Here is a 143,841-nt window from a genome sequence, read left to right on the forward strand (position 1 = left end):
TGCTCAACGTCCGAGGCTTCCAGTCTTGACGTCCGCTCCATGACCCTTCCAGACTTCCACTCGGTCTGCGACCATCAGGATTTCAACCTAGAGTCCCCGACTTTAGGATTTACCCGAAGCGCTCAACCTGCCAAGACTTTCCACCTAAGGTTATCACCCCCTAGGATTTCTCACCTGCCTAACCGTAGTTAGGACTTTTCATTACCTAAGGTTACCACCGCCTAGGACCTAGGGTTACCACCCTCTAGGGTTTTCTACCTGCTTAGAATCCATAAGGAATTTTGCCTAAGACAACTTAGGATATTCTTACAAACTCAATCAACCTTATTAGACAACAAGACATCTTAACTTTTGAATACTTTTCCATTATCAAAACACAGATTTGATTGTCTAGTGCTTCCTGCATTAACAAGAGTTAGTGGGATTCGAAACACTTGGATAATAGAAGTAGTGGAAGGGATGAAATTAGTGGGATAATGGAAGGTGGAAGTAGTGGGGTTAGTGAGAGATCAAATCTTCACCCCCACCACTATAAATAACCTCAGACCTATCAGAGGGAAGGTTTAACCGTAAGAGAAGATAGAACCTAGGCATATTCGTTTTGGACAAGGAAGAAGAGGTCGCCACCGTAGCAACTTCTAAGGAATGGGTAAGTGGACTTATTACACAAATTCTAGATTTTTTGAAAGTAATAGTTTTTATTCTCTGAAAATTAATTTGTTTCACTTCAAAACATTTTTGATTACTTATTATTGTTATTTATGAAATTTTTGGCACTAGACTGATCTAACTAAATGGTAGGAATATATATTCTAAACATGTTTGACTTCTAACTTCTGACTTCTGACTTCTACAATATTTCTAATCTCCGACCTCTCCTCTAGGAGAGATAATTCTAGAGGGCTGATATTAGTTAAGCCATGAGAAACATGATTTAAATTAAGTGTCCACGTGAAAACCTATGTCTAGATTTTTTTGTTATGTTTACTACTGTTTCATAAGAATTTCAGTATTTGTGTTTTGTCCCCTACCTGCTGAGTGATTCCCAAATCACTCACCCCTTTACAACCCATTTTAGTTAGAGATGAAAGTGGTACCGAGAATGAGATCGAGGATAGAGAGTAAGTCAAGTTATGGGGATGGTGAGCCGGCTCTAATTACGGACATGAATACTAGAATTCCACTGTAACTATGAGTTTCTTAATTTATTTAGGGGAATGTAATTTAATTTGTCGAATAGTGAAAACAATGTACTTTTTATATTGGGAATGTAAAAATTGACTTTATGTGGCCATTATTATACTACCGAGGCTAGTTGTTTTCAAACTTTGGGTTAAAAGCAACACCGATGTCAGCCCCCGGTCATGGGGCATGACATTTAAGTGATATCAGAACTAGGTTCTTTTTACCTTATCAGATAGAGCTTCTACTGAGAAGAAAAGAAACCCTGACTTAAAATGACTTAATCTGATTTTGTAATTTGACCGAGTTGAATTGGCCAATTGAAACACACTAAGGTAGAATTTTGGATTTTTATTTTTACATGCACAATTTTGGATTTTTATGTGCATGATTCTCATTTATGTTCTTCTACATGCGTGTTAACTAGATTTTATCAATTCTGTTTTGTTTATTTTTAATTATTTATTTATTTTATTTATTTCTTTCTTTTCTATTCTCACTAGTTTGAATTTTATCCATTTATGTTCATGCACGTTAACTAGATTTTATCCATTTTGTGTCCTTTCTTATCTAGTGGTACGTTAACGAGTTTAAAGTCCAACCATTATCCAGTGTGTCATGGGATGTTAATGTTGTGATATCCCTAAAGGGTTATATATATACATATGAGATATATTAAACACTCAAACCATTGGCTAACCTAGGTGGAGACATTACCTTGATGTGTTGGGTGTAGGACAATGGCCAATGCAGCCGATGTAACCAGATAGTTAGAGAGAGAGGTCGAGGAACTAAAAATGGCCTTGGCATATGAACAACGAGAGAAGATTGAATTGCAGGGATTAGCAGACCACTTCTGAGCGGATGTAACACGACTTACCTTTTATCACTGCGCTACGGATAAATAACTCAAAGATGCAATAGAAGAATTGCGAGAGGCCCAAGATATAATTGGAGGACTCACCGCTCGAAAAAATTTACTATTGGAGCAAAAACAAATCCTACAACAACAAATGGATCATATCTAGCAAGAATATGATAAGTACCACAATCAAATGGAGAACCAAGTGTTAGAACTTCAAGGCAAAATAGAACTCCTCAGTGATAAAAATGCAGTCTTACTTGAAGCTATTGAGCAGCGATAAGGAGAAGACAATAATGGGAAAGAGAAAGAGGGCCTTGAAAAGGACCTACGGAAGATGACGAGTTAGGACACGAGGAAATAATAAACTAGGTAACAGACAATTGGGACTTTGAATAGACTGCTTCATTATGTTATGTTATGCGTTTATTCGTTAAAATCAATTAAAATGATTTTCTATACTCTGTCCTAGTATTAAGTTACACATCCCAACAGTTATTCTTAAAATATCATGATCTTGTAGGTAATAGCACCACGAGTAAATTGTAACCCATGCTACGCCTTTCCAAGAGAAAATAATAATGAAGCGGGTGTAGTGACCAACCACCACCAAGATCACCAAATGACAATGAAACAGGTGGTAGTGAACAACCACCACCTAGAGCACAAGGCTTAAGTCATGAGGACCTAGTGGCTATAGCAATAATAGTGGCGACTACACTTCGAGGATTGGTAAACCCAACTCCTAACCAACCACCACTACCAGTTCCTCAACCCAATGGAACTAAATACCATTATGAGTCCCTTCGGAGGGCAAGAGTTCTGAGCTTTGATGGAAACTCAAATCCAAAGGTGGGACAAAACTGGTTGAAGGAGATAAAAATTATTTTTGATTGCTAAAGGTTCCCCAAGAAATTAACTAGATGTGGTAACTCCATTCCTGGTGGATAAAGCTGCAAAGTGGTGGGAGAGTGGCGTACCTCCCATGTTGGAAAGGGGACCAACCACATGGTAGAAGTTTCGGAAAGTCTTTTTGAGGCAATATTTTCCAACATCCATGCGACTTCAGAAGCTGACTGAATTTGACAATCTCACTCAAGCTCCAGATATGTTAGTAGTAGAATATTCATCCAAATTCCATGCACTAGGAACATATTCCCTAGCAAGCATGGCAGATGAGATATTAAAACTTTATCATTTCAAGAAGGGCTTGAATAGTAGAATTCAGTTGGCTCTTGCGGTCTTCGAGCCAAGGGATTTTGAAAATGTAATGGGAGTAGCAATCTGTTGGTGCAATCGACCTCCAAGGTTTTAATGTCCGACAAATATGTTTAAGTATGTTTAATGGAGATTGATCATGGGAAGTCCTAGTCATGGATAGGCAAGGGTGAGAATTTAGCTGAGTCTTGGAAAGTCCTAGTTGTAGGCTAAGCAAGGGAAATCTCGGTATATCGTGGAAGTCAAGTGGATAGGTCTGGAGGACCTGATCCCTGGGTAGCTGAATACTGAGGCAAGGGAAATCTCGGTAGATCATGGAAGCCAAGTGGATAGGTCTGGAGGACCTGATCTCTGGGTTGCCGAATACTGAGTCTTGGTGAGTGAAGTCAAGTTGAGAAAACCCTAGGGGGTGGTAACCTTAGGTAACAGGAAGTCTTGGAGGAGTGAACTCTAAGCAAGGTTGATTGGACGCGCGATCGACCGGACTAGCGGATCTCGATAAATCTAAGTTTAGGTTTACCATTGCATTCTGCATTATTATTGTCGTTGACTAATATAGTATTGCAGGAAAGGTCTTAGTGGATCAGGTAATCTGACACTGAGCAGGCAAAGTCCAAACATGTCTGGAGGATCATGTTTGGCAGGTAAGTTGAGATAAACAACTGGAGGAGCGACAGTGAGGTCGGGTTCCTGAAGGGAACAACTTAAGGTCATTGATCCAACTAAAGAAACCGGGAAGTTTTCCAAGTTGAGATCAAGATAGTTCTACTGTCTAATATTATTCATGCATTATATATTACTGTGCTAACCTTTGTGTTGCAGGGATACTTTGTTTAACTCCGTGTTGCAGGTTCGGCCGGATCGGTCGACCGAATATAGGGATCGGTTGACCGAACCAGGATGACTCATCACAGGTCAGTTTAATCAGCAATGATCAAAAGCAGAAGGAAGCTACACTGATCGGTCGGCTGAACTAGAGGATCGGTCGACCGAATGATCAATATTAAAGGTTAGTAAATGCAAATCATGGTAAATCTCGATGAACAGGGAAGGAGCCTGTTCGGTCGACCGAACAATGGGATCGGTCGACTGAACCTTAATGATCAATTAATGCCGAAGATTAAATCAGCATTGGATCTCAGCCAGGAAGGAAGGAAGCTGGTTCAGTCGACCGAACCCAGGGATCGATCGATCGAACATCGACGATCTTATAAACGGAAGCTCGAGGTCTGAGGCTGCACAACGCTTACTGATCATCACAAAGCTCTCCTCTGCGCAAGCTACTCGTGCTACAAGTCATCTACTACTCTTCATGCTACTCCGTCTGAAAGTACCAACCAAAGCTTCGACTTCAATATTTGTTGGTATATTTTTTATTAGCTTGCATTGTAATTAACTCAAGTAAGATAGTAGGCTATTACTATCTTACTCATCTTTTGTACGCACTACTTCTTTCCGAGGTTTTCGGAAAGAAGAGACTTAGTGGATTGCCCCAAGAAGGGTGAAATATCTACGACCCTCCACCGTACGATCAAGTGTACTTCAATTCCTAGAGGCAAATGGTGGAATGCTTCGTTGGAAGCAACAATTTTGACAACTGGATCGCACTGAGACAACCTTCTCAAAACTCAGAAGCAAACAAAAAGGTAATAGACATTTTAATTAGTATTTTGCCTAATAAAGTTTTGTGTCAATTAGAAGATTACAAGAACGTATTCGAGATGTGGACCAAATTGATCGAGCTTCACGAGACTCCGTTGAGGCTAGAAGATCAAGACGAAAGTAAGTTCGAATCCGAGTCCGAATCCGAAGAGCTATCCTCAGAGCCAGATCTAGAAGAACAAGACAAAATCAACTTCTTCGCTCTAGTGGCTGAGGAGGAGGCTGATGGATCCGAACTCAAGTCAGAACAAGTGTCCAAACCCGAACTTGAGTCCGACCAAATGCACGAGCTTGAATATGAAATGGCAATGGTCAAGGGGGAGAATCCTAATGAGGATTCAGAAGGTAAAATTATCAATTCTAAATTTAAGGTTCATATAACATGTTTCAATTGCAGTGAAAAAGGATACTATAAAAATAAATGCCCAATGAATCAATCTACACAACCAGAGGCAAAGGAGAACCAATGCCTAGAGTCCGGAAAACGAAGAACCACATCGAATGTTTAAAGTGCAAAAGATGGGACACTACAAATCTTAATGTCCAGAGAGGCTTGGATGCTGGTGTCAGTCGTGTCGGGGTAGAAAATTACAAAGGGCAGTGATGAATGAGCGGAGGTGGAAGTGGGAAAGGGAAGGGGGTTAGGGATGGCCGGCCGGCGGTGGTGAGGTGGAAGTGGATCGTCGGCCGTAAGGAAGAGATGGAGAAGAGAGGAGTCACGACCTTGTCTCCGTGCATCCTAGAAGGTGCGTGTGATCCCTCTCTTCTCCATGTCCGTCTGCACGAGAAGAAGAGAGGAGCCCCTCTTCATCCTAGCCGTCCAAGAAAAGGGATCTAAAATCTTCCCCATGTTTCTACCCCGCCCTTTGCAAACAGATCTAGGTTTCATTCTATGCTTAGTTCGTTAATTGTTCACTTTATGTTTTCTATAATTCTAGGGCAATTGTAATTTAGATTAGGTTAGCTTTCCTTTACTTGCATTGTCTTTCATTTACTAGATTAGGTTTCATTTAATGCTTTGCTATTTCATTCTTTAGTTTAATTATGTTGATAGTGAAACCCATAGCGTAAAGTGACAATGCGTTGTGGATTAATTATTGACACTTAGTTATATTTCATTCTAGGATTAGATTAGTTTCCTACTGGCTTTGCTTTTCCTTTGTTAGATTTAGATCAAAAATCAAACAACCCCCATTTCCATATTAAAAATACAAAAAAAAAAAGAATAACATATGATCCTAAGTTTATCATTTACCGTTACATTCGTTGGGAGACGACCCGAGTCATCTCTATACTACTTTAGTGTAGAGGGGTTCAATGACTTTAATTAAAATTTGATAAGCTCCTGTAGTACGACACTCGAGAGAGCTCTTATCAATCATCTGGTTCCAAACCCCAGATCAAGAAGAGATCGTGTTCTATGGTAAAGTTAAGGAGCGAAAATTTCTCTTATCCACTTTTCAATCTTAGAAAGCCATGAAATATGGGGAAGAAGTATACCTTGTAATGACGAGCGAGCTCAAAGAAGATTTTGAGTTAAGACTAGAAGGTATACCGATAGTAAGAAAACTTTCAGATGTGTTTCCAGATGGACTTCTAGGGGCACCTCCGGAACAAGAAATTAAATTCGAGGTCAATTTAGTGTTGAACACCACACATATTTCAAAGGCTCCATACTGAATGACCCGAGTGTAACACAAGGAACTCAAGGAATAACTCCAAGAACTACTAGATAAGAAGTAGATAAGGCCAAGTCATCGCCATGGGGAGCACCAATATTATTCGTAAAGAAAAAGGATGGTAGCATGCGATTGTGCATCGATTATAGGGAGTTAAATAATATCACAATCAAGAAAAAATAGCCTCTATCAAGAATTGATGATCTGTTCAATTAACTCAAAGGAGTTAAAGTATATTCAAAGCTCGACTTGAGGTCGTGATACCACCAGTTGAAAATCAAAGCAGAAGATATTCCGAAAACTGCTTTCTGAATGAGATATGGGTATTACGAATTCATGGTAATGCTATTCGGATTAACAATCACTCTTGCAGCATTTATGGACCTTATGAATCACATTTTCAAATTATTCCTAGTCAAGTTTGTGGTAGTATTCATCAACGATATCATCGTCTACTCATCAAGTAAAGAAGACCACATAGAACACCTCCGACTTACACTCAAAACTCTTCGTGAGAAACAATTATACACCAACAATATAAGAAAAACCCTCATAGACATCGGTGGAACAACATCGATTTTTGTTAGTTAGAGCCATAGAGCCAATCATATGATGATTGTTGTATGGACTCGATGTATCATATTCCTATATATTTATAAAGACATTTCTTTATGGTTGTTATACTTACTTGTATTTGTGCCAAATAACTAAGTGTAATAGCGCCCTTGAGCGTAGAAGGTTCTTATCTATATCAATCAATTGGTTGAATCGATAGTGAGATGATATAGAGAGCACTACTCTTAATCATTCCTAGTCAAGTATTAACATTCAGGGACAATGTTAATGCGCTGAGACTAGCATGTAGGTCAACTCGATGACTTAATCTCACAAGTCATGGATATAGAGATATCAAGTTGACACATGGGTATGCATTACAGAATATATACTGAATGACCCGCCATGAGAAAGTATCATGGATTGTTATATGAGTGTCATATACTTTCTCATGTGACTATTAGTATGACTATAAGTCCTTGGACTTGAAGTCACTATGGTTCCCTACATAAGGAGTTGCATACTTTGGCTTCGTCAAACATCACCCGTAACTGGGTGGACTATAAAGGCGATTACTGGGTATGTAACAAATTATGCGGAGGGATGTGAGTGATGTAGATGAGATTTATCCCTCCTATATGATGGGAGTGACATCATGATTCTTGATAGAATGAGACCACTAAGTGTATGGTCTTGCCAAATGAGTCAATATGAGATATTGAGCTCATTTGATTAGAGTGAGTCTACTTGGAGTTCAAGATATAAATTGATTAGAGGATGACACGGTCTATGCCTCATTTGATCAATTTAGATGTCAAGGATAGAAGGACATTGTCACATATTGTGAGAGTCACAATTACTAGTCACAAAGGTTATGTTGGATCTCAACATTCTTGTAATTTGGGTAGCAATGATGTATTGCTAGATGCCGCTCATTGCTTATGTTTCTAAATAGGATTAGAAACATTGTCAACGTTGCAAGAACCTATTGGGTCACACACAAAGAACAAGTGGATGGAGATTAGGTTCATATGATGAACCAATTGGATTAGGTTCATGTGATGCACCAAAGATTGGATTAGGATTAATTCAAATTAGACTTATTGAGTTAGACTCAATTAGATTCAATTGTTGAATAAGTCTAATTTAAAGTTGATTCATTGAGTCAATTTATATTAATGAATTAAGATTCATTAAATTGAAATTGACTTGAATCAAAGGTTGGATTTAACTCAACAAGGAAGAGAAGTGGTCAATTTTGACTTGACCAAATGGGAAGTTGAAACATCAAGTTTGACTTGACCAAATGCCACTTGATGAAGGTTGACTCATTCTACGTGGCATGACTAACCAATACATCCTTGCCACATCATCTCCACATCATCTAGGGAGAGCAAGAGGCATGGAATGCCAAGAGCCAAAGACCCTTGGCATTCCATGTGTGGTCGGCCAAAAAATGAATAAGAGATTCATTGGCATTGATTTGGGTGTGATGAATGTCTTCTTCCTCCTTAGCTCTTCCTTGTTCCCCATCTTCTCTTGGCCGAGAGTTCCAAGCAAGAAAGGTGAAGGTGAGTGAGTTTAATTCAAAGAATAAAGGGTAAGTAAAAGTCACATAGAGGGCTTTAGAGAAGTGTATGAGATTTATTCTCTCTTCTTCTTTTCTCCTTTCTTCTTCCAATCTCATCCGAGAGCCCTTGGGAGTGCTAGCATACTTGTGGTGCTCTTTTCTCCATCTAGAGTGGTTTGAGAATCACTTCTTGTTCGTGTGGATACTACTAGAGGTGTGTACGCTTGAACACACTTGAGATCCGAAGGACCTTGGACGAGCGGGATTTGCGAAGGGCTTCGCTTCAAAGGTATACTCCTTATCATGTAGATCTAAAGTAGATCTAGCGTAGAAAACTATGTACATGAAATTTTTGTCTTCGTACGGATCCAGTGGCTAAGAACTTCGGGGTTTCCGCAACGCAAAAAGCGGTTTTTGTGGCTCGAAGGTTCCTACAATTTTAAGCAAATTCCGATGTCTTTGAGTATTTTACACCGATTTTTTCAAAAACTGGTGTCTATGAGCGCAGATTTTCGCTCATAGACATCGATTTTTTTAGCCGATGTCTATGAGCGTCTTTTTTTCATTAATAGACATCGATTTTAACAGTGGTTTTTAAAACCCGGTGTCTATGATAGCTTCCTTGTTCTATCTACGAAATCGGATAGTAAAAAACCGCTGTTAAAAGTGGTGTTAATGAACCAAAATAAAATAATTTAATTTTCCCACTAATATTTAGCCAAAATTTGCAACATTTCACTCTTCCCTCCAAACCTAAATCTATATCGCGTCGTCCACCATATACCATCGCGACGCCACCACCACTTTCCTCCTCGCCTCATCTCCCTCTTCCTCTTCCTAGATCTACGAAAGATGGCGTCTTTTTCGTGGACGGAGGAGGATGTGCTACGGTGCTGTGGCAGCAAGCGTTTCGCCAAGGAGCTCGCCTCCACCTCGTCATTTTCCAACCTCCACCACACAATCCAGTCCGCCTGCGGGATCTGGTTCAACAAGGTCGCACCTTTTCCCCCCTCTTCTCTACTCTCAATCACCCTCACCGACCCCTTTCCTCACCGTCTAATTCTTCAGATCGATGTCGTCGGATGGCTCGAGGCCTTCGTGGCTCACCCATCGATCGGACCCATCTCTCCCTCCGTTTCGCAATCACTATTCTTCCAACCCCTCTCATTCCTTTTTCTATTCTGGAATCCTTTTAACTTTTTATTGTTGACCGGATTAGGTGGTCCAAGGAATTGAAGAACAATCTGCTGTAATGGCTACTGCCAATGATACCACGTTGCAGGTGGATCTGATCATGTTCCCCTCTTTATTTTAGAGATCATTCTTTTAATTTGATATTTGAATTCTTTTTCTTTCATCAAATTGTAGGAATTGGTGGACTGGAATATCCGTTACCAGGAGAAGTTTGGGTTTGAGTTCCTCATCTGTGCCTCTGGAAGGGGTACGCTAGAGATCCTTGTTGAATTGAAGGTAAATTGCTAAAAGAATAAGTTTAGTTTGGTCATCTCTTGTTCATGCCTCACGTTTTAGCTTCAGAAAAATGGTTTGGTTTCACATTTACTCTTCAAACACAGTAGATTTGAATGTCGGGTAAGACTATGGTTGTGTCTTAAGGTTGAAGCTCTTATAATATCTTAATCTTCACAATATAATTGTCATCTTAATAACAAGATATATATTACATGTAAGCCATGATGATTATGAGTCTAGCTCACCTCCTATTGCCCATTTTATCGTCTCGGAGAATCGACTAACTAAATTTAGATATCAAACTATGTAGACTTCGTCAAGCTTTGCATAGAAATTGGAAATCGTGACTGAGAGAAGCACCTTCTTGATGTTATAAATCAGCACAATATGCTTATTTTCCTGGCTGGCTAGATCATCTTCTTAACATTATCATGCTATATGTAAGCCATGATCGACGCCCCTTCCTCTTCCCCTTCCTAGATCGACGCCACCACCACTTTCCTCCTCGCCGTTGGCATTCCGGTAATTTTTCCTTTATCCATCGTCGCTACTAAAGTCCTTCCTCATCTTCGACAGTTTCATCTTCTTGATCTCTTGATTGCAAGTATTAATTGATTGATGCATGCAATGTGTTTGATGAATTTCCTCAAACACTACCCTGAGTTGATTTTATTATTTTTGTTTGCTAGATTGAGGAGTTGTTATTTCCTGTTGATAAGTTAGTTTTATGTATTGCTTGAACTATCAAGTTTCTTTTATGTATATGCTAATTCTTTTCACTGATATGCCATGTTTTCTGGTTTATAAATTTATCTCTTTTTGTTGTTGTTGATGTTTCTATAGGATTTGTGTGTTGGGCTTCTTAGACGCACTACATATACAACTTAAAGTCTTTGATCATTAAGTGAGTATTTTCTTTTGACCTTCTTGTTAAATCGATTCATGACCAAGTTAATTATGATCAGTAAGGATTCGCTAGCCTCTCCCTCGGTCGGGTCGGCTCTAGCCGGGACCACGGATGGGCCTGCCAACGACGAAGGGAATCTTTCCGATGCCAAAGGGCTTGCCAAAGAAGCTACTTTCGTGTTCCAGAACCGGCGGTTCCAAGAGTGCGTTGAAATATTGAGCCAGATTTTTGATAAAAAGAGAGGCGATGCGAAGGTGCGTCTAATTTATCTTTCGTTATATTGTGATTCTGCTGTCTGGTACATTTCTGATTAGGGGGATTCCGAATACTAATTCTCAATGGAAAGTGCTGCTCGAATGATGACTTAACAGTTTGTAGAATAGATAACTGAAGAAGACAAGTCTCTCTTAGTCCAATAATTACTTCAAGCATTTATACTAATCTTCTAGCATATGCAGACGCTACTACATATCCAAGCTATGAGCAAATGAAAGGTCCTTTATAATGAAAAATATATAAGATTTTGGGGCTTAAAAAATGATGAAAAGATGAACAGAGCTTGCACATGGCTTAATGACCTAAGGATATCTTTTATGAAATTACAGCAAATGCATGACAGATGTAATTCTGCGGTGAGACCAACAAGTAAGAGCAACATGATTTTAACTTTCTCTATGGTCAACCGTGCATAACGGAACTTGTAGATTCCTACTCTGTGTTGTTTGCTATGAAGAAGAGTGTACTGTAATCATGTGTGAACTGTGGATATTGTAGATTTCAGAGTCAAAGTCATCAGCCTGCATTAACTTTAGCGTCTAAATATTAGATGCTAAGTTGTTAAGATTAAACCTCAAGGAGCCCTCCTCACCTTTTCTCGCACCTAACCTTTCATAAGACTTCAACTCCTAGTGTGTTTAGCATTTTCATTCCAGATTCATTACATTTCATGCGCAGCAAGCTTAGATTCTTTACCACAAATAAATTCTTAGATTTAGTGTTTTTAGAATGTTTAGGTTCTATGAACTGTTGTGATAATGAAACCTGTTGTCTACTTGTTTTTTTTCTTCACTTTGATTATCATTTGTCATTGATTTAATCTGTATTTCAGTTGAAATATAATTCGACTTCAACTCTTAAGGATTTTACAGTGACTATATTTTACTTGGTTCTTCTCCATACGAAAATCAATTGACCAGTTATTATACAAATCAAGAATGTAAAATTCCTCAAATTTGTTCTATTTTAATTGAAATCTCATTGCTTCCCAAAGATGACAGTGATCCAATGATTCTTTGCTGGGTTTGATATGAAAGAAGAAATTGCATATTTGGTATCCACACTTCTACTTTTTGTGCGAAGACTTTTACACTGTTTGTCTTTAGGTCTCCCTAATAGTTGCAACTCAGGGTTTGATGTTGTTTCTCCATGTCAAAATGTATTAATTGGCTGCTACATGAGACATGTCTATTTTTTCCTCTAATTATTTCTATTTTAACTAATATCTTACTCATTGTTAAAGTACATGATGATTTGTTGTTGACTTGCATACAAAAGAAGAGAAGTTTATTTACTATGTGTAGTTCTTTGTTGTGTGAACCTTAATCATTTTCTATTTATTTTAGGTTCTTCATAACATTGCTGTTGCAGAATACTTTTGAGATGATTGCACTGATCCTAGGAATCTCCTTGATGCATTAAACAAGGTTAAAGTAAGTTTACTGAATCACAGGTTATTGGTTTTTTGAATTAATTTATGAAGATAATTTCTCATCTTCGTACTGACATTCTTGAGGAAACAAATTATTAAACATTAAAGTTATAATCATATTAAACATATGATATTATATGACATGATTATACTTAACATGTATGATAAGGTTAAACATGATCTTTAGAATCATCCATTCTTCTATAGCAGAAAAATCTGTTGTTCCTTGGGAATCATGTCTTCTCCAAATCATGGTATTTTGAATATTGCTAATATTTTATTATCTATTTCATGTAATTTCACCATTTTCTCTATCTTTTTTGTCAAAGTTGGAAATAATTTAATCCATGTTTATCCATTCAGTCAATATTCTATGATTTCTTAAACTAGCATTGTTCTTGCAACTGAAAAGATATTTTACATGCACTCTTTGATTAATAACTATATTGGTTATAGGAGCAGAGTGAAGAGCTTGCGCATACTTTTGTGGACCAGATTGACTCTGAGAATAGCTGCTTAGGCTATATGGTTTCAGCGTCTAAAGCTAATAGTGCTTCAATTCATCAAAGTGCTGCTATAAATAGCAGTAGAGTTGTCCATGCCCAAGAGTTTGATGTTTCAGTAACACTGTTGAATATTGTATGTGGTTCAACGCATTTTGTCAAAATTTTTCTTTCCATAATTAGTGAATGAGTTAATAAATTGCTCTCTTCTTAGTATTTTTGTTAATTTGGCTCTTCACAGACAATCATTCTCTACCATATCCATGAGTATGCACAGTCATTATCTGTTCTCAAAAAGTTGTTCCAGAATATCGAGCCAATTGAAGAGGTATGCCTTAATTTAATCATCTTATGAGTTATTGATAAGATGATTCTTTTTATTCTGCCTTGCTATTTTTTCCTATGCAGCAAATATCTCTCCGTGTATGCCTTCTTCTACTGGATGTTGCATTATCTTGTGAAGATATTTTACAAGTCTCAGTAAGTTTATTTGTAATCAACACCTTTTACTTTTTTATTTTCCTCAATGATGTCTCTTTTATTTTTTTTTTAAATTCACAAAATAAAAGTGCTGCAATATCTATTTTTTTGTGTTGTTACAGTTTACAAATCTCAAGTACTCCAAAGTTGAAATTGATGAAGTGTGGTTCAAGTGGGTTGAATGCATGCTAGATTACATTTGAGTAGGAAAGGTATTTGATTTTTGAAAACTTTGGATGATGCATGCATTTGCATGGAATGTAAATTGCGGATGCTATCTTGATGTGTACAATATCTATAACCTTTTGATGTTGTAAAAAGAATATTTGTGTATTTTATGGATACTGATTTGATGTGTATAATATCTATTACCTTTTGATGTTGTAGGAAGAATATTTGTGTAATTTGTGGATACGGACTTAATGTGTACAATATCTATTATATTTTTATGTTGTAAGAATAATATTTATGTGTTGGTTACATGGATATTGACTTGGTGTGTTTAGATACGCTGATGTATAATAATAATAATATTAACTAAATTTTGTACCATTAAAATGTTGTATAATATCGATTTTTCACTGTTTCAGAAATCGAATCGGTGTCGTTAAACAATACTGATATTACATCGATTTTCTACCGCTGCCAAAATCGGTGTCATTAATTGATATTACATCAGTTTTACATCGTTGATGGAATTGGTGTTGTTAATATTACATCGGCCATAAACTGCTACCAAAACTGGTGTTATTAACATATATTACATCGGTTTTATACTGTTGTTGAACCGGTGTCGTTAAGTGATACCACACCGGTTCATAACCGATTCGAAAACCGATGTCGTTAAGTGATACTACATCGGTTATAACCCGATGTCTAAAATGACAGACCTTTTACATCGCCTTCATAGACATCGGTCGATTTTGTAATAGACAACGATGAAAAACCGATGTCTATGAGGGCTTTTCTTGTAGTGCAAGTTCAAGAAATGTGAATTCTGGCTAAAGAGTGTAACCTTCTTAGGTCATATCATATTGATGGAGGGAGTATCAGTGGACCCAAAGAAGATGGAGGCTATACTAGAATGGCCACGACCAACAATGGTTATCGAAGTTTGAAGCTTCTTAGGATTAGCTGGCTACTATAAGAAATTCGTCGAAGGATTTTCCTCAATAGCCATCCCTCTGACCAAACTCACCCAAAAAAATTCCAAGTTCAATTGGGATGAGAGATGTGAGAAGAGCTTTGAAACCTTAAAAGGAAAATTAGTGTCGACACCAATATTGGTTCTACCCACCGAATGCAAGAGTTTTACCGTCTATAGTGATGCTTCCAAAGGAGGTTTGGGGTGTGTGTTTATGCAAGAGGGCAGAGTGATTGCGTATGCATCAAGATAGTTAAAGTCATATGAGCAAAATTATTCTACCCATGACCTTGAGCTGGTTGTAGTAGTCTTCGCTTTAAAAATTTAGCGACACTACTTATACGGGGTTAAATGTAAGATATTTACTGATCACCAGAGCCTCAAATACTTATTTACTCAAAAGGAACTAAACATGAGGTAGAGATAGTGGATTGAGCTCCTCAAGGATTATAATCTCACTACCAATTACCATCCAAGAAAAGTCAATAAAGTGGTAGATGCTTTGAGCCAAAAAAACTTGGGAAAGATAATTCTTGCTTTAATGTTAGCCGAACCATGCATACGCGAAAGAATCCAAATGAGCCAAAACCAAGACCCTAATTTGATTAAACTCAAAGCCCAAGCATAGGATGGAAAAACTTCAGAATTTCAGGTAGATGGTAATAACACATTTTGGATGAGGGAATGACTATGTGTATCAGATGTTGACAACCTCCAAAAGGAAGTACTATATGAGGCATACAAATCTAAATTCTCAATTCACCCTGGAAGCACAAAAATATATAGAGACTTGAAGAAAAGTTTCTGGTGGAGTAGAATGAAGCGAGATATAGCAGACTTCATAGCTAAGTGTTTGGTGTGTCAACAAGTGAAAGTCGAACACCAGCGACCTGGAGGATTCTTACAACCATTAGAAATTCTATAATGGAAATGGGAATACATTTCAAAGGACTTTGTGATAGGGCCACCGAGATCGTGCTAGAGTCATGACGGTATATGGGTAATTATGGATAGACTTACCAAGTCAGCTCACTTCATACCAGTCCGCATAAATTATAATCTCGACAGGCTAGCAAATTTTTAGATGGATAACATAATGTGACTGCACCGAGTGTCAATGAGTATCTTGAACGATAGGGATCCAAGATTCGTGTCCAAATTTTGGAAAATCTTCCAACAGGCAATGGGCTCCAAAGTTACTCTTAACACAACTTACCATCCATAAACGGATGGGCAAATGGAAAGAATCATCCAAACACTCAAAGATATGCTACGAGCATGCGTGCTAGATTTTAGTTTAAATTGGGCTGACCATCTACCTTTAATCAAGTTTGCTTATAATAATAGATACCATAACAGTATTGGAATGACCTCGTATGAGGCACTGTATGGACAAAAATGTCGATCACCCTTATACTGAGATGAAATAGGAGAGAAAACTCTTATGGGACCCAAGCTTAACAAGCCACCGTGGGTAAGGTGGAATTTATTCGAGAATGACTAAAGACAGCCTGATCCTGTCTGAGAGCTAAGTCAACGAGCGCTGGGGATGTGGCGCTCCTGTTGAATGGTTGAGGACTCTGAAGGCGCAAGTCTCCTGCTGACGTAGACCTGCAAACACAACGCCGAGCCGGGGAGGGGTTCCCCGGCGACGACCCTCCGATGCTCAAGTAAGATCTCCGACGAAAAAAGAGTAGAGCAAAGAAACGAGAGCTGTAGCTACAGTATATATGTGTGCATATCTCCGTCAAAGTCTGGGAGTCCTTATATAAGGCTCCCAAAGGCGCGCGCACGCTCCCCGAGGCGTGCACGCTCCTCAAAGCATACCTGGAATGGATGTGTCAGAAAAGCGTGTCTGACGTCATGCCTTTAGTAGCATGATCATATCTCTGACGTGATAGTGGAAGTTTCCACCGTACGATTCCCTATCTGACCATGCTGCCATCCATGCCTCTTGTCGACGGCACTGGTTCCTAGGAAGATATCGCCAACTGCTCCCTTTGTCCTTTACCAGGCCGAGCGGAGGAACCGCTCGGCTAGTGCCTTTCCCGGGCTGAGTGAAGGAACCGCTCGGCTAACACCCTCCAGGCGACACCAAGGTCGGACCGACTCGGATGTTCGCTCGTCCGGTGGTTTGATGTCCGACTCCGCCCTGTCGAGCGAGGGAGCCTTAACTGCCGGGTTGATGTCATGTTCCTGGTTAGCCGAGCAGGGTGTCCGCTCGGCCTTCGTCTCTTCCTGCTTTGCCTTATGAGCGTCGGAAACTCGGCACCAGGCCGAGCTATCGAGATGCCGAGTCAGCTATTTTTCCTACCGCTCGGGAAGGTATCTCGCCCAATCGGCTGCCTACCCTAGATGTTGACCATCTTGACTTCCTACCGGGCAGGCCTCGTCTTACCACCGGATCACGTGCCTCCTCCTTAAGTCTAGTCGAAGGAGGCTGCAAGTTCGACTGACTGGACCAATGGCCTGGTGAACGATTGGTCGGTCGGCTAATAGATGAGTTAGATCCCGCTCGGTCTCCGTAGGACTGCTCTTTCTCCCTCGGTCAGTGCTTCGTGCCTTTGCACTTGGATATTTTGGATACTTTTCCTCTCCTCTTTCGGAAGGGCGCGAGCCGGTCCGCTAATGCTGATGCCATCCGAATCTTCCCGTGATGCGCACAAATTACTTCCATTAAGAGGAAATGCGTGTACTATATCCATGTCTTTTGAGGTCTAAGACAAGCCAAGTTTTGAGGACAAAACTTCACATAAGGAGAGAGGAATGTGAAGAGCAGTCGGATAATGGAAGGAGTGGAACTGATGGAGTTCGTGGGATGCGAAACACTTGGATAATGGAAGTAGCGGAAGGGATGAAATTAGTGGAATAATGGAAGGTGGAAGTAGTGTGGTTAGTGGGAGATTAAATCTTCATCCCCACCACTATAAATAATCTCACATCTATTGGAGGAAAGGTTTGACGGTAAGAGAAGACAGAATTCCCGACAGATTCATTTTAGGTAAGGAAGAAGTGGTCATCGCCGTAACAACTTCTAAGGAACGGGTAAGTGGACTTATTACGCAAATTCTAGATTTTTTGAAAGCAATAGTTTTTATTCTCTGAAAATTAATTTGTTTCACTTTTGAACATTTCTAATTACTGTTTACTGTTGTTTTTGAAATTTTGGGTACTAGACTGTACAAGTACCCTGTGATAATTTTGATATGATCAATTAAGTCAAGTTAGGTTTTGTTGTCTTTTGATGTCTTGTTCTAAGTATGCAGGAACTTAGGAGCACAGAAAGTCAAGCGAAAGATGCAACTAGTGAGAAGGACGGTACGGGAGAAAGTCGATAGGCTCGGTGCGTCCTAGGGACGAGGCGTTGTAGACGAGTACACTAGCAGACGAGAAGGAAGCATGCGGTGTTTTCGAGGGACAAGAAGCTGGAGCAGAAGGTTGCTCGAGAAGGTTGGAAAATAGGTTCGAGTGAGCCCTATTCTGGATGGCCGAAATCACCCAAGCAAGTGAAGTCGGAGAGAAATTCTCGGACAAAAAGTCAACACTATGTTGACTGAAGTCCAAGCGCCCAGAGCTACTCCGGGTGCTCTGACCACTTTGGGTCACCCAGGGGTGCCTTGATGCCCGCCTCATCGAGGAAGGGCGTCCGGGCTCCCTGACTAGGATGAAGCATTATTTGTGCCCGTTGTGTAGCCATTTGCGCAATGATAAGATTTGCCACGTTGGGGTGCCCGGACCATGCCACGTCATCAAATGATCTTTTTCGACCAGTGGACTATAAATGGAGCCCTGGTCTTCTCCTTTTTGAATAAAACACTCTATACTTCGAATTCTATTTAGTTCTTCACTTTTGAGCTTCATTTTCGTGTACGAGGTTTCTTCGCCTTCGATGTTTTGTTCGAGAAGGAGATTTTCTAACTGAGTTAACTTTTCTTGGAGTAGTAATCCTCTGATTACCAATCAAGTAAAAAGTCATTTGTCTCCTACTCGTTTTATTTCATTATATTTTGTTTAAAGTGTGTAATTGTGCTAAGCCCGATTGTTTGAGAAAGGTATTGGTTGATTTTATATTGTGTAGGGCAATTCATCCCCTTTCTTGTCGGCCGCAAGGGTCCTACAGATTGATCATGAACTAAATGGTAGGAATACGTATTTTGAATATGTCTGACTTCTGACTTCTATAATATTTCTGATCTCCGACCTCTCCTCTAGCAGGGATAATTCTAGAGGGTTGATATCAGTTAAGCCATGGGGAACATGATTTAATTTAAGTGCCCACGTGAAAATCTGTGACTATATTTTTTTTTTATTATTTTTACTACTGCTTCGCAAGAATTTTAGTATTTGTGGTTTATCCTCCGCCTGCTGAGTGATTCCCAAATCACTCACCCCCTTATAACCCATTTCAATTAGAGACAAAAGTGGTACTGAGAATGAGATCGAGGATAGAGAACAAGTCTAGTTCTGGGGATGGTGAACCAGCTCCAATTACAAATAGGAGGACTAGAATTCTGTTGTAGTTATGAGTTTCTTAATTTAGTTAGGGGAAGTAATTTTATTCATCGAACAGTGAAAATGGTATATTTTTTATGTTTAGAATGTAAAGACTGACTTTATATGACCATTACTATACTACCGAGGTTGGTTGTCTTCAAACTTTGGGTTGAAAGCAACGCCGATGTCAATCCCCGGTCGTGGGGCGTGGCAGATTGTCATCTCACTCGCCAACACTATCAAAATGGTACCATCACCATACTATTTGTCTCATCTTCTATACAAATTGTAGACTTGGTCACCAAGGCGGGGAAATGTTAGTAGTATAGGTGATTCTTATTATGTAAGGATAGACTAGTCTTTTATTATTTATTTATATCCATCTTTTCTTTGTAAGCCCTAGCCTTTGTAAGATAATTTGCTCACCTCTTTTTGCTGCTATCTCTCTCTTTATGTTGTCTATGACATTCTATTTGCCTTCTTTACTTTATTCACAAGAACAAGAACAATGATACAAAATCTCAAATTATAAATATACAGCATTGAAGTCAACAGTTTGCTTAAAATGAATTCACGTGATTTGAAAGATAAGCTGATATTTAAAAAAAATAATGCAAACCACAAAGTCAATGCAGAATCTATGCTGCAAATCAAATTTGTCAAATTATGAATACAACATCAAAAGAATTTGATGGCGTAGAATACAAGCACAATGTGGAGTCAGTCTGTCTACTACACAACTCTACAAACATAGACTGCTGGTTCGTCATCGATGAACAACTGCAGAAGTTGAATCATCTCATCAGCTGCAATACCTGTCGACACTTGACTCTCTGCTTCACAAGCAAGTCCAGTCACAGGCAGAAGCCAAATCATCTCATCTGCTGCAACGCCCTTCGACTCTCGACTCTGTGCTTCACATGCAAGCCCGGCGACTTTGGTTTTGTGTTTTCCTTCATAGATCTGTATAAATGTATGCAATGCCCAATCTTTTAATCAGCAGATATAGATGAGATTGAAATTATATTTCCAGTTACTGAGTGCAATTCTACTTGCTCACTTTTGAGGGATGAATGGATTGCTAAATTTTGGAAGGGGCTTCGCGTGAGGCATCATCGTCCTCCTCATTTGCTTCGTTGCCTTCTCTTCTTCGATCTAAGTAAGATAAAACAATAAAACTTTTGAACTCAAAGAGTGGGCTGTGGAGCATAAAGCCAGATGCTGCAAAATACGCTAAATAATTACCATCTTTACAGATTCCTGCTCCTCTCTAAGTCTCTTGTATGTCAATTCTTTGTCCTTTATCTGCAATAGTTTTAAAAATGACTTCAGTTGATTACTGGTGATGTAGGAAAATTCAACCCGACAGGTTCAGCCCAAATGTCATAAGCAGTGTAGTATATGATGCACGAGAGAGTGCTTACTCAAATGAAGCAAGATAATGAAGGCAACTAGAAATTAAGCAAAGATATGAGAAGGGAAAGCGCTGGCATTGCTGAGCGAAGGGGCCAAAAGGTATGAGCGAAGGGAAAGCGCTGGCATTGCTGGAAGGCTAAACAAGCACAATAACAAAGATATGCTCTTCAAGGAAAATTACCTTTTTATCAAAGGCTTTCCTCTGAAGAGCTCGATGATCTGCATGCATCACAAACTGCTGGACCTCAGTGAGGACTTTTCTCTCTCTTTGTGGAACTGGTAGAGGATCCCTGGTATTGCAACAATAAAAAGAGTCTTTTTTCAGTATCTCCTCATCAATAAATTTGTTAAGATTGAGTTTTTTTTTTTTTTTTTTTGGGGGTTGGGGTATATACTCTTTCATAACAGCCTGAGCTTTAAAATTCCTTCCTTGTGCCTCCTCTTTTTCCTTCTTTTCTTTCTCTTCTAACGCCTTCTTCATCTGTTCTTCATGCCTCACTAAGCTCTGTAATTGGAAGATTTCAGGCTTTGTACACTGCTTTGGCTCAGGTTTAGGAGGCATCTGCAATCAGACATGAAACTGATAAATACATGAGAGCCTGGATACATTACTCTACTCAATGAAATTGCTCGTACCACTGGAAAATCAGTAGTATATGGGTAAGTGCTTGCCCTTGGAATTCTGTTTTTCTCCTCTTCCAAATCTTTCTGAAACAGTTGCCCTGCAAAGTGCTTTTCTTTCTCAAGTCCTCGCTCCTGAAAGACGAATAATAGCAGAAAATTAATGGTTTATTGTCAAAAGAAGGGAGTCTAAGAACCATGAAAAGATGATTCACACACCTCTGTACGAAGATGAAAAGGATTTGGCTTTGTGATTTTAGGAACTTCTTTCTTGCCATGATAAGATTCAGGATGCAGTGAAAGCTTTAAAAAAAGTAAGATTTAGTATACTGTTTTGAACTTCAGTATATATCATAAATCATTCTGATGTGTACATTATCAAATAGATCCGCGACGGTTGGAGGACCCAATCTATCAGTAGTCGCAAAATGGAACTCCTGATGGATGGTTCTTCCTGGCTTTGGTTTACAAGATACTCCAATTTCCCCTTTGCTCTCAAGAATCTGTATGTGTTTGATTGGTAAGGTAAACAATATATGCACATGACTAAGCAGCATATTAAGATCATGCATTAAACCAAAGACCTTTTTATTAAGTGGTCTAGCCTTAAATTTTGGTATCTTTTGTAGCTCTTCCAACTCTATTTCCTGAGAGCTTCTAATCCTGTAAGTGCATTTCAATCTCGTTACCTGGCAGTGGTGCTGTGAATCAATTTGAATGAAATTTATAAGATGAGAAACTAAGCTTACTTTGAAGGTCGAGCTCGGAGTGATGTTTCAAGATGAGGTGGTCTTGGTTCAGTAATTTTCAAGGGTCTTATCTGACTCTGTCGGATTTAGAGAGAGAAATTTTTGACAAAGAACACCATTATAACAAAAATTATCAACTGTAGAAATCTACCTGGACAGAAGTATCCAATGAGGAAACTACTGATGAAGTCTCAGCATGATGATTTGCTCTCTCCATCGTCTTAAAATTGTATTCCTGTCATTTGTAGGATAAGTTAACAGAAACTGCGAACTTTTACACTACACCTGCCAAATCAAGAATACCTGGAAAACAGGTGTCTCTGGTATTCTTTTGGGTACTGCTGGTAGCACAGGTGCTTCAAGAATCTGCATAATCAAAGAAAAGACTTAACTGTAAACTTTATCCAGCTACTATAAAGGTTTTTGAAGGAAAGGAAACCTTCTTATTTAGAGGACGGGCTTTGAACTTGGGGATCTTTGCTAACATCTCTGCTTCTAGCTCTGCAGAACTTTTTATTCTAACTGCACGAACCCTGTGGGCTGTTTCAAGTTTAGGATCCTTTGGCCTGGTCAAGGTTAGTTTTGGTCTTCTTTGAATGACTGAAGAGGTGTCCTCCTGAATATGCCATGAGAAAGTGAAAGGGATCAATTTTAGCTGTGAAATGTAACTGACAAATCAAAATATCATCAAAAATCAGAAAAATCACCAAAAAGCTGTGAAATATGCATGTGATTGATCTACTCCTGTTGATAGGCCTTTACTTCGGATAACAAGCATGTCTCAAATGATGCATTGGCATGATCAATGTGTTAGGTCTCTCTGTGCTGTGTAGTTTAATACTATGATGGAAAAAAGGGTAAGCAAGTCATAATGCTGACATTCTTCAAAGGCATCCAAGATGGACCAACTATTCAAGCATGTCTGCTTACATGACTACTGTATATACTACACATAAAATGTATAGTTCACATAACTCCCAACCTATTCAATTTTCTTCAATAAAAAAAATCTATAGTGAGGTTTTTCAACACGAGAATTTATCAGTGATAAAAAAAGATCAGGAGAGACACAACAGCAACTGAAGTATCAAATAACACCGAACACATTCATGTATGCAATCAAACTAATATGTAATTACACAAAAAGTTATGCTAATGTGAATATCAATCATGTTAAATAATTCTAAATAATCAAGAGATCATTTAAGGTATGTAAAATCACACTGTGATAACAGAGTTCTAGATGAATGAAACTGACTTGTGAAAATGATCTAGTTTGAAAGAGACCCAAGTCCCTAGTCCTGGATTGAAACTGATTAACCATCTGTGCAGTAGATATAAATGGAGCCATTCCCTGTTTTACAGCATAAAACAAGTAGTTATTAGTGAAAAAATTGTTACATTGCAGGTTAGGGTATTCAACTAGTATATCAAATCACACAATCCTTACCTTCTCCGATGAATGTATATCAGTGCTTCTAGCCAAATTTAATCTTGACTTGTGATGTAAAACTCTATTTCTGACATTATGAATCTGAGGTAGTGATGTTAGAAAAGTGGCCATAAAAACAAATTCAAGGAGAAAGTATTAATTAACTAAAAATTATAAACCTGTCTGGCTTTCCCATAGTCCAATTTTTGCCTTTTCACGGCTTGATTTTCTTCTGAAACTTCATTAGCCAAAAAATTGTTTGCAACTAGGCCACTAGAAAACCTACTATCACAAGAACACCAATTAGATTGATCCATTATACATAATTTTTCTACTTAAGTTCATTATCGACACATGAACTTACTTAGTGCTGTTCTTTACTTTGTTGATTTTTGAAGAATGTGTAAGCGGCTTGGTTTTTGGGTTTGAAGCACAAGTCTGTTGAATGAAAAAGGCAATTTTCCTAGCTGTCAAGTTCTTTGAACTACCAGGTGCTACTTCTTTCACTGGCATTTTCTGAATTCTAGGAGTGCAAGATTCAACACTATCATTGTTCTTCACAATGCTGGATTCAGCCACTTTCTCTGAAGAATGCGCTTTAGAATTGCAAACTTCTGGTGCTTCTTTATGTGTTTCAAGTAGAGCGAAAGAAAATTAATAGAGGTAATAACTTATCCAAATTGATTGGCAATCCAAGGTTGTCTATGCTTCGTACCTGCAACTGGAGAAGCATCTAAAGGAACATCAGAACCCTCAGAAGAAGGGACTTCTTCCTTGCTGGAGCTATCAGAGGTTGCAGACCTATTACAGAAAATAAATCAGTCGGTTTTGATTTGCATGAATAGTGAGAATGAGGAGAACGAAAAATATATGTAAAAACAAAACCTTATCCCCTGCTGAGTAAGAATATTATTCTGGCAAAGGTTTACTTCAGAATCCTGGACATACAGCAATGTTATTTTATTAAAAAAAGAATCAAGAAAAAATTAATTAAAACAAGGAGAGTAGTCAGACTCAATTTCGTAATTTACCAACTCAGAAGAGTTTATCTTTTTCTCTACTTCTTGGTTTTGTGTATTGCCTACATTTGTTTCTGACTCAAGATTGTACTTAGAACTTCTGAATGCAAGAGCACGAAAAAGAACACAAGGGAGATTTCAGAAACTTTGCAGATTCAAAAGGATTTGTACATCCATAAACAATACAATTAAATTAAAACATCGGTTACAGTAGTGAATCCACTACCTTGCTATCTTATCTACTTCAGTTCTTGGCTCAGCTTGATGGCTATCTTCCTTTGAAATATCTGCCTAATTATTCAAAGAAAATAGAAATAAAAAAAGAATTATTTGGAAATTCACATTTCCAAATGAGCAACTGAGACTTTAACCTACACGTTTATTCTTCTGGAAACCCACCTTTTGCTCATCATCAACATTTCCAAAATCGCAGAGACTATCAATTTGAATAGACCTACCCTCTCTGATCTTTGGCATAAAAGCTAACGCAACAGGAGAAAACAAGGTTAAGCCCTAATTTGCAAGTGAAAGCTACCCCTAAATCCAAAGGCGGCAAATTATAGCTAAATAAAAAGCACGTACGAGAGGGAGCATAGCTGAGAGATGTCTCGAACCAAAGCTCCGCCTTCCTCATGTCCTCCTCCGTCTCGTCGTTGATGAAATCGAAGAATCTCGGCGCGGAGAACTCATACGTCTCGTCGATCTGCGGATCTTCCACTGCTCCGCCGGCCATCTGCGCCTTCTGGCGGTTCACTTCGGATGAGAGATTGAAAGGAAATGGCAGGGGGAAGTAATTAGGGTTTACGTCTTGAGTTGGTTCGTGGTGGGTAGGTGGACTGAAGTAGACGTTGGCGATCGCAACGGTCAGGAAATTTGAAAGTGCGAAGGTTGGACGAGCCAGGCCGAGCCAGGCTAGGACGATCGGTTAACTTGGGCTATCTCGGAAGCCCACCACTCAATAAAATTTAAAAATAAATGTTTACAAACAAATTTAATTATTAGTAAATTTAACTCTTAATATTTATAAAATAGAGCTCTTTATAGTCTGGATACAGAAGGGTGTTGTTGTGGCGAAGACGGCAGGAGCCATGGTAGGCTCAGGACTTTATCAATATAGAGCCGGCCAGCCAGGCCGCTCAACTCCAAACTAAGCTCGGGTCAAGTTAGATGACTCATGATTGCAATGACGGATTCAGAAATTCAAATATAGAGGAGTAGATCATGATAAATAAGGGGTAGTATCCTCCATCTCCACCGGTGAAACTCATAATACTAGGAGTTTCACCACCTATAAGAGGAGGCGACCGCCGATGCCACCCTCCCATTAGATCCGCCCCTGTATGATTGAACTTGGGTCAAGATCGACATCGAGAGGTACACTTATTTGTTATTCAAACTTTGACTTGAGAATGGATGAGGTGTCGTCAAAATTCACTTTGCCCTTATCAATTTGTCGTAGTCGAACACCTTTACTAGAGCAGACATTTACTCACCAAGTGCCTGGAGACTTGGATTGCTCGACTTGATAACTGTCGATTAGACAAAAACCGACTAGAGAGGAGCCGATTTAACTTACATCCGACCTAAGCGGGCACTCCGGCGATCTCCGTTGATCAGGTGTTTTAGATTATGATTTTCTGAATAATATCTGTGAAATTAAGGTTTTTTTTTGTCTCCTGGAAATTAGAGGGAAAAGACAATTAAGAATGACAAAAAAAAACAAAATTGCCTTTTAGTTTTTTAATATTTTGGAATAAATAATTGGTTAATAAACATGGTGTAGAAGAGGAAGCATTGCATGTGATGTGAAGAACCAGAAACGGTGCCTAAATGTTGCTATTCTCCTCCTCATAATGCGGAAAATTTATTATTGTCAATTTCCAAGCTTGTCTTGAATGGCCGGAAAAAAGTTAGTTGGTGAAAATTTAATTCATTCAAATTATATACTCTTTAATAAAAATATATTTTATTAAAAAATGATTAGACTTTTTGATTGTGCTTACAACATGTCTTTCGAATAATCAACACCCCAATCTCAAGGAATTATGAGCCATCCTAATTGTTACATCCAAAATCAGCAACTTAACCACCTAATTGTTCATTAATTCATTCCTGACCACTTCAATTTTGGAAAACCCAACTTTCATTTTTTTTAGCATTACAACCCAGCCAAAATCAGACTTCCCTACTTTCAAACTACCCCAAACATAGCCAAGGATAAAAACTTCAACAGGTAACCATAATTCCTATTCCAAAATCAGAATTGCACCCATAAACCCTCCAAAGTCTTTAAAATCCTTGAGCATATCTTTTAAGATTCACACTAAAACAAGATAAAAAATCAAAGTGCATCCAATAGCCGACCAACATAACCAACTTCATAAACTCCAAGAGCAATGATAGTCTCTTTCATAACTACTGAAACAAACTACTAAATTCATAGCCACAATCTTCTCATGAAACCATCCGAAACTTTCAAATTCTCCAACATATGCAAACCTTCCCCCGAACTTAAAATTTTGTCCAACCTAACTCATCAAACAATCAATCCAAAACTCTTAATGGAATTAAGGCAAAGTAAAGGTAGTAGAAGATAAAAGTGTTAATTGAGTAATGGAGCAGGAATCAAAGAATGTTCATTCATGCTTTGCATCATTTGAAAGGAAAATAAATAAAAAAAAATAAGAAAGAAATATCCTTCATCATGTTCATGCACACATATGGAATTGTAATTTAAAAAAAAAAAGAAAAATAAGTTCTAAAGTTCAATTATTATGAATACATATTATACAAAAAGAAAATAAAGAATAGGTGTATAGTAGTCTTCACTAGATAATTTGACAATCAACTCAGTTAATCAAATAGAATCCATTATTACACAAATCATTAATAGGTAGTAAAACATTCAATCATGTCAAATAATTTAGAATTTGACGGTGAAACTGAAAGAACTTTTACGATTCTTAAAGTATTACTACTTGGAAATGGAAGAAAAACATGCAGGTAATGAGAAGTATGAAGTAAAAATAATAATAATAATAATAATAATAATAACAACTACGAACTCCCCTTTATTCCTAAAAGTTATAGGTGTTTCAGAAGTAGAAGTTATGCTAGCAATGGGATGGTCCAAGTAGAAAAGAGAGCTATGCTCATGTGATAGGCATCGTGATATGCTCCCTTCATTGTTGTCGCATCGATGGTACTTACAGGTGGTTGGAGGTAGTTTAATTGAACAACCACTCCGAGAGCCCACAAAGATGGGAAGTACATCTCCCACACGCATGTGGAGTAAGAAAAGGATGGAACAACATTAGTCTCTACAAAGCACTGGTCGAGAAATGAATCACAACCAATAAAATCAATTACAAGTACCTTTATAAAATTTTCTAAAAGATCACAAGAGATACTAACCTTATCGTGCAAAAATATACTTGAGGTTATGGAAAAGTGAATGTGATCTTCTCTTGGTCAGGTAAAGTCCTGGCTCTATAGGTTTAGGTGGTGGTGCATCTAAAGGAAGTAATTCTTAGGACTTTACTTCTACAGCATAAATTCCTACACTTTGCATCATTAACAATATATATGTCATCAACAATTTCATCCAAAATTTTATTTACTTCATTATAATCAACATCTTCAATATCAACATTTTCATCTAACTTTTGAACATCACCACCTCACGATGAATCGCAGGAGTCCTATAGAGTAGCTGACTAAGAGTCAAGACTATCACGAGCTCTATAATTCATCTCCTCAAGCACGTCTATATCCGTAGGAATGATCTATAATGAAAGTTGGTTGGAGCCTTGTACTAACATCTCGTTGATGAATAATTCATTTGATCCATGTATATATGACAATTTTGAAATGATGCTTCAGTTCTCTACTGTTGCAATGTTATTTGTTGCTTGAGCGCTTCCAGTTATTGCATTGAGATTTTTTACTTGAGTTCTTTCACTAAAGTCTTGGAATGTTCCCCAAAAAGTTGACTCAATCTGTTGGAATGGTTGTAACCAGGTATGCATCGAGTTATTCTGAAATCCATATGAGATCTGGTATATTAGATATTGCTAAGTAAACTGGCTTTGTGCATCTTTATACCTATTTTGCCGTTGAGGTTGGAAGTATTGAGATTTAGGTTGATAATGCTAAAGTTGGAAGTATTGAGGTTCAGGATGATAGTATTAAAGTTGCTCAAGTTGATAGTACTGACTCTCCATTCTACTTTCAAAATGTCAAGAATATAAATTCATTGTTGCTCACAAAAGAAATTCTGTGACACTGAAACACTAGCAAACAAAATCAGAAGAAACATATAAGATCAAACATATGGATATATGAAAGTTAAAACACTTGCAACAAATTTTCTTTTCGATTTTTTTTATGGAAAGACAAAAACACAATCCCAAGATTACCAAACACCGCTAACATTTCCCAGCAACAATGTCAATTTTGATAAACATGTTATCGTGACACGTTTACAAACAATAATATCGAACCTTTTTACACTAACATAGTATAGGGATGACTTAAATCGTCTCTCACAAAGAATGTAGTCAGTGTATGATAAATCTTAAAATCGAATTGTTATTAGTTTTGGAGTTGGGTTTTAAGCAACAAAATCTAAGGACAATAAGAGAAACTAATGTCATTAATGGAAATGGAAAGTCACTAAACTATAACATGGACATTTATGGAAATGCAAGCACAACAATCGAATCTAACATATTGCACCAAATAAGAAATTAAGGAAACTTAATTGTGAACTCAAATCAATTCATGCAATTGGGGAACAAGAAATCTAAGCTAACCTTAACTATTGCGCTAAAAGAAACAAATAACAACAATCATTGTAACCCTAATTCCTCAATTAAGTAAGAAAATAAACCATCAACATGAACAATAATCTAACTTAAACTAAATACCATAACAAGAGGGCTTTAGAATGTAATGTATTAAGAAAACAAAGGTATTCCATCAAATGAATCTCATTGGTCTTTTAGGGAATCCCCTAAGTTTGGCTCGATCGGAAATTGGAGGCAGCTTAGTGATGATGATTGACAAAATCTCCACTTGAAATAGAGTTGACAACGAATTGGTTGAGTGGAAGGTGTTACTGAATCTTCTGAAAGAGTAGGGAATCCCCTTTCTTCTTTATAAGCTCTGATGATGGCACATCAACTTTGCGGTGATGCATGTTGAAGATCGGTCTAATGGAGAACGGATATGACGTCGATGATCTTGGCGTGAGGGGAATGACTAGGGAAGGGAATCCCCCTTTACCCTTGGATGATGGAAGAAGATGGATCACCGATTGTTGCTTATAGTCGGTGTAAGGATGGATGAAGTCGTCGATGTGAGATAGGCTCGCTAATGAAGGTAGATGGTTGGAGCGTCGGTGGCGATGTGTGGATGAAGTAGGGCATCCCCTAAACTTCTCTGATGGTGGATGAAGATGAATCAATAAGAAAGGTCATCCCCTTAACCTCCTATGGATATGGTGGAGGTGTCATCGGTGTGGAGAAAGAAGATGGAGTTGCAATGGAAGGAGGAGGATGAATTAGGAATTGAGTTTATTTAAACTTATTTAAGCAAATTAAATATTTTAAAATTTTTATATTTTAAAACATATTTATTTGATTAGTAATATAAATTTATTTATTTTATATTATGAATATAATTTATAATTTTTTCATCGATATTTATTTATTTATTTTAATTCAGATATTCAATTCTTACGATCCGATTAATTCTAGAGATGACTGATCTAATCCTAAAAAATTTATCATCACCGTTAAAATAAATCAAAAAATATTGATGGATCCTGACGAATTATGTAACATCATAAACTTTTTAAACTTTTCAAATATAATGTGACATTTAAATCCTCATTGTCTATGAGCTCGTCCTACCTATTGCATCATAACACCGGAGACTTATGATATTTATTCAATGAATATTAACGAGTTAATTAAACATATATATTATTTATTAATTTAATTTAATTATTTAATCTTATTTATTTATTTAATTTTATATATGTCAAACTAATATAAATGTACTTTTATCAAAACCTTGCAGACCTATCTGTCCTTTTGCCCATTTTGGCGCGTCTGATTGTTTGGATACAACGCATGGGGTCCATTCCGACGCGGTATAATAATTAAGGCTTAATTTAAGCAACGGGACAGGGACCAGCGTCTATGGGCTATGGAACACTGTCGTCGCTCACATGCACCCTCCGTCTCTTTCCCTTTCAAACTGGAATTTCATAAATATTAATAATTTCCCACCTCATTTCTCCTTGAATCTAAAGCCAACTTGTTAGTTCAATCATTTTTTTCTACTGCTGCATTTCGTCAGAGCATCCGGTCAATGTCGGTCGTCCTTCCCCAACTACTGATTCTTCTATGTTTTGCATGTTTTTAATGAAGGCAATTGAAGAATTGCCGTTTAGAATTTTAAGGACGCATTTGTTTTATATTTTACTCTCCAACGGTGACTGTAATATATTTTATAAATCAATATCACATAAATATTAATTTTCAGAGAATTTAAAAATCAAAATAACTGTAGAAGGGAAAAGGATGCAACGGTATATTTGAAATTTTCTAGACATCTAAAAATAGAGTATTAACAAATTAATGGAAACTATCACATGCATAAATTCTAAAATTAGCATCACAATCATACTGTATAAATAATAAAATCAGCACCATATTATTTTCGCTGGCAAGAGAGATAATAAGAAATTTAAAAAATGAAGTGTGCCTTTTAAAAATTTCACAACCACATTTGGTCAATTGCTGTTTTAACGAAACTAGAACACCACTGTAAGTTAATCTTACCGAGTTCAAGGGCAATTAAAATTGTTAAAAGTTTTTTTCAAAAAATATTTTGTAATTCTCTTAGAATATATGCGACTGATGGCAGGCACAGGCACTGCCAGTGGCAATACAGCTAGCACACATTCAAGTCGGGGAAGAAGCAACCAGAACATGTGCCAAGGATCTTCCAAGCAAGTCACGCTCCATCTAAGAACTCCAATAACAAATCTTGCCGAACAACGTCACTTAGTAATGTGAATCATTACCGACCAACCTCAGTAAATTCACAGCACCCTCCCAATGACAGATGCATAAGTAGCACTTGGTCTTCCTCATAATCCTGTCATGAGTCCGTTCTTGGACTAGCATTTCTCCTCGATCTCTTTCTTCCCTGTTCATCTTCATGATGATGGGGAAGAGCAGCCTCCTGGCCTCTTTCCTCTCTCTGCTTCTCTTGCTGTCTTCTTGTGTTGGGGAAAACCCCTACAAGTTCTTCACCTGGAATGTGACCTCCGGCGACATCTGGCCTCTTGGTGTCAAGCAACAGGTGTGCGTTTCTGTTTTTTTTTTGTTAGAATTTATTCTTGTTCTTTGGATCAATGGCCGGTTTTGTTTTTTCCGAGACAGGGGATTTTGATCAACGGCCAGTTCCCAGGGCCACTGATCGATGCCGTCACCAACGATAACATCATCATCAACGTCTACAACAGCTTGCCTGAGCCCTTCCTCATTTCATGGTAACTCTTGCTCCATTTCTGCTCCTCTTCCAGTTTCATCATCTGCAATTGCTCGGCAGGAATGGGATACAGCAGAGGAGAAACTCATGGGAAGATGGTGTTTATGGCACCAACTGCCCGATCCCTCCCGGCGGTAACTTCACTTACGTGATGCAAATGAAGGACCAGATCGGTAGCTACTTCTACTTCCCCTCGCTGGCTTTCCACAAGGCCGCCGGCGGATTCGGCGGCATCAGGATTCTCAGCCGGCCAATGATTCCAGTCCCGTTCCCTCCTCCTGCAGATGATTACACCCTTTTGATCGGCGACTGGTTCAAAGCTAACCACACCGTGAGCTCCAACTTCTCACTTATTCTATCAAATCGCCATGGCTGATGGTTTTTAAGCTTTTACAGGACTTGAGGTACTTGTTAGACAGTGGCCGAGATCTCCCTTTCCCGGACGGCCTCTTGATCAATGGCCGAGGACAGTATGGAAACACTTTCACCGTCGAGCAAGGTAAAACCTATCGTTTCCGGATATCGAACGTCGGACTGGCAACGGCACTGAACGTAAGAATTCAAGGACACACGATGTTGCTGGTGGAGGTGGAAGGATCACACACCCTGCAAAACACTTACTCTTCCTTCGATCTCCACTTGGGCCAGTCCTGCTCGTTTCTGGTCACAGCCGATCAGCCACCGATGGACTACCTCATCGCCGTCTCGACGCGGTTCACCAGCACCGTGCTCTCGACCACCGCCGTCTTCCGATACAGTAACTCCGGCGGGAAGTCGGCCGGCCCGCCACCGGGAGGGCCGACTATCGAGATAGACTGGTCGCTCAACCAGGCACGATCCATTAGATGGAATCTGACCGCAAGCGGACCGAGGCCAAACCCACAAGGTTCGTATCATTATGGACTTGTGAACACCACAAGAACCATCAGGCTTGCCAACTCTGCTCCGGTCATCAACGGCAAGCAGAGATACGCAGTCAACAGCGTCTCCTTCATTCCGGCCGATACGCCGCTCAAAGTGGCCGACTTCTACAACATTCAGGGAGTCTTCACGCTGGGAAGCATTCAGGACAGCCCGACTTATGGACCTGGCTATTTGCAGACCTCGGTCATGGCGTCTAACATGCGAGATTACGTCGAGATCATCTTTGAGAACGGGGAGGACACCGTGCAGTCATGGCACATCGACGGATACTCCTTCTGGGTTGTTGGGTGAGGATCGCTGCCAATTTGTACGAACGCTGATTTAGCGTTATGGTCACTGATTCTTCGAGTTTCAGATTGGACGGAGGGCAATGGACGCCGGCGAGTAGGGATGGTTACAATTTGAGAGATGCAGTAGCTCGATGCACAGTTCAGGTGAGGAAAATGGTCGATTCAAAATTGTCGATTGAGAGGAAGGTGCTCACTGTTGTGAATTTGGGTTTCGCAGGTATACCCCAAGTCGTGGTCTGCGATCTACATGCCATTGGACAACGTCGGAATGTGGAACATCCGGTCGGAGAACTGGGCGAGACAGTACTTGGGGCAGCAGTTCTATCTCCGAGTCTACTCTCCGGCCAACTCATGGAGGGATGAGAATCCGATTCCGAGGAACGCCCTCCTCTGCGGCCGGGCATCGGGTCGTCGAACAAGGCCGCTCTGAAACCGTCCATGCAAGCTTTCAGATATCGTCGTTGTCACGAGAGGGTGACAAGCTTGAAGAGAGCTCTCAGTTCATGTCTCAGCTGTCATATGCTTCACCACATTGATATGAAGACTTTTACTCTCTTTTTCTTTTTCTTCTGTTTCTTCTACTGCATCTATCTTTGGCATTGAGAATTTGGTTTGGCCATGAAGCATGGCCTGAGATGAAAGCAGAAATGTGATATGAATGTTCAAAACTGAGTTTCATAATTAAACAAGAATATGGATAAATTATTTGCTGATAAATAGTTATTCAAAGTTCTAAAATTTATCCAGGACAGTAATTTAATTTAATTTAATTAATTGTTTCATTTAATCAATGTGATATATATTGAACGAACATAAATAAATTCCTACCAAGTCTAATACCAAGTTTGTTAAGTTTGTTTGCGAATGTTAGATTCATTTACCATCTTAAATTTATTTGCATGATTCAATTGATGAGCATGGTCTATTAAATGTAAGAATGCTAAAGGTCCTCGTGATTTGTGTGTAAAACACAGTAAGAATGAAGGCTGAAAGCACTGATTTCTGTTCACAAGAGAAAGATACATTATGAACCAAATTTTATAAATTGAACCAGGTTTTCCTTTTTGTCAGTTCATGAAACATGAACAATGACAGGATGAAACATATTCTATCACCACCCCTCTTGAATCACAATGAAGACAATAAAATATCAAGAAACTCCATTAATCTTCGATGGGTTTGGTCTTGGCCAAACAAGTTGCATAAGCTTCACTCTTTCTGTATTCCGCTCCTCATCATAGAACAGAATTCGTCATAGTTGATCTTTCCATCCTGCAGTCAATTTGGAAGTAAGTAAAAGCTTCAGGCATAAAAGTGCAACTATTTGCAAAGTTTAATGAAAAGTTTTACATTGTCTCTATCAACTTCTGATATAATTTCCTTGATAGTTTCTGCATCACCCATTCCTTGTTCTTTCATGGCTGATTCCAGCTCATCTCTTGTAATAAACCTGTCAAATGTAGTCGGTAAAAGGTGAAATTGGTGTACTAAACAAAACAATGCAGTAAATTTTCTTTGTCAGTTACTAACCCACTGTTGTCTTTGTCAAAGTACTGAAAGGCTTTGTATAAATGCTCATCCCTTTCTAGTTTATGCCGGTGCATTGTAGCGGTGATGAATTCAATGTAGTCGATGGTTCCATTTCCATCGACATCAGCCTGCAAAGAGACCCACAAGTAAAGCTCAAGAAAACTGAAAATGAACATGAAAAACTTAGTGTGCAAATCCATCTTACAGCTTCCACGAGCTGCTTGATTTCAGTCTCTGATAGCTTTGAGCCAAGTCGTGCCAATCCTGTCTTTAGCTCTTCATATGTGATTGAACCATTCTTGTCGGTGTCCATGTTGCTAAACATCTGCTTGAGTCCTTTGATTTCCTCCTCGGAAAGGTTTTCAGCAATCACCTATTATCAGAATCATCAAAATATGTCCTAACACGAAAATCGACTAGTGGCACGAGTATCTTCTTGTTAAAACCTTTAGTGCCATCTTCTTAAGTTTGTTCATTGCTTTGAATTGCTTCAGCCTTATAAGCACTGCACTGTCTATAGGTTTATCAGATGCCTCTCCACCTTCTTTGAGCCATGGATGTTCTGCAAAAATCAATCCCTTACTCAATGCAAAGATTCTAGGTGTAATATGCACAAGAAATAAATAAAAATCTCCATGAAACACAGACGAAGGGCTTCGGATGCTGTAATTCTTTTCTTTGGATCCATGGTTAGCATCTTCCCAATTAGATCTTTGGCACTGCTTGATATTGTTGGCCAAGGAGTACTTTCAAAGTCGAATTCCCCCTTCGAAATGGCATCGAATATCCCTCTTTCGGTTTCTGGAATAGCAGAATAGAAGAGCAAAACAGAAGAACATGAACAACTGCATTGTAAAGCAACAAAGTAGAATTGAGAGTTTTCAGATTTTACCAGCCCAAAAAGGAGGAACACCACTGAGTAGGATGTACAAAATCACACCTGCGCTCCATACATCGATCTCCTTCCCGTAACGTTGCTTTAGAACTTCAGGAGCAATGTAGTAAACACTTCCAACCATGTCTTTGTACACTTTTCCTGGAACGAGATCAATCAAAGGGCAATAAGCATAGATTTGATGATATGTAGTGCACCTAGTAGATTTGATAACAAAGTATCAACTCTGCAAAACAATAGCTCTAACTATTCTGCAATCACTCGCCATCTTTCTTTCATTCTAGTATTTGGAAAATGTAATATTCCAAGTGGCTAAACCATAGGATTGTAGATAAACAAAACATCCGTAAGCAAACTTAGTGTTCGGCTTGATAAAAGCTTGCTTACGTTCATTCAATGTAGACAAGGTCAATTAAATGAACAAATATAAACAACTCATTAAAAAATAAATAAGCTTGAACATATACATACATGTTCCTCTCGTTAATGTTCAATAAAATTGTGAGCTGTTCACTAATGTTCATGAACAAAGCTCTTATTAAACTTGCAAATAGACAAAGCAACTCTCAAAATGTAAGAACAGCTTAATTATAATATTAAGCTCACTAACCAACCAAATAAGTTTAAATTCAAAGCTCAATAACATCTAAATAAAACAAACTCAAGCTCAGCTCATAGAAAAGAAATCTAGTCAAGTTTGAATTTTAAACTCAATTGATTTGATTTAACTCGGTTAGCTTGAGCAAATTATCAATTAATTAAAGCATCAACAATAAGCAGCACGTGGCTTGGAGTTTTGGCATCAATAATTAAAGCCAGTGGTGGCAGATGAACTCACCTTCCTCGATGAAGACGGAGAGGCCGAAGTCGGTGGCCTTGAGCATGGCGTCCTCGTCGTTAGTGGTCAGCAAGAAGTTCTCCGGTTTCAGATCCCGGTGCATCACCCCCATGAAGTGGCAGGTGTTCACCACTCCCACCACCGCCCGGCCCACCGCCGCCGCCTCCCGCTCCGAGTAGTCCCCCTTGGCGCTGATCCGGTCGAAGAGGTCGCCGCCTGCGCAGAGCTCCATGACCACGTTCACCGAGTTGCGGTCCTCGTACGCGCCGCGGAACTCCACGATGTTGGCCTGCCCGCTCAGGTGCTGCATGATCTGCACCTCCCGCTTCACGTCGTCTCGGTCGCTCCGGCGGGAGAGCTTGCGCTTGGAGATGGACTTGCAAGCGTAGGTGGCGCCGGTGGCGCGGTCGGTGCACACGTACGTGACGCCGAACTGGCCGCGGCCGAGCTCCTTCCCCAGGGAGTAGAGTGACCGCACCTCCTCGAACGGCTTCCCTAGGATGGTGCTGGCGCCGGAGGACGGAGGTGGAGGGGTACGGGGACTCTCCTTCGTTGCTTCCACCGCCACTGCCGGCGGAGTTGGCTCTTGGGAGAAGTAGCCGTCGATGTCTCTGGTCGCAACGGTATGCTTGCTTTTGCTTCCACAAAGACCCATTTTTCTGCAATATCAACAGAAAAAAGGGAGAAATTCAAGAGAATTCACATTATTTCTTGAAAATTCACTGAACTAATCGGGGAAGATAGCAGGAATAAACCAGATCCCAGTACAATTTACAGTGAATTGAAAAAAAAAAAACAAAAGAAAGAAAAATCAACTGTATTTGCAGAGTCAAGAACAGAGCAGGGAATGAAAACAAAGATCATGCACTACAAAGCCGAACCAGCTGCTGGAGAAACTCACTGAACGATCGAAGCAAGAAAGAAAGCAAGAAGGGGAAAAGGGAGTGAGCTCCGAGAGTTGACATTACCTTTGAGGAATTGAAATCAGAATTGCTTCCCAAAAGCTGGATTGATTGAATCTGTAGGATTGGGTGAAACTTAAGGAGAGAGAGTTGAGGGAGTGGGGAGACTTAATTAGAAGTGGTGGGGGAGGGAGCAGATGAAGGCCGCTGCGGAAAGATAAGCAGCAGCCTGGCAACAACCTTCACTATCCAGTCTAATTTTAATTTTTTTTTATTGTTTATTTTTCTAACAATATAAATAAATTTGGTATTAAGACCGATATTTTTATGATTTCTAAATGACAGTCCTTTAATTTATTCGGCAATTGACCAAAGATGCATCTAGGTTTTTAAATTGATTAAAAGGCCTATTTTGATATTTATCAAATAACATATCTTTTGAAATAAATTTAACTTTTCTATCCTTTTTTTCCCTCTTTTCTCCTTCCTCGCTCCTATATCTAAAGCATCTCTTATTTTCAACTCTTCTCTTTCTTTTGTTTTTTTGGTATGCATATATAATATAAGTCTATATATAAATTATATCATACCCACGATATTTAAGATTTAATTGATTTTTTAATAACATTAAACAATGAATAATATATTTGAACTCCTTTTAATTTCAAAAATTCATAGAAACTGAAATAAATATAATCAGAGCTCTCTAGATCCATTAGTAAATTTTGGTCAAAATTCATTGATAGCCCTAGAAACCTTAGATTGTACACATTTCAATTCCTTTGGATTTCTTGGGTTGCAACAAGTTTAAATATACTATTCATTGTTTATTTTTATTTCTTAGATGTGTTAAAATGTAATAAAAAGAATCATCAAAAATCTTCATGTTGGACCTAATATGTATAACGTGAAGATTTTTACTGATTCTTCTTTATTATATTTTAACACATTCGAAAAGTCAAAATAAATAATAAATAGAATATTTAAATTCCTTATAATCTTAAAAATTCAAAGAAATCGAAATGGGTACAATCTGATAAGTGAGTTTTGACTGAAATTTATTGATAAACGTAGAGAGCTCTGATTGCACATATTTCAGTTTCTATGGATTTCTAAGATTGTATGGAGTTCAAATATGTTATTTATTATTTATTTCAGCTTCTCAGAGGTATTAAAAAAAATAAGGAAGAATCGATAAAAATCTCTATGTTGGACCCGATATAAAATCATATCAGGCTCATATATTGGGCTTGATATGAAATTAGGTCTGATATGATTCAACATTGAAATTTTTTTTATAGCCGACCTCTTAAATCATTATATCATAAAATCTTCCTTATATATTGATCATTGATTAAGATGTGTGTTATTACTTCAACCATTGCATAGTTATGAAACGGAACAAGTCTTCAAACCTTGCTGAATTTAGCTTCAGATATATATACTTTTGAACTTTGGTTATGCGGGTGTTGAGACTGTTCAGTTTGAGAATCGAGTGGAAAAATTTATCGGGTTAAACTTTTATTGTTAGATGGGAAAATCTGTTCACATATTGGTGTAGTTTAAAACTTTTATAGCAATTTTTGAACTCTGATTAGGTGTGTGTTGAGAGTGTTCAGTTTGAGGAATGGTTGGAAAAATTCAGCGGGTTAAACTTTTATTGTTAAATGAGACAATCTGTTCGTATGATGTAGTTTAAGGCTTTTAGAGCAATTTTTATGTGATTTATGATTTTAAGTAAAACTATACAATATATTCTATAAAGAAAACTTCTTGGGCATTGAAAACTAAATAGGAAAATAATTTAAAATTAAATTGAAATAATAATCTATTTCAAAATTATTCCATTAATCTTACCAAATGAGAAAAATCAATTGAGCCCCTTAATATTAATTTTTTTCCTTTCAACTTCTTAGATGACGTTTAGTTCACTCCTAAGAATCAGAATGAGAATGAGTATCATAGTATTATGGAATAGGAATGAGTATGAGCTTGGGTACCATTCTTAAAAATAATATTTAGTTAGTTTAATATTTTCAATCGGAATGAATTTAAAATTTCTTTTTTACCCTTAGAGGAAAATACGAGAAAAAATTAGATGTGAGAGAAAAATATGATGAGAGAGAATGTATGATGGAAAAAATGAAAAGAGGGAAAGTGTGATGAGAGAAAATGAGGAGAGAGAACGTGATAAGAGAGATTGAGGAGAGAAAAGGTATGATGAGAGAGAAAGTGTGCTGAGAGAGAAAGTGTACCGGGAAAAAATAAAGAGAGAGAAAGTGTGATGAGAGAAAATGAGGAGAGATTGAGGAGAGACAAAGTATAATAAGAGAGAAAGTGTGTTAAAAGAGAAAGTGTGATGGGAAAAATGAAGAGAGAGAAAGTGTAATGAGAGAAAATGAGAAAAAGTGTGATGGGAGAGAATAAAGAGAGAGAAAGTATGATGAGAGAAAATGAGGAGAGAGTATGATAGGAGATATTGAGGAGAGAGAAAGTGTGATAAAAAAAATGAGGAGAGAGTGTGTAATGGGAGATAAAGTGTGATGAAAGAGAATAAAGAGAGAGAAAATAAGAAGAGAGAGTATGTGATGGGAGAGAATACAGGAAGAAAATGGTAGAGAATGTGTGATGAGAGAAAATAAGGAGAGAGAAAGTATATTGAAAGAGAAAGTATGATAATAGAATGATGAGAGAGAAAGTATGATGAGAGAGACAAGAAGAGAGAAAGTGAAATAAAAGAAAATTTGAACAAATATATTAATAATATTTTTGTCTAAAGTTTCATTTTCATTGTCACTCATATCAAAACTCAAGGGAAGATGTGAGTTTCATCAATACCTAAGTTTTTGGATTTCATTCCAAAATCTTGATTCCATTCTCATAAACCAAACACAAAGTTTGGGAATAAATCTATTCCCTTGTTCCCAAACCCCTAAACTAAACACCACCTTATACTCTAGGCATCATTTGATTTATGAGTAAGTAAACTGTCGTAGTGCACTTCCCTGAACTTGTGGAATTTGATTCCCAATTGGTGATGGTTGAGGTGGGAATAATGAACCTATCGAGGTGATGAGTTGCTTAACAATCTCATATGTTGGGTTCTTTCTTAAAGATTCTATGATACAACTTTTGAAATAAAAAATCTCTACGTTAGGTCTGATATGTATCATTTCAGATTCAACGTGGGTCTAATATGGAATCATATCAGACCCAACATAAAGATTTTTATCGATTCTTCTTATTATATTTTAATACCTATGAGAAGCTAAAATAAACAATGGATAGCATATTTAAATTCCTTGCAACCTCAGAAATCCACAGAAACTGAAATGAGTGCAATTTGAGATCTCTAGGTCCATTGGTGGATTTTGATTGAAATCCACTAATGGACCTATTGAGCTTTGATTGGACTCATTTTAATTCCTATGAATTTTCGGGATTGCAAGGAGTTCAAATATGCTATCCATTATTTATTTTGGCTATTCAGAGGTGTTAAAATTTAATAAGAAAGAATCGCTAAAAATCTCCACATTGGGTGTGGGCATGATATTATTCTATATCAGGCACATATTGGGCCTAATATGATTTCATATCAGGCCCAATAACTTAATGAAACATGATATCTTACCTTAATCATAGTTAGTTATTTTGTGAAAAGTATGAACTCTATATTATAAAATTGAATGAATTCTCCTATGCTACCATGTATTTACCATCATCGATGAATTGTTGATACTATCAAAAGAAAATTTTAATCTTTATAACAATGAGATGGCACTAGTGGACCATTGGCCACTTGTCTTCTTCACAATTTGAGAGGTCAGTTATAAAAAATTGAACTTGAAACTCATCAACACTAAGCCGACCTCACTAACCCTGAATTATTTTTTTCGACATGTGAATTATTCAGAGGCGGAGATGAGGAGCCTTGAATAGTTTAAGGACGTCGTATACCGATATGGAATCATATAAGGCCCAATATCAAGTCCAACTTGGAGATTTTTGTTGATTCTTGTTTATTACATTTTAACAACTCTAAGAAAATGAAATAAATAATGGATAGTATATTTGAACTCCTTGCAACCTCAGGAATCTATAGGAATTGAAATAAGTGCAACCAGAACTCTTTATGTCTATCAATAAATTTAATTTGTTTAAAACCAATTGATCGATCTAGAGAGCTTAGATTGGACTCATTTCAGGTCCTATGAATTTCTAAGGTTGCAAGAAGTCCAAAGGTGTCATCCATTGCATATTTTAGATTCTTAGGAAATGTTAAAAATCTATCGAAATAATCAGCTAAACTCTAACCTCCGTAGACTTGATATAAATATTTTATAGTTTAGCTAATTTTTTTGATAAAATTTTAACACTCTGGAAAAGATGAAATGTATAATGGGCGATATCGTTAGACTCCTTGCAGCCTCAGAAATCCACAGAACCTGAAATGGTTGCAATCTGAAGTCTATAAGTCAATAATTTGGTTTTGACCAAAACTTATCGATGAACTTAGACAAGTTCGATTGGACCCATTTTAAATCCTGTGGATTTATGAGGTTGCAAGGAGTCTAACGGTATCATTAATTACATTTTTTTGACTTCTCCGGAGGTGTTAAAATGTTATAAAAAAAATTAACTAAACCTAACTCCTGTGGGCCTGATATGAATCATATCAAGCCCACGTGGGCATGATATGGAAAAATATCAAGCCTAACGTGGGATTGATATGAACGGATTTATATTTTAGCCAATTTTTTTGATAAAATTTTAACACATTCAGAGAAGTCAAAATATTCAATGGACGACACCGTTGGACTCATTGCAGTCACAAAAATCTACAGGATCTGAAATGGATACAATCTAAGGCCTCTAGGTTGATTAGTGGATTTTGATCAAAATCTATTGATTGAGCTAGATATGTCTGATTGGACCCATTTCAGGTTCTATGGATTTATGAGGCTGCAAGGAGTTCAACGGTGTCATTCATTGCATATTTCTACTTCTCCGAAGGTGCTAAAATATTATCAAAAAAAATTAGATAAACCATAACTCCCATGGACCTGATATGAAAAATATCAGGCCCAAATTGGGCCTGATATGGAAAAATATCAGGTCCACATTAGGCTTAATATGGAAAACTATCATGCCCGTATTGTGTTGGTGTAGTTAACATCAATGGTCAAACTTATGTTTTGATGAATGACAATGGTTTAAAGTTAAATGTTGTATGATCTAACATTGTTACCAAGCGTGCAGGAATTGATGAGTCTAGTTGACCTGATATCATGCTAAAGTTTAGTTAGGTCTGAGAACCTAATAATTGACATGAACTCCAGATAGGTCAAGGAGTGACTTGATATCTAGCAAGAAGTCCAGTTGGGTCTGCAGGACCTGACAGCTGGCTGAGGTCTAGTTGGGTCTGTGGACCTGACAACTGGTAGGAAGACCAGGTGAGTTAAGCGGCAAGTCAAGTGACTATAAATAGCAAGTGATACGGGTTATGGTGAGTGTGTTTAGGAGATGATGTGGAGGTCAAATCAAGATAAGGTGGCGGTCAAAGTGGAGATAGAGTGGTATTCAGTATTTGGTTTTGTTGATCTCTTGGCCTCAGAATCTTTCAATCTCGTTCATGTGGTTCCAAAGCGGAATGCTCGTATAGGGTCGATCGATTGCAAGCCTAGTAAGATATATGAACTGTAAGTATTCTGTGGTAGTTTTAATACAATCAACCAAGTTAAGTTAGACTCTGTTGTGTTTAATCCTTGTGTCTAAGTGTACAGGAGCTTAGGAACACAAGAAGTCGAGCGGAAGACAGCTAGAGAGAAGGATGGTACGGGAGAGAGCTGACAGACTTGGTGCATCTGAGGGATGAGATGTTGCGGAAGAGTACACCGGTGGATGAGAAGGACGTGCACGATGTTTGAGGGACGAGAAGCCGAAGAGGAAACCTGCTTGAGGAGAAGCTGGGTGAGCCCAATTCTGGATGGACGAAATCACTCAGGCGATCGGAGTAATGGAAGAGCCAACGGGGAGCTGTGGAGCTACTGGAGTAGTGGAAGAGCCAACGGTACCTTATCGTGTTGAAAGGTATCTGGAGTGGACAATATCATGTCATTGTGGAGATATCTAAATTCTTTTTGATCCTACAATTTTAGTTATTAACCAAACCAAGTGGTTAATAGACTAATTTTTAATTAAGGGATAATATGTTGGATTTGAGTTTTCTAATCCAACTCATTAAAGAGGATTATATATAAATGTAATTGGAAGAAAATTAGATATAAGTTTCATTATTTTGTTGATTGGATTTTTGGAAACCCAATCATCCTCTCCGTCTCCTCTCTCTCTCGACGCCAACAAGAGGGCGCTCCCTCTTGTTGCCGTAACTACCACAAGGGAGAAAAACTCTCCCTTGTGTACTTCTCTTCTTCTTCCTCTTGATCCCTCTTCTTCGCTCGTGGCTAGTAACTTCCGAATGAGAGACTTGTACTCAAGGAATTATTTTTAGGAGCTTGGCATAGATACGAATAGAGGCGAGGTTCGACAACGTCGCTACGGTTGATGCCCTTCTCGTTATAGGTCATCCATAAGGTATACCTAGCGTAAATTTACTTTCTGTAAAATTTTAATTATGCGATCATATTTGTCATGTTGTATCTTTATATGCGTGTGATATGTGTGATATAATAATTAGAAATTATTATTATTTTATTTTTTACTACGCATGTTTACGAAATGTGTTCTAGTACGCACCTGTATCGAGCATATCCCAATAGAGTCACCTCTTCGGGGATGAGTTTCGGGGTTGAAGGCACCTCCAATGGAATTGGAGGTGCCTCCAATACCTTATAAAAGGGGTATTCGACAGGCAAAAGCAAGCTAATTTCCATACAAGCTGCAAAGACCTTTCTACTACTATGAACACATCTAACTGTTGCTATGCTATTGCTCCGCTACTTCCAACTACTGCTAGCAGATCGACACCAACTCCTAAGTTCTTCCGAATCCTCTTTTCTGTAAATTGGTAATGAAGTTAATTATTGTATTTCTTTATTATTTACAAAAAGGGAGTATAGGTTGCTATACTTCCATTCCTTCAATATCTTGTATTCGATTCTTTCTTTTAGCAGTTCTGAAAGAGGATTTTAGTGAATTGCCTGTTAATACCATCCGAGGGATCATGGGTCTTGGAGTAGGAGTCACCGAAGGCTCCGAACCAAGTAACCGATCACGTACTTGTATTTTTCTTGTTTAGTTTATTTTCATTCCGATGCATACTCGTTTTGAAAATTGAAAAAATTGTAATTTTTAAATCACGTGATTCACCCCCCCCCCCTTCCACCCCCTCTCACATACTTACGATCCTACAAGTGGTATCAGAGCAAGACTGCTCTGAATTGGAATTGGTGTAACTGCCAATTGAGTAGGAGGTTCATATATATATATATATATATATATATATATATATATATATATATATATATATAATTTTTGAGTAAAAAAAATTCTTATGCCTTTTTTTTCTTACTTTGCATTTTCCAACTTTTCACTATTAGTCAAAATTAGTGAAATATCTCTTCTGATAAAATATATCATTATTTTTATTATTTTTTTTTTTTTTCAAAATTGGTACAACACCACTCGAGTCTTATTTTTTATCTCCACACTACTTACCCTAAGACATAGTCTTGGAATCTTTGTGAGTTCTTTTTCAATGTTGAAAAATGGTGAACAAAGATATGCTCAGGCGAAATGTCAATGAGCCACCACCATACGATCAAGGAGATTTCAACTAATAGAGGCGAGCAATAGAAAGTCTAAATATTGACTATTTATTGATATTGAAAAAGGCTTCTTGGGACTTAGAGTTGAATAAAAAGGTAACTGAGATAATTTATATTATTTTACCTAATAATGTATTATGCAGATTAGAAAAGTTTGAGAATGCATACAAGCTTTGGACCAAGTTGATCAAACTTCACGATGAGCCATTGGAGTTAGAGGATCAAGTCAAAAGCAAATCTAGACTCGAGTCTAATTCAGCAGAGAAGCCTATTATATTAGGGGTTACATTCAAGATTAGTATAATTTATCAAAATACCCTTGTTAGAAGAGAGTTAAATAATCTACATGATAATTTAAATAATTATAAAATTACCCTTAGTATGATCCATGATAATATAGATTTGCATAATTTAAATTTAATTAAAAATTCAGAATAAAAAATAATCTAGATTTTAATCAAGTCAATTGAGACCTTACGTCAACCTTGACTTGGTCAAACAAAACATTAACTAAATCAATTCAAATAAATTAATTAATTCAAAAAATTAAAATTAAATAAAAATTCAAAAATAATTAATAACTTAATCAACTCAAACATTATGATAAATTTGAATTTAAAACTTAAAAATAACAAAATAGATCTAGATAAAATTAATAAAGATCTTAATAAAATATTTGATAATCTAGATAATATCAATCATGAAGTTTCTATCAAAAATCAAGATAATTCAATTAATAAAGATTTAAATCTTAATAATAATAATGTAGATAAAACTAATCTAATAAATTCAAGTAATAATATAAACTTAAAAGAAAATAAAATATGAATATAAAGATAAATCCAAACACTATGATAAAATAAAAACTAAATCTTATAAATTCTAAATAAAAAATTAATTAAAATTTAAACATTAAAGATAAACTTTTAAACAAAAATAATTCAAACAATTTAATAAATTCAAAATCAAAAATAATAAAAACTTAAATATTAAATATAATTTTTTAAACAAAGGCAATTCAAACAATTTAATAAATTTAAAATGTAAAACTAATAAAAAATTAAATATTAAAAATAATATTTTGTATAGAGATAATTTAACAAAGTTAAACTTAAAAGAAAAATTAAAATCTTAAATACACTTTTCTTTTAAAAAAAAATAATTTAACCAACTTAATTAATCCAAAATTAAAAACTTAAATTAATCTTAAACTATAATTAATTAAATCTTATCAAAACTTAATTAAGCCTAATTGAAACTTAATAAAATATAGTTCAATAATTTGGGGGAGATCTCCTAGTCCACATTTTTATGGACCAGGAGATGGATCACATGGAATTATGATCAGATCGTGATGAGGATCCGGTCACAATTGATTATGATCCTTCCCTGGGTTCATCGTCTCGTCCAGGTTATAGTTTGGGTCGGGACGAGTGACCGGAGGTCGCCCGAAGGCCCACCCCATTTGGCGACCAGCAACCTGGACACTTGCCCACCCCCCGAAGGTTCTCGGTGGTGGGCAAGTGGCCAGGTTGCTGGTCGCTGAGCGGGGGGTGGCCTTCGGGCGACCTCCGGTACCCCCGCCCTAACTCAAACTATAATCTGGGGGATGGTGAACCTAAGGAGAGATCGCAATCAATTGCGGACAGATCACCACCACGATCCGATGGCAATTCTATGTGGTCCATCCCCTATTCCACAAAAATATGGACTAGGAGATTTGGTCCCCAATAATTTAGGAGAGGCACCAAATCAATTGCACCTCCAAAACACATAGTCTACCAAGTTGGGTAATGAGGTCTAAACTATAAAGATAATTTGACTCTTATCCAACCATAGTATCAGAGTGGAGTGAGATAATAGTACGTTAGGGAAACTTGATCTAGACAGTCAAGTAGAGTAAAGGCGTACCCAACTTGGTTTACTTAGCTAAGTGGAACTAATCAAAACTGCCTTGCAATATCCTAAAAGAATGATAAATCTAGTTAGCCTTACTGACTATCTCTGGGATGACCGGCCAGACCCCATGAAAGTTTTCCACCGACCACTAGGGTAAATTGAGAAGCGCGCGTAGCGGCTAGCCCTGAAGTCTAGCATCCTTTGGTTGCACTCCCCATTTGAAGGAAAAATTTCTACAAATACACCATAGCTAGGAATCGAACCGTGGGTGTTTAAGTGACAACCTGGATGTCCTACCTCGCAACATCGTAGACAAGTTAGACCAAGATTTATCAATAGGAAAATTAAATGTCCAATTTCTTAAAAAGACTTTATCTATAAGTGGTTTTTACTCAGATATACAAGAAGACCCTTGTGTCTCGCCGTAACCTGGAAGTCGATTTTTAAAATTTACATTTAATTAACTGACGGTTCAACATGAATCTAATATAAGGTCAAATTATCTTAAAATTAAAATTTTAACATAACTCATCTCATAAAATTATAGAAATATGTTTGTTAAATAATTAGACTAGGTAATATGATTAAGGTAAATTAAAAATTTCAATTCAATTAAAAACTCAATTAAATTTAAAACAGCAAGATTCACAAAATTAATTTTTTTTTAAAAAAATATTTTTTAAAAAAATATTTTTTAAAATCTTTTTAAAAATTATTTAATTTTTTTAAAAAAGATTATTTAAAAATTTAAAATCTTTTAAAAAATATTTTTTTAAATAAACAAATTATTTGAAAAGTATTTTTATTTTATAAATTATTTCAAAAATAAATAATAACAAATAAAAAATTAATTAATGGGAAATTTAAAATTTAATTTTAATTAGTAACTTAAACTTTAACAAATTTAATTACAAACTATTCAAAACTTACGTCAACAAAAAAAAAATTGAATGTAAAAAACCTTAATATAATTAAAAAAATTCAACTAAATTCAACTCAATTTAATTTTAACCTAAATTTAAGGTTAATTAATAATCTAACCTTAATTGAGAATCTAAGTCAACATTAATTAAAAATTTAATTTAACCTAATTAAAACTTTAATGTAACTTAATATTGTTTAATTCTATCAAATTAATTTAGCAATTAACATAACTTATAATCTAATCAAATGTTAACTGTAACCTTAATTAAAATCTTAATTTTACTCTAACTCACTTTAAATTAAAATTAACTTTATTTCAAAATTTAATTAACACTTAACCTTGAACTTAACTTTAAAATTTAACTAAAACTTAACTTTAAAACACTAATATAACTTAATTAAAACTTTAACTTAACTTAGTTAAAACTTTGATTTAAACTTCAACTATACATTAAGTCTAATTAAATAGTATAATGTGCATTTTGGTAAATATCAAATATAATATCTTTTGGTCAATTCACAAACTTGAATGTGTCCTTTGATAAATTGTCATTTAATTTATGACAAAAGTAAAAAAAACACCCTTATTTTTTTAATCGTCAAAAGTGTATTATTATTTTAATTTTTTTTAAATCAAAATGATGTCCCATCCTATCTTATTGTTATCCTACCTATGTCTCCCGCTTAAATTCTAAATCAGTCGATAATATTGTAATTATTATAACTACAATAATTATAATTTATAGTTGTTGACTAAAATTTGCTGAAGCATCCGAAAATATTTTAAATGATATCTTTTAAACTTAACACAGGGTTATTTTAGTACATCAAGTAATAACCGTTGTAGTATTAGTTAAGATTTTCATAGTGATACAATGAGCCTCCAATTTTGAGAGATAATATAGTAAAAGAAAGTTAGGTAATTATACATGAACGAGATGTTCGTTGGAAAAATAAAATAAAATAAAACGTTATTGGGATGATTCGGTAAAATAAAGGACGTTTTATTATTTTTTTTTCCCCTTTACGCTAAGACAATTTAAAAAAAACACCCGACAGAGATCCTCGATTAATGATTGAACAATTTATCAAAATAAGCCTTTATTTTTCGCTTTTACTGATCGCACCTCTCCTTTTCCTTTTTTTCCCCCAAACCAAGTGCCACGAATGAGATTCTGATAAACGGCTGTCAATTGTTTAAATCTAAAATTACTTGCGTTAAGAAATAATTTATTAGGTGTAAAGATGTATCTACCAAGTTCACTATGTCCGTGGGGCGTGTCTAACTCGAACATGCTCCTTGTCCCACATGTCATTGTCAATTATCAAATGTGAACCACGTTTCAAAATTCTCGTTGGCTGGTCCCTTTCACGCGAAATATGTTATTGCTGAATGAAACCTCTGAATTATTATTATTATTATTATTTTGTTATCGTATTAAAGAGCAAATATATACGCAAGTGCAGTTGACTGAAGTTATTAAAATAAAAGCAATGTTAGAATCTCAACCTCCGATCAGTGAGGATACTTTAAATATTTTTCTTCCATCATCGGGCAAATCAGTAAGCAAAATAAAGCAATGAGCAAAATCCTAAAGCATGATTCTCACTCGTCTTTGATCGATATGCTGATTTACTGTGTGTGATTTATCAATTTCAGTTCTAGTTTGGCAATTGTTGGAATAGCCAAATTTGTAAAATCAAACATAAACGACTCATTGACTCTAATATTGGTTTCGTATTATTCTAACAGAGCTGTCTCAGACCTCATCTTATTCTACTCTTACAATTGTTTTTTTTTAAAATAAAAAATAATACTATTGGTTGCCGGTCAATAATAGCTCCAATCATCTATTTTTTTTCTCTTCTTTTTGTTTTTGTAAATTAGTGTTTTTTGTAGAATAAAGTCGGCATGATGGACTGATTTAAAAAAAATATATAAAAATTTAAAAGTGATTATAAATAATTCGGCAATTAATCAAAAGAATGAATTTAAAATTATAAAATTGTTAATAGTAGATCCATTTTTTTTTGAATATTTACCGTAACTTTCCTTATCTATCCAAGATTAGAATAAAGAAGATCAATAAATACTCTCGGTATAGAATTATGATAAATACATCAAATGAAAAAATTAAAAAAAACTTGATTAATAATAATATAATAAAATTTATTTAAATATAAATAATACTATAATATAAGATAGAACTTAATATGTTATTAAATAATTATAGCCAACAAAATTTGATTGTTATTATTCAGTAGTACCCTGGTTAAAAATATAATAAATAATTATGTAGCATGCTTTCTGCACAAACAGATTATAAACCCACCTTTGATTTATAGCTGTGTAATATATTAACATAGACCATATCGCACCTTAAATTATACAAAGTGAGATTCTATATCATTTTAAACTAGCATGCTTACCATCTTTCCATTTTTTATTTTTTGACAAACAGAGCTGGTCAAATTGCAAGAAAGAAAACTAAACATCGAAGTGATCCAGTTGCAATAAACAGGCACATGAATCCAGTATCAGTAGAAATCAGCAATTAAACTAATTACAGGAAATATTCAACCTTTTTTTCAAAAAAACAAAAAAGAGCATACAACGCACGAAAGTAAAAGAGTTACGCAATGAAAGAAGCAAGGATGAAGATATATACGCACACGAAATAGAACACAATTAAGTTCAGAAAAGCATGTAGATAGTATATAAATAGCTGCGACACAGATATTGTCAAAACTGGCACAAAGTATTCCAACTGCAATCAGTTAACATGAGTCTAAATAATACACTATGAGAGCAATCATCCTACAGTAGAATTGCTCAAACACTGTTATATCCAAGTTACCTTACCAAAAACTGGAAAGTAAATGCTTCAAATTCCGATAACTACCAGCATTGTGCTATTGTTTGTGCACCCTCCAACTCAAGCCTGCAGAACAGGACGCTGAAGGTGAATTTAATGCATTTATACGGAGTTTATGTTGTTAGAGAGGACACATGGAACATAGTAATTGTAAAACCATGTTGAAGTAATATGTAATATATTCTTCTACAACGCCACATGATATCAACAAGAACCATAAGCGAAACACCATCATCTACACTTCAATGGCTTTGTCCTGAAGGCATGGTATTTTCATTATTTACATTCTAAAATTTAAAGATGAAACCTACACAAGAACGGCCTATTTATATATTGATTAGTGGAACATTACCACATTAATTAAGTTTTGGATTGGCAAATATCTAAAAAAATAAAAAAGGATACAAGAAAGAAATACTTGTATTTGATCTTAAATCTTAAAAAACCATATACATTGGGATACTTTTGGACCTGGACCTCCACGATGAATAAAGGATGGCACACCAGTATAAATGAACAAAAATCAAACTTAATATGTCATTATAGTTCCATGCAGTATGATCATCAATAATATCACGCAACTGAAACTCGACCACTGAAAGGTTTACAAAAGCAGTATGTTTGAGCAGAAAGAAGATTATATAGGCAACAACAGGTACAGTATTATCACCCATGCTATCACCTTGATCATTTAGATTTCTACCATAAGTAGCAAGATAGATCTAATGTTTAAGATTCCCACTTAACCTTAATAAAATAGAGTAACATTAACAACTGCTTTTACCTGAGGTGGCTGCTGCTGATAGTTTCTGTATCCTGGATATCCAGTGTAAGTGTATGTATTAGGGTCTTCAGTTGCATATCCATAGGCATTGTAACCTTGGTTGTACCCATAGTAGCTTCCATTCCATTGGCTGGGATCTTGTTGTGGCTGATGACCAAGAAAATGAATGAACGAATGATAACCCATAGTAGTTATTGAATATGAGAAAATTCAACCTGTTTATTTGTTGGACTGCGTCCCCATGAGAGTCGGATGTTTTGACCACCTAACTGGATCCCATTAAGCATCCTCAAAGCTTCCTCAGCACTAGGTCTGATAAAAATCAATTTACAAAATACATGATAATAAGCATCCAGATTTACATTGTTGCCTACTTGTACATTCCACTTTCACCGATTATGAACTCACCTATTAGAGAATTGAACAAAACCACAGCGCTTGCCTAAAGGTATTTTAACATAGACTATCTCTCCATATTGGCTAAATGTATGCCGCAAATGATCATCTGTGACGTTTGAGTCCAGGCCACCAACAAACAACTGTAATGGTGTAAGACAAATGATAAATATCAGTAGCCTAACGCATTTGCAATTCATATAAAAAGCTGAACAAAGTACCCACAGTGGTATTATTTGGATCATTCTCAGAGTCAGCACTCGGTGGAGTTTGGTAGGAAGCTGCAAATAAAAATATAACTTTCTGAATAGAACTAAATAATCTCTAAGGTAATGATCATGAAAATAAATTGAAGGGAAGATAAGCTGTTATAAAAGACTTAAGAATGAGAACCACAAACACAGCAAGCATTTTATATATATGGTACTTATGAAATTTTCAGTTGTCATATAACACAAATGGTCTGCCAGGCTGTACTTTAGGTATTGCAGGAATTTAACCTGGCATAGCATGACCACGAACAGAGCTAACATGCTATGGTCAAAAGCCTCATCTTGGCCCTAATATATAACAAGATATAAGCTCCTACTATGGACTACACAGACTCTCCTTCCAATATATTTAAATTTCAAAATAAGATAATGTAATCTCATAACGAATATAATTAATATTCATGCTCATAATATTTTAACAATATTCTTGATTGGCTGTCAAGACCTGACAGCAACCTCAGCCTTTTTCATCCAGACTTGGGGTTAACACTAGCAGTTTTAATCAGTGTAGTTTAACTGTTTCAGTTATACTCAAATCTTTTCACTAAAGAGGTAAATGCCTACTGGATTTGGAATTGTTAGCATATGTCAGCCTCAACCTACATAGAAAACAGGTTAGTAGATGCCACAATATGGTCAATATACATATAGGCCAAATTAAGTAACATCAGGAGCTCATCTGGTAACACATGCTATGGGCCAAACCCATGCTGCCCAGGCATTGAACTTTTAGTTTAGATAGACTTAGCCGACCATTTGTTGAGCTGAGCTAAAAATGACCAACTACAGTGAATTTGGCCAGCCAAATCAAGCTCAATTGAATCAAACTGACACTGCCAAGAAATTGATGATGCTAATTAGTGTTTTACAGGCCCGATACAAAACTAGATCATTCAATAGGAATTGGGATGTCAACTAATAATATTTTACAGTGTCACACCTTAATTAGTGTTTTTCAACAAAATGTTATGCAGAAATAAGGATGAACAAAAAATCACAACAGGGCACCAAGATCTAACCCAGTCCACGCTGAAACCTAAGGTTCTCTATGTCTCAGGTCCAGTTCAGGCTTCAAGCCTGAAAACCTTAAGACCACCTCAATCCAATCCAATTATTTATTTTAACATATAAATAAATCCATTATTACATTACAGTTTAGTGATGCAAAAAATATTAGGATTTATTTATTCCTCCTCCATATGAATTCTTTTGTTATCACCGACTGACCATGCCCCAACAAAAATGAGCTGCAATTAACATTCATCAAATTGCCAACCAGCAATCCTTGTTCTCAAGACCCCATTTGGTTTCCCAAGCACCAAGGCCTTGTTCTGTCTGCCAAACCACTGATAGGTCACTTCCTCAACATAAAGGGCAACAGAAACTACTCCGCAGCAATTGATTATTCACTTCCACCAATGACTGCAGTCGTGTACTTGAACTAAAAAGTGCATACATGTTCCAATCCTCTTAAGAAAAAACAGAAGAACAATAAGTGTATTGGTTACAATTTTTCTTAACATAAAGTTGAAATAAATCAACTGAAAGCAAACAAATAATTTAAAGATAATGAATTCAGTAGTAACATAAAACAGAAAAAGCATGCCAGTAATGTCAACTGGAATCATGTCGGCTTGCCTGGATATTTATTAGAGGGAAGTTATTGCAAAAAAATGACTTGCACTGAGAAATACTCTTAATAATGATTTTTAATAGAAAAAACAAGATAACAAAACATTATCTTAAATCTCTATTAAAAGACAAGCGCAATAAGCTACATACAAGTAAAGACTTAAGGGAACACAATCAGATTGAAGGATAAGGACCAGAGTCATAAATTTAGGAACCCCGAAGAACAATAATCTACATAACATGTTGTTCTTCCAAAAATAGAAATACTTTGCTGTAGATGGAAGAAAAAAGTAACTGGTAGATGCAAAGCATGAATGACCAAAAGAAAAGGTGTGATCAGCAAGATGATTATAGCAGTAATAAATTTGACAGATAGATGCCAAATACAAGAAACCGAGAGAATTAAAATACAGGGGCAAGTAGGAGATAAAGAGTTGTGATAAAAAATAGCTTGCAATAATTCAATAAATATATTAAAAAAATTGTAGCAATAAAGCCACAAGAAAGGACTAGACACATTATGACAATATCGAAACACTGACCTAACTGGGCCACCAGTATTAGTGAATATGCATCTCAGCTGAAGCCAATTCCATGTCCTAAAACAAGGAAGTATGGAATCCTGCTTTTAGACAATATAAGTTTCTATAAGAGCTCTTTGTTAAATAATATTTTTGATGATCCCAATTTCACAAAGGATATGTTCTTGAAGGAAACTTGTAGAAAGAAAGAAATGGCCTCAACATCACCATTCAACTTGAAGTTAGTACAATAAATCTAAGGTCAGATTATTTCACTACAAAGTGTGCATTATTTCACTATTTCACTACAACATATGCATTATAAGTTACAATTACAAATAGAACATTTAAATCTTCAATCAATAAATCAAGAGGAATTTCACGTCCAATGACAGAATGAGGCTGCTACATAAACACAAAATGGAATTTCAGGAACTATGATCACATACCATTTGTAGAGAATTGCTGTTGGGTTACCAGAGTCTTCTTATTAGCAGCTGGACCAATTCTCATGGGTCTTGTCGAACAGTAAACACCATTCATTTCGGTCATGGCCCTTGCTTGTTCACTTGGATCGCCAAACTTAACAAACCCATATCCCTTGGTGCGCCCAGTCAGTCTATCAGTAACAACTCGGGCACCCTTGATTGATTGGTACTGATTCTTAAATGTCTCTTGTAGCAAATAATCAGTGACATCGGCAGCCAAATCCCCAACAAAAATTGTATAATCTACACCATCATCATGTTTCTCACCTGCTCCACTTGTTGCCCAATTCAGCCTGAAAACTTGTTCTGAGTTGGGCATCACTTGACTATTGTATATTTGAAGAACTCGATCTGCAGCAACATGAGATACAAACTCGATAAAGCCATAACCCTCAGACTGCCCAGTCTGCTTATTGCGGATTACTTTAACTGAAATAACCTAGAATTTTTACAAACATGGAATCAGAAAAGACAAACAAGAAAATTAATACACCCACAATGTAGCATGAATCATTGCACCCATATTAAAACAAAAATCGAAGGTCCTGTCAAGCACAACTGTAAAAGTAAACAAAACACATACTACAAATGCACAGGAGGCAAAGCATTATGAATAAACACACTCTCAAGCTGTGTAACAAATTAAAAAATCAGCTATTTGAGACAGAAACTGGCATTATATTAGAACAAGCAAATTTGATATTGTAGCAGTTTTTCATCAAATTTCAGATATAATCATTTGCAAATCCATTCCTAAGAAAATAGTAAGATAGCTAACCAGTTAGCAAGACACTGTAAATGATCAAGAAATCTGAAGGCTAATCCTATGCACTATACAAAATTCAGCAAAATGGATTAGCCCATTGAATGAACAGAACTCGTACAACATTAATACTAATTGAGGATTCCGTGTTACATTTAGAATTAAAGTTGAGAAATCATGTTGTATGCTGCTTATTAAATATCAAAATCATTACAGTACATGCCCATAGTGACTAGTTGTTTAACAACATTGGCTTACTGCACTACTTTACAATTTATCTATTACAAAAAGGGGAATCAATCATATCAGAATTCAGACCATCTACAACATAAAAACAACAACAAAAAGGACTCAGTAGCCTGATTTTGAAGATGACTTATATTCAGTTAACTCCTACTCACCCAAAAAAATCTCAATTTTCAATATCTGACAACATAATCAATCCTAAAAAACTGTTAAATCTCCAATGAAAAACTTGATCATATTCATACAAATGGTAATGCTTCATTGGCAACCAAACTTTGTACTTGTGTAAGAAACATATTCTTAAAAATAGCCACACAAACATGGAAATATTATCATAGCTATCAAAATTTCAACCAGTACATAAGATTATTAATTCGGAACAGTAATATCAGATAAACTAAGAAAAAAATAGCATAAAAAAATGAAAATGGAATGAGACAGAGACAGAGACCTCTCCACTATGAGCAAAGCAGCTGTAGAGATAATTCTCGTCCATCCAATACTGCAATTCACCAATCCAAAGCGTCTGAGTCTCATCAGCTGAAGAAGGCTGCGGTGCCAATGCTTGGGCCGGGGATGGAGCTGACGCTGCCTGGTACTGCATCTGGGGAGGTGGAATCGATGGCGAGACCTGGAACTGGGGGGCCGGCGGTGGCACCTGGGAACTCTGCTGGTTCCACATGGGCGGCGCTGGCCCAGTCTGGTAGTACTGCACTTGAGGGGGAGGAGGAGGCGGCGCCATCATCATCCACTGCTGGGGAGGTTGCTGCTGGTCCATCGGCGGCGGTACCATTGGCGGGGGATGAACCATTCCACCACCCGTCTGCATCATTCTAGAGCTAAGGAAACGGCCAACGATCGAAAAGTCCGGCGTTCAAATCGGGATATGAAGGATGCAAATCGATTGCCAGAGTCCCGCCACGCTCACAATTCGATAGACGGATAAACACGAGAAGGATCGGGACGTGATGAAAGGAAGGGCGGGACGGAAAGAACCCTAACCCTAGAAACAAAGGGATGAGTCGATGACAGACCGTGAAAAGTGGTAAGCGGAGAAGATGTACACTGCCAGTAGGCGATTATTTGTCTTTGATGCCGTCCGATGTTCCACCCATGCGCACGCCCGCACAGATTAATCAGTGCGCGCATTATACGTGGGCTGGGCCGGATACCCGAAACTCCTTTGTTTTCAACAAAGCTGTTACAGTGAGCTGTTACGGTGAGCTAGTGCAGTTCCTTTCTGATTGCAGCAATGGCGAACGCATGGAGGAGGGAGAAGCCCTCGCACCTCTTCTCCCCGAGAACCCTAATCTCCTTGCTCCTCTCCACCTCCTTGCTCCTATTCCTCTTCTTCTTCTGCTCCTCCTCCAGATCCACACCCCTCCGCGGCCGTGAGACCTTCGCCCTATCCCCTGCCGGGATCCGGCCCTTCGACTGCCACGCCTGCCCGCAGGCGTCGCCGGTATTTGCCAGCCTCGTCGAGGGCGTCAAGCACCCATTCCTGTATTCTCTTTCTGACTTCGGATCCCTCCCGGAGAAGCCACACAAGAACATAGCCCGCATGCTCAAGGGGAAGCCCTTTCGCCGTCCTGACATTTCGGCGACGTTGCAAGAGTTTCTGGAAGGGAAGGAGAGGGATGAGGGGTTGGTGGTGGACGTGGGGGCCAATGTCGGGATGGCGACCTTCGCGGCGGCTGCGATGGGTTTCAGAGTGGTCGCTTTCGAGCCGGTGTTTGAGAATCTGCAGAGGATCTGCGACGGCATGTTTTTGAATCGGGCAGGGGATCGGGTAACTCTGTATGCTGCGGCTGCCTCCGATCGGATCGGGAACATTACATTCCACAAGGTAAGCATCGATCATCGCCTGAATTGTTGAGCATTCATATTCATTATTAGTGATTTTCTTTGCACGTATTGACCTTGGAGAAAGTTAAGATTTTTTAGCTTTCGATTGACTAAGGATGAGGAATCAAACAAACAATATTGATTTGCAGTACTTCCTTCTACAAATTCAATAATGCCGAATGACCTTTCTTGTCTTAGGGCTACTTAAGCAAAAAACCTCAATAAATTTGGTTATCCAAATTTTGTTCATACAAGACCGTATTCATGTTATGATAAGCACACGTACAGAAACTACATTGTTGGAATCATTGTGCTTAGTTGTGTTGGATGAAACACGCAAGAGCTTGTACACTAGTGCCAAATAGATCCTTATGATCTGAAGCCATAGAACTGCATAACATTACCACATAAAAGGGAGAGGTAGAGGCCTCGGCTACCGGTCACATTACCCCTGAGGGAGAGGCAAGGCAGCACTTGACAGAGGCGTGGAAGCTACGACGGCTTTGAGGGAAGGATAGGTTGGGGAAACAATTAAAGGGTAGGATTTATGGATCAATTTGATTGTTCTGTTGGTTAGTAAATCATAATTGGTCTAAATATGCATCATATGAAAGATGGCAGCACAGTTGAGCACTTGCTGATTAAAGTATATTTTTTTTCATGATGATATAGTTGGTCGGCCGGCTTGACAACAGTGCAATCTCTGCAACTGGAGCTAAGCTTGCATTCAAATCTAACCAAGAGGTTGCTGTGGAAGTGGCAACAGTACCATTGGATGAGGTAATTCCTGAAGCAGAGCGGATTCTGATAATCAAGATTGATGTTCAGGGGTGGGAGTACCATGTCCTTAGAGGTGCCTCCAAGCTCTTGTCTAGAGGCAAAAGTGAAGCTCCTTACCTTATATATGAGGAAGATGAAAGGTTACTCCAGGCAAGCAACACGACCGTAGATCAGATCAGGAAGTTCCTTAGTAGTATGGGTTATCATCATTGCAGTCGTCATGGTACCGATGCACACTGCACAAAGGATTAAATTTTAGCATTGGTTACTTTCTATTTGGAGATTATCATGCTTGGGTGGGATATAATCTCATTGCAGGTACCATGGAAAATTATGCAATACCGATGCAGACTAGAAATCTGACTTGGGCACACAGTGAATTGCACGTCGACTTACCTGATTGTGGGCTGGTGGTCCTCAAGAATTGGGAGATGCAGCATGGCGATCTCTTGGTCTTGGTTTCTTTCCTAACAATTGTCTTCTGCTCTATAAAACAATTTCTTGCTTACACAGTTAGACGTCTTGTAAGTATTTTATGCTTGTAGGCCTTATCAAATGAAAATTTTGTCATGTGTGTGTTGAGATGATTGGCAGTTTCCAGTGTTTGTCAGTATGATACTATTAAACTTTGAGTTGTACAAGTTCACTAGCTCATCAAAATTCTTTGATCTATTTCTCTGCTCGCATTCCTACTTTTAGATTAATTATTAGAATTTAATGTAGATTTAGCACACTGAGTCACTGATGTCTAATTCTGCTCAAATTGCTTATGTACAAGTTATCGCTTAGTTGAAACCTCCAACGAAGCTCTGAAAGCAAAAGAGGAGAGAAAAAGCATGTTTTCAATATCTTATCAAATTAAAAAAAATGATATTTGTTTTATAAATTATTTTTAGAGAATTTGAATCTAAGTGCGGGTGAAATGGGCTCCGCTGTGGCTCCGCGCGAGCGTTCGAATCAAAGTGCGAGTCGTTAGTGGGTTACGATACTGCTATCTGGGTTGGATAACGGGAAGAAAATCAATAAAAATCTCACCTTGCTGGTTTCAACCGGGGAATCGACTCTGAAGGAGCTGGTATAAATGGAAGTCAGAAGCGGGATGATTTCGATCGGGATGATGTAGAACACGTGAGCTTTTACTTGTAATCCGGCAGCATTCCTTGTATTTTTTGATCCATTGTTTGGTAATTTAGGGTTTTGTAAGTGCTCTGGGACATAAAGTTCGGACGACGATAACCTCATGGTCCTATGATTGGTCAAAGGGCATAAAAATTGGTATGTCAAAAATGGTAATGGGGGAAAAGAGAAACGACTTCAGGGAACCATATGGAACAGGATGATGTTATCTATGTGCTTTCATCTAGAACATTGGTGATGGTTACTCCATCAAGCTCCATGATGTATGGTATGAGTAGTAATGTCACAGGATCTTAGAATCATGTACCATGTCATGAAATCTTGTAAAGTTGTTAAGCTGGGTGCTGCGGTTGGAATTCTGGTGCTGAAAATTAACAACACATAATTCATTCTACTACATATCAAACAAGACTAAAACAAATGTATTTGGTATTTCATAGTTTAATCTATCTCGGAGGTTTCAACGGAGTCTACCGTCGGATTCAGATGCTGAAATTCTTGAAGAACCCAATAGGAAATTTTGTAAGCCATACTAGGCAAGGGTAATAAGCTTGAATTCGTTCCGATTGTGTGAGAACCTTGTCACAATCTGCAAGTTACTAACACCGAGACCATAGCTAGAGTTTTAGTGCACGCAAGCCCACTTGGAAGTCGAGATAAAATGGTACACTTGTTTAATTATAACTTGCATGGATTTTACTTATTCCATCATGTCTAAATTTGCTACTTAAAGTCCATAATTTTGTACATAAAATTTATGTTTGCAAAACTTACTTCTTGCAGATTTTTGCCTATTCTGAAATCTGAAGTTTGGTAGGAGGGCTATACTCAGTTTCTTCTATTAATTTGATTACCAGCCTTTGGAAGTGTGAACATTAATAAAAGAAATGAAGTGTATTTCTATTTGGTTTATAACTTAATATAGAAAAAATAACTGCATTTAGACCTTTCAAGGTTTCAGGTTTCGTGCTTTTGAATAAAGTTTTGAATCCTATGAATAAATAATTGTTTGAGCAATCAGTGTTATCCTAGATTTTAATATTTAGGTAAAGATTTAAGTTAGATTATTGTTGTATTTGATATGCGCTTGTGAGCATGCAGGATATAGATACTGATTTTGGGAAAGGCAAAGTCCAAGTGGGATCTTGGTAATGGTGAAAGTTCAAGTGGAGTCTTGGTAGTATAAGTCCAAGTATATAGTCTTGACAACGTAAGTCCAAGTGTGACATGGTAAGGTTGAAGTCCCGGAGCGAGGAGCTCTTTGCAATGGAAGACCCGACAACAAGGATAAGGCCGAAGGAAGTTCTTGAAAGTAAAGTGTGAAGGATGGGGAAACATCTGAGGAACGCAAGGCTGATGGAGGAGACTAGAAGGCAAGGTCAAGGTTATATGAGCGAGGATGAGTGCTGAGCGAGGACGAGTGCTAAGAGATTGTACTTGGGGTAAAATCATAGGTTTAGGGTTTACCAGTCGATTGGTGTATGTACTAGTCGACTGTTGGTTGCACTGGGAGAGAACAGAATGCTCATGTTCTCTCAACCGAAGTGGGTTAATCAACTGGTATCGAGCCATTGGGTTGTAAAGGTCTAATTCCACACGATGCTAGTCAATTGGTGTCTCTACTAGTCGATTGGTAACAGAAAAATAACTTGCCCAAGCTTTGTTTAATAGAGCTTGGGGTAGCTGGCTTGGGTGACGAAATTAGAAGTGGTTAACCCCTAATAGAGTCTCCCAAGCTCTGAGGTAATCCAAGAGATCTTGATCGAGTTGTGGTGAGGTTTCTCCATTGATAAGGAGGATCAAGCTAGTCAGAGTTCGGGGGATTAATCTACCAACGGATTGAGGGATCATCCACCTTACAGATAGTCGTAGAGTAGGAGCCCTAATCTCTGAACCACGTAAATCAATGTGTTAGAGGTTTGATTGTTTTTGTTTATTGCCTCTAGGTTTTAGTTTTCCTTTGTTTGTTTTAGCATTTCGCTGCGCTAACAAACATAGGAAGCGATCAAACAGTGTGACCATCTATTTTCCCCCCTTTAGCCAGGCATCAAGGTCCCAATAATTAGTATCAAAGCGGGGTCGCTCTTCATTGGCCTAATCGCCGGACGGAGCAAGTGCTAGAGGAAGAAGATGGAGTCGAAAGTACCTCAAGGATCGGATATCCGAATTTCACCTTCATACGATCAAGATGATTTCGAGTATTGGAGGAAGTGGTTGGAGACGTGGTTCCAAATGGATTGGGACTATTGGACCACGTTGGAAGTTCCTTTCAAAGTTCCAATGGACAAGAAGGGGAAGCGTCTCCAACCTCGGTATTAGACCAAGAAAGGGAGCAATGGGAGACGGATAAGGAGGTAACTATAATTATGTTGAATTTATTCCCTCCTAATATTGTGTCATGTGTAGGTGAGTATAAGTGTACTCATGAGTTATAGAGCAAAGTAATTGCGCTTTATAAAGACCCTACATGAGTCCAAGGAGTGGAGGAACCCAAGGAGAAGGGCTCATTGGTCCAAGAGGAGTAGAAGGACCAATCGGATGCGGAGACATGTTCAACAACCGAAGAGGAGGAGGATGTGAAATCGTCCATATCTTTGAGGGAAGAAGAAGAGCAATCCGAGATATAGGAGATCTTGAAAGCTCAACCCTCAACTTCAACTACTGAGAAGAAGAACAGGCAAGCCCACATCAAGTGCTTTGAATGTGGTGAGATGGGACACTACAAGAGTAGGTGTCCATTACTTAAGATGGTAAAAGAGGTAAATCCTAAATCCGATAAAGTTCTTTTGAAGACTAACGTGAGTTGTAGGAATGGTGCCAAGGAGAAGAGGCAAATTCGATGTTTCACATGTGGTGAGTGGGGAAACTACCACACAAAGTGTCTAAGGAAGGGAGAGCTCATGAAGATGGAGCAATTAAAGAAGTGGAGGAAGAATGGAGGCTCCAGTCAAGGGGAGCTCCAAAGGTAAAGGAGAAAATAAACCCTAATTTGAAGTTTAATTCAAATTTTAATTCCTTCATGCATGTTAGAAATAATGTAGATTATTTACCCATGCATAATTATGGATTTAGGTATAATGATAGGAATAGGGTTAACATAGTTAATAACCCTAGGAAGTCAAACCTAAAGAGTAGACCGAACCAAAAACAATCTACTTTGCCTAAGGAGAGGAAAGTAGTTGAAAACTAAGACATTAATCTTAAGAAGGGGAGGTATATGCCTAGGAAGGTGGGTAGGTCTAAGAATGTCCATGGTGGACATTCTAAGGTTAGAAACCTAAAATTGGAAAATCAAGCTTTGAGGAAGAAGCATGCTAGGGTAGAAAATGTTAGTACCCCGGGGTAGTTTTGATGTGGTCAACCAAGTTCAGTTATGTCCTATTGTGCTTGATTCTTATGTCTAAGTGTGTAGGAGCTTAGGAATACAAGAAGTCGAGCGGAAAACGTAGCTAGCAAGAAGAATGACACGAGAAGGTCGGTGCATCTGAAGGACGAGATGCTGCGGAAGAGTACACCGGCGGATGAGAAGGACGTGCGCAAAGGCCGAGGGATGAGAAGTCGGGGAGAAAAACTGTTCGAGGAAAAGGCTGAAGTTGGATTCGAGTGAGCTCAATTTTGGACGGCCGGAGCATCACCCAAGCGAGCGGAGCAAAAATGGTTAACAAGGGAAGTTAATCATTTTCGGATGAACAGTGTCGAATGCGCCTTCAAAAGCTTGGAAGGCGCCTTCCATGAACAGTATCGAAGACGCCTTCAAAGGCTTGGAAGGTGCCTTCCATTAACAGTACGAAGGCGTCTTCAAAGGTTTGAAGGTGCTTTCAGTGAACAGTATCAGCCTAAAGTAATCGTTTGTTGTCGTTGAGTTGTGGATAAAACTTTATCCACTTGAAGGCGCCTTGAACCCTTTTGAAGGCGCCTTCCACCATGGATAGGATTTTTCAGGAGTTATAAAAAGGCCCTGAAGTTAGGAAATATTTAAGAACTTGAACAACAAATATTGTACATTTTCCTAGTCTTTCTTTTGAGCTATCAACTTCTGTAAGAGGCTTCTCCGTCTACAACAAAGGAGAATTCTAGTGGAGCTTTTTTCAACGCCTTGGATTAACAACCACCTAGGTTGTAACCAAGTAAATCAAAGTGTCCTCTTATTTTATTTTATTTAGTTGTTCAATTAATTCATTATTATTATTGTGTTACTAATCAAAAGAACGAGAAGGGGTTATTTTTTTAAGACAATTCACCCCCTCTTGCCGGCTTCACTGTGCCAACAAGTGGTATCAGAGTCAGAACGCCTCAGAAGGACTAACCGTCGACTAAAGCACTGAGATGATGGCCGGACCAAACATCTATCCACTGAAATTCGAGGGAGAATTCGCGTTGTGGAAGAAACATATGAAGGTATTTTTTTAAAACTGATTTTGAAATTCTTTTGATAATTAAATATGGTTTTGTAATCCCCAAAGACCAACAAGGAGTAGACAAAGAAGAGTATATGTGGACCAAGAACGAGCAAGCGGACTTCGTAACAAATGGACGAGCCGAATTCCATTTACTGAGCGTGCTGCCTCCGCAAGAAGTTAGCAGAATTGGCGTCTACGAATCAGCAAAGGAACTTTGGGAGAAGTTCCTGGAGCTACACGAAGGTACATTCGAAGCCAAGCTCGCAAAACGGGATCTGCTCCGGAGCCAACTGATCAACCTCCGGCTGAAAGAAGAATCAATAGTTTAGCTGCATGCTAAATTGAAGGAGTTGATCACCGGACTCACGAATCTCAGAGAAAAGGTAACAAATTGAGATTCCCTAAGGTACACATTAAATGTTTTTCCAAGGACACCTAAATGGTCCTCAATTGTCGACTCCTATTATATTTCTAAAGATCTAGAGGTAAGCACATTAGAAAGTTTATTTTCCACTTTAGAACTTCACGAATCTAGATGTGCAGAATCAAAGGAGCCCAGATAGAACATCGCCTTAAAGGCAAGAACGGGCGATCCAAACTCTGAAGCGTCAATTGATAAAGACAAAGCGCAAGAAAATTTAGTAAATTTATAAAATCCAATAAATTTAATAAGTCGCAGGTGAAAAAGTACTTTCGGAGCAAAAGGAAGGTTCGGTGCTACAACTGCCAAGGAGAAGGGCACATCAAGGACGACTGCCCCGAACTGAAGAAGAAGGACAAGGACAAGGGCAAAAGACCAACAAGATCAAAGCATAAGATCTTGAAAGCCACATGGGATGAATCGTCATCCTCCGAGTCTGAGATCGAAGCCTACGGCGGACTAGCTCTACTGGCAGACCACCAAGGAGAAGATGAAAATGGCTCAGAGATGAGCATCGATGAAGGGGCAGGATCTTCAGAAGAAAACTGCGATGAAGGAGGGGGGCATCAGAACACAAGGTAAGTGAGGTTTGTGCACTTTCTCCCAAATAGTCTTTTCAATTCATTAAAATACTTTCAAAGAACATAGTACAATTAGAAAAAGATAATGCTAGGTTAAAATTAAACTTAACAAAGTAATGCCCCTTAGACATGCTTGATAATCTAAACTTAAAAAATGAAAAATTGAAAGTACAAATAGAAAAACTAGAAAATGACTATGCATATTTAAACTCGAATATCTTTCGAAAATCAACATTAAAAAATAATCATAGAATTAATTGGTACATAAGAAATCACCAAGAATAAATTAGGAAAATCCCTAGAAACTATGTACCTTTAAAATTTTTAATAAATCCAGTAGGTAAGAACCTATATTGGGTTCTAAAATTTTTATTAGATTAAATTTCATTTTTTATTTTTATTTATCTCAATTAGAAAAAAAATATTTAAAATTTCTTTTATCGTTAAGTTATTTCTATAAATTTATTAAATGTCTGACAATTATTTCTGAAAAATATCATCTTATTGAAAATTCTTGTTATGTACCCTTTGAGATTTATTTTAAAATTTTCTAACTGTCTATGTTATTTTTTTTTTTATGTGATCAAAGGGGAGAGATTGGTAAAAGTTAGGGGGATTAAGGGGGGGAGTTAGGATAATTCAATTCCCATAATTTTTATCATTGTGTTTATTTTTGTTTAATTCATTGCTTTACTATTTCATTGCATTTTTTACTCTAACTTGAACTTGGGTTGATACACATCAAAAAGAGAGAGATTGTTAGTATCCGGGGTAGTTTTGATATGGTTAACCAAGTTCAGTTTGGTCCTATTGTGTTTGATCCTTATGTCTAAGTGTGCAGGAGCTTATGAACACAAGAAGTCGAGCGGAAGACATAGCTAGCGAGAAGGATGGCACGGGAAGGGAGTCAACGGGCTCGGTGTATCCAAAGGACGAGATTCTGCGGAAGAGTACACCGGCGGACGAGAAGGACGCGCGCGGTTGTCCGAGGGACGAGAAGCCAAGGAGGCAGACTGCTCGAGGAAAAGGCCGGAGTTGGGTGGCCGGAGCATCACTTAAGCGAGCGGAGCAAAAATGGTCAATAAGGGAAGTTAATCATTTTCGGATGAACAGTGTCGAAGGCGCCTTCAAAGGCTTGGAAGGCGCCTTCCATAAACAGTACGAAGGCGCCTTCAAAGGCTTGGAAGACGTCTTCTATGAACTGTACGAAGGCGCCTTCAAAGGCTTGAAGGCGCCTTGAACCCTTTTGAAAGCGCCTTCCACCCATGGATAGGATTTTCCAGGAGCTATAAAAAGACCCCTGGAGTTAGGAAATATTCAAGAACTTGAACAACAAGTATTGTACATTTTCTTAGTCTTTCTTTTGAGCTATCAACTTCTATAAGAGGCTTCTCCACCTGCAACAAAGGAGAATTCTAGTAGAGTTTTTTTTCAACGTCTTAAATTAACAACCACCTAGGTTGCAACCAAGCAAATCAAAGTGTCCTCTTATTTTCTTTTATTTAGTTGTTCAATCAATTCATTATTATTACGGTGCTACTAATCAAAAGAACGACAAGGGGTTATTTTTTTTAGGCAATTTACCTCCTTCTTGCCGGCTCCACTGCACCAACAGAAAAAGTCCTAGGTCGAGTCATTAATGGATCTAAAGGACGTGATAGGATACTGGATAGTTAAAGACCCAATAGTGATATATCCGGTTTGGGATACCAGTCTTCATTAAAAAAGGGTAAAGGGAAATTATCCATGGAGCACTTTGGCGAGTATGCATAGTAGAGTCCTCTAAGGCCAAAAGAAGATTACATGCAATGATTGTAAGTGAAAATGACAAGGGGAATCCTCCAAGGCTAGGGGAGAGTCTTATGCTAGGGTTGCATATGACTATAGCAAGGAGAGGTCTAGAAATGGCAAGGGAAAGCATTTAAATATAAAGAGAAATTAACCAAGGACAAGATGTCTAAGGTTAAGAAGGTCAGGTTTGTAGGCCAAGTGTCACCCGAGGTGCACTAATGTGACCTAGCTATAGTGGATGAGTCGCTTAGGGAGGTGGCTAAGGTTAAGAGCTCTAGGGGGAGCTCAAGGAGTCAAGTTGGGACCCATGGTTAATGGATCTCAAGTGGGTCTTGCTTAGGATTCTGGATGGGTCATAAAATGTGGCAAAGTGGTTTGAAGATGGATTTGAGTCTCAAACTTAGGGAATTGACACATATGGGATGAGTATCATGCATGAAAATATGAAAAGGGGTTCATATTGCATGAAATGCATGAAAATATGAAAAGGAGTTCATATTGCATGAAAATTAGTTTTAAATGTATAAATGCTATATAAACTAATGCAAGGGATGCATTGTGATTTAGTATGGGCAGATATATCAAGAGAAAGTCAAATCTAGGACTTTAGGTCAAGGTTCAATTGAACCATTTAGATAGTTTTAGATTTTGTGTCAATCTTGGGATCTGTGATCAACATATTTATATATATATATATATTTTCCAAGTAGATATTGATAAAATAGACATCTTCATAAAATTTAAAAATTTTGGAGGTTTGTGGAATTTTTGTTGCATTTATAAAGTTGGGTCAAAAATGTTGTTTGGGCTGAAAACAAGTGTCAGTCGACTGGCTTAGATACCAGTCGACTGATAATAGTGTTTATCGAGCATAGAATGGTTCTGTGAGGTTATTTCGATGAGATCAATCGATTGGGCTTTATGACAGTTGACTGATACAGGTTGAAACTATTTTTCAGCAATAGGAAATGATCGAAAGAATGGTAAACATGTATGTAATCTTATGGGAGATTAATACATGATAATTATGGTCATTAGAGGTTAAAGACTCCAATTATTGGGATATTGTTGGAGCTCTTTTTGATGTATGACAAAGGAGGAGAAGTTTAGGATTAAGTGGGGAACCTAAATACCTTTGCAAGAAATCCTAGTTCAAGGGGGAGCTTAGGTGAAAAGGGAGCCTAGGATTATGTTCCATGATATAAGAATGAGTAGATTGTTTATTTATTGGCAAAGGGGAGAAGTTTACCTTTACGGTAAATTCTAGCTCAAAGGGGAGCTTAGGTGAAGGGGGAGCCTGAGATTAGGTTCCATGATTTATGCATGAGTTGATTTACATATTTATTTGCATATGTATTACTATATTGTTTCCCTAACATAAACGGGTTGACAAACATCAAAAATGGGGAGATTGTTGGAGTAATCGGTGTGACCTTAGGTTTTGATGTTTGGCCAAAGGTTTAAGTTAGATTATTGTTGTATTTGATATGCACTTGTGAGCGTGAAGTATGCAGGTACAGTAAGGAAAGTCCAAGTGTGATCTTGGACAAAGTCCAAGTGGGATCTTGGCAATGGTAAAAGTCCAAGTGGAATCTTGGCGGTGTAAGTCCAAGTATATAGTCTTGGCAACGTAAGTCCAAGTGTGACTTGGCAAGGCTGAAGTCCCGGAACGAGGAGCTCTTGGCAATGGAAGACCTTGCAACAAGGAAAAAGGCGGAAGGAAGTTCTTGAAGGCAAAGCGTGAAGGATGGGGAAGCATCTAAGGTACGCAAAGTTGATGGAGCAGGCTAGAATGCAAGGTCAAGCTTGTGCGGGCGAGGACAAGTGCTGAGGGATTGTACTTAGGGCAAAACCCTAGGTTTAGGGTTACCAGTCGACTGGTGGTTGGACTGGGAGAGAATAGAATACTTTTGTTCTTTCAACCGAAGTGGACCAGTCGATTGGTCCTAGCACCCGTCGACTAGTATCGAGCCGTTGGACTGCAACGATCGAAATTCACACGAGGCCAACTGGTAACGGGAAAATAACTTGGTGTTTTCCTCTCAAGCTCTATTTAATAGAGCTCGGGGTGGCTGGCTTAAGTGACAAAATTAGAGGTGGTTAACCCCTAATAGATTCTCTCAAGCTCAGATGTAATCCAAGAGATCTTGATCGTGTTGTGATGAGGTTTCTCCACCGATAAGGAGAGTCAAGCTAGCCGGAGTTCATGGTATTAATCCACCGACGGATTGAGGGATTGTCCACCTTACGGACAACCGTGGAGTAAGAGCCCTAATCTCTGAACAACGTAAATCAACGTGTTAGAGGTTTGATTGTTTTTGTTTATTGCATATAGGTTTTAGTTTTCCTTTGTTTGTTTTGGTATTCCGTTGCGCTAACAAACGTAGGAAGGGATGAAGAGGGTGACCGTCTATTCACCCCCCTCTAGCCGGGTATCAAGGTCCCAACAATAATTAGCAATAAATAGTTTTTCAGGGGTAGATATGAGAATCAGGGATTGGGCAAATTGGCAAACTTTGCTGTGCTACAGACACTAGAACTCATTGAGCAGAATTTGGCAAGCAACTGATTGATTTTGATAGTCTGTATGTGAACATGGTCTACTAGGATCAACTCAAGGTGCAGTATAATTAGCATGCTTGAAACATTGCCTCGTGCCACAAATTAGTCTAAAAGGTTCTTTTTGAAATTGGGTCTTCTGGGACATGATCTACCCTCTGAACAATAGTTTACTAGCATATGCTTGTATCATCATTGACTAGTTGGTGCCTTATTGTGTACTGTGGCTAGGCAAAAGTTTGATTTATTTCAGAGGGAACAAGAGGTACCGTCCATGATTTCTTTGACTCGCATTATATTCAAAACCTTGCACAGGGGTGTGGAAATGTATAGAAACACTTGTATGTTGAAATTCTAGGCAATATTTGTTATTCTTGTTATCTTGTTTGTTCCTACAGTAAATTTTCGCTCGCCAATTTTTGTTGATATGGTTCTGATAATACCAATGGTGTAGGAAACATACACTAAGTTTGTGTTTTTTATGATCGTGAAATCATTCTATCATATTTGTAGGAGATCAAACCTTATGTATAGCCTACCTTTTGCAGTATTTCAATTATATGGGAATGCTTGCTGTTGAAGGCACATATGATAAAATGGAGGCACTTCTAAGCCAAAACATTCATCCTGTGGATATCTTGTTAATGTTAGCTGCTGCCGAAGGTGACAAACCTAAAATTGAGGAACTAAAGAGAGCAGGTGCTAACTATAATGTCAAAGATGCAAATGGAAGAACGGCTTTGGACCGAGCATCTAGCAACGAGATCAAGGAATTAATTTTAGGCTTCTCAGACAGAAAGCATGAGCTAGAACCTATTCAATCACAATGCCGTTCTTCCAAAATTCCCTTAGGTATCCATTTTAGTCATTGTAGAAGTTAGTGAAACTGTACCTTTTTCACCAACCTCTAGCCCTTGGTAGTTATGCTCATTATCATTGTTTGAGCAGCAGCAAAAGATTAAAAAATGTGGTTAAATTGTTACTTAAGTCCAAATGTGTGGATTAATTTTACAAGTCTTGCAAAATTGCATCCTCTCTATTCGCATTATTTTTTATTATTATTTAATATCCTTCGGTTAACCAAGAAGGTCTTTACTAAAGCTGTTATTTTCAGGTAAGCGAAAGGAGAAAACTAGTCTCTCCACCTACCAATTTGTGAATAATCCTAAGAGTTTTAAATATAACTACTGTTACTTCATCTGCCAGCTGATTAAATGATCTAGAGAAGGTCAGTTTACCAACTCGTGTGATTATCAATTAAAAATCATATAATGCTAGTCTTCTTGTTGTCCTCCTTTTCACCAAAAAGTTTTTAAAATATGGCCATGACTAGTGGGAGAGCTAGGCAGACCATCCTTTGATACCTTACTTAAATATTCAAGAAGGGGACCTCTCCCACTTTTTTATGGTAATTAAATGTTAGAGAAAGGACTAATCCAGTCTTCAGCAAGTAAGGAATAAACAGTGATGTGGTTGCCAAGTTGTAATGCTCACAAGCTATCTCAGTCTAGTTTGCCATAAATGCAGTCCCTGCCTCTGTCACTCCTCTTCAGCAGGGCAAGAGGCTTTTCTTGGTTCAATGTGCAACAGTCCCTTTCTATTATAAGGGACCTCAATCCTCAAGACCTACAAATCTCCTCCTCTCTAAGCTGCTGAACAATCATAATAGATGATGATGTCACTGAAACATTGGTGAATGACTCATCTCTTCTGTCACATTCCGCCTGTAAAATAGAAGTGTACAATGAGCATGAATCAGGCTCAAGAATCTTCAACACATGAAGCATGTAAATTTCCTGGTTGTATAAATGCTGAACATGGCAGTCTGGGAGTAGCTGGATCAAGGGTTAAGGTGGGGGTTGAAAATTTGGAATCAACTAAAGCAGATGCCTTTTTCAGAATAAATTGGGTGAGTAGGGCCTTGGCTTTTGATGAACATTCACTGCATTAACTGTGACTACAGGTTCACGAGCATTTGTTGTAATCTAATAGCATCCCCCATGTGGGAAGAGCCCCCCTCCATGGTGATATTAAGGAGCATGAATGATCATTCAAGGCTAGCACTAGGGAGGTCTGAAAATGAAGCAAAGGAACAAGGAAAAGTTGATATTTCACAATCAAGGTATAACCATCTGTAATGTTTGCTCTATCGTCACCTAAAGTTCTCTCTCTGTCTTCTTTGTTGATGTGTATAAATAATAGGACTCCACATGGCTCTTCCACCATCACAGAGACATGGAGGAATCAATCAACTCGTCTGCTAGCAGCCTACCGTGCAGCTCGGAGGAGAGTGGATGGACCATGTACTTGGAGGACTTCGTTGCAGCAGAAGAGAAATCTCAGGTTGTGAGTTGCTCTTCCATCATCTCTGATGCTGCTTCAGCTTCATCAACAATAGTCGATGTATCAGGAGAGTGCAGAAAACTGAGACTAAAGAGGGAGGAGGATGATTCTTTGCAAGATACTGCCTCCTCATCGTTTAACAGTCCCAGTCCCAAGGTTATATAAAACCTTTATTTATATTTAGTTAAAATCCAATTTACTTTAGGATTATGTATTCATTTTAATTTTCAAACAGGTTGCTGAAAATGATCACAGTCTTCAGAGGAGGATACTTAAGGTACTATTTTTCAATCATCAGTTAATCCACGTAAATATTTTGCTAATTTTGTTTTTAATAAATGGGTGTTGCATTTCATGTCATGAGTGAGCAAGAACTGAAAGAAGATGAAGCTGAATTCAATTTTATTGAGGGAACTGATGGATATCTTGTGCTGAAGAATACTTGTTTAGTTCCTTTGTCCATGTTAGTACATTACCAAGGACAAGCCTTTGATTTGGATGATTAACAGACATGGGAACTCTTTAATTAGTTGAAAAGGATTCTGTCAAAATTGTGCTGAAAACGATTTACATGTATAAAAGAAATTCTGAATAAAATTTTACAAGGAAAATCGATTATTTTTCCTTGTTTAGCTGTGACAAGAGGAATATCTTTCTTTTCTTTCTTAATGGCAGTTTGATCTATGCCTTCTATGCATTAAGGGAGCTTGAATAGTCCCTACTTAAACAAACTGTCCTTTTTTTCAACAGTCCTGCAATTGGATCACTGAATATTAGAAAAAAAAATAGCAAAACAAAACAATTGTTCTTTCTACATTAAACAGGCCATCAATATATTTCTTCTAAGTTATTCAACCAGCTCACGTTGCAATAAGACAAATCACATAAACACCTTTAAGCAGGCCAAACATTCCACTCAACCACGCACAGTAAATCAACTTGCATAATTATCAACAAACTCAACATCAAAAACATATACGATAAAGCTCTCATCAGTAGGAGGAGATTGCCATTGCTGAACAGTTGAGGCAGAATTGGAGGAGGAGGTTTCCATCAAATGGAGAGGATGAGCGCTATCCTGAGTCATGTAGGAGGGTGTTTGTAGGGCTCAAATTGGACATTTGTGCCTTGAGAAAGCTGATAAAGTCTTTCTTGAAAGTTATGCTTTGCTTCCTGCCACAAGATTATTCATGTCTTGCAACTACATGTTAATTTCAGTGCTATTTTTTTAGATGCCATGTGATTTGACTTAATCAATGGTAAAGTCCAAGTCTAAAAAAGAAGTTGCAGTAAACAAATAATAGTGAATTTTGTATAAGAAAGACAATGCTCAAATTTTGTCAGCATTATACTCTATGTCATAATACATACATAGTAACATATCTGAATCTTTCGATTTGTGTAATTTTAACCGTTGAGGGTTTTTTATCTCTCATATTTTCAACTTCAAATAGAGAAACTTATTTATTGACATGAGTTGTAAATCAATAAAGGAGTTTGATGAGTTAACTATTATTAATTTAGTTTATCATTTAGACCAGCAGCAATGATTGTGCCTTGTTAGACCTTCCATACTGAGAATTAAGGATAACATGTGGAGCTCAATTGTTTTAGACCTAATCTAACTTTATATCTGGCTAAGCAAAACACATGGGTCGAGAGACTCAAACTTAACGCGTCCTCGCAAGCCTCCCGTACAGAGCTTAGTAGTATCCTTTTGCACCATGCGGTTGGTAGATTGCAAAGAACCTCACAGTCAAAAATTGTCAAGTTTATATTTATATATATATAATCTCTTCTACTTCTTGACTTGCAAGTAATCTCTTCCCCTTTATTACTCAACCAGTAACTACTGCATTCATGTGCTGGATATGCCTACTCACTGTTTAACAACTCAGTTTTGACAGTCCAACAGATTTCCAACCAATTCAGTAACTCTTCTTTTTACATATATCATTATTTATGTAAGAACTAAAACAGGTGTTAGGAACAATTCACTTGCTTGACTGTTAAGCACTCACTGCATGAGAGACTCTATTTAAGCACTCTTTGTCATCTTCTACTGCATCATGAGAGTTTCAGATCATCTTATTAAAATGGCTTCCAGGACTCTCTTTGTCTTATTGTCCACATTGGCTTTTGGACTTGTGCTGTCATCAGTATCAAGGCCAGCAGAAGCACAAGGCTTGACTGTTAATTTCTACAACAAGACATGCCCTAGTCTCGAACTCATTGTGTTCTCCGAGGTCTCTTCCATTCTCAACCTCGTTCCAAGCCTTGCTGCTCCTCTTTTGAGGTTGCACTTCCATGATTGTTTCGTGAGGGTGTGTGATAAACTTTTTTCTGATCGGAATTCACAATTGAAATGCCATGAACTAGGACCAGGCCATGACAGAGTTTGTGCATGCAGGGATGTGATGCTTCAGTGTTACTGAACTCCACAGAAGGCAATGTGGCCGAGAAGGATGCAACTCCAAATCTATCACTCAGAGGCTTTGGAGTCATCGACAGGGTGAAGGCCAAGGTGGAGAAAGCTTGTCCTGGAGTCGTCTCCTGCGCTGACATCCTCGCTCTTGTGGCTAGAGATGCAGTGGTTATGGTAAGAGGGAAGTTTTGGCCTGTGGCAACCGGCCGGAGAGATGGCCTGGTGTCGTTTTCCAACGAGACTTACCAGCTGCCACAGCCCACTGCAAACATCACCACATTGATCTCCATGTTCCAATCCAAAGGATTAAGCGTGAAGGACCTTGTTGTCTTATCAGGTGCATATCGTTCCATTTGTAAACCTTGAACATTATCCGTTCTTAATGCAAATAGTACCCTGCCTGAATTAGGTGCGCACACAATCGGCATCTCTCACTGCTCGTCCATCAACCACCGCCTCTACAACTTCACCGGCAAGGGCCCGGCGCTCCACCAGGAGTACTTGTCGAAGCTGAGGACGATCTGCAAGCCCAACGACACCGTCACGTTTGTGGAAATGGATCCAGGGAGCTTCCGGACGTTCGACACGAGCTACTACAGAGGAGTGTCAAAGAGGCGAGGGGTCTTCGAATCTGATGAGGCTCTGCTGACGCACCCCTTGACGAAAGCTTACGTGCTCAGTCATGCCGGCGAAGCCTCGCAGGCCGAGTTCATGGAGGATTTCGGGAACTCCATGATCAGCATGGCCAGCGTCGGCGTGCTCACTGGCTCAGCTGGTGAGATCAGGAAGAAGTGCTCCGTGATCAATTAGATTAGCGTTGCTGTTTGTCCATATGAATCGATTTTACGCCAAATTATCTACAGATTATATACTTTATTACACTTTTGACTGTTTGTTGCTTGGATTCTTTTCAACACTTTGGAATTACTTTTGCCAGTACCATTTCTCAAGTATATTCCTTTCTTCGATCGATTTAGAGAAAAAGAAAAAGGATAAAAAAAAGGTTGAATTTTTATCTTTATAAGAAGCATAGCAGAGAAGGAATGCATGAAGAATGCAATGGCAGTCTTTCTACGAGATCGAGCCCAGTCGACCTCGCGTCGTGTGCTCAAGAGCCTCACGAGCCGGTTTGTCAAGTGCCTCTGCTCCGTCGTCCTCTTGCTCCTCCTCGTCGCCGGCGTTATCCTCTTCGTTCTCTGGCTCAGCCTCCGCCCGCACCGCCCCCGGTTTCACCTCGCGGCCTTCTCGGCGCCCGGCGTGGCCGAACCGGCTGGTCTGGCAGACTTAGCTTTCTCTTTTAACGTCACGGACCGGAACCCGAACCAGAAGATCGGGATTTACTACGGCGCGATGTCCGGTTCGGTCTACTACCAGGACCGGCAGGTGGCGTCAGGGCCGGTGATGCTCCCGTTCTATCAGCCACCTAAGAACACGACGGTGATCGCCGGCAAGATTGTCGGCACGACGATCCCGTCTGGCAGCGCGATGGCAGCTCAATTGGTGGGAGAAGCGGCGGCCGGACGGGTGGAGCTCCGGCTGGAGTTGAGCTCTATCGTACGGTTCAAGGTGAGGGTGTGGGACACGCGACACCATAATTTGCACGTGCAGTGCAATCTGGTGGTGGGATCGGACGGCGAGATTTTGCCTGAGTCGAAGGGCATTAGATGCTCTATTTATTTCTGATTTAGATTGAAATTGGTAGCATGGATTTATTTTCTTTCACTAATTAGTGTTCTAATTAAATTATAATGTAGAAGAGAAATATTGAATTGTTATAAATGATCGAAACGTATGTGTAAAAAAATTAATTTATTATATTTTTGTTGCTCATTGTCATCTTATTTTGTGATCATGTCTTTCTCCTGTCCGTAATCTTCTCCCTTCTATCTTCATTTGTGTTGCTGTTTAACTTCTTGGCTCATGCAGCATGAAAGAAACAAGAACGACTTGTTAAGAAGACATGACAAGAGATCGGATCCTCCTTGCCAAAAAAAAAAAAAAAAATCCCTGATCTCTGTGCCACATAAAATTTTTTTAGTTTTCAATTGTATAAATTAAATTTTACCTTTAAGGTTCATCCCATCTGAAATGATCAGAAGGGAAGAGAAATGATATGCTGTCTTCTAGATTGATCAATCATTAGAAGATCTCTGATCAACGCTATCTGTAGACAATAACCAGATTACACCGGTTCCTAATATCCCGATGCTCGAGGTAGGACCCAAAAATATATAAGGAGTCGAATAAATAGTAGAATAATGAAGTGCGTAGAGAATAAGTATAGAAAACATACCCTGATCTAGGGCAGCGCCCTCTAGTAGACCGATGGGTTGGTCGTGATGCTGATCAAGTTTTCGTGACCAAGAAAAGTAGATGAATGTGAGCCCAATAAGGAGTTGGATCTGATAGCACGGAGCCAGATGCGACATGGATCCAAAAGGCGGTACGTAGGCTGAAATATAATAACGGTATGCAGACCGAGATATGACAACGACACACAGGTCGGAACACAACACACAGGTCAGACAACACTAAGGCTGCGTTTGGTAGGACTTTGGTAGGACGTAATGTAATCCAACTTGTAATGTAATCAAATTTATAATGTAATGTAATGTAATCAGGATTATATTACTATGTTTAGTGACACTATACATTTAATCTTTGATTACAAGGATGATTACATTCCCTTGTTTGGTGTACATTATTTTTGATAATGAATGTAATTCACATTATTGTAAAATGATAAAAAAAATAACCTTATAACATAATTTAAATAATTCTATTCTTCCTCTCAATAAAATCAAATTTAATCCGACTAAATCAAATAAGATCAAATTAAATAAAATTATTTACAAATACTGTCTGGTTAGGGTACATTGTCTAATATCTCAAGTTAATATATATCGATGAGCATCCTTCATGGTTAGGATACATTGTCTAATATCTCTAGTTAGTATATATCGATGAGCATCCTTCATGGACCGAAACTCATATCCACTGTCTGGATCAATGTGAACCTGTAAAGGTACAGCATAGAAACAAAGATATAAATGAGATGATGGTAATAAATAACAAGGTAGGAACAAAAACGAAATTACATCACCTCAGGAAGTCCTTTGCCTTTTAATTAGAAAATATGAGATAGGAAAAAGCAATTGAAGAAGAAAATATCACAGTACAAAAACTAGATCAATAATTGTACAGTGAAAAGAACTCTTCAGCATTTTCAAATAAATATTGACTGTCAATCCAAGTAGGAAATATATTTGATTGAACACATTAGCCATTCACTTCAATTTAGTACCTTATATTCCAAATTACCAAGTTTAGACGCTCTGATCTCAGTAATCCATCCTTTAGGCAAGCTTTTGAGTCACATTCAGTTAGAACCTACAACATAATGCAAGTTAAACTTTTGCTGTGTAACTATGAAAATTCAGCTTTAGTGCAAACAAATTGACTATTATAGAAGTTTAAAAAGGCACAAACATTGTCGAAGGTGCCATCTTTGATGGTACTCTCCGGATTGGTTGGAGAGCTAGCTTTCTCACTGTAGCTTGAAGTGGTACTCCTTGTCTCTCTGGTTGTAGGAATTAAAATCTTTGAAGCACTAAGATGCTGCAATAACCTTTTTTTTGAATAAAATCTGGACCCAGTGGATGGATTGTAATAGCTCTACAAAAGGAATGAGAAATGTGATTAAGTTACTGTAAAAAAGCATTTTCTAACCACAAAATAATTCAACCTATTTTATGTACAATATAAATTTATCCTACCTGCTATCCTAATATCACATTAAAGTACTGGAAGCACAACAGACATAGGTGAATCTTTCTTGTGCAAATTACTCCTAATATTAGCATACCATCTAAAGTTGTATAGATAAATGCACAATCTTAATGGAATAATTGAGCTTGAAAGTATCAGTTAACAATAAATCATATTGAATTAGTCAGAAAGGAAAAGGATGTTTACTTTTTAATAACTCAGCAGTATTTATGAACCTAAAGACCTGCTCCTGTACAAGGCAAATCGACAAAAGTATCTTACATCAGAAAATAAGACATTGCACTATTCCCATAATGTGAGAAATAAAAACATATTTCATTCTCTGATTAACAGAATATAGTTTTTTTTATCTCTTTGTTAATAACATGCATACTAGTATAAAAATAGAAAGAGAATAAATGCTACACAAACTCAGAGGGAACAACATAAAGATAAGGGTGGTACTTCACAGGAGAGTCAAATGCAAGCACCATGGGAGATACAAAGTTGTCGCCTATATAAACCCAAGGAACATCATCCAAGTATTCTTTAAGAACATCAAATTTATGGGAGCCAACAAATTCCTGTAAATATGAATACATAGACGGGATTTCTCTTGCTAACACAGCATCAATTGATAGCTCATTCTCTGGCAGAAGTTTTAGTTTATCATAGGAACTCGAAAACTGAATCAACTAAGAACACACAACATCTATACTTGGATTATCCTTCCAGCCAAGCTTTTGCTCAAGGTAAAATGAATGACAATCACCATCAAGAATTCACATTTTAGATGAAACCACCAACATCTGAGATTTTGGTCTAGTACAATTTGGAGATGCCACAAAATTCGCCTATATAATGAATTCTAAGAATGAACACATATATATTTTTTAAACAAGATCAAATTAAATCAAACTAAATTTAATCACATGAACAAAACCAAACTAAAGTAAATCAAATCAAATTTTAATAAACCGAACAAAGTTAACCACCAAGTTTGCATTAAAAACAAAGTTTAACGATCAAATTCTCTAGGAAATTACAAGTTTAACTTGTCCAAAGAAATTACAACAAAACCTACAAGTATACGCCTCAAATATTTCCATTCAATAATGCTTTCACAAAAACTTCTTTCTCATCATCTGGTATGGTGAAGAAAATATCTGTAGTCTCACGATCACAACCAATTTTTCTTGTCGCTTTGTGTCGCTCCAACATGCTAAGCCCAGGTAACTTTGTTAAAACCTCATTGATTTTCATTCTTTTTTCAGTGCCTTCATCATATTCCAATGCTTTACTTAATCGATTACTTGCATTGTTAAGTTCTTCCCCAAGAATAGTTGTCGCCTCTCTGATAACTCGAGACAAATCTTTAGTGCTCTCGGTCTTTCTCCTTTTTGGCTTAGAATTCTCTTCGCTTGATCCAAATATGAAATCTTGGGCATATGAAGCATAATCCCCATCAACACCTATACTTTCATCATTTTCAACTGCAACGTTGTCTAATTCTTCGACAATATCAGCAGGAACTTGAGCATCTTTCCCAGATGCACGGTCTCCACCAAAAATGATAGAAAGTTCCTCATAGTAAGTCAATGACTTGTATTTAAATTGTTCTGCATCTCCATGAGTCTATAAAATAAAATTTATATTACTAACTAAATAAATGAAAAATAAAAATAAATCATTTTAATAATAAAATAAATTACCTTAATATATTCATCCCACACAGAATTCTCAGCCGTAAAAATATTTTTTTCAGAGTCCCAACAAAAACCACTGCTACCAACTCCATACAACATGTCATGGACAACATTGTGGAGCTTCTGGAAAGTTCTTAACCTTGCTTCAAGGTGTGATTTTGCCTTAATTCCATATCCAGGCAAGCTAACCTCAAGCATTTGTTGTAGCTTTAGTCCATGTCCTGGCCTAAAACCTTTCTCATTCTTACTTCTAAGATCTCCAACATTATTTAATTGCATCAATACTTCAATAAGTGCAGCATCTTCTATAGCAGACCATTGATGTTTATTTTTCACGGGTCTTTTTGGGTTGTAAGATTCTCCTGAAGGATTAGAAGCCATGTTCACCTATAGCACAAAAAATTAATAGCGCAAATAAAGAGAAATAGCAACCAGCTAAACATTGTAAGCTTGAACATTGTAAGCTAAACATTGTAATTCAACATACTCAATGGAAAATAGACATTGGGTTTCTACTATTGAATGGAAAATAGAATATATTGACCAAATTACAAAGAAACATTGTAAGCTTGAAACATTGTAAGCTAAACATTGTAATTTAACATACTCAAAATAAGCTAAACATTCAACTATAAAATCATAAGACATGTCAAAAAAATCTAATACTTCATAAGAATCACACAAATGATCTCATCTAGATCTTTTCCATTCATTAAACATGTCATTGGCCAAATTATCGCGCCAATTGCTAAATTAACTCGAAGTCTCAATGGTTAACACCATGTTTTAACCAATGTCATCAACTTCATCTGGATGACTATCCAGTCTTCTCTCCAACCTTCTTTCTGCAAGATCCCCAACCATTTCTCTCCTTATAAAATTGTGAAGAAGGCAACATGCCATAATAATTCGATTTTGAGTTTGGATCGGATAATAAGCTGGACTTCTAAGTATTGCCCAACGTATTTTAAGTAGCCCAAAGCATCTCTCTATCACATTTCTAGCAGCCGAATGCTTCATATTGAAAAACTCTTGAGGACTTATAGGTACTCGACCTTCTTTCCACTCATTTAAATGATATCTTTGGCCTCTATATGGTGCTAAAAAGCCTTCATAGTTTGTGTAACCGACATCGACAAGGTAATAATATCCTATAAATTGAATAAATGTATTAAAATAGATCACAAACTCAAAACACAGTAAAGTATTTAGGATATTTTGAAAAATTAATTAGCAAACCATGTGGAACTTTTAATCCGTTTTTGTGATTGCATCTTGTAACACTCTACTATCTGTTGCTGAACCTTCCCATCCAGACAACACATATGTAAATTGCATATCTTGGGAACAAGCAGCAAGCACATTAGTAGCAATTTCACCCTTTCTTGTCTGATATCTAGGTTTATCCGCTGCTAGTACTCTAACTTTAATGTGTGTCCCATCTAAAGCTCCCAAACAATTCTACAAAGAACAACAAAAAGAAAATAAGAAGAAAAAAAAAATCATAAATCATAACTTTAAAAACAAATATAATAATTACCTTAAACCATTTCCATCTCCAATCTATTGAGTCTATAGCAATTGGCTCTGGATTTTTGAAAAACAGATTTTGTAGACGAATAACAGCATTCAAAAATCGAAGAAAATGCCTACTTATTGTTTCACCAGACCTTTTAAATCGAAATTGTATAGTTCTATTTTTGACATGATGAGCTAGCAAATGTAATGACATTGCTACTTGCTCATCTACCTCCATATGTCTTGTTCCTTTCAAGCCCCCTTCACTTTCAAACATACAACACAACTTTGTAAAACTACTCCTATTCATTCTTAGCTGTGATATGCAAGTAGTGTCACTCTCATATGCTAAATTATATATCATCCCTCTCCTAGAAAAAACGTCATTCACATATTGTCTTTTCAAGCAATACGATCTATTACGTCATTCCACTAAAATACAACACATTTGAAAAAACCAATTCACTATATTCAAGATCTCCAACCAATGCATTAACACAACAATTAATTTCCTTTTCCTCATTATGTTCCTGGTCTTTAAACTAAGACGAGTCATGGCTGCAAAATAAATAAAACCAATAAATGAAAAGGTGTTGATTTTGATGAAAACAAGATGCTGATTTTGATGAAAACATATAACAAGGTTTGAAAGTAACATTACAAATCTAAGGATTTTTAGACTGGTCATAAAATTGACAAAAAAGGAGAAATATAAATTTCAGAAATTTAGAGTTCATGACAAAAAGGAACAATAAATGCAAACTTCTGGTTTTTTTCTGAAAGAAAATTCTGACTTCCTTTTGTAGGCTTGTAGCTATCGGAATTAAAAGGAAGATACTCATATGAAAGTGGATCCTGAGTTAACAAAAAACACAGCACTCTTGTGACCAATTGTGGTTATACGCATCATGTTTGACAGGTGACAATTAATTTCTTTAAGATTGGATAGGTTGCAACCTCATTTATAAAAAGAAAATAGCAATGCTTGGTATAAATTGGGTTAGCAACTTTACTGAAAACCACATAACCTCGAAAATAGACAAGTTTCCATTCAGTTAATGAATTGTTAAGATTTCATATTGTACTGTGTTGGCTGACAAGCTACAAGAATAATGCTGAAGCTCTTGTTTCAACATCCTTGCCTTGCACAACACAACTTAAACAACTTTTCAAAGTAAAGCCTATGTAACCCAAAACATTGTTCCAACAATAAATCAAAAGCTGTGGATGAGATCAACTAAAAATGTTAGAGTGCACAGGAATAAGGGAAGCATATGTGAAATCCCTAATAAGCTTTTCGCATTCTACCAATACAAGTAAAATTATGAATCTAAACATCTTCACATGCCAAGGAATCTAAATGGATGACAAAAGTAGAAAAAAATTTACTCTTCCAGTTAAAATGTAAGAAGACCTTCCAGACCAAGGGTTTTTAACCAAAAATTTGATACGGGAAACATCTGACTATGAACTTACAGATATAGATATTCCGATGCTGATAGAGGCGGTGGATCAAAGCCTTGGCGAGGCTTTATGGGGAACGGAGGCGAGGGAGGTGGTGTCGACATCGATGCTGATGGAGAAAATGGTGGATCAAAGCCTCGGCAAAACTTTAATGGGAAGTAGAGACGAGGGTGGTGCGGGCGCTGATGCTGGTGTCGGCGCTAATGCTATTGTCGGCGCCGATGCTGATGGAGGGGTTGGATGGAGGTGGTGTTGGCGCCGATGTTGGTGTCGTCGCTGGATGGAGGTGGTGTCGGCACCGATCCTGATGGAGGCGCCGGGATGATGGGTGAGGCGAGGGAGAGGATGTGCGACGGGATGGAGAGGGAATTAGGGTTATATTTGGTATAAAAAAAGTTAGGGTTGTAATGTAATCGGATTACATGCTATTTGGCTTGTAATCCTGGATTACAAAAGGTTATTACCTTTTGTAATCCAGATTACATTACATTACAAAGTTAAAGTGGTACCAAACAAAATAATCGACTTTGTAATGTAATCTGGATTACATTACAAGGTAGATTACAGACTACCAAACGCAGCCTAAGATCGGAACATAGCCTTGGTTCGAAGGCTAGAATACAATATCAACTTGAAGGCTGGACAAGTCGAAGGCCGAACGTAGTAAACCACAAGGAGCCGAATGGAGTAGGTGGCACGGGGTCGTAGAGTCAGCCAACGGAGGGCTGCAAATGTGCATACAAGAGGTGTAGGGTTAACGTGGTCAGGCAGATGATGGAGGTGAGAGAGGAGCGACGCTTGACCGCTAGAGGTGGCGGGACCATTGGAGGTGGCGACGGCCGCTGGATGCGGCAGCAGCCGCTAAGGACGAAGGCGAAGAGAGAGGTTCGAGAGTGGTGTGATGTTGCCGAAAAAGATGGAACACACGAGGGAGAAAGGGTGGGGGCTACCCTGATCCCTGCATGAGGCGATGTGGGAGGGAGTCGGTGCAATGGCGGCCTCATGTGTGAGAGGTGGCGTGCATACGCGAGAAGGGGAGAGGAGTGATGTGGTTTGCTCGATCGACTTGAGGAAGGTCGGGGGCATGCTTGACAAGTGGCAATGGTGGCCGGCGAGGGAGGAGGACGTGGCGTGCGTCCCTAGCGGCGACAACGTGTCTCAGCCAGCTCCTCAAAAATGACCTAGCCCCTTCTCTTTTTTCATGCCTTCCAAAACCTAAAGAAAAAACCCCACCAAAATGATCCAAATGCCCTTCTTATCCTCCATGTGACCCTCCCCCTTCCATCCATTGTATTAAGGATTTAGAGGTTGAGTTATAATATTAAACATACAAAAAATTTTAAATTAGTTTTTTTTTGGATGGGTACGAAGTATATGACATAGGGTCCTTAAGGTATCATTTTTCATACCAATAATTTTTTCGATTTGAAAATTTTTATGTGCATAATACTATAATCAAAATTCTAAACTCTAAAGATAAAATTTCATTGGTACAATCGGAAGTTTAAAAAAAAATTTAAAAAAATGAATGGTATACGAGGATAAGATTTTTCTAGGATAGAGGATTCGATCTTGATATTATAGATATTCCTTATTGGAACTTTCAAACTTTAGATCCTCTTCTTTATTGCCTCTAGTTGATTCAGACTCGACGACATGGCTGGGCGCAAGGATTGGCTCGTTGCTCCTTGGATCCAGCATAGTGGGCATGTGCGCAAGACATGCCAAGCAGCGGGTGGATTTGTGGCAGTGTGCGGGTGCTGTCCAAGCACAAGTCGAGCGGGAGGTCGACTTGACGGTGGCAAACAGATACGAAGAGCGGGCGCGCAAAATCGGAGCGTTTGGCCAAGCATGGCTTGCAGAATTCGTGAGCCATGACATGCAGCGGGTGCATGCAATGCAGCACATGGAAAGATGCAGCAAAGGGGCTACTTCGGCCCAAGCTCATGAAGCAGAACCATGGGCCAAGCACAGGGGTGCATGCTGGCCTTTGACATGGCGCCAAGGCAGCAATGAGGTAGCTGGCGGTTTGGGACATGTGGCATGGTAGTTGAGGCAACTACCATGCAACTGCTTGTAAACTGCCAAACCAACCCTGCCTATGGATTATAAATAGGCATGGGTGTGACAAAGGCAAGACACAAGAGAGATTGTATGAGCATTCTTCCAAGAGAGTCACTTGTAATTTTTTGAGTGTTAATACAAAAAGGTTGGGAGTTTTCCTATACGTTTGGCTTGTCTTGTTCGTGCTTGTCTTGTGCATTCTCTAGCACATTGGTAGTGCATCTCGGAGGCTGAATCAAGTGGGGTGCTTGGTCGCCGCGCAGGAAATTTCTAAGGCAGAACTATCCCTGTGCGCATGAATATTAAAAATAATCTCAAATTGACAGAAGAATATTAGGAAATAAGAAATTAAACTCAACGTTTCCAAAGAAGAAAATGACAGAAATAATATTAATCAATAAAAATTGTCTCAAAATAGTTAAACAAATGTTTAAATAGACCTAAAACCTCATTTACCTAGGATGAAAATACCCTTGAACACTAATATGAAAATTACTAAAAATTAGTAATAAAATATTTGGTGTCTCTGAAAAAATCCTAAATGATATTTTTTTTTTTTGCACCCGAAACTCATTTGAGTCCATCAATTTGGCGTATAGATCTTTGAATGAACTTCAATTTGAAGTATAAAACATCTCGTACGGATTCCGGAGTCAAAAGTTATAACTAATTAAAATTTATCCGTCCATGATCACATATCAAAACGGTCCCAAACTCTACTCTCTATTCCATGGTGGCAAAAGCCAAATACGCTCGCCCCTAGCGCTCCCGCCAACCCGTCCTGGGGTCAATACGGAGGAGGTAAATCACGGACGACTACTAACTTTTGGAATAGTGACTAGCACATAAGGGAGGCATTTACCTCATTTATCTCAGCTTTGCCAAGATTCGAACCCCAGATTTTATGATGACAATATCTCATATGTTAATCACTAGATCGTCCCGAAGGGAGATAGAGTGTCTACTCCATAGTACATATGATGATGATCGATGAACTTCAAAATTAATGGGATGTTGAATAACTGGATTACTAAAAACAACAAAACTGATATGCGTTAATTATAAAGAGATTTAGCAAAAAGTTATCCGACGTTTCACACGGTCGGTCATAATCATTCGTATAGAAATAAATCAATAAACGTTTCACACGTTTCACCTCGGACGTTTAGCAAAATGTCATCGCAAGAAAGAATCGCTCGATTTGGCAATGCATTAATTATAAAGAGAGCAAGTACTGACAGAGGATGAAGATTAGAATAATAACTCATGCGACTTGTCTAAAAGGATATTTGTCATTAGATGACTTAACCAGGATCACGTTTGCTTTAGGAGAAGCCTTCGATAATGCTGAGATCCGGTGCTGTAAAGTCATGAAAGAAGTGTTAGGTCCATGAAATGCCTCTTCTGCAGCAGCACCATTCAGTCTTTTAATGCTTTCAAAAGATTTCGGAGTGACCAGCACCAAGTTCTCCAGACAAACAGCTCTCTACAGCAGAAGCCTCACCGCACTCATCTCTAACTTGGTGCCCACAAAATTGCTCACTTTAATTACCCTGAGATGGCTAAAAACAACCTCACTAGCTGGACTCATCATCTTCTAGCAGCTGGTCGTCGTCGTCAGACAATTCTTCAGGTATCCACATAATCTTTAGAAAAGAGATAACCTTTAGTCATACAGAAACATGAAATTGATTAGAAACAGCAGAGAATAAACCTACTCGAATGAAGAGTTTCTCAAGGATAGGGAAGTGGCAGTGCTCCAGGAAGCTACAGAAGCTCTCAAAGCTGTAAATGTCCAGTAGTTGTAATTCTCTCAGGTTCGGTAATGACAATGGAAGAAGGTCTTGATATTCATATTCATAGACTCGCTGTTGAACGTGGATAAGTTATAAACAATTAAGAAAGGGAAAAATAAATGCAACTTCTATTCTACATCACAAGATAAACGTTACCATTGGGTTGCTGAGCAGACTGTAAGGATCTTAACATGCCTAATATTCGACAATAGGAATATATAATCATGATTAGTTTCCAAGCACCCTTTGTTATATGAGCTAATGAAGGCATCCTCCAACATAGGAATATTGGGTTAAGTTCGGAGCGCAGCTGAAGACATATATTAAATCATGAATTTCTTCGTGGTATATATAATTTTATAGAAAAATAATATAAAATATATCTCGAGTCTTCGATAGACTTGAATGGTATCACAAATAAATAAGAGTCCCACGTGTGACTCCTCTAACAGTATTCATGCGCATTAGATCATAAACTTGATACGATCCGTTAGGTGCTAGCCTCTTGGATCGACAAAACCTTGGCAGCACTACCGATCTCTTCCAATGGAAGAAAGCGAAGAAGAAGTTGACAAGGGAGAAATGGAGAGAAGGAATTCGTCTTGAATCTTTCCAAGGATGACTACTTATAGCCTCCAAAAAATACGAAGAGTTAAAGTCTAAATTAATTCATCATTTATGATTTTAATTAAGAAGATGAAGAGTTATAGCCTCCATAAATTCTAAATTTATAACTTTCATTATGATGACTCTTCAAATTATTCATTAATGATCATTATGATAACTCTTTGAATTCTCCATTAACTATCATGATTATAGTTATTCGAATTATAAATAATGTTCATGTCTACGTGCTATGCGTGCGACCTCTAGGTTTTATACACGAAGACAGTGTAAATCCATACACAGACTAAACCATCTAGCAACAATTTTTAGCCACCTAATGTGATAAAATTAATATTAGTCATAAACTATAAACCACCATGAACTGATTACTGTGTAATTCAATCTCTTCATCTAAGCCTACATCTCAATTAATTTGGTACATTATGCATCATTGCCAAATTAATTATTTTATTTGATTTTCAAGATATAATAGACTCCTCTTAAATGATAAATCATTCCTCTCATGACCATGGATTTTGAGTCACTAATATCTCTATCAAATGGCCAGGATGTCAACTCCTAATCCAAGAGAGCGATGAATCATTTATTGACTCAACACTATTTTCTCTACACTTTGCTATACACCTAACTACCGTATTAATCACAATTCGATTAAAGACTGTCTTTAATGGCGTCAAAGTACATAACTCCACGCATAGAATAAATGAAGGTCTCAAGTCAAAAGATCAGTTGCACTCGTTCATAAAAGGAAAGATCAATGATGCTTAATATATATGTGGTTTCCTCTTAAGCGGATCGTGTCCAGTGTACCTCTAAGCTTAAGACACCCCTTAAGTACAACTTGGATATCTATCTCTTGGTCTATTTCGACCTAGTCATACTCAGCGTTGATCTAGATATCCATATCCCCTCTAGATATCTATCCGATCAATGACTATTTTTAAATTAATATACCTATTAATCTGTGACACTTTATCATTAATCATATACGTATAGAAAAATAAATAATTAATGATAAATATTTATTTTTATAAAATAATTATCTACAAAATACATAAGATTATCTTAACACATAAATACACACACTAACACATTGAAGTATGAGTGCCAAACAAATTGGTCGCCAAAACAATACTCGCCGTAGAAAATGAAAGATATATTGGAGTTTAGGAGCACAAATCTCAATTCCTATGAATTGACAGTTTATGATAGACAATCTCCGAAGCTCCTGGCCGAGCACCTTGACCGAGGACTCATCCAACAAGGCTCAAACTGTCTAATTGTGGGCTGTTGGTGATCATGGTCTCAAGAACATGAACACCAATATCGACACAGTTAGGGAGAGAGATTGCAAAACAGAAAAGCTTATGAAGTCCGATGGTGGGTGGAAGTTGCAGTGGCTCAAGCTCAATTGTGTGATTGAGCTGCATCGGTATAGAGAATCTGGTAATCTAAATGAGGTACCTTTGTCAAACTCATAATATGGTTTGTCAAATCCCATGGAGAAGTCGAGCTCCAACGCTTGGACTCCCTTCGCCAGTGCGAATTCTATCCAGTTGTTGATGTTGGAGACAAAGATTTCCAACGGGGGAAGTGCAGTTGGAACCTCTCAATCTTGTTGGCCTCATGGAGTTTGATGATCCTGTTGATCTCTTCTGCTAATTGTCCTGGTGTTTTGTTGTTTGCGAACTCCACACCGAACTTTGAAGAGGAGGTGGAGAGTTGAAGAGATTGGAAGGGATGGAAGATGAGTTGGGAGAAGTTGATTACCATGTCCATGTCCATGTCCTGTTTGTTCTTGCTAAGGTAGCCTCAATATGTCTTCCATGGGAAGAATCATGAGGAAAGTGGAGGAATTGTGTATAAGATGGAGTGGTTGTTCTTTGCTTCTCTTATAAGTTACCAACAAATGTATTCCTACACAAGATAATGCGGTTTGGACTTTCTTTGGGAAGATTTTGATCGAGTTAAACATTGAAGGGGTCTTTTGATTAAAAAATAAGTATTCAAATGATGATTGATGCTATGAAATTTTTTTAACAAAATCAATTATAAAAATAGACAATAATTTTCGGCCCATTTAGTCTGCTAGATTTGGTCGGTGGATTAAGTCAGACTCTCGATTGACTCGTTCCATCAAACCTCTGATTCAGTCAATCGACATCTCCCTCTCCTTCTGTCGGACCACGATCTAGTATGACGGTTGATCCTCCTCTTCCCCGATTGGAACTTCTCCTCTTTGGACACTATGTCCATCCAGCTCTAGATGTGAATTCGTATTGTTGACGGGTGACTCATATTTGGATGAAGGCCAATACGATGGATACTATGAAAGAAAAATCTATTAAGATTTTTCGTAATAAAATTCTGTTACGATTTTATATAACAAAATTTTATTACGATTTTTCATAACAAAATTATGTTGACATTTTCATAATAAAATTCTGTTATGATTTTACCGGGTCTGGGCTTTATCCATTATTTATAGGGATCATTGTAAATCTATTGTACAACAACAATTACAAGAATCATTAGATGTGATTATCTTGTGTAGAGAGAATTCTAATAAAGCCTTGATCGTTTTTCTGGAGTAGACACGTCGCCGAACCACTGTAACTCTTCTTCTCCTCATTTTTCGTGTTTGCTCTCCTTTTGTGCATCTTTGTCTTGTTGCTCCGCACGATCTCTTTTTTCTCTTCCTCTTCTTCTGCACGTTAGAGGTTAAGAGGTGTTGCCCCCTCTTTGTTCAATAATTGGTATCAGAGCTACAAGTTTTGGTGGATTTCTTCAATATATCGGGGATGACTTCTACGAAGTTTGATATGGTAAAATTTGACAGAACCGAAAACTTAAAATTATGGCAGAGAAGAGTCAAGGACTTGTTGGTGCAACAAGGTATGGTGAAGGCACTAGGAGAAAGGAAATCGAAAAGCATGGAGAGATCAGATTGAGAAGAACTTCAGGCGAAGACAATAACAACAATTAGGCTTTGTCTTACAGATGATGTGATGTACCATGTCATGGACGAGGAGTCACCAGTGGTAGTTTGGCAAAAGCTGGAAAGTCGGTACATGTCAAAGTCATTGACAAACAAGCTATATCTCAAGCAAAAATTATTCAGGCTGAAGATGACAGAAGGAACCGATCTGAGCCAGCACATCAACGTATTCAACCAGATTATGAACGATCTGAAGTGGGTTGATGTGAAGATCGAAGACGAGGATAAGACACTGATGTTGTTGAATTCTCTACATTTATCTCCTACATATGAGAATTTAATTACTACTTTGATGTGGGATAAGAAAACTCTCAAATTGAAGGAGATGACATGTGTGTTGCTAGGTTTTAACCAAAGAAAGAAAACAAGCGATGAAGTTTCTCAGGGAAAAGGACTTGTGGTAAATAGCAACCAAGAGTGTGGTAGGAGCAAATCTCGACATGGATCAGGTAACAACAACAAGGCTCGTTCTAAATCGAGAAGGAAGAAGATGATCACATGCTACAAATGTGGAGGCAAAGGTAATATCAAGAGAGATTGTTCAGTGATAAAGAAATATGTTGCAGTGAACAAAGGTAGTTCGGCAAAGTCTGCAAACATAGTTGAAGAAGAAAAATTTAGAGTGGTGATGGAGATATGTTATCAGTTATGTCGAGTTCGGAGCAGTTGACAAATGCATGGATTTTAGATTCCGCATGTTCATATCACATGACTCCAAACAAGGATTGGTTTGAGACTTATAGGATAGTAGATTCCGGTTCAGTGTTGATGGGAAACGATGCGTCATACAAAATTATCGACATAGGGAACATCAAAATCAAGATGTTTGATAGTATGATCAGAACTTTATATGATGTCAGATATATACTAGAGCTAAGGAAGAACTTGATCTCACTAAGCACACTGGATGTTATTGGTTGCAATTACAAATCAGTGAGCGGGGTGATGAAGGTCAGTAAGGGAGCTCTGATGGTAATGAAAGGACAAAAGGTAGTAGGAAACATCTATAAGTTGATAGGGACTACAGTTGTAGGTGGTGGAGTCACCTTGGTGGAGTCTGAATTAGACAGTATTGTCTTGTGGCATATGCGGGCGGCTAGGGCATATGGATGAACGTGGGATGCTACAACTTCAAAGAGATATTTGTTAAAGAGTGTCAAGACGTGCAAGCTTGAATTCTACAAATTCTATATTCTTGGAAAATAGAGCAAAGTACAATTCAAGACGACAACAAATAAGATGGAGGGGATTCTGGACTACGTACTATTGGATCCCGTGGTAGTTTTAATGTGATCAAGTAAGTTAAGTTAGGTCATGTTATGTTTTGATCCTTGTGTCTAAGTGTGCAGGAGCTTAGGAACACAGGAAGTCGAGCGGAAGACGCAACTACCAAGAATGATGGCACGGGAAGGGAGCTGACGGGCTCGGTGCATCCGAGGGATGAGGTGCTGCGGAAGAGTATACCGGTGGACGAGAAGGATGTGCGCGACGTTCCGAGGGACGAGAAGCCAGAGCGGAAGCCTACTCGAGGAGAAGGTTAGAAAATGGGTCAGGGTGAGCCCTATTCCAGATGGCCACGATCACTTAGGTGATTAGAGCAACTGAAGAACGAAAGGAGACTAGAAATATTGCTGGAGGTGCCTTCAAAGGGAATTGAAGGTGCCTTGATAACCATGATTTAGCTTATTATTTTAATTCATAATGCATGCTTTTGATGGTTTATTCATAGCCTAATCTCACATTTACATTACATTTCATAAATTGCATCTGATCTTGGACTTAATTGCAATTTAGCTAATTATCACGGTATTTGATGCTAATATTTGATTCTTATTTTGTAGGCATCAAAAGGGTCATGGACCCGATCAGATCAGGTCATACTTGGGCTTAAATCAAGGGCTAATCAAGTCGATCAAGCCTTGGAGTGTTCTGGACCATCCATTGAAGATCGGAGAGATCTGAGCCATCTGTTGAAGATCCAGCTTATCCAACCTAAAGAGGAGTAGATCTGGACCATAGATGAAGATCAGTACCTTTTGATCCAGATTTGAGATGTTTTCCACGGTTGATCAAGCCCCGGAATACTCTAGACCGTCTAATCAAGTTTGAGGAGGATTTAAAAGGGACGAGAAGCTACAGTACACGATGGGCTCAGCTTCGCGATTTTGGCACTGTTTCTCTTCTTCTTTGCGTGACGGTCGCAGCTCCCGTTTACCATTCCAGATCTGAGAGTGAGTTTTCTTCATTGGCGGCGATTCCCTGAGCTCCGGCGATCATCATTTGAGGTCACAGAAGCGGCAGGGGCGTTCTCCAGTCCGTGCAGTTGAGCTCTGTCCATTTCACAATCCGGATGCAGGGGTGTTCTCCGATCCGCGATTTCCATCATCACCGGAGCTAGAAGGGCGTTCTCTGAGGCTCCGACGACACTCCCGTTTCCTCATTCCATCAGCAACTCCAGAATCGATCTGATCAATCGAATGGTGTCGCAATTTCCAGAACTCAGCGTTGTTTCCTTGTGCATTGTAAACTCCAGCCGGTGTGAGCTGTATGGGCATTCTCTGAGGCTATGATCGTCAGGTTGGATTAGTTGGAAGCTCAGGATTCAACATCGATTACCAGAAGGGCGTTCTCTGCGGTGGTTCTGTAGTGACAGCAGGGTGAAGAAGCTTGCGGCAAGGTTTTGGTTTGTGGAATGCTATAGACTAGGTTTTCATTATCTTTGCATTTGAATTGTGATTGAATTTGCTCAGATCTTTAGATCTGATAAATTTCTCTTGTAATCTCATTTCTGTTTGAGTTTTTTGAATTTCCGATTTCAATTTCTTGTTTACAAATCCCAATTTTAGATCTATTTTCTGTTAAGTTTTGTACTACTGATATTGATAGTTATAGGTTTTTGTGATTCAGTTAGTAATGCCGGTGATACATACATTTAATCTTTGTTGTTTTGGAATTGTTCGAGTGTCAATTTCTCACATTCAGTTGTTGATTATTGCTCCTCTTCAATACTATCTTATTTGAGAATTGGAGTTTAATTGCTGAATTCAAGTGTGAAGGTAAATGAAGTGTTATTTGTAGTTCTTGCTATTGAGATGAGATCTTGAGTGTAAAAGATACCGTGATTGTGAATTGTAAAGATAGAATTTATTCATGGGATTCGATCATGAATTGAACCAAGAACTTTACTGATGTTAATGTGATGAAATCAATTAGATCATGTCTAGTTAAGAACATTCTTACCTTGATTCTATTCTTGACCATGATGATGTAAGATTTTGACTTGAACCAATTCTAGAGTACACACACTTTAGTTAGCCTTGGAAAAAAATACGACTTGGGACTCCTTACTACACGTGTTGTTTTAATTTCAATGAGTTTCAATCTTTATTAATTTGGAGCACCTTGTGACATGCAAAAAGGCCGACACCACGCCTCCACACCTCACTGTGGAAGGCACCTTCCATGGCTAGAAGGCGCCTTCAATGAACAGTACGAAGGCACCTTTCAGCCTTATAGAAGGTGTCTTCGACCAGGTTGGTTTTAGCTGTTGGTAGTGGATAAACATTTATCCACTTATGCCTCACTGGAGGCGCCTTCCACTCTATTGAAGGCGCCTTCCAGCCACGGATAAGTTTTTCCAGGGGTTATAAAAATGACCCCTGGACCTAGAAAATAATTAATCAATTCTTATAATAATTTCCTAGCAACTGTCTGAGCTTTCAACAAGTGTAAGATGCTTCTCCACCTTCAATGAAGGAGATTTGTTTAGTGATTTAACTTGTCTTAGATTAACAACCATATAGGTTGTAACCAAGTAAACCTTGTGCCTCTACTTTTTAGTTGTTTCTTTAATTTATTATTATTGTTGCTGTTAATTAGAGTTGAAAGGACGGGAAAGGTTTTTTTTCTTAGTTTTCTTAATAGGCAATTCACTCCCTCAAGCCGGGCGCCAAGGGTCCTAACAAGTGGTATCAGAGCCAGGATGTCTCAGAAGGACTAAGCGCCGACTAAAGCAACAAGATGATGGTCGGTGCAAGCATTCACCCACCAAAATTTGAGGGAAACTTCGCGCAATGGAAACACCGGATGGAGGTATTTTTTAAAATAGATTTTGAGATTCTGTTAATTATGAAATAGGGTTTTGTAGTTCTGAAAGACAAAGAAGAATATCAGTGAACGAAGAAGGAGCAAGCTGATTTCATGGCGAATGGTAAAGCAGAATTCCACCTGCTCAGCGTCATTCCGCCCCAGGAAGTCAATCGAATCGGCAACTACGACTCCGCCAAAGAGCTCTGGGAGAAGTTCCTAGAACTCCATGAAGGCACTTCGGAAGCAATGTTATCAAGGTGAGACATCCTCCGAACCCAACTAATAAATCTACTGATGAACAATGGAGAAAAGGTAGCGCAACTCCAAGCACGAATCAAAGAACTCATCACTTAACTCAACAATCTTTGAGAATCAGTAATGAACCGAGATTCAATCTGGTATGCGCTCAACGCCTTCCCAAGAACTCTAGAATGGTCATCCTTAGTAGATGCATACTACATCTCTAAGGCTTTCGAGGTAAGCACACTAGAGAATTTGTTTTCCACTTTTGAACTGTTGGGATCTTAGATGGCTAGAGGGGGGGTGAATAGCCTCTTTAAAAACTTAAGCAGAGAGTTCTACACAGAAACTAGTTAGCGCAGCGGAATAAGCAAACTAAAACAAAACGAAAACCAACACACAAACACTGATACACAGATTTACGAGGTTCGGGGATAACTTGCCCCTACTCCTCGGCGTGTCCGTAAGGTGGACGACTCCTTGATCTTCGGTAGATCGCACCCCGGAAGAATTCCGGCTAAAGATCCTCCTTCTAGGTGGAGTAACCTTCCCACAAAGTCTCAAGAAATATCTAAGTTAAAGCACGAGACTTACAGAAGCTCGGTGGCAAAGGAGAATAGAAATGCTTACAACCAAGCGAGGATCAGTAGCAGAAACAGAGATCGCAGTTCACCCGAGAGCTCAAGAACTTCGCACAACATCACACACACACTATTCTTTCAAGCTTTCTTGTTCTGTTCTTGTTCCCCTCTCGCTGTTTTTACTGCTTCTCAAAACCTGATCTCTGCTGTCACAGATCTGGTCCATACTGCGCAAATCAGTGCTGCAGCCAATCCCTTTTCCTCCTTCTCTGATTCTCTGAACTCACACCAATGATATCACAGTCAACACTGGCGTCTTCTGAGCTCGAACCAATCCCCAGGAGTCAAGCAGATTGCAGCCAGATCACAGCAGTATCCGTTGATGCCTGAAATGCACCATGCGCCGCTGAAACCAACAGAAAGACCATTTGTCGCATTCCTCTTACGAACTTAATTTGAAATTAGGCTTGGAATGATACCTGTTAACCTGCAAACTCAAAAGCTAACAGCACAGAGGATTACATCACATAAATGAATGAGATATATCAAAAGCAGTGAAGGAATCGTTGATACAGCGAACAAATCAGAGTGTGTGGATCGGTCACCAGACCGATCACAGTGCCTTGGACCGATCAGGCAAAAGCCTGATCGGTTTGAGACTATTCTGATCGGTCGTAGTGACCGATCAGATTGAGTGTGGATCGGTCCACAGACCGATCCACCTCTTTCTCTCTTCTGCGGGCTTTTCTCCTGATCGGTCTCCCTGACCGATCAGATTGCACTCAGTGTGCTACTGAGTGTTTTCTGATCGGTCTGCAGACCGATCAGATTTCACTCAGTGTGCTACTGAGTGTCATCTGATCGGTCATCAGACCGATCCGTGGAACTTAGTTTCACTGGATCGGTCTGCCGACCGATCCACTGATTCTTGTGTCACTGGATCGGTCTACCGACCGATCCAATGTGCCATGTAATGTCCACTTAGGTCCCTCTCTGACCTAATCCGGAGAACGAGCTACCGAGCCCTCTCTGACCTAGTCCGGTCCAGAGAACGAGCTACCGAGCCCTCTCTGACCTAGTCCGGAGAACGAGCTACCGAGCCCTCTCCGACTTCGTCCGGTCCAGAGAACGAGCTACCGAGCCCTCTCTGACCTAGTCCGGAGAACGAGCTACCGAGCCCTCTCCGACTTCGTCCGGTCCAGAGAACGAGCTACCGAGCCCTCTCTGACCATTCCGTGCCAAGTCGCCATACTTGGACTTTTCCCGTGCCAAGCTCCCTGCTTGGACTTTTCACCAGATGTCTTGACCCATCTGGATTTCCCTTGCCTGGCTTCACTCACCAGGACTTTCCCTCCCAACTGATCAACCTCGATCAGTAGTCATTCTGAGTTTAAACACTATCTGATACAAACTTAAATCAGTGTCAACATCAAAACAACAGCCAGGTCAGACTGTATCAACAATCTCCCCCTTTTTGTTGTTTGACAACACGATTTAAGTTTAGATCAGAATTGTTCAAATTTTCATAATTTTAGGGGAATCAAGATCCTCCCCCTAAGACGGATACAACACTATGTGAGGGTCTTCACATTTGCATTCATCTAAACTTAGTTATCTTCTCCCCCTTTGTCAAACACCGAAAAAGTACGAATAAGGTAAGATAACTTAAAGACCTCCCCCTTAACCCTTACCGTCTGGTTCTTAAAGCGCTTAGAATTCCCTCTAAGTGTATTCTAAGACAGTAATAAGGAAATAAAAGACAAAACAAGACATGCAAGTGAACAACATATTAATGACCGATAGAAAATGAAGCATAATAACGAGCAAGTAAATATAAAACTGAGTAGCATAAATACAGGAGTAACATCAGAAGTGCAAACATCCAGGTCAGTCATAAAGACTAACAAATAACATCCAAAATACAGACAGTCAACAAACAAACTGTATCAATCAACATCCTCACACTGAGGAACATCACCATCATTGGCAGGAGGGGTGAAATCCTGAGGCGGCATGTTGGAGGAAGGATAGCCTGGGTAGGACTGCGGAGGCGGGTAGCGCGCCATCCATCCGAGTAGCAACTGCTGTGTCACCACCTGATGACTGCGCATATCATCGAAGCGTTGGTCAATATGCCCGCACAGGTCATCGTAGCGCTGGTCTATCCGAATACGCAGGCCATCCAGCTCAGCAGATATCATCTCATCGTGCTGATCAAAGCGGCTCTCCAGCTCGGCGATCTTCCAGCGCAGATCAGGATCGGCCTCTCCATCGTCAGCAGCAGGAGGAGCAGCAACAGGAACAGCCTGTCGTGGAGGTCCCCGTGGTAACTCACCCAGTGCTCACCCATCCTTCCACCGAACATCCCCATTTTGCCCTATGATGCCAGACTTGGAAAATGCCCGTTTCCCAAGTCGGCAATCCTGCCTGACCATTTTGACTATTCTACCCTTAGAGACATCAACCTGAAGGGTCTCGAGCCAATCAGTAATTATATGCCCATAAGGCATATAAATAGTGGAGCCGCTAGGCCTAGAATATGATATGATCGAGGAGTAGATGCTGGACATAATGTCAAAGTCGAGACGCCGACGTAACCCATAAAGCATCAAACAATGATAGGGTCGGATCTCAGCAAGAGGTTTGGATGTGATTGGAAGAATACAGTTTGTGACTATCTTAAAAAGAATATAGTCAGGGGCAGATAGTCGTAGGGCAGCAAAGGTGGGAAAGTCAACATCCAACTCATCCAGGTCATCTGGTCTAGGATGACCGAAGAAGTACTCATAGATGGAGTGAGGTGAGACATCAAGTGGAGGACGTAATGATTCTGGTAAATCAGGATAAATGGAAAAAAGATCCCCCGAACACATTCGGCAGCCTAGATACCCAAAAAATTCTCTGATGGAGAAATCGATAGGTCTTTTAGCGACTCGGGTTTTATAAACACCATCACTGTTCTGATGAAGATTGTTATAGAACTCAGAAACTAGGTCAAGGTTGATGTCCCTTTCTAACTAGACTACCGAGTCAAGTTTAAAATAGGCTAGGGTTTCGGACACAGAAGGACAAAATTCATCCATATACTTTCGATCCACAGATCGACATGGAAGCAGCTTGAATGTCCTCTGTTGAAATGCTTGCTCAAAATGGCGGTTCGGGAACCTTGAAGAGGAGGAAGGTTGAGGTCTGGTGGGTGCCTGAGACTTGGATTTCTCAGGTGACTTAGATTTAGAGCTCCCTTCACCCACTACTTTCTTTCTAAGGGTCAACAATGTGGTAAAATGGGGCAATGAGTGAGCACCGGAGCCACCAGCACAAAAAAAAACATATATGGTGAGAAATGAAACCGAAACGCCAAAGGTCTAGAGAGGTAGAGAGTTACCTTGGTGCCATTTAACTTTAGGCTAGGGCTTCCGAGGGCTAGAGCTTCGTCTATGGTTCGGCGTGCAACGAGAAGAGAGTGAGGTTAGGGAAGGAGTCGGCTAGGGTTCCGCGTGAAAGAGGAAAAGAAGAAATCAGGAGGTTTTAATGGTTACTGATGGGTATACAGTTGATGAAATGATCGGACGGCTGTCCAATCAGTGAAATCCTGACCGATCAGGGTACGTCCTGATCGGTCAGGGATTGTCCTGATCGGTCGTGGGGACCGATCAGGGAGCTTCCTGATCGGTCCCTGGACCGATCAGATGTGGATCAGAAGGGTCGATGCGTGCCGGTGTCTCCTGATCGATCCCTGGATCGATCCAGTGAATAGGAAGGTCCTGATCGGTCGCGGAGACCGATCAGGTATCGTATAATCTCCTGATCGGTCGTGGAGACCGATCAGGCATCATCCTGATCGGTCCCTGGACCGATCTGTGTCTGATATAATTTCAGAGGTCAAATTATGAGCCGTTATCTATCGAGAATTCTGAAAAGTTCAGAACTCAAGAATTCAGAATCTCCCAAATTCATAACCTAGAATCTACGAATCAACACCCACAAATATATTTTAAAAAAAATTGAGCTCTTATGGTCTGAGCTTGTTTAGAGCCCGAAAGTTTCAGACTTTAAATCCAAAAACTCAGACATTTGGAATCTTAGAATTCCAATCTCAGAAACCCTTATAAAACTATATAGTGAGCCAAGGTATTAATTAAGACTTAGAATTGCTATGATCAGTTTTAAGTTTGTCAAAATATATCCAAGTTAATATTATTTCCTTTAACAACCTATCGTATTGACAATCAAAGTCATGAAATGAATCATACAACCATATCAATCAACACATCAACCAACAACCATAAATAGATAATTTCTAGGCAAAAGTCCAACCAAGATTCCTTGATTGGAATATATGAGTAAGATCTAGGAGCCAAATACACATGAATTATGTAATGGCCTTCCCCATACTCAATTTATGTCTCTTCAACCTAATTATTCAAGGGATGCATGATACATTTTGAATAATTTGATTGATCCTAGCATCTCACCCCATTTCTAGCAAACAAAAATATTTTGTTAAACCTTATAGTTTGTGTGAGATGTTCCCAAGTTGCCCAAATTATTGTCCCAATTACTCTTGTCATTTTAATAGTCCTTATTGATCATGATGAAGTCCTAAGGACCTAAGGAGCCAAACACATTCCCAACTCCCTCCTTAAATGACTAAATTCATTCTCCGGAAGGGGTTTGGTGAAAATATCAGCTATATTTGACTTTGACTCAACATATGTGAGTGCAATGTCTCCCCTAGCTACGTGATCTCTTATGAAGTGATGACGCACTTCAATGTGTTTGGTCCTCGAATGATGGACTGGATTTTTAGTTAGGTTGATCGTGCTAATGTTGTCACATATCACTTGTACGCCCTTATAATAAAGTCCATAATCCTCTAGGGTGTGTATCATCCACAACAACTGTGATACACTCTCTCCCATGGCAATATATTCGGCCTCGGTCGTGGAGAGAGCAACACAATGTTGCTTCCGACTCGACCAACTAACTAAACCTAAAATTGGCAACCCCCACTAGTACTTTTCCGATCCAATTTGCATCCAGCATAATCGGAATCGGTATAGCCTATCAAATCAAAAGACTCCGTACGAGGGTACCACAATCCTACTCTCATTGTGCCTTTGAGATATCTCAGAATTCTCTTAACTGCAATTAAGTGAGATTCCTTGGCACAGACTTGATACCTAGCGCACATGCCCACAGCAAAGAGTATGTCCGGTCGACTAGCTGTGAGATATAGAAGACTACCAATCATGCTTCTATATTGCGTTAGATCAATTGGTTTTCCACTCTCATCATTGTCAAGGCGAGTGTTTGTCGCCATTGGAGTGGACACTTCCTTAGAGTCACTCATATTGAATTTTCTAAGCATCTCTTGAGTGTATTTTGTCTGATGGACATAAATTCCATCTCGAGTTTGTTTGATTTCAAGTCCGAGGAAAAATGTCAACTCTCCTACTAGACTCATCTCAAACTCACTTTCCATGTGAGAAATGAATTCATTCAAATAGCCCTTGTTATTTGAGCCACAAATTATGTCATCGACATATACTTGGGCTACAAAAATGTTTTCACCATCTCTTCGTAGAAATAGTGTTGGGTCTATTTGGCCTCTTACAAAACCCTTCTCTAGTAAATAGGTTGACAGCCTTTCGTACCAAGCTCGAGGTGCTTGTTTAAGCCCATAAAGAGCTTTCTTGAGCTTGTATACGTGGTTTGGAGCTTTGGTACTCACAAACCCCGGTGGTTGCTCAACATAGACCTCTTCTTTGATGAGACCGTTTAAGAAAGCCGATTTAACGTCCATTTGATAGAGCTTGAAACCTCTATGTGCAGCAAAAGCTAGCATCAAACGAATGGACTCTAATCGGGCCACGGGAGCATAAGTCTCATCATAATCGAGACCTTCGACTTGACTATAGCCCTTGGCTACAAGTCTTGCCTTGTTTCTTACAACTTCTCCCTTTTGATTTAACTTATTTTTGAAGACCCATTTAGTTCCAATAATGGTGGTCTTCTTAGGTCTAGGAACTAAGTCCCACACTTGGCTCCTTTCAAATTGACCTAACTCATCTTGCATAGCTAAGATCCAATCAGGATCGTGCAATGCCTCATCAACTATTTTTGGTTCAATCTCTGAAATCAATGCGACTTCATTAGATTCATTTCTAAAGAATGACCTAGTCCTAACCCCTTGTTGGATGTCTCCCACAATTTGATCTTGGGGATGACTAGTGGCTAACCTAGACTGCCTTGGTGTTGGCGGTGCCTCATGAGTGGTCTCACTCGGCACAGGCAAGGACTCAATATCAGGCAAAGGATCAGATTGAGTTCTTTGTTGCCTTTGCTCATCAACATCAGAGTCAACTTCGACTCGTTCTTCATTTTGATCATTCAAACTTAGATTTCTAAGTTCAAATTGAATTTCTCCTATACCCCTTGGTTGATCATTTAAGTTAGGGATTTCTTCAAAAGCTACATCAGAGGACTCTTCAATCAATTTAGTCCTATTGTTGTAGACTCGATAGGCTTTGCTGGTAAGAGAGTACCCGACCAGTATCCCTTGATCAGCCTTAGCCGTGAACTTCCCAAGATGATCCTTGGTGTTCAAGATAAACACCTTACAACCAAACACCCTAAGATGTTTAATTGTAGGCGGTTTCCCAAACCAAAGTTCATGGGGAGCCTTTCCTAAAAACCTATGTATTAAAACTCGATTTTGCACATAGCAAGCTGTATTCACAGCTTCAGCCCATAAGTAGGTACTCATGGAGCATGCTTCGTGCAGCCTCTTGTAGGACTCGGTTCTTTCTCTCCATAACCCCATTTTGCTGTGGGGTCCTTGGAGTAGAGAACTCATGCCTATATCCCTTTTCTTGACAAAACTCTAGAAACCTATGATTTTGAAATTCCCCACCATGATCACTTCTAATGGTTTTAATTGTTGTCGATTTTTCATTTTCAGTTCTTTTACAAAAGGAAATAAAAATATCTATAGTTTGGTCCTTATGTTTCAAAAAGAAAGTCCATGTGTATCTAGTAAAATCATCAACGATTACCAAGCAATATCTACTTCCATTCAATGATATTACACTACTGCAATCAAATAGGTCCATGTGCAATAAATCTAAAGCAGTAGATGTACTTACAGTGCTTTTACCTTTATGAACACCTTTTGTTTGCTTACCCTTTTGACATGCATCACATAGTTTGGTCTTGTGATACTTGATGCTGGGTAAGTCTCGCACTAATCCTTGGTTGGCCAACTTCCGGATGTTCTTCATGTTTACATGTGCCAACCTTCTATGCCATAGCCAAGACTCTTCTTCTTTCGACATGAAACACTTAATCAAAGCATTAGTAGCACTTTTAAACGATAGTTGATAAATATTATCAACCCTTGTGCCTACTAGTACCGTGTCAAGTGTGTCAATGTGTTTAACCAAACATTGACTTGAATGAAATTCAATTGTATAACCCGTATCACACAATTGAATGACACTTAGGAGATTAAAAGTCATCCCCTTGACTAGAAGGACATTCTTGATATGGAGACATTCGGATATATAAATGTCTCCAACTCCTACAACCTTAAGGCTACCATTGTTACCAAATGACACATTACCTCTATTTTTGTTTTGAATGGTAGAAAAGAGTGATCTGTCCCGGTCATGTGCTTGGAGCATCCACTATCAACAAACCAAGTTGATAGATGCTCCCCCACCAATGCCTACAAGACACGGAAGATAGAGGTTTTAGGTACCCAAATCTTGGGACCTAATGCTTCTACAACGAAAGATCTAGGAACCCATGCCTTGGTCATACCTTTCCTAGTTCCATGAGCCCTAGAAACATGTGATCTACTATGTTGAGTTCTAGACATTAGAGAAATGAAACTCGACTCCTTGGGTTGGTACCCTAGCCCGGCCTTGTTGTAGACTGCCCTTTGGGCATTTAGAATCATGTCTAGAGTCTTAGAGCTAGTTGAGAATTTCTCAAGCATTTTCTTGAGTTTCTCAACCTCACCCTTTAACGCCTTGTTCTCATCCTCAAGGACTTCTAGATGTAGGTCATCGACCTCATCTTCCCTAAGGGTCCTTAAGGTTTTTACTTCTTCTTTTAACACTTTATTTTCTGTTTTTGACTTTTTAAGCAATGTAGATAGGTGAGTGATAGTCTTATAACACTTTTCTATATGAGAAGAGGTTACCTCTTCATCATCCGACGATGATGAAGCCGCGGTTGAAGCGTCGCTCGAATCTCCCTCACTTTCGGAGTCGGAAACCTCCCTTGCCATGAGTGCTAATTGTCGTGTGCTCTTTTCCATCTTCTCTTCTTCCTCCGATGAGCTTGATGAGGACTCATCCCAAGTGGCCTTGAGAGCCTTCTTCTTCTTGCCTCTTTCCTCCTTCTTTTTGGCTCGTTCCTCCTTCCTTTTTAATTTCGGACACTCGCTCCGAATGTGTCCTTTCTTGCTACACTCATAACATACAACATTAGATTTATCAAAATTTTGATCATTAGTTTTACCTTTTCCTTTGTATCTTCGGCTTCTTCTCATAATCCTTCTTACGAAGTTCGCCATCTCACTTGATGATGATCCACTTTCATCATCGGATTCGGAGGAAGAGGTGGATGAGGAAATCTCCTTTTCTTTCTTCTTTTCCTTCTTCCTTCTTCCATCCTTGCTCTTTAGTCCTGCAAACAAAGCAATACCCTTCTCTTTTTGACCTTTGTTAGCAAGCTCATGAAGTTCTATCTCACAGAAAAATTCATCTAATTTAACAATGGAAAGATCCTTGGATACCTTGTAGGCATCTACCATAGATGACCACAAGGCATTCCTAGGAAAAGCTTTTAGAGCATACCTTACGAGATTGCGATTCTCCACTCGTTCGTCCACAGAGTGTAGACCGTTGATGATCTCCTTGAATCTCCCATGAAGCTCACTTACCGTTTCATTGTCCTTCATAGTTAGATTTTGGAGTTGATTCAAGAATAGGTCCCTCTTGGCAATCCGAGAATCTCGAGTTCCCTCTTGGAGCTCGATGAGTTTGTTCCATAGGTCTCTTGCACTCGAGAACGGACCTACCTTGACGAGTTGGTCCTTGGCGATTCCACATTGCAAGGTGACCATAGCCTTGGCATCGGCTTGTGCTTTGCATAGTTATTCGGTAGACCACCTAGACGAATCAAGTTCCTTACCTTCTTCATCTTTTGGTGGTGTAAAACCCTCCTTGACGGAAAACCACATGGAGATATCGGTCTTGAGGTAATACTCCATGCGGCTTTTCCAGTATTGGAAATCTGCTCCCTCGAAATAGGGTGGACGGTTGGTGCTGAATCCCTCCTTCATGGCCATTGTTTAGCTCTTTGGGTTGTTAAGCCGAAATGAAGAGCACCAGGCTCTGATACCACTTGTTGGGATCTTAGATGGCTAGAGGGGGGGTGAATAGCCTCTTTAAAAACTTAAGCAGAGAGTTCTACACAGAAACTAGTTAGTGTAGCGGAATAAGCAAACTAAAACAAAACGAAAACCAACACACAAACACTGATACACAGATTTACGAGGTTCGGGGATAACTTGCCCCTACTCCTCGGCGTGTCCGTAAGGTGGACGACTCCTTGATCTTCGGTAGATCGCACCCCGGAAGAATTTCGGCTAAAGATCCTCCTTCTAGGTGGAGTAACCTTCCCACAAAGTCTCAAGAAATATCTAAGTTAAAGCACGAGACTTACAGAAGCTCGGTGGCAAAGGAGAATAGAAATGCTTACAACCACGCGAGGATCAGTAGCAGAAACAGAGATCGCAGTTCACCCGAGAGCTCAAGAACTTCGCACAACAGCACACACACACTATTCTTTCAAGCTTTCTTGTTCTGTTCTTGTTCCCCTCTCGCTGTTTTTACTGCTTCTCAAAACCTGATCTCTGCTGTCACAGATCTGGTCCATACTGCGCAAATCAGTGCTGCAGCCAATCCCTTTTCCTCCTTCTCTGATTCTCTGAACTCACACCAATGATATCACAGTCAACACTGGCGTCTTCTGAGCTCGAACCAATCCCCAGGAGTCAAGCAGATCGTAGCTAGATCACAGCAGTATCCGTTGATGCCTGAAATGCACCATGCGCCGCTGAAACCAACAGAAAGACCATTTGTCGCATTCCTCTTACGAACTTAATTTAAAATTAGGCTTGGAATGATACCTGTTAACCTGCAAACTCATAAGCTAACAGCACAGAGGATTACATCACATAAATGAATGAGATATATCAAAAGCAGTGAAGGAATCGTTGATACAGCGAACAAATCAGAGTGTGTGGATCGGTCACCAGACCGATCACAGTGCCTTGGACCGATCGGTCTGAGGCCATTCGATCGATCGTAGTGACCGATCAGATTGAGTGTGGATCGGTCCACGCACCGATCCACCTCTTTCTCTCTTCTGTGGGCTTTTCTCCTGATCGGTCTCCCGACCGATCAGACCGAGTGCCCCATAGCTTCGATCGATCTGCGGACCGATCGGCAGTTCTGTAGCTCAGTGTCATCCGATCGGTCATCGGCCGATCCGTGGAACTTAGTTTCCTGGATCGGTCTGCCGACCGATCCATCGTCTTATGTATGGATCGGTCTACCGACCGATCCAATGTGCCATGTAATGTCCACTTAGGTCCCTCTCGACCTAATCCGGAGAACGAGCCACCGAGCCCTCTCGACCTAGTCCGGTCCGGAGAACGAGCTACCGAGCCCTCTCGGCCTAGTCCGGAGGCGAGCTACCGAGCCCTCTCCGACTTCGTCCGGTCCAGAGAACGAGCTACCGAGCCCTCTCTGACCTAGTCTGGAGAACGAGCTACCGAGCCCTCTCCGACTTCGTCCGGTCCAGAGAACGAGCTACCGAGCCCTCTCTGACCATTCCGTGCCAAGTCGCCATACTTGGACTTTTCCCGTGCCAAGCTCCCTGCTTGGACTTTTCACCAGATGTCTTGACCCATCTGGATTTCCCTTGCCTGGCTTCACTCACCAGGACTTTCCCTCCCAACTGATCAACCTCGATCAGTAGTCATTCTGAGTTTAAACACTATCTGATACAAACTTAAATCAGTGTCAACATCAAAACAACAGCCAGGTCAGACTGTATCAACATGAACTTCATGAAACTCGATGTGCATATTCTAAAGAAATCGAAAAGTCAAACAACAATCTTGCCTTGAGAGCCAAGAAGGAAGGTCTTGACTTCGAAGCGTCGATCGACGAAGATGAAGTGGCGCTACTAGTAAGAAAATTTAATAAATTTATTAAATCTAATAAATTTAAATCGTAGATGAGAAAGCATTATCGAAACAAAAAGACGGTCCGATGCTACAACTGCAACGAAGAATGGCACATCAAGGATGAATGTCCAAAACTGAAGAACAAAGATAAGGAAAAGAATAAGAAGCTAGCTTGGCCCAAACATAATATAAAAGCCACATGGGATAAATCGTCGTCCTTCGACCCCGAATCGAAGCCTACGCCGGACTAGTCCTAATAGAAGACCATTAAAAGGAAGACAAAACTAGCTCAGAGATGAGCATCGACGAAGGGGGAATATCATCAGAGGAAAACTATGATGAAGGGGGAGCATCAGATCACGAGGTAAGTGAGGTACGTGCACTATCTCCCAAGCAGTTTTTTAATTTTTATCAAAATACTTTCTAAAAATCTGTACAAATTAGAAAAAGAAAGCATTAATTTGAAAAGACAATTAGCTAAATCATGTCCCTTAGAAATGTATGATAATTTAAAATTAGAAAATGATAAATTAAAAATAGAAATTGAAAAGTTGAAAAATAGCCATGCATGTTTGGGTTTGAATAAACTAAAATTTAGAAAATATGGTAGACTAAACTGATACATTAAAAAACACTAGGCACAACTTAGAAAAATCTGCAGAAGTTATGTACTCCCAAATTTTTAGTTAACCCAGTAGGAAGGAACCTATATTGGGTTCCAAAAATATATTTGAATTGAATTATTTTTTGGGCATTCAAAAATAAAATTAAATGTTTAATTTCTTTAAGAGGGTTTGTCTAAAAAGTGGTTGTTGCTTCAATAACCAAGAAGGCCTAGTGTCTCGCCATAGTCTCGAAGCTAATTATTGAAATAAATATTTAATTGACTAACTGATAAATGTTATAATATTTTAACAAATTAAAGTTTTTTTAAATTAGTCAAAGTATGTCTTTAGAAATTTTTTATTTAATTTTTTAACTACCTCCCAAAAATTAATTTCAAAATTTTCTAACTTTTTTCTGTTACTTTTCCCTATTTTTTTTTATGTGATCAAAGGGGGAGGATTAGGTACAGGTTTAGGTGGAGTTAGGATTTTTTTTCAACATTAAAGTTAAACATTTACAATGTTATTCTTGCAATTTCATTAGTACTTATTGTAATTTGTTGGTTTTTACCCTAACTTGAACTTGGGTTGATGCACATTAAAAAACGAGAGATTGTTGGACTCCGTGGCATTTTTAATGTGATCAACCAAGTTAAGTTAGGTCCTGTTATATTTTGATCCTTGTGTCTAAGTGTGCAGGAGCTTAGGAACACAAGAAGTCGAGCGGAATACGCAGCTAGCAAGAAGGATGACATGGGAAGGGAGCTGACGGGCTCGGTGCATCCGAGGATGAGGTGCTGCGAAAGAGTACACCGGACGAGAAGGACTTGCATGATGTTATGAGGGACGAGAAGCCAGAGTGGAAGCCTGTTAGAGGAGAAAATCGGAAAATAGATCTGGGTGAGTCCTATTTCGGATAGTCATGATCACCCAAATGATCAGAGCAGTAGAAGAGCGAAAGGAGGCTGGAAATACAGCTGGAGGCACCTTCAATTCGAAGGCGCCTCCGCGGCGCCTCCACGCCTCACTGTGGAAGACGCCTTCGATGAATAGTATGAAGGCACCTTCCAACCTTATGGAAGGCGCCTTTGACCAGGCTGGTTTTAGCCGTTGGCAGTGGATAAACATTTATCCACTTATGCTTCGCTAGAGGCGTCTTCCACCCTATTGAAGGCGTCTTCCATCCACGGATAAGTTTTTCTAAGGGCTATAAAAAGACCCCTGGACGTAGGAAATAATTAATCAACTCTTGTAATCATTTCCTAGCTGAGCTTTCAACGAGTGTAAGAGGCTCTTTCGCCTTCAACGAAGGAGATTTGTTTAGCGCTTTCACTTGCCTTGGATTAACAACCATCTAGGTTGTAACCAAGTAAACCTTGTACCTCTTCTTTTTAGTTGTTTATTTAATTTATTATTATTGTTGCTGTTAATTAGAGTTGAAAGAATGAGAAAGGTTTTTGTCTTATTTTTCTTAACAGGCAATTCACTCCCTCGAGCCGGGCGCTAAGGGTCCTAACACATATATACGATCTCTGGGGACTGTAAGACCGATGCGGCCGGCTAGAAGGGGGGGTTGAATAGCCCTGAGTAAAACACAACCCTTTCTCGGACAATTAAGCTAACACTTGAAGAAAAAAAAAATAGATTAATCAGAAAATAAAGCATAAAAACGAGGCACCGGTTTTGACTTGGTTACAACCGGGGAGGTTGTTAATCCAAGGAAGATTGTTGCACTAAAAACTCCTTCAGGCGGAGAAGCCTCATTTACAGCAGCGTAGGCACAAAAAGAAAGAAGCTAATCAAAGCAATGGAAGCACACAAGTGTTGTTACAATTTCTGAACTGATGAAGAGCTTCTGGACCAAGGCTATATTTATAGCCTTGGTCGGGGCGCCTGGAAAGGTTCCGGGCGCCCTGGGGGGGATAAATTTTATCCCCCAACGTTCAGATCGAGATAATTCTCGATCTGGTCAACATTACTGTTCCGGGCGCCCGGAAGGGTTCCGGGCGCCCCGGACCCCGAAAGTCAACACAGTTGACTTTTTCATCCGGGACCGCTTCTCTGGTTCAGTCCCGCTTCGGTCCGGTTCTTCCGCTCCGGATCCGCTCGTTTGGGTGATCTCTGCCTTCCGGAAAAGGGCTCACCCGAACCCAACTTCCGGTCTTCTCGAGCGTGCTTCCCTCCGGCTTCTCGTCCCTCGGAATTGCCGCGTGTTTCCTTCTCGTCCGCCAGCGTACTCATCCGCAGTCTTCGTCCCTCGGTCGTCGACCTTCTCGCTAGCTGCGTCTCTTGCTCCCCGAGCAATCTTCCGCTCCGGCTTTCGTCCCTCGGAACCACCGCGCGCTTCCTTCTCGTCCGCCGGTGTACTCTTCCGCAGCGCCTCGTCCCTCGGACGCACAGCGTGCCGTCCTTCTCGCTAGCTGCGTCTTCCACTCGAGTACCTGTGTTCCTAAGCTCCTGCACACTTAGACACAAGGTTAAATACACAGGACCTAACTTAACTTGTTGATCACACCAAAACAACCTTGGGGTTCCAACAGGGACTAGCTAGTGTAGCATCACATGGAGGGAACTTTTATTTGTGAGTTTTACTGATGATTACTCATGAAAAGTCTGGGTATACTTTATGCGTCAAAAATCGAAAACTTTTTTAAAGTTTAAATGCTGGAAAACTGATGTGGAGAACCAGATTGGAAGAAAGATCAAATACCTTAGGTCAGATAATGGAATTGAGTACACAGATTCAAAGTTTCAGGAATTTTGTGAGCAGCATGGGATAATGAGATATTTCTCAGTTCACAGGACACCTTAGCAGAACGGAGTAGTGGAAATATTGAACAAGACAATCATTGAGAAGGCAAGATGTCTCAGGCTGGATGCAGGGTTTGCAAAGAATTTCTGAACGAAAGCGGTTAACATGACATGATATCTCATTAATAGATCACCAAAGGCAACACTAGAAGGTAAAGTATCATAGGAAGTATGGACAGGGAATTAAGTAGATTACTCTCATCTTCGAGTTTTTGGATGTCCAGCCTACATGCACATATATAATGAGGAAAGATCAAAACAAGATGTGAAGTCAAAGTATTGCATTTTCTGGGGTATCAGAAAGGAGTTATGGGCTTCAAGCTTTAGGATCCTAAGGCAAATAAGGTGGTGATCAACAGAGATGTTGTGTTTGACGAGAAGGCTATGCTATAGTGTACTCAAGAAGAAGGAAATGAAACACCACAGGGCAACATGGAGAAAGATGTTATGCAGGTGGAGCTAGAGACTCATGACTCCAATGATTTTAGCTCAGAGCACACGAAGCATTGCTCTATAGTTGGTGGTAAAACGAGACGAGTTGTAAAACCACCCACCAGATACGGATTCGAAGACTTGATATCTTTTGCGCTTATCACTAGTAGTGGAGACCCTGCATTTTTTTCAGGAGGCAATACACAGCTTTGAGAAGGACAGGTGGACGGGTGCTATGGCAAAGGAGATGAAGTCGTTGCATAAGAACCAAACGTGGAATTTAGTGGAACTTCCTGAAAGAGAGAAAGCTATAGGGTGCAAGTGGATATTCAAGAAGAAAGAAGTAATGTTAGAGGAGAAGAACTAAAGTTCAAGGATCGGTTGGTAGCAAAGGGATATTCACAGAGAAAGGGGATTGACTATGAAGAAATTTTCTCTCTAGTGGTAAGACATACATCAATTAGAGTAGTGTTGGCTTTAGTGGCACATCACAATTTGCAGCTGGAGCAAATGGATGTGAAGACGACATTTCTTCATGGAAATATGGATGAGCGGATTTTTATGTCACAACCTAAGAGATTTAGTCAGCCCATACAAGAGCAGTTGGTTTGCAAGTTGAAGAAATCACTCTATGGATTGAAACAATTTCCTAGGCAATGGTATAAATGTCTTGATTCATACATGATTCAAAATAGATATAGGAGATGTAAGTATGACTGCTGCATATATATGAAGAGCCTTGAAGATGAATAACTAGTTTTCTTTCTACTTTACGTAGATGACATGCTCATTGTTGCGAAGAAGATGAAAGAGGTTGACAAATTGAAGAAGCTACTGAGTAAGGAATTTGATATGAAATATTTGGGAGAGGCTAAGAAGATTCTTGGGATGGATATTCACAGGGATAAAGCTGTAGGGAGATTATGGTTGTCTCAACGTAGCTATGTGGAGAAGGTGATGGATAGATTCAAAATAAAGAATGCAAAGTCGGTGAGCACACCCCTGGCACATCACTTTAAGTTTCTAGTACACAGTGTCCAAAGATGGATAACGAGATCCAAGAGATATCAAAGGTTCCTTATGCCAGTGTAGTTGGTTATCTGATGTATGTCATGGTTTGCATGAGACCAGATTTGGCGTAAGAAGTTAGTATGGTAAGCAAGTTTCTTTCAAATCCTGGTCGACCATATTGGGATGTAGTGAAGTGAATTTTCAGATACTTGAGAAATACAATTGATTATGACATCATGTTCAGTAGACAACTGAAAGATTCTTCAGTTGCTGGGTATGTAGAAACGGACTATGCAGGAGATTTAGATAACAGAAGATTTACTACAGGATACATGTTCACTGTGGCAGGAGGACCTATGTGTTGAAAATCTATGATACAATCTATTATTGCATTGTCTACTACGGAGTCGGAGTACATGACAATAGCTGAAGCAGTGAAGGAAGCTTTATGGTTTACAGGTTTGGTTAGAGAACTGGCTGTTCAGCAAGTTGAGTCAAGTTGTTATGTGATAGTTAGAGTTCTATCTATTTGGAGAAGAATCAAGTGTATCATGTGAGAACCAAACACATTGATGTGAGGTTTCACAAGATTAGAGAGTTGATTTCTTCCGAGGATATTTAACTTGAGAAGATTCACACTGCAAACAATGCGGCAGACATGCTAACAAAGTCAGTGACCACAGAGAAGTTCAAGCATTGCTTGAACTTAATCCATATCTCTAGATGTTAAAGGAAGGACGCCCAAACCTAGAAATCCAGATGAAGCTTTATTCAGATACTCGTGTTCTTCGAAGGGGTGAATATTCATCAAGGTGGAGATTGTTGACGGGTGACTCATATTTGGATGAAGGCCAATGCGATGAATGCTATGGAAGAAAAATCTGTTAAGATTTTTTGTAATAAAATTTTTTTACGATTTTTTGTAATAAAATTCTGTTATGATTTTATATAATAGAATTTTGTTATGATTTTTCATAATAAAATTATGTTACAATTTTTTATAATAAAATTCTATTATGATTTTACCGGGTCTGAGGTTTATGAATTATTTATAGTGCTCATTGTAAACCTATTGTACAATAACAATCACAAGAATCATTAGATGTGATTCTCTTGTATAGAGAGAATTCTAATAAAGCTTCGACCATTTTTGTGGAGTGGGCACGTCGTCGAACCACGGTAACTCTTCTTCGTTCTCTTCTTCTCCTTTCTCGTGTTTACTCTCCTTTTGTGTGTCTTTGTCTTGTTGCTCCACGCGATCTCTTTTCTCTCTTCCTCTTTTTCACACGTTAAAGGTTGAAAGGTGTTGCCTCCTCTTTGCGCAACACGTATCTCGAAGGACTCGATCGATGACAGCATAGTAGAAGCCCTCAGGGACTTGCTCACACTGTAAACCAAGCGGGCAGCTCATTCAGGCGTTGCAGTTGATATTAATAATTGATTTAGTTGAGACCAGAAGATGATTGATCGATGCCTAAGGACTCTGAATAAATCATCACAAGTATAGATCGGACAAGGATTAGACCATCTCTGATCATGCACTTCCTTATCAGATCGACAATTGACTGAGTCGATTAGTTACTAAGCCGCCTTTAGGTAGAGCAACAAAGATCAAAGGATGTCCGTTGCTGACCTAAGACAAAAAAAGTTGTACGTTTGGCTCTGGAGAAGATCAATGGAAATGACGGTCGCCCGAAATTGGATCTAGAGCTTTTTCCATGATTAACAGATGAGCAAAGATGCTACAACTATTGACAAGAGTTAGAAGGGAGATGAATCTTAACGACATCCCTTCTCAAGTCCAACGTAATAAAAAAAAGAGAAGAAGAATCAAAATGAAATAGCTAGCTAGTTGAAAATAGTACCTTAGTCTATTTATACCGACACTATTTTATACCCACTTAAGGGAGAGTGAGAGAGTTATGTCGAATGGGATAGTAATTATCCTACGGGTTATTAAATTTGTTGATGTTGGATCGAAAGCGCTAGAGGGGGTGGGGGTGAATAGCGCTCACGGCTATTTCGTTCGTTTCGAAAAATTCAAAGTAAAACACGCAGCGGAAAATAAAACACAACGCAAACACCAAGTTTTTACTTGGTTTGGAGCCTGTGGCGACTCCTACTCCAAGGCCCTCACGTAAGAGTGCTTTCGATGGGCAACCACTAATCAATTCAAATGTGTACAGAAGTATTACAATCGTAGTACAAGGAACTTTTTAAATGAAAAGAATATCGATAGATCTGTATGAGGAAATCTTCTAGAAGAATCATCGTCAGAGCTTTCGGGCGTCGTGGAAACGATTTATGAAAAGCTTGAAGAAGCGGAAGTCGTTCGTTGTGTTGTATCGAAGTTTTTGGTCGAGGCTACTTTTATAGGCAATTCCGGGCGCTCGGAACCCCTGCGAGAGCCTGGACCACATGGCTTGCCCACTCCGCGCGTACCACATCAGCTTGGCGATAACTTTTGGGTTCCAGGCGCTTGGATCGACTCCGAGCGTCTGGACCAGCTGGGGGTGTTCGGACCAGTTTCAGGCGCCCGGACTAGCATTCTCCGGCACCTTTATTTTCTACAAAATAAAGTTAGTCCAGGTAAAAAAATATATATATAATATGAAATTATGACAACCTCTGATTGTCCGGTTCTGACTTTCAGTTTCGTCGAAACTCTAGGTTGAACTAACGTCTACTGTTCCCTCTTCGGGGAACACGTCCTCACTTACTCCTCTCAGGAGAGTTTACCTGTTGCTAGCTGGTCCTCCAGACCAACTGGTCTTTTGCTCAGCACCCGAGTCTCCAGGACTTTCTGCTGGACGTTCGCTCCACAACCCGTTCAGTCTTTTCACCTGGTCCGTGACCACCAGGACTTTCCACCTAGAGTCCTCGACCCTAGGGTTTTTGCCCCAAGCCTTTGATCCGCTAAGACTTTCCGCCTAGGGTTACCACCCCCTAGGATTTTCCACCCGCCTAACCGCAGCTAGGACTTTTGTCTAAGTACACTTAGAACTTTCCTGAAAACTCATTCAACCACGTTAGATAACAAGACAACTTAATTTTGGACCCTTTGACATAATCAAAACACAAGTTCGATCGTCGGATGCTTCTCGTACCAACAATCTCCCCCTTTTTGATTATGGCAACACGGTTCAAAGTTAAATAAAGCATAACAAATGAGTTTAAGCATGAGCATAAATACAATGATTTGAAAAAAATTTCCTTATGTTCCCCCTTTCATAAAAATTATGTTTAAATTCTTAACTTTGACTTTTCTCTCTCCCCTTTGACATAAATAAAAAATAATAAGTAGAGAGAAGTTTGTTTTACATAGAAAAATATTTATTCTTTTAACTTTAAGCTCCCCCTGAAGGGTAGCGCTTAAAACTTAGCTAATTTTTTAAGCATTTGAAAGTGAGTCAGCCTAAAAAAATCTTTACTAAACTTAGCATTTGAAAATAAGTGCTTTGAAAATACTTAGCTTTTTCCAAAAAAATAACTTAGCTAATTTTTAGCTTTGAAAATAATTATTTTGTCAAATACTTAGGGTGCGTTTGGTACGCGCGTTTTTCATTTTTATTTTCTGAAAAATACGCGTTTTCTAGAAAACAGAAAATGACTTTTTGTCATTCTCTGTTTTTCTAGAAAACGCTGTCTATTTTTTTAGAAAATAGGCACGAAAAACGCAAATCAAATACCATTTTTCAGAAAATGAGCGTTTTTCAGAAAATGAAAAAAAAAACGCGCGTACCAAATACACCCTTAGCTTTCAAAAAAAGTTGATAAGAACTTAGCTTTAATACTTAGCTTTATAAAGGTTTAGAAAAAGACTTAGTTAAAAGTACTTAGCTCAAAAAAGATTTGATTAAAGCTTAGTTTAAAAAATTTGATAAAAACTAAGTTAAGTACTTAGCTTTTTCAAAAAACTTTTGATACCAAAAATACTTTTAGCTTTAAAAATATTGTGATAAAAACTTAGCTTAAAAAAAACTTTAACTTTAAAAGGATTTTGATAAAACATTTAATTTTAAACAGAATTTCTTGAAAAAAAAAATTTGATAAAAGTTTAGTTTAAAAAAAATTGATCAAAACTTAGTTAAGTACTTGTCTTTTAAAAAAAATTGATAAAAGCTTAGTTAAGTACTTAGATTTTGATAAACACTTAGCATTTAAAAATATTAAAAAAAAACTTTAGCTAAGTAAAAGTTTTCTTTGAAAAATACTTTACCAAATACTTAGTTTTTGTCTTTTCAACAATAGTTTTAAAATTAAATTTCCTCTTTCACTCCCCCTTGATTAATGCCAAAAAAAAGTTTAATTAAATAATTTTGGTTTGGGAATCCTAGAGTCCAAGCATGTAAATAAAAAATATATATTATTATTTATTTTCCTGATTTTTCATCTCACTCATTCTATGTTATCAAGCATGTTCAACTTATAAGTTTGTGTAAGATGGAAAAATATTGAAATTGAGATTTAAAATATAAGATTGAATTTTCAATGAGTTTGAATTTCAAATTTTAAAATATAAGTTTAATTAGATTTAAACATTTGGCAATAACTAAATTTTGAAGATATTGAAAATTAATTAGGTTTGAAATTATAAACTTACATATCAATTATGATTTGAAAATTAATAATCAAATAATTAAGATTTTAAAAATCTAAGAATTAATAATTTGAAATTTAATTATGATTTAAAAATTAATAATCAAATAATCTAAGAATTAATAATTTGAAATTTAATTATGATTTGAAAGTTAATAATCAAATAATGAAATTTATTTATGATTTGAAAATTAATAATCAAATAATTAAGATTTTGAAAATATAAGAATTAATAATATAAAATTTAATTTTGATTTGAAAGTTTATAATCAAATAATGAAATTTAATTATGATTTGAAAATTAATAATCAAATAATTAAGATTTTGAAAATATATGAATAATTATTTGAAATTTAATTATGATTTGAAAGTTAATTACTTAAACTTTTGAAATTAAAATTTTGAAATTAATTAAAGTTTTTGTAATTAATTAAAGTTTTATAATTAATTAAACTTTTGAAATTAATTAAAAATTTAGAAATTAATTAAGAATTTTGAAATTAATTAAGTTAAGTTTATTGAGTTAAATTTATTAAGTTGAATTAGTTTAAGTAAGTTAAATTTATTAAGTTGACTAAATTTATCGTAAGTCCACCTCACCCTTTTCTAAATTTATGAGTTATCGTGAGATGATTAATTTTATCTTAAATTTAGATTGCAATCTAAGGATTGATTTATATTTCAGTTAGATTCAAGTTTTACAGTTAGTTAATTAAATATTTATTTAGATGATTGACTTCCAGGCTGTGGCGAGGCACTAGGCTTTTTTGGGTATGAGATCATCCTCCACTTCTAGACAAAGCCTTTTAAAGAAATTAAATATTTAATTTCCTTACAATAACTCCTAGGTCTAACTAGTCAAGTGTAAATCAAGCCTAGGTCCTTATCTAGCCTAATCTAAGCATGTATAATAAAAGAAGTAGAGACAATCATCAAAAAAATCTATTTATTAATAAAAATAATCTTTCTATTGGCTCCCCCTAGATCATAGCTTCGATAAGATCTATCAAGGTAGTAGACTTGATCCTTGGGGACCTAATATTGTCCAAGTCCAACTTGATTAACCAAGTTTGACTTGGGGACCGATGCTTGGATTTTTTTTTTATATTTGCTCTATTTACAAGGGATAAATAAGACTTGTATTTCCGTTTAGCTTTAAATCCAAGTCCAGAGCAGTTGTAAATAGTTCGCAGTTTTCTAAGAATTAGATCAAGATTCTTGGAGCCCAAAGTGAACCGTTCTAATGTATTTTTGAGTTCTTTAACTTGAGTTTTCAAATTAGAATTTTCTTCCTCAAGTTATTGGACTTGAGTTAAACTTCCAATTTGAACTGACTCAGTCAAAGGACTCAATTTAGTCTCCTCCTTAAGGATTGTTACCTCTTTTGGAGTGACTTGACTCGGAGGTTGGATTTGGCTAATTTACGTATAAGGTAATTAACTAAATTATGCAGTTTACTTAATTGAGAAATACTTACAGTGGGTTTAGGCCCTTCGGAAACGTATACGAATCCGTGGCTTCGCTCAGACTCGGTTTTCGATTCGCTCTCAGTTTCTTATTCTTCAAGTTGTTCCTAGGCTGTCAATGCGAGGAAGGTCATTTGTTCGAGTTCTTTGTGTTGGTGCGGTTAGCACTAACGGTTTAACCCAGATTTTGATGAATGACAAAGTAGGTTAAGTTAGTTTCATTGTGATCTAACACTTTAAGTAAGTGTGTAGGAGAAGCCCAGACTGGTCGACGGGCTGACCAGATGTCTGACACGAAGTCCAACTAGGTCAACGGGTCGACCTGATAGCTGGCACGAATCCCAGACTGGGCGATGGGCTGACCGGATGTCTAACACGAAGTCTAACTAGGTCGACAGGCTGACTTGATAGCTGGCACGAAGTTCAGACGGGTCGACGGGTTGATCAGACGTCTGGAAGGTAAGTTAAGGTAAGTCACTGGAGGAGAGTGACTTGGTGAAGACGCGTTCCCGGTTAGGAAACTTAGGCACTGATCCAACTTAGAACCATTTTGGAATTATAAGTTGAGATCTTGACTAGATTCCGGTCTCAGTGAGATGGAATCTAATTACTACTCTTCTTCTATTGCGCTAACTTCTGCTTTGCAGGGTAGTTTAAACTATTATTTTTACCTCGGACTAACTCTTTCTTGTAGGAGAAGGATATTCTGGAGAAAGGTGGTCCGGGCGCCCGGAAGGCAAATCTCATCCTGATGTAGTCGTCGCACGTGGAGCTCATTGGTTGGCTAGGCTACGTCACGGTCCAGGCGCCCAGAAGGGATCCGAGCGCCCGGATCCTTCTATATAAGGAGGATGAGTCTTGAAGCAAAGAATAACAACGACTTCTGCTCTACTGCGCTGTGCTCTTGCGATGCTACGAAGCTTCTCCGACAATGTGCTGCCAAGAGTTTTTCTCCTCTATTTTTATTGTCGGTATTTCTGTTTAATTACACTTGTAATTGATTTTGTAGTCATCTTTTAGAACTGATAGTGAATTACCCAACGAAAGCACTCGACGAGTGTGGATCTTGGAGTAGGAGTCGACCAAGGCTTCGAACAAAGTAAATTGGTTCTTGTTAGCATTGTTCTTTTACTTTTTCGCTGTGCACTCCGCTACGATAATTTTTCGATCGATATTCACCCTCCCCCTCTATTGACTTTCACGATCCAACACTTTGTCGGAGTCTTATGAAGAAGACTCATCTCATGTTGCTTGTAGTACTTTCTTCTTCCTTTGCTTCCTTTTGATTTGGACAGTTGGCTTTGATGTGTTCCTTATGGTTGCAGCCGTAGCATGTTATCTCGAACTTCACTTTCGAACTTGACTGTTCCTTCTTGGACTGCATCACCTTTTTGATGTCCTTCTTTGTGAATCCCTTCTTCTTTTTGTAGAGTCTGTGTACTAGGTTGACGAGTTTGGTTGCTATCTCGTCGTCGTCATCTTCTGAGTCCGGTACATCTTCGGACTCGGGTTCAATCTGATGCTTCTTTCTAGCCTCCTTTGCCTTGCTTGTACTTATAATCAACGCAATACCCTTCTCGACCGGACGTGCATTAGTCTGTTCGTGCAATTCAAATTCTGAAAATATCTCATCTAACTTGATTGATGAAAGATCCTTGGATACTTTGTAAGCATCTACCATGGATGCCCACAAAGTATTCCTCGGAAAGGCGTTGAGTGTGTACCTTATTATGTCTCGATTCTCAACCTTTTGTCTGATCCCGTGGAGTCCGTTCAGTAGATCTTGTATCCGTGCGTGAAGTTGGCTAGTCGTCTCACCTTCCTACATTTTTATGTTATATAACTTATTCAAAATTAGATCACACTTACTTACTTTCGTATCGGAGGTGTCTTCATGCAGCTCGATCAGCTTCTCCCATAGTTCTTTCATGCTTGAGAATTGACCAACTCGGTTCAGCTCTTCCTTTGTTAGACCACATTAAAGAGTACACGTTGCTTTGGCGTTGGCCTCGACCTTCTTTATTATACTTGCATCCTAGTTCTCGCATGATACTGGTTTTCCCGTGCCGTCGAGTGGGAGTGAGATGCCGATTTTGATGATCATCCACATCTCAATTGGGTTTCGAGGTAGGACTCCATTTGGCCCTTCCAGTAGCCTAAGTCCTCGTCGGAGAAGAAAGGCGGGCGGGCTGTGTTGTAGCCTTCTTGGTGGGACATTGTAGAAGTACAATCTCGTACAAACAAAAATAAGAAACTTTGTTCCAAGACTTGGTCTTGGATTAGTAGTGCGGGATTAAAAATAAATGCGCGAACTCGAGTAGTGTTGCACCAGCTTCGAGAAAAAATTTCGATTGCGATAAGAACATATCGGAAGGCGTCAATTTTACCGATTCTGATCGACTCCGAAAAATTAAAAATTACCATGAAAAAATTGCTTTAATGGTGGTTTCATCAATTCGAAGCGACCCCGCTCTAATATCAATTGTTGGATCGAAAAGAATTTAGATATCTCCACAATTGCATGATATTATCCACTTTTACTCTAAGCCCTCATGGTTTTGCTCTTGGGCTCTACCCAAAAGGCCTCATGCCAATGGAGATATCTTTTCTCTTATAAACCCATGATCTTTCTCATGTATTTTTAATGTGGGACTATGTTTGCAACCTTGTAACCCCAACAATCCCCCCCTTTGTTGGGTGCTACTCAAAATTCCGTTCTGTTTCCCCTATACAAAAATTTGTACAAGTACATAACTTTTCCTAGCAACCCATGTGTTCTTCAAAAGTTAAACTTGGATTGCAAACGAAACTTAACATTATTAATCCAAGTTCAACTCATGTGTTCTTCAGAAGTTAAACTATATTATAGAAGTTGATTAAATATCTATTTCAAGGATTGGCTTCTAGGTCGTTGGCGAGACACTCGACCTTCTTGGTTATGGGATCATTCATCACTTCCTAGACAAAGTCTTTCAAAGAAATTGAATATTTAAACTCCTTACAGTAAACCCTAGGTTTAACTACAGAGAACTCAATTGAAGCACAAAATCGATAGCCTCTTGTGTTGGTATTTCAATATCCATACAAAGAAAAAACTAAACTAATACTCAGCGGAAACAATTAACTAGTTATACCTTTCTTTGTATCTTAAAGACCTCTTCATCTTCTGTTGTATTCCTCTCCTCCTCTTGGACGTCGTGTGGGCGACGATCTACCAAGACAACACCACCCGAACCACTTCTATGCCTCCAAGACTTTCGGCCACCAAGGGATGCTAGAATAGGGAGCCTCCTTCTCTTCTTCTTCTTCTCCAAGAAACCTGCCACAAGGAGGTGAAGCCTTGATGTGCCGCCGGCCTTAAGGGAAGAAAGCAAAGGGAGAAGAGGAGAAAGGGGGCTGTCCACCAAGGAAAATAGAAGCAAGAACTTTAGGTTGTGTTATACCATAAGGCACCATCTACCTCTCTTTTATAATCCTTGGTGAATGCTAAAAAGAAAAGTTTTAAACATAATTAAAACTTCCTTTTAATTCCAATCATGGCTGGCCATATCTTGGGCAACAAAAAAGGAAAAACTTTAAAATTAAAATCTCTCTTTTAAATCCCTTTGTGGATAGCTATAAAAGGAAAGATTTTAAAATTAAAATTTCTCTTTTAAATCCCTTTGTGGATGACTATAAAAGAAAAGTTTTAAAATTAAAATATCTCTTTTAAACAATTATAGATAACTACAAAAAAGGAAAGATTTTAAAATTAAAATCTCTCTTTTAATTCCTTGTGGATGACTATAAAAGGAAAGTTTTAAAATTAAAATATCTCTTTTAAACAATTGTAGATGACTACAAAAGGAAATATTTTAAAATTAAAACTCTCTTTTAATTCCTTGTGGATGGCTATAAAAGGAAAGTTTTAAAATTAAAATCTCTCTTTTAAACAATTGTAGATGATTAAAAAAAAGGAAAGATTTTAAAATTAAAACTCTCTTTTAATTCCTTGTGATTGGCCCCTTGCTTGGGCACCAAGCAAGACTTGGCCAACCACCCCTTGGGCTCTAAGCAAAGCTTGGCCAACCCCTTGCTTGGGCACCAAGCAAGGATGTGGCCGACCCATTTCTTGGGTAAGAAGTGGGGCTTGGGTGGATACGAGGCTTTATACATAGAGACTACAACAAGGACCTAGAGGAGGAATTGGTTATGGTCTCCCGATGAGCTTGAGCTTTTGGTGTTCGACCCGAACACCCAACTCAAGTTCATCAATTTTACTCATACCACTAAAGAGTTATTATTGAACTACCACACTAATCTCATATTACATTATGGACTCCTTCTTATCATGAGTGCATTAATCTCCCTATGTTTAAGATATCGAATGTCCATTAATTAAATGAGTTACTGACAACTCACTTAATTAATATCTAGCTCCAAAGAGTAGTAACACTCAACTTCATTATCATGTAGGACTAAGTCCACCGGCAGAGTTTACATGACAATCCTTATGAGTTCCTCAAGGGGGCATCATCAACCTATATAAATAGGACACAGTTTCCTTCTATAATCAACAACACACCATATAAATAATATTATTTCCCAACTTATCGGGCCTATTGATTTAACAAATAAATCTCACCCTTCAATAAATTAAAGAAATAAATACTAAGTACATGTGCTTGTTATTATATCGGGATTAAGAGTACGCACATCCATAATAACAGAGGTTCTGTTCTTTTATGCAGTTAGTATAAAAGGAACAACTTCAAATGGTCCTGCTCAATACACACATAGTGTACTAGTGTAATTTTATAGTCAAGATAAATCAGTACCAAATTACACTACAACCATTCCAATGGTTTGTCCCAATTTATCTTGGTTGTAAGCTTCTATTTATAATTTATAAGGAACTAATAACATGATCTTCTGTGTGACACCACACACCATGTTATCTACAATATAAATTAAATGGACAACTACATTTAACTAAATGCAGACATTTGACCAATGTGATTCTCATTTCAAAAAAAATGTTTATACAAAAAGTTAGACTTTTAATATACATTCTAACACCCTCAAACAAAGAACCACATGCTTCCCACGTCTGATCCTCGACCCACCAAGTCTTCCTGCCCCTTGGTCCACTCGACCTACTAGGACTTTCTTGCCTAGCCGCAACTAGGATTTCCTGCCTCGTGTCTGGTCCTTTTGATCCGAATATAGGAGCCCCCACTTTCTTTGTTCAAGGTCAATATTGTACCCACATGGCTCAATCAGACCATAGTTCTTGTGCAAAGTCGGCAGTTAAACCTTCTGGCAGTCCGGGCTCTGATACAAATTATTGGATCGAAAGCGCTAGGGGGGTGAATAGTGCTTGTGGCTATTTCATTCGTTTCAGAAAACTCAAAGTAAAGCACGCAGCGAAAAATAAAACACAACGCAAACACCGAGTTTTTTACTTGGTTCGGAGCCTGTGGCGACTCCTACTCCAAGGCCTGCATGTAAGAGTGCTTTCGATGGACAATCATTAATCAATTCGAATGAGTACAAAAGTATTACAATTGTAGTACAAGGAACTTTTTAAATGAAAACAATACTTCCAGCTCTGTATGAGGAAATCTTCTAGAAGAATCGTCGTCGGAGCTTTCGGGCGTCATGGTAGCGATTTTTGAGCAGCTCGAAGAAGTGGAAGTCGTTCGTTGTGTTGTATTGAAGCTTCTGGTCGAGGCTGCTTTTATAGGCAGTTCCGGGTGCCTGGACCACGTGGCTCGGCCACTTCGTGCTTGCCACATCAGCTTGGCGATAACTTTTGGGTTCCGAGCGCCTGGATCGACTCCGGGCGCCCATACCAGCTCGGGGCGCTCGGACCCCTTACGGGTGCCCGGACTAGCTTTCTCCAACACATTTATTTTTTGCAAAATAAAGTTAGTCCAGGTAGAAAATAATATATATAATATGAAATTATGAGAGCCTCTGACTGTCGAGTTTTGACTTTGAGTTTCGTTGAAACTCTAGGTGAAATCGACGCCTACTGTTCTCTTTTCGGGGAACGTGCCCTCACCTACTTCTCTCAGGAGAGTTTACCTGTTGCCAACCAGTCCTCCAGATCGACTGGACTTTTGCTCAGCGCCTGAGGCTCCAGGACTTTTTGCTGGACGTTCGCTCCACGACCCATCCAGTCTTTTCACCAAGTCCACGACCACCAAGACTTTCCACCTACAGTCCTCAACCCTAGAGTTTTTGCCCGAAGCCTTCGACCTGCCAAGACTTTCCGCTTAAGGTTACCACCCCCTATGACTTAGAGTTACCACCCCCTAGGGTTTTTCACCTGCCTAACCGCAGTTAGGAATTTTGCCTAAGACAACATAACTTTGGATCCTTTGACATAATCAAAAACAAGTTCGATCGTCAGATGCTTCCTACACCAACAGTTGATTCATGCATGAATATCAGAAACAATCTTCTAAAATCTGTTAATTCGAAAAGAAATATCATAAAATAAAAAACTAAACAATATTATCGAAAATATTATTAATCCAAAAAACTTTCTTTCAATACCAATAAACAGATTATATAGACCAAAAAGTACAAGAAGGAAAAATCTTAAAAGAAAGAAAAAATCCTAATAAAATTAAAAAATCCTAACAAACTCAAATCCTAAAAATTCTAAACCTACAAAAAAAAATACTAAAATATAAAAGACGAAATTAATAAAAATATCTAAAATATAAAAAAACTAAAAATTATATGAAAAATAATTTATTTAAATTAATAAAACAAATAAAACAAATCCTCCAACATCAATCGCTCTGAATTAAAAAAATTCATCCTTTATAATAGTGTCAGATGATAATCCAAGAGAAGCTTAATTATATAGTATTAACTCGGTAAAATCTACCAATAATTATTGGACTTTGGAATTCTAGTCGAACCAACGATGAGCATGCCTTCTTGGACTCTGCTCTTATTCTTTTTCACGTCACTCAAGAACTTCTTCTTCTTTAGGGTTTCGTTCTTCTTCTATCTAATAAAAGCACGATCCCTTTGTTGTTCAACTGGTGCAGGATCATTAACAATAGGTTTGACTGGCATATAGTATATAAGAGGTTCTGGTTCTTAAAAAGTTGGAAATCTTGATGTTCAGACAAGGACAGAAACATCAACTCCCACTTCTTCTCTTGTACTTTTGCAGGAACACGAGCTCGAATATCACTCTCATCAATTGTCAAAGCCATTCTATGCTTTCTTCCTGCCTTAACTAGATAGCAGTTCTTCACACTCCTCACAAACATCAGTTAGGGCAGAAGCATATCCAATTTCTTAGCTCTTAAAACAGTAGACTTTTCATTTAGAATGGCATCACTTTTTGATAAGAGAGATCTCAGTTGTTTGCTAATCTTCAACATAAGATCTCCATGCAAATGATAAGCATTACCCAACTTACCTACAGCCAGCAAACTCAATGGTTTCAAATGAGCAGTCACAGAAAGCAATTTCTCGGATTGGTTTAATAAGGCATCTAATGCTTCATCAGTTTGAGACTTCATATATATCTTAGCCTGCCTTAGAAGTTCTGAGGCTTCTTGGACATTTCGATCAAAATCATCATTCGTTGAAGATAATGAAGATGCAATCTTGCCTTTTCTAACACCATCAATTGGGTAATCAGTTTTCACTCCTGAACCATTGAGATCATTGTCAGATTGGTTCTTAGAATTGATGCTACTTATGCTTTCATCCCTTAAATCGCTACCATGATGTTCATCAGAATGCAAATATGATTTATTGTGACATCAAATTTTTGTTCTGACATCAATGATTCCGCAGTTTCTTTGAAGAAGTCTATATCTTTTGCAGTTTTCTGGGTTGAATTACTACCTGTAGAAGTATGCCCATAATTTCGAATGGCATCTTCATAATTATGCCTGAAAACCATTTCCTGGTAGTGTTCTTTATTCACAGCAGCAACAGTGCCAGGAAGATTAGCTAAGCCCAAATTCTGATGCCTAGGCACAAGGGTCTGAAGCATACCCTCTTACAGCACCCACGAGAGGCGATTGAAAGGTGAACCGAGAATCGTAGGCGGCAGGCGAGTCCACTATTCGTACAGGATTCCTCGAAAAGAAGGCAGAGGCGATGGAGGCAGATTCCTTGGGTTTTCTGCCCTTTGAAGAGGAGACATCGGCGAAGGTTTTCCTTATTACGATGGCGGTGGTTATAGCAGTAGAAGGAAAGAGAGGATGCACCTAGAACGCCCGGACCAACCTCATGAATTTATTTTTAAGAGTATAGGTGTTGCCATCTTAAGGTACATTATTCCAATAATTAATAATCATTCGTGATTTACTTCATCTGTGTTGATCTTGAGACGGATTAACGGGATGCTAGGAATAAACATAGTCACTTTTTCCCACCATTTCTAAGAGCATCCATAATGAGATACATTAATGAAGTGTTAGAATATCCTCTTGATGTTAAAACTATTATGGAGGGGTGTTTTCTTGAACGCTTTCAAGGTCTTGAACGCGTTCAAGTAAATGTGGGGTGGCTGACCCACCCCATGTATGTATTTTTTTTAAATTTTATTTATTAAAAAATTATAAATTTTAAAAACAGTAATATGATTGAAATAGTAAAATTTTAATATTATTTTTAAAAATAGTAAACTTATTTTTTTAAAAATTAAGATTATTATTAAAAAATAATAATATTTTAAAATATATTTATTTAATATGATATAATTTTAAGATAATTGAGTGGAGTGTGAGACCCATAAATAATGAGTGTTTATATTAAAAGAAATATGAGTGAAAAAGATATGTTGTTATAATGAGTATGTGACAAAAGTCTCCGTACTTTTTGATGAGACGGTGGGTGTTATAATGGGAGTGGGTTGTGGATGCTCTTAGAGCATCCACAGTCATGGATACCCTCAAGGAGCTCCTTTAATGTCACATCAACGCCACATCAAAAATGAAAATCTCTCTATTTCTCTCCACTATAAAAAAAATCTCTTCTTGAGGATCCTATATTTTTTCATTATATATATTTCTTATCTCTTCCTTATATTTTACCTTATGTATAATTAAATTTACACCCGAAATAATATTAATAATTAAAAAAATACATAAATATTACCATACATCAAATAAAAAGATATAAATTATAATAATAAACAATAAACAAACCTAAATACATCTACTCTAGGTCAGGTCTCTGTTTAGTTTTTTTTAACCATTTTCTCATATATCTGAAGTTGTCCTAGTGTCATCTCACTAGTATCCTTCATAAGAATTTCATGATCCTTATGAAAGATCTCAACTTTTCATAGTCATTTTTTCTATTTGATATTCTTTAATATCTTGTCATTCTTGGTTGAGGATTTGTTCCATTGTGTCCACTCTCTGACTTTGTATTTGACCTTCCTCTTCATTGTCTTTTGTCCTATCTGACGAATGTGGGCTTCAGAGGCATCCACTGTCACGCCCTAGAGGAGTCTCTGTCTGAAGAAATTTCGGCAGCATCTCCCCTGTACGGCGGACAATCTGAAACTTTTCTACAAGCACTATATACCTCAGCCACATGCGGCTTGAATAATAACAATAAAAGAAAACAAACACCACGCAGTTAATATCAAATTCAGCCTCTGGCTGACACAACCACGCAGTAAAAAAAATAAAGCAGCTCACTCGGCTGTACCAAAACCAAAACTGTTAGCCGGCTAGGCTTACACAACCAATAACAAATACAAAACACTACATAACAACATCAACTCTCCAAAAATAAAACCAGAGTACCGAGCTAAACAAACTGATACATAAAAACAAGCAAAACATACGTGAAACCGATAAGTCCTCTGATGTGACGTGGGGACCAGCAGACAGGATGCTCCAAGCGACACCATAAATAACCTGGTACCTGAAAAATAGAGTCCACGGGGGTGAGTTCAACAACTCAGCGAATACCAATAGACATGCCTAGTAAGATATATCTAACAGCAATAAACATGGAATACAGCTTCCTAATCATATATCTAGGAAAGATGCAAAACTGAAAGGTAACTAAGGAAGCTGTACTCACCAGGAACTCCTATCCAAACAAAAGGGTCGTCAAACCGAAAGTGCCCTAAATCCTGTATGCATGTCAAACATATGCATCCAACCAAATGCAACAAATAAATGCAGCAAACACAATCACAAGAAATAAATGCATCAATGCATATGATGTCAATGATGCGTCCTGGTCACCCCTGACGCCAGTCAGTCATCTCACACACAAATGGCGAGACCGAGTGGGTAGGGCTCTGTCGTCACTGCTCCTGATGAGTGACCGAGTGGACGGGATGCTGTCGGAGTACTCCTGTCCTGTGACCCCAAATCATAAATGGGGGAGCTCAATGCTCTCAACTCCCGGTACACGATGACGGGGAGGAATCCCTGCCGGCTAACACGTTGTGTCACACTACCCATGAGCGGACCAACGTAGCCAAACAAAGTCCCTGCTGCAACACACACTGCCTGAATCGACCACTAACCCATGAGTGGTGGTGTGTGCAGATCCATGTAACTGGCGATGTGCTCAACAACAATGGAGTCGACTATCGCACAGCATGCAATCATGATGCATGACACTAAGCATGGCAATAACCTGATCAACATAACCATATCCATACATACAAAATGGGTACTGTAAAAGCGATGGTCACATACCAAGATCTAGAGTACACAGGTCAGATAGAATATCAAAAATCCTATGTCCTGAACATAATAAGTATGGAATATCCTGATCAGCATAGAAAAATCCATATATACATAATATGGGTACCACAGTATCAGTAAGTCAAATCCTCGGATCTAGGGTATACAAGTCCTCTAAGGTATAACAACCTAGACCCAAATCATATCCCTCTTCCATAGCATATGTACCAACAATATACACAGATCAAAGAATCAGGGTCTAAACACCCGAATCATATATGATATACAAATAGAGGTACACAAATCTGATATGGCACAAAAACCTAAGTATCAGATAATCTAGATACACAGGCCAGAAACAACAATCCAAATCCTAGTCCTAACCTCAGTAAGCATGGTATGTCACTCTAGAAACTAAGATACTCATGGTAACAAGATAATCATGGCAACAAATCACGAGATATAATCACGGATACATCACGTGACAAACCTAACATGCTATGGATATCAAACAGTGACATACCAAAGGCAAACATGTTCATTGCATGTAGTTATAAAATACTATACATATCCAATGACAATATCATAAAAGATAAGTCAAGAGGTACCCGCCTCCAATTGGTAAGGTCCAATCCGATCCAAATTTGACGTCGAGATACTCGTCTCGAATCAACCTCCTGTAATCACATTTTACAATTAATTATATCATTAAATCAAAATGACCAAATCCTAAACCTATTAGGAATAAATCATGGTGAATCAATCCAATAGATCCACATCTCCTTCACAATTTACCACATATCACCAATTCCAACACATAAGCAATTATGTATGCATCAATTCCTACCTAAATCAATATTCCCAATACCGATCTAAAATCTTCACATTCCACCTGCCAGTGAATTTTAAATCCAAGCCCCCTTTAACAGAACAATCCAACATGAGACTAAAGAGGATAATCTAGAGAGGAAAATCAAACCAACAAAAGAGTAATAATCGTATGCTTATACCTCCTCAATGACCTGATGGAGCCATTTCATGACAACCAGAGAACCAAATCGAGGCAGGAAACGGGGTCAAGCTCACTGCCAATACAAAGGTGAGTGGCACGGTCCTGTTGAAGCACAGCGAGGAAGAGGAGGTGCTAGGGCTGAGGGCTCGACATTGGCAACGGGTGCTCGGAATGCATCTACGCCGGTGATCTACGCTGAGATCCTTTGATGGTGCGGTCGCAACTCACAAAGAGGGAGAGGCTCGGCAGTGGCACTACTATGGTGCTAGGGCACAGGGGAGGGTCGGCCACTGGGATCTCCCCGGCGAGTGTGACGGCGTCAGCAAGGCACAGTGTTGGCGGCCGGTGGCTCGACTGGGCAGCGAAGCAAAGATTAGGGCACCGAGAAGGAAGAGGGAGAGGAAAGGCGAAACTCAGCCGCCAGCTCTCTGGTCCTTGGCGTTGTCGGCGTTGGCAGAGGAGAGGGAGGAACCGGCGATTTGCGGCGCCGGTTAGGGCTCGCGTGAGGGAAAAAGAAGAAAGGAAGAAGAGAATCGGGATCGGGGGAAAAAGAACTCGGGCACGCGGGGAAAACAAAAGAAAGAAAAGAAAATAAAGAAAAAGGAAATGTAAATATAAACATTTCCTCACTTAAACGGGGTAACCTAAACAGGCTTTTCTGGCCCCCGTTTTTATCCCCCGTTAACTCGTCTGTACGAGCTCCGAAAAATTCCAGAAAAATTTCCAAAAATTCTGAAAAATTCCCTTATTAATATTCGCCTATTTCCGGTATTTTACATTCTCCCCCACTAATAAAAATTTGGTCCCCAAATTTCGTCATCTACCATCAGCAAGTATTAACAACAGATATAGAAAGTATAAATGCTGAACGGTAAATTAAATCACATCCTCAAATGAAAAATCGAGTATCGAGCTCGGATAGTATCCTCGAGCTCCCAAATAACCTCCTCGTCCAAATGATACTGCCATCCGACTTTAACCAGCCGGATAATTTTATTCCGTAACTGACGCTCTTTCTGGTCCAAAAATCCATACCGGAACCTCCTCGTAAGTAACATCAGGCTGAAGGGGGACTGAGATATCTGCCAACAAATCTGTCGAGTCGGATATATACCACACATGGAATACATCGTGAACACCTGACAGGAACGATGGTAGTATCAGACGATAAGCTATCCCTCCAATCCTCTCCAAGATCTGGAAAGGTCCAATGTATCGCGGAGCTGGCTTACCTCCAAGGTCAATCCCTTCACCCCTTTCGTGGGTGAGACTCGCAGAAATTCCTGGTCGCAAATGGAGAACGCTAGGGGTCTGCGTCTCCGATCAGCATAACACTTTTGGCGATCCTACGCCTCTAACATTCTCCGTCTGATAACACGGACCAACTCTTCGTTCTGCTAAGCTCTACGAGGTCCCAACAACTGGGCCTCCCCCAACCTCATCCCAGAGGGTGGGTGTCCGACAAGACCTACCCTACAACGCTTCAAACGGTGCCATCTGGATAGCCGAATGAAAGCTGTTATTGTAGGCGAACTCTACTAACGGCAGATGGTCCTCCCAACTGCCTCCGAAATCCATGACACATGACCTCAGCAGGTCCTCTAAAGTCTGAATTGTCCGCTCTGACTGTCCATCTGTCTGTGGATGGAAGGCTGTACTAAAACAGAGCTGTGTACCCAAGGTCTGCTGCAGACTCTGCCAATCGATCCAGAGGATCAGTCCTCCGGATCGCTAAGAAGTGCGCGGTTTTGGTTAATCGATCAACAATTACCCAAATCGCGTCATGTCCTCGTCGTGTCCTCGGCAACCCTATCACAAAGTCCATGGTAATGTGATCCCACTTCCACTCAGGAATAGAAATCCGCTGAAATAAACCGACAGGTCTCTGGTGCTCGGCCTTCACTTGCTGACAGACAAGACATCTAGCTACAAAATCTGCGATGTCTCCCTTCATGTCGTTCCACCAACAGAAACACCTCAAATTTCTGGGTACATACGGGTACCACCAGAGTGGACAGCAAATCATGAGCGATGAACCTCCGGAAGTAACTTCCATAAGACCGGATGAGACAGGAATACGCAAAATCTGTCTCAAAAGTGTATAACACCCTCCTCGCCTCGTGTGAACTCGGTCTGCTGCCCGGAAGCTATCTAGCTGCAAATAAACTGCAAATACTGAACAACAGCCTAGGGCTCTCGGATCCTCGTCCTGATCGACGACTGAGCAACCATGGTAACCAGAATACCCTGCTCTGTCCGTCCCCGCTCCTCAAGGCACAATTCGGAGTATCCCTAAATCAAGTCTGTGACCACCACTCGGTGGCAAGCTAAAGTCCCTCTGGACTTCTTGCTAAGTGCATCAACAACCACATTAGCTCTCCTTGGGTGATAGCTAATGTACAATCATAATCCTTCAGGAACTCTATCCATCTCCTCTGTCGGAGATTAAGTTCCTTCTACGAAAACAGATATTTGAGACTCTTATGGTCAGTGAGAATCTCAACTGTAACGTCATATAAATAATGTCGCCAAATTTTCATGGCAAAAATAATGGCGACTAGCTCCAGATCATGTACAGGGTAGTTCTTCTCATGTTCTTTCAACCGACGAGAAGCATAGGAGACTACTCTATCGTGCTGCATCAAAACAGCGTCCAAACCCTGAATAGATGCGTCGGTGTAGTGGACAAATCCGTCCTCCCCAGAAGATAAAATCCAAAAATCGAAGCCGACACTAGTCTCCGCTTCAGCTACTAGAAGCTGGTCTTGCAATCCTCAGTCCAAGTAAACTTCACGCCTTTCATGGTCACGCGTGAAAGTAGCATAGCTATGCGGAAGAAACCCTCGACGAAAGGTCTGTAATATCCTGCGAGTCACAAAAGACTGCGGATCTCCTACACTGATTTCGACTGCTCCCAACGGTAACAACCTCTATTTCCTATGGAACCATGGTACACTCCTACTGGTGACCGTGTGTCCCAAACATCATCACAAAAGACAATCCAATTCAGCACTACTGATAATCACATATAGATGTTCTCATCGAATCATCTCTAGATCTATGCGAAGGTAGTGTACGTGACTCACCTCGGATCCAAAATAGATCACATCATCGTCAACAAAGACAATGGAATTCGATCCAAACATCCTCGAAATACCAGAATCATCAAGTCTCTGAAAACATCTAAGGCACTGTAAGCCTATATGGCAAAACCAAGACACATAATGTCTGTATCACAGACATTCCTAACCATAAGATCCTCAACAATAAATAGATCTGATCACCAACGATATAAATCACCAAAGAAAATATCCTCTAGTGTGAGAGCAATGCTCTATCACACGAAATACCACATATGTGGGAGCAACGCTCTACCACAAACAATCCGTAATATGTGGGAGCAATGCTCCACCACAAACAAACAATAATATGTGGGAGCTACACTCCACCACAAACGATCCATAACCTGTGGGAGCAACGCTCCACCATAAACAATACATAAATGCCCAATACACCTAACTATCCAGCTAGAGACTGCAAGAGATCTCTCTACCACAAATCCCTGTGGGTAGCCTAGGGTATAACAACCCAGTAATCAAATCAAGTCTATAGTCAACTCAATCAATATCGTAGTGGGTCACCCGTTGATAAGAAAATGGGTTGACAAGGTAGTCCAACAAATGACATAATGCAGACACTCCACATCCTGCATTCAACATAAGTAGAATCCTCATGATGCTACCAACAATACACCTGGCACACGTGCACACACAACATAGGTATAATCGACATAATCCTCCAATTATTGTACACCAAACATATACACAACTCAGGTATATTCAGTATAATACCTCCCACATCACATACCGTACACGTGTGCTTAAATCAACGTAGGTATAATCGACAATATACCTCCATAATACTCACCCCATATATATACATACACCTTGAGTATGATCAACATAATACTTCCAATAAAGTCTAATTGACACAAGTGTATCCACAAATCAAATATAATCAACAAGATACCTCGAACATTACATCCAACACATCTGCATCTAACATAACACCGATTTAATCAACATGATACCTTCCATAATACAATCAGCATAAGCTCAATGATGCAATCGGTTAGTCTACCACAGGACTCCTACAACACATAATAATCATATCTACACACCACATAAATATGCATAATCAACATATTTAAAATCCAATCTACCACACAAATCCTACGCCACCTTCTAAGTTATCCTACAAGGTACTTACAGTCTAAATTTAAAGTACCCACGGAATAGGATAAATCAATCCTCTAAAAACTGACCAAACCAACAACGATATACGGCTAATTCAGTCTTTTCCCACGTCAGTAACAGTCATGTACTCCAATGTGCTCATAATATCCAACTAAGCACGAAAAAATCAAAAGATTCGAACCTCTAAAAATAGAGTATAATTGTCCTCTACTGATCAAACCAACAAAACTAAATCAATCATCTTCTAACTAATCAAGAATACCTTAATCCTCCACAAGCAACTAAGGTATATCAATACACGACTACCCAAATCAACTAGTGTAAATCAGACTTCTACTGACCAATCTAACAAGAGTAAATCAATACTTACTGATGAAATTAATTGAGGTAATATGGTATTCTACTAGCTAAGTCAGCATGAATACATAGATACTATTCACTATCCAGCTAATAATAGCAGAGGCTGGTATGTGCCTCGATCTTCTAATCAACTAATAATAACAGAAGCTAAAAAAAAAAAACTACTGGTGTATGATATAATAAATCACCAGAAACTGTAACCCTTAACCTCTATCAAGGTCGATCATCATCAGTGGTTTACCTAATGCATAAAATGTATGATATATCAACTAGACAGGTACTAGTAAAGAGTGCTAATACATGTCATAAACTGTAATACTCAACAATGCATATACTAACAGAAAGGTAGGATAACAGTATATACTGACATACCTCCTATAGCTTGGAGATGTCCTGCTGCTGCCAGGTCCCAAAACCCGAAAAAAAAATCACATCAAGAAGACCAAAACACAAAATCCGAAACACCGAAAATAAGACTCGTAAGTCGATCTCTGATACCAAATAAATTGATATCAGATAAATCTCGAAAATCCAGAACACATAGCAAGTATCGTATAACTTGGCTTTGATACCACTAAATTGTCACGCCCCAGAGGAGTCTCTGTCCGAAGAAATTTCGGCAGCATCTCCCCTGTACGGCGGACAATCTGAAACTGTTCTACAAGCACTATATACCTCAGCCACATGCGGCTGGAATAATAACAATAAAAGAAAACAAACACCACGCAGTTAATATCAAATTCAGCCTCTGGCTGACACAACCACGCAGTAAAAAAAATAAAGCAGCCCACTCGGCTGTACCAAAACCAAAACTGTTAGCCGGCTAGGCTTACACAACCAATAACAAATACAAAACACCACATAACAACATCAACTCTCCAAAAATAAAACCAGAGTACCGAGCTAAACAAACTGATACATAAAAACAAGCAAAACATACGTGAAACCGATAAGTCCTCTGATGTGACGTGGGGACCAGCAGACAGGATGCTCCAAGCGACACCATAAATAACCTGGTACCTGAAAAATATAGAGTCCACGGGGGTGAGTTCAACAACTCAGCGAATACCAATAGACATGCCTAGTAAGATATATCTAACAGCAATAAACATGGAATACAGCTTCCTAATCATATATCTAGGAAAGATGCAAAACTGAAAGGTAACTAAGGAAGCTGTACTCACCAGGAACTCCTATCCAAACAAAAGGGTCGTCAAACCGAAAGTGCCCTAAATCCTGTATGCATGTCAAACATATGCATCCAACCAAATGCAGCAAATAAATGCAGCAAACACAATCACAAGAAATAAATGCATCAATGCATATGATGTCAATGATGCGTCCTGGTCACCCCTGACGCCAGTCAGTCATCTCACACACAAATGGCGAGACCGAGTGGGTAGGGCTGTGACAACCGTGCACTCTGTCGTCACTGCTCCTGATGAGTGACCGAGTGGACGGGATGCACTCCTGTCCTGTGACCCCAAATCATAAATGGGGGAGCTCAATGCTCTCAACTCCCGGTACACGATGACGGGGAGGAATCCCTGCCGGCTAACACGTTGTGTCACACTACCCATGAGCGGACCAACGTAGCCAAACAAAGTCCCTGCTGCAACACACACTGCCTAAATCGACCACTAACCCATGAGTGGTGGTGTGTGCAGATCCATGTAACTGGCGATGTGCTCAACAACAATGGAGTCGACTATCGCACAGCATGCAATCATGATGCATGACACTAAGCATGGCAAAAACTGATCAACATAACCATATCCATATATACAAAATGGGTACTGTAAAAGCGATGGTCACATACCAAGATCTAGAGTACACAGGTCAGATAGAATATCAAAAATCCTATGTCCTGAACATAATAAGTATGGAATATCCTGATCAGCATAGAAAAATCCATATATACATAATATGGGTACCACAGTATCAGTAAGTCAAATCCACGGATCTAGGGTATACAAGTCCTCTAAGGTATAACAACCTAGACCCAAATCATATCCCTCTTCCATAGCATGTGTACCAACAATATACACAGATCAAAGAATCAGGGTCTAAACACCCGAATCATATATGATATACAAATAGAGGTACACAAATCTGATATGGCACAAAAACCTAAGTATCAGATAATCTAGATACACAGGCCAGAAACAACAATCCAAATCCTAGTCCTAACCTCAGTAAGCATGGTATGTCACTCTAGAAACTAAGATACTCATGGTAACAAGATAATCATGGCAACAAATCACGAGATATAATCACGGATACATCACAGGTGACAAACCTAACATGCTATGGATATCAAACAGTGACATACCAAAGGCAAACATGTTCATTGCATGTAGTTATAAAATACTATACATATCCAATGACAATATCATAAAAGATAAGTCAAGAGGTACTCGCCTCCAATCGGTAAGGTCCAATCCGATCCAAATTTGACGTCGAGATACTCGTCTCGAATCAACCTCCTGTAATCACATTTTACAATTAATTATATCATTAAATCAAAATGACCAAATCCTAAACCTATTAGGAATAAATCATGGTGAATCAATCCAATAGATCCACATCTCCTTCACAATTTACCACATATCACCAATTCCAACACATAAGCAATTATGTATGCATCAATTCCTACCTAAATCAATATTCCCAATACCGATCTAAAATCTTCACATTCCACCTGCCAGTGAATTTTAAATCCAAGCCCCCTTTAACAGAACAATCCAACATGAGACTAAAGAGGATAATCTAGAGAGGAAAATCAAACCAACAAAAGAGTAATAATCGTATGCTTATACCTCCTCAATGACCTGATGGAGCCATTTCATGACAACCAGAGAACCAAATCGAGGCAGGAAACGGGGTCAAGCTCACTGCCAATACAAAGGTGAGTGGCACGGTCCTGTTGAAGCACAGCGAGGAAGAGGAGGTGCTAGGGCTGAGGGCTCGACATTGGCAATGGGTGCTCGGAATGCATCTACGCCGGTGATCTATGCTGAGATCCTTTGATGGTGCGGTCGCAACTCACGAAGAGGGAGAGGCTCAGCAGTGGCACTACTGTGGTGCTAGGGCACAGGGGAGGGTCGGCCACTGGGATCTCCCCGGCGAGTGTGACGGCGTCAGCAAGGCACAGTGTTGGCGGCCGGTGGCTCGACTGGGCAGCGAAGCAAAGATTAGGGCACCGAGAAGGAAGAGGGAGAGGAAAGGCGAAACTCAGCCGCCAGCTCTCTGGTCCTTGGCGTCGTCGGCGTCGGCAGAGGAGAGGGAGGAACCGGCGATTTGCGGCGCCGGTTAGGGCTCGCGTGAGGGAAAAAGAAGAAAGGAAGAAGAGAATCGGGATCGGGGGAAAAAGAACTCGGGCACGCGGGGAAAACAAAAGAAAGAAAAGAAAATAAAGAAAAAGGAAATGTAAATATAAACATTTCCTCACTTAAACGGGGTAACCTAAACAGGTTTTTCTGGCCCCCGTTTTTATCCCCCGTTAACTCGTCTGTACGAGCTCCGAAAAATTCCAGAAATTTTTTCAAAAATTCTGAAAAATTCCCTTATTAATATTCGCCTATTTCCGGTATTTTACATCTACATCAACACTCGTATCTGGATTTGGATTTGATGCTGAGTGTTCCTCCTAATTCGGATGTCTTTGCCTTTTTGTTAGAGGAATGAGCAACTGATTGTGGATCATATTTCTCATATTTTTTGAGAACCACACATGCATATGCTTGAAATTCTTATTTTTATTGTTGGCTTTACATATATTCAGTGCATTCTCTAACACATTCTCGTCACTCCATCTGTTTTGACGATGAGTATACAAATTATTATAGGTTGTAGAAAATTCATTTACCATCGATGCAAACTTATAGTAATGTGATTTTAACACTTGATAGCTTCTCTTCATAGTTCCAATGGGCTGATATTTGTTATAACAATCAGCTATACGTTTCCAAAAAGCTTGATCCTTTAGTCATTACCAATGACTACATCGGTGATGATAGTTGCCCATGACTTCGCAAGGACCATATCTTCATCAAGAGACCAAAATCTTTGTTTCAAATCATCTTTCTCCGATTCAACTTCACGCTCTTCATATGATGAGTATGGTGGCCACTGAGATGTTGGAACATACAATGACATTAGAGGTTCTTTGTCGCTAATAGATGGGTCGATAGTAGTCATTCTTGCTTCATTCGAAAACATGACTGATGGTTGAAGAGGTGAAAATACGAAAGACACAGAAGATATCTCAAATTGGTTGCTCATGACTGACCAATCTTAGTGTGAATAAATACCAAATGGAGCTTGGGCGGCGTTACTTTGAAGGGGAAGGGAAAAATTTTGAGAACTTTGAAAATTTGAGAAATTTGGAAGATCTTGTGGAACATATACAATATTTTAAAATTTTGGATGGTATTGTGTGAGAGAAAAATTAAGAATATTGGGCATCATGGTTTGGAGCAAGGACGGATCCAGGAATTATAAGTGGGCTGGGCTGATCTCGAGTTAGTCTAGTCCACCATAGAAGAGGTCCAAGTTCACTTCACGCGAGCACGTTACCAACTTCGTTTTCACCTATATTTTCACCAAATTTTAAATTTTTATTGAATGATTTTTTTTAAAATTTATCAGTAATAATATCTAATTTGTAGATGTTGAAAATTTAGGGACTGTGGCAGAAGACCTGGTTGTCAACGCTAGAGCACGCCGTCGATGGTGAGGTAGAAGTAGTCAATCCATGAGCTTGGCGTGAGACCATGCTCGAGCATCTCGTGCAACACTTCAATTTATAGCTGCTTGCCTCCTGCATTGGCATGACTGTAAGAGTACGCTAATGTAGAGGACACGTCGATCCGATCCTGGCAACTACGACTGAGGACGGCCATGTCGACGACTATGCCTCCGAGGGTGAAGGCTTGGCCATGAAGAGAGTGGTCATAACCACGAGCGGTGACAGGACAAAGACATGGGGATGAGTAAGTAAGGTAAACGTTAGAAGTAATATCGTCGAGGAAGGACGGGTGGAGGAGCAAAACTAGTCAGGAGGTTAAAGTCAGAGGAGAATCAAAGTGTGATTTCAAAGTTAAATATTAAGGGCTATCATCCATGGCCGGAGTCGGATAATAGATGAGGAAATAACATATATAAAAGGTGGCAAGTTAATGACGCATATTTATAATTAAAATAAAATAGAAAGTTAATTAAACAAATATATAATTAAATTAAAAATAAAAGTATTGGATGAGATCTTGTCAAATATATGGAGATAGGATAAATATGTGTGACTTCAATAACTAACCTCTTGATTAAAAGATTTTGATTTTTTTTTAAAAAAAAAGACGCACTCGGTCTATTTTTGGTACTCCATCTTATTTCTATTTTTTTTTATCACATTGGTACTCCATCTTATTTATATTTTTTATCACAACAATAGGCCTTCCTTCAACCTAACTCTAATATGTATATTTAACAATAAAAAAAAGGGGCTGTGCTACAGCCCAGCATAGCCTTTTAATAGATCCGTCCATGGTTTGGAGGAATGCAAGCATTTTAAGAAGATGTATTTTCTTCCGCATTTGAGGAATTCAAAATATTTGTAAAAAAATTATTGAAAATTTCATCTATCTCAAATACAAATAGAGAATAAAAGGATGAAAGAAATAGAAAATGAAAAGATGAATGAAAAAAAAAAAGAGTTTCGTGATATATTTATAGAATTTTTTTTATTAAAAAAATTGAACGTTGAACAAAAGCTATTAAATTAGTCGTTCAATGTTCAATTTTACCTTTAGTCTACACAACCTACACACAGTGTATTTTTTTAATAACAAATGTTTAAAAAAATTAATTAATTTTTTTTTTTTTTTTTTTTTTGTGAATGTCGTTTGGGAGTGAGGTTCGTCCCTTAAGCTAAGTCACCGGAAGGAGCTCCCACTGAAGATACTCTAAAATCACCATTTCTTGATTCACTCCAATATAAGAGCCCGATTGAAAGTTGATTTGTCCCTCGAGATGATACAGTGGTTAAGGTATGAGGTATTGTCATATGAGGTCTTGAGGTCGAAACTCAGCGTGTCCGAGCATGTCTTCCCCATGCCTTGACCACCTGTACTTATGACTAGTAGTCACCTATGATTTACCTCCACCATGTTAGCCTAGGAACGGATTGACGGGAGTGATGGAGGCGAGTGAATTATCTTTTGCCGTGCTGAATAAGTTGATTTGAGGATTCAAAAAGTGTTTTAGAAATAAAGAGTACTAGTTATAAAAAAACTTAAATTCTAAATTGAAAAGTAAAAAATTAAAGTATCCTAAATATTATAAATAAATAATTTTAATAAATTTATATAATCTAATAACTTCCACCTCTTTTATTAAAATAGGCTGAATTTCTGTCACCAACTTCGTTGACTACTTCATATATTTCATCAATTGTCATAGATTAAGTCATTGAGTATTTCAATTTTATCGTCCACATCTTTCTTATAAATAAAGTCTTTCTTAGATCCCTTACCTGAAATCTAACTTATCATATTCGATGCTATCGAGATCCACATCATGATGATTATCCCTGCCGTCGCAGGATGAAGGGAGGATATAGTGGCATTGTGAAGCTCGAAGTTGTAGGGATGGGACAATTAGATCCTGAAACTCTCGAAATAAAATTTGCATTTCGACATTTCTCCTCGATTGAAAATTAAAGATTTTTCAAAACAAAAATAAAAGAATTTATAATTTTTACGATCTTGTGCCACTAGAGGTTAGGATAATTTTATGACATATCTCTATCAATCTTGATTGCTACGATAACAATTCGAAACTTCTTTAGCGAAAATCTATCTATTATTATGACCGTGACAATATTCTATTAGATTTGATGCTTGACTAATTCAATCGAAATTTGTCAATTCTGATACTAATTTGACGTCACTTGGGATAACGATAATCTGGTGAACTATAAACAAAAAAAACTAACTTATTAACGATAATAAAAAAAATCCAACCAATATGCTCACCGTGTTTTCCAATGAACTCTTCGCACGTCAACCCACGTCCCCAAGCCACTATTCCCACGCTGAGTCCCCCCGGGTTCAGTCCGCGGGTCTAAACCTGATCTTAGTGTCGGATTGAACCTGTATAGCTTTGAGCTGACCGAGTCTAACTCGCATGTCGTGCCCCTGCTGTCTCTCTGACTCTCTCCAGTCTCCACCACATCAACAACATATCAAAACCACGAGCGGCGGCGGCGCAGCGTTGCCAAACTTCCGTGTTACGGTGTTCGTACCGGTGTGGAAAAATTTAATGCTCCTTGGGTGCCACAAGAAGAAAAAGACTTTTGATGTTGACGCAAGTCCTCGCTGCTTATGTTGACCAAAGACTTTCTAATCCATGTAAGCCTATCTATGAGCTTCTCTTCTGCTGCTTGGTTCAATCCATCTCTGCAAGAGTTTGTGAAGATGGGTTGCCATCACAAGTTTAGTCCCTCCTCCTCTTGCTTGCTGTCTCTGCTCATCGTCTTCCACTTTGGTCTTGCAGTAGCCATCACCCCAAAATTGCTGTGGAACTACTGCCCAACTGATGCAAACTACACAGCAATGAGCGCGTTCCGCACCAACCTCAATCTCCTCCTCTCTTCCCTCTCCTCCTCTACCGCCGCCGCCGCAGGGTTCTACAACGACACGGTAGGTCGACCTCCGAACCAAGTCTACGGCCTCGCGCTGTGCCAAGGAGACCTCTCCTTCGGTGACTGCCAGGGCTGCGTCAATGCCTCCGTTCAAGCCATCACCCAGGAGTGCCCCAAGGGCATGAGCTCCACCATATGGTACGACATCTGCATGCTCCGCTACTCCAACACAAACTTCTTCTCCGCCGCCGACACTGTCTACAAGGTCTATGAAAGAAACGTCAACAACGCGTCGGACCTGCAGATCTTCAACCAGCAGTTGGGAAATCTGATGAACAGTCTCGCTACCGAGGCAGCGCGTAGCCCGTCGAAGCTGTTCGCGGCGGGAAGTGCGAACCTGACGAGCTTCACGAAGGTATATGGGCTGGTGCAGTGCACAAGGGACTTGTCGGCGGATGACTGCTACAGATGTCTTCTTGACTCAGTGGGGAGCATACCAAGCTTATGCGACGGGAAGCAGGGGTGCAAGGTATACGGACAGAGCTGCAGACTTCGATATGAAATGGCCCCTTTCTATAACATTTCTGCAACAGAAGTTGCCTCCTCGTCGCCTCCGTCGCCAGTCGTTCCAGTTTCACCTCCATCGTCGCTGCCGACCGGTGGCAATGAAGGCAAGTGATATTTAAACTCGTTTTACTCGTAAATTATAGTATGCATTTCGTTAATTCGTAAATTATTGTGATTGGATGTTGGAGAACAACGTCTTTGGACCTTATTTAAACTCTTCCTTCAGTGGTCATTCGCATGCTCCTCCCCTAAACCATTACTTCCTCACTTTTCTGGTGACCTCGATTCACAGCTGTTTCCTTCGATTCGAGTCCTTCCCTTTCTATAATCTCTCCAGCGTCGCTGCTCCTCCGTCTCCGCGTTGCAACGATTCCGGGCCAAAAGATTTCTTATAATTAATCCAACCACGAATACGACTTTCTTTATCAATCATGGAGAGATTTATTCGCCAACTCCTGTTGTTGTTGCTTAGATCAATCAAAGTAATCTTTAGACTAGAATAAGGACATGAATCCTGTGGCGAGTAGATTTATTGGAGAAGACGCCATCTTTGACGGGTCAAAGCTATGACTTTCGCATCATCGCCCATCCGCCAACTTCGATTTAAAGTTATCGAAAGGATTTGTTTAAAGCAAGACTTTGTCCTTTAGTCTAATTAAGTAATGAGAGATCCTTATCGTTTCCTCTACGTAATTATTCAACAGTACTCCTGTCCCTATTGGCTAAGTCAAGCCAGACTTGTATTTTTCCACTGCTAAGTCAAGCCCATAGCATTTATTGTACAGCAAGTTACCAAAAGCTTAACTAAAATAGCACCATGGTAGTATTGATTTTTAAAAATTAGTATCATTTTGGTGTTGCATTACAATTAATGTGATGCTGATTTCAAAAATTAGCACCATCATATTTGAAATGCAGCACCATATAATAGTATTGTCTTTTGAAATTCAGCACCCGGTGATGTTGATTTTGAAATACCACAATCGTACTGTTATTTGAAATTTAGTGTCATGGTGGTGCTGTTCTTAGAATACAACACCACAGTGGTTGTTGACAGGAGGGATAAAGTGAAAGACAAGTGCAGCTTTTGAAAAATCTGAAAATTAAATATGTTTTTTTTGAAAATTCAGTAACTTTAAGTGCGCCCATCAATTTAATTGTTGTTTACTATATGTTAATTTCATTTGAGCAGTTCATAGTATTTTCATTTTCTTCATTAATCACTTTTTTTTTACCTTAGGAAATAATAATGGATCCAGGAGAACAGTTCTACTCATTACCATCCCTGTTGCTATAGCCACTCTACTGTTCCTTTGTGCCGTTTTTATTTGCTGTGGAAGAACACAAGTAGGAATTCGAAGATGGAAACCACTCCCGCAAGTATTCGGTAGGGCTGCTGAACCATTATGTAGTGTCTGAGCATGCATGGATGTTTATTACTTACAATGAAAAATATTTTTGAACAGTGAATCAAGATCAACATGAAATAAATAGTGCAGAATCTCTATTGTTTGATCTTGAGAGTATTAGGATTGCTACCGACAACTTCTCTGATGCAAACAAGCTAGGAGAAGGTGGATTTGGACCAGTTTATAAGGTTAGTCCGAAGACTGAAATATATGTGCCTTGTGTAACCTGTGGAAGGTAATTATAATGGCAATGGTACTTTGAATGCAGGGCACACTAGAGAATGAAGAGCTGATAGCAGTGAAAAGGCTTTCGAGAAATTCAGGGCAAGGACTAGTTGAGTTGAAAAATGAAGTGCTTCTACTCGTCAAACTTCAACACAGAA

At 38.7% G+C, this 143,841-nt stretch overlaps 10 protein-coding genes, 1 long non-coding RNA gene and 1 pseudogene across 20 annotated transcripts in view; 7 read left to right on the plus strand and 5 right to left on the minus strand.

Annotated features, from left to right (window-relative positions):
* Positions 1-20,015: 20,015 nt before the first annotated feature.
* LOC122046576 (protein TPX2-like) lies at positions 20,016-25,486 on the minus strand. 7 transcript variants are annotated; one of them, XM_042607339.1, is made up of 23 exons: positions 25,254-25,486; positions 25,047-25,153; positions 24,898-24,962; positions 24,684-24,768; positions 24,538-24,590; positions 24,368-24,453; positions 24,017-24,275; positions 23,832-23,937; positions 23,671-23,754; positions 23,479-23,574; positions 22,660-22,836; positions 22,524-22,586; positions 22,372-22,455; positions 22,221-22,297; positions 22,056-22,134; positions 21,846-21,974; positions 21,691-21,774; positions 21,487-21,606; positions 21,246-21,412; positions 21,032-21,140; positions 20,680-20,739; positions 20,495-20,589; positions 20,016-20,397 (listed from the first exon to the last, which is right to left on the minus strand). In XM_042607339.1, exons 1-23 carry the CDS (start codon positions 25,402-25,404, stop codon positions 20,307-20,309), a joined length of 2,427 nt encoding a protein of 808 aa, XP_042463273.1. In that variant the 5' UTR covers positions 25,405-25,486; the 3' UTR covers positions 20,016-20,306. The 7 variants fall into 7 exon arrangements, with proteins under 7 accessions (XP_042463273.1, XP_042463275.1, XP_042463274.1 ...); XM_042607341.1 differs by having other exon boundaries at positions 20,017-20,397; positions 25,071-25,153; XM_042607340.1 differs by having other exon boundaries at positions 20,017-20,397; positions 24,684-24,771; positions 25,071-25,153.
* A 6,135-nt stretch (positions 25,487-31,621) lies between these two features.
* On the plus strand, positions 31,622-34,168 carry LOC122046578 (L-ascorbate oxidase homolog). The gene is made up of 6 exons (XM_042607345.1): positions 31,622-32,048; positions 32,129-32,238; positions 32,298-32,568; positions 32,634-33,448; positions 33,517-33,595; positions 33,669-34,168. Exons 1-6 carry the CDS (start codon positions 31,905-31,907, stop codon positions 33,879-33,881), a joined length of 1,632 nt encoding a protein of 543 aa, XP_042463279.1. The 5' UTR covers positions 31,622-31,904; the 3' UTR covers positions 33,882-34,168.
* A 263-nt stretch (positions 34,169-34,431) lies between these two features.
* LOC122046579 (calcium-dependent protein kinase 19-like) lies at positions 34,432-37,844 on the minus strand. The gene is made up of 9 exons (XM_042607346.1): positions 37,683-37,844; positions 36,715-37,373; positions 35,874-36,017; positions 35,630-35,782; positions 35,428-35,543; positions 35,187-35,354; positions 34,982-35,109; positions 34,802-34,901; positions 34,432-34,723 (listed from the first exon to the last, which is right to left on the minus strand). The coding sequence occupies exons 2-9, from the start codon at positions 37,367-37,369 to the stop codon at positions 34,661-34,663; spliced, it is 1,527 nt and encodes a 508-aa protein (XP_042463280.1). The 5' UTR covers positions 37,370-37,373; positions 37,683-37,844; the 3' UTR covers positions 34,432-34,660.
* A 13,076-nt stretch (positions 37,845-50,920) lies between these two features.
* Positions 50,921-57,247, minus strand: LOC122046580 (polyadenylate-binding protein RBP45-like). Its single transcript, XM_042607348.1, has 7 exons — positions 56,656-57,247; positions 55,157-55,634; positions 52,508-52,563; positions 52,295-52,425; positions 52,102-52,198; positions 51,887-52,033; positions 50,921-51,168 (listed from the first exon to the last, which is right to left on the minus strand). The coding sequence occupies exons 1-7, from the start codon at positions 57,034-57,036 to the stop codon at positions 51,163-51,165; spliced, it is 1,296 nt and encodes a 431-aa protein (XP_042463282.1). The 5' UTR covers positions 57,037-57,247; the 3' UTR covers positions 50,921-51,162.
* Positions 57,248-57,367: 120 nt separating this feature from the next.
* Positions 57,368-59,503, plus strand: LOC122046581. Of its 2 annotated transcripts, XM_042607349.1 has the most exons (3): positions 57,368-58,050; positions 58,722-59,052; positions 59,148-59,503. In XM_042607349.1, the coding sequence occupies exons 1-3, from the start codon at positions 57,457-57,459 to the stop codon at positions 59,372-59,374; spliced, it is 1,152 nt and encodes a 383-aa protein (XP_042463283.1). In that variant the 5' UTR covers positions 57,368-57,456; the 3' UTR covers positions 59,375-59,503. The 2 variants fall into 2 exon arrangements, with proteins under 2 accessions (XP_042463283.1, XP_042463284.1); XM_042607350.1 differs by having other exon boundaries at positions 57,371-58,050; positions 58,722-59,501.
* LOC122048501 lies at positions 59,413-70,599 on the plus strand (annotated as a pseudogene).
* A 945-nt stretch (positions 70,600-71,544) lies between these two features.
* On the plus strand, positions 71,545-72,703 carry LOC122049350 (vascular-related unknown protein 1-like). Of its 3 annotated transcripts, XM_042610745.1 has the most exons (5): positions 71,545-71,627; positions 71,711-71,840; positions 71,950-72,217; positions 72,297-72,338; positions 72,426-72,703. In XM_042610745.1, the coding sequence occupies exons 2-5, from the start codon at positions 71,719-71,721 to the stop codon at positions 72,426-72,428; spliced, it is 435 nt and encodes a 144-aa protein (XP_042466679.1). In that variant the 5' UTR covers positions 71,545-71,627; positions 71,711-71,718; the 3' UTR covers positions 72,429-72,703. The 3 variants fall into 3 exon arrangements, with proteins under 3 accessions (XP_042466679.1, XP_042466678.1, XP_042466680.1); XM_042610744.1 differs by having other exon boundaries at positions 71,562-71,840; XM_042610746.1 differs by having other exon boundaries at positions 71,569-71,840; positions 71,921-72,217.
* Positions 72,704-74,133: 1,430 nt separating this feature from the next.
* Positions 74,134-75,422, plus strand: LOC122049352 (peroxidase 1-like). Its single transcript, XM_042610747.1, has 3 exons — positions 74,134-74,385; positions 74,472-74,823; positions 74,896-75,422. The coding sequence occupies exons 1-3, from the start codon at positions 74,158-74,160 to the stop codon at positions 75,294-75,296; spliced, it is 981 nt and encodes a 326-aa protein (XP_042466681.1). The 5' UTR covers positions 74,134-74,157; the 3' UTR covers positions 75,297-75,422.
* A 119-nt stretch (positions 75,423-75,541) lies between these two features.
* LOC122049353 (NDR1/HIN1-like protein 13) lies at positions 75,542-76,269 on the plus strand. The gene has a single exon (XM_042610748.1). It carries the CDS (start codon positions 75,546-75,548, stop codon positions 76,167-76,169), a length of 624 nt encoding a protein of 207 aa, XP_042466682.1. The 5' UTR covers positions 75,542-75,545; the 3' UTR covers positions 76,170-76,269.
* A 1,137-nt stretch (positions 76,270-77,406) lies between these two features.
* LOC122049354 lies at positions 77,407-78,157 on the minus strand. Its single transcript, XR_006130934.1, has 3 exons — positions 77,976-78,157; positions 77,791-77,876; positions 77,407-77,503 (listed from the first exon to the last, which is right to left on the minus strand). It is a non-coding gene; the product is annotated as an uncharacterized LOC122049354 (long non-coding RNA).
* A 1,192-nt stretch (positions 78,158-79,349) lies between these two features.
* Positions 79,350-80,341, minus strand: LOC122048502. The gene is made up of 2 exons (XM_042610064.1): positions 79,967-80,341; positions 79,350-79,889 (listed from the first exon to the last, which is right to left on the minus strand). Exons 1-2 carry the CDS (start codon positions 80,339-80,341, stop codon positions 79,350-79,352), a joined length of 915 nt encoding a protein of 304 aa, XP_042465998.1.
* Positions 80,342-141,246: 60,905 nt separating this feature from the next.
* LOC122046582 (cysteine-rich receptor-like protein kinase 10) overlaps positions 141,247-143,841 on the plus strand; it is a 3,821-nt gene continuing 1,226 nt past the window's right edge. The window contains exons 1-4 of the mRNA XM_042607351.1: positions 141,247-142,153; positions 143,290-143,436; positions 143,516-143,646; positions 143,727-143,841. The exon at positions 143,727-143,841 is cut by the window's right edge and continues 96 nt beyond it. Of these exons, the coding sequence (XP_042463285.1) occupies positions 141,262-142,153; positions 143,290-143,436; positions 143,516-143,646; positions 143,727-143,841 (1,285 nt within the window). The 5' untranslated portion in view covers positions 141,247-141,261. The remainder of the gene's footprint in view (positions 142,154-143,289; positions 143,437-143,515; positions 143,647-143,726) is intronic.

Source organism: Zingiber officinale, chromosome 2B (genome assembly GCF_018446385.1).
Source record: "Zingiber officinale cultivar Zhangliang chromosome 2B, Zo_v1.1, whole genome shotgun sequence".
In the NCBI taxonomy this organism is placed as follows: domain Eukaryota; kingdom Viridiplantae; phylum Streptophyta; class Magnoliopsida; order Zingiberales; family Zingiberaceae; genus Zingiber; species Zingiber officinale.

Coding starts and splice junctions, on each gene's coding strand:
- LOC122046576 (XM_042607337.1), bottom strand. CDS start 25,404: ATGGCCGGCGGAGCAGTGGAAGATCCGCAGATCGACGAGACGTATGAG. Junction 23,938..24,016: donor AAAGTAAAGAACAGCACTAA/GTAAGTTCATGT, acceptor TTCTTGTGATAG/TAGGTTTTCTAGTGGCCTAG. Junction 22,837..23,478: donor AAACTAGATCATTTTCACAA/GTCAGTTTCATT, acceptor TGGCATATTCAG/GAGGACACCTCTTCAGTCAT.
- LOC122046578 (XM_042607345.1), top strand. CDS start 31,905: ATGATGATGGGGAAGAGCAGCCTCCTGGCCTCTTTCCTCTCTCTGCTT. Junction 32,049..32,128: donor CTCTTGGTGTCAAGCAACAG/GTGTGCGTTTCT, acceptor TTTCCGAGACAG/GGGATTTTGATCAACGGCCA. Junction 32,239..32,297: donor GAGCCCTTCCTCATTTCATG/GTAACTCTTGCT, acceptor ATTGCTCGGCAG/GAATGGGATACAGCAGAGGA.
- LOC122046579 (XM_042607346.1), bottom strand. CDS start 37,369: ATGGGTCTTTGTGGAAGCAAAAGCAAGCATACCGTTGCGACCAGAGAC. Junction 35,783..35,873: donor TGTTCCTCCTTTTTGGGCTG/GTAAAATCTGAA, acceptor CTGCTATTCCAG/AAACCGAAAGAGGGATATTC. Junction 34,724..34,801: donor CAGAAGTTGATAGAGACAAT/GTAAAACTTTTC, acceptor AATTGACTGCAG/GATGGAAAGATCAACTATGA.
- LOC122046580 (XM_042607348.1), bottom strand. CDS start 57,036: ATGATGCAGACGGGTGGTGGAATGGTTCATCCCCCGCCAATGGTACCG. Junction 52,564..55,156: donor ACAGCAATTCTCTACAAATG/GTATGTGATCAT, acceptor TTTTATTTGCAG/CTTCCTACCAAACTCCACCG. Junction 52,199..52,294: donor TTTGTTCAATTCTCTAATAG/GTGAGTTCATAA, acceptor GATTTTTATCAG/ACCTAGTGCTGAGGAAGCTT.
- LOC122046581 (XM_042607349.1), top strand. CDS start 57,457: ATGGCGAACGCATGGAGGAGGGAGAAGCCCTCGCACCTCTTCTCCCCG. Junction 58,051..58,721: donor GGAACATTACATTCCACAAG/GTAAGCATCGAT, acceptor ATGATGATATAG/TTGGTCGGCCGGCTTGACAA. Junction 59,053..59,147: donor TCATCATTGCAGTCGTCATG/GTACCGATGCAC, acceptor ATCTCATTGCAG/GTACCATGGAAAATTATGCA.
- LOC122049350 (XM_042610744.1), top strand. CDS start 71,650: ATGAACATTCACTGCATTAACTGTGACTACAGGTTCACGAGCATTTGT. Junction 71,841..71,949: donor GTTGATATTTCACAATCAAG/GTATAACCATCT, acceptor CCACCATCACAG/AGACATGGAGGAATCAATCA. Junction 72,218..72,296: donor TTAACAGTCCCAGTCCCAAG/GTTATATAAAAC, acceptor ATTTTCAAACAG/GTTGCTGAAAATGATCACAG.
- LOC122049352 (XM_042610747.1), top strand. CDS start 74,158: ATGGCTTCCAGGACTCTCTTTGTCTTATTGTCCACATTGGCTTTTGGA. Junction 74,386..74,471: donor TCCATGATTGTTTCGTGAGG/GTGTGTGATAAA, acceptor TTGTGCATGCAG/GGATGTGATGCTTCAGTGTT. Junction 74,824..74,895: donor GGACCTTGTTGTCTTATCAG/GTGCATATCGTT, acceptor TGCCTGAATTAG/GTGCGCACACAATCGGCATC.
- LOC122049353 (XM_042610748.1), top strand. CDS start 75,546: ATGGCAGTCTTTCTACGAGATCGAGCCCAGTCGACCTCGCGTCGTGTG.
- LOC122048502 (XM_042610064.1), bottom strand. CDS start 80,341: ATGGCTTCTAATCCTTCAGGAGAATCTTACAACCCAAAAAGACCCGTG. Junction 79,890..79,966: donor TGTGGGATGAATATATTAAG/GTAATTTATTTT, acceptor TTTATTTTATAG/ACTCATGGAGATGCAGAACA.